The sequence below is a fragment of the Trichosurus vulpecula genome, chromosome 2 (genome assembly GCF_011100635.1).
Source record: "Trichosurus vulpecula isolate mTriVul1 chromosome 2, mTriVul1.pri, whole genome shotgun sequence".
NCBI lineage: Eukaryota > Metazoa > Chordata > Mammalia > Diprotodontia > Phalangeridae > Trichosurus > Trichosurus vulpecula.
In genome coordinates, this window is record NC_050574.1 from 92,372,585 (window position 1) to 92,516,763 (window position 144,179).

General features: G+C 38.0%; 2 protein-coding genes across 5 annotated transcripts in view; one reads left to right on the forward strand and one right to left on the reverse strand.

The window, feature by feature from the left end:
- Nucleotides 1-26,232: 26,232 nt before the first annotated feature.
- Nucleotides 26,233-99,655, reverse strand: LOC118838460 (probable small intestine urate exporter). Of its 4 annotated transcripts, none has more exons than XM_036745768.1 (12): nucleotides 99,598-99,655; nucleotides 80,838-80,961; nucleotides 77,847-78,019; nucleotides 73,259-73,492; nucleotides 73,074-73,161; nucleotides 72,713-72,799; nucleotides 42,384-42,502; nucleotides 41,890-42,051; nucleotides 37,568-37,700; nucleotides 37,330-37,471; nucleotides 29,324-29,414; nucleotides 26,233-28,139 (listed from the first exon to the last, which is right to left on the reverse strand). In XM_036745768.1, exons 2-12 carry the CDS (start codon nucleotides 80,926-80,928, stop codon nucleotides 27,999-28,001), a joined length of 1,461 nt encoding a protein of 486 aa, XP_036601663.1. In that variant the 5' UTR covers nucleotides 80,929-80,961; nucleotides 99,598-99,655; the 3' UTR covers nucleotides 26,233-27,998. The 4 variants fall into 4 exon arrangements, with proteins under 4 accessions (XP_036601663.1, XP_036601662.1, XP_036601664.1 ...); XM_036745767.1 differs by lacking the exon at nucleotides 99,598-99,655 and adding an exon at nucleotides 98,651-98,746; XM_036745769.1 differs by lacking the exons at nucleotides 80,838-80,961; nucleotides 99,598-99,655 and adding exons at nucleotides 79,173-79,258; nucleotides 98,651-98,734.
- Nucleotides 99,656-137,962: 38,307 nt separating this feature from the next.
- UFM1 (ubiquitin fold modifier 1) overlaps nucleotides 137,963-144,179 on the forward strand; it is a 20,210-nt gene continuing 13,993 nt past the window's right edge. Inside the window, exons 1-2 of the mRNA XM_036746599.1 lie at nucleotides 137,963-138,123; nucleotides 138,231-138,287. Of these exons, the coding sequence (XP_036602494.1) occupies nucleotides 138,122-138,123; nucleotides 138,231-138,287 (59 nt within the window). The 5' untranslated portion in view covers nucleotides 137,963-138,121. The remainder of the gene's footprint in view (nucleotides 138,124-138,230; nucleotides 138,288-144,179) is intronic.

Genomic DNA, 144,179 nt, shown 5'->3' on the forward strand with positions numbered 1-144,179 from the left:
TTCCGGATTAGTTGTTTTTCCAATGAGATATTTTGTTTTCTTCTCTTTTTTTGTTCTTTAGATTTTGTTTGACTGATTCTTTATGCCTCATAGAGTCATTAGCTTCCACTTGCCCAATTCTAGTTTTTAACAAATTGTTTTCTTCAGATAACTTCTATACCTCTCTTTCCATTTGACCAATTTTACTTTTCAAGGAGTTATTTTCTCCTGATAGGTTCTATAATTTTTCTTTTACCTCTCTAACTTGGCTTTTAAAGTCCTCCTTGACTGATACTATGAGTGATTTGGGAGAGCAAGGAATAGTTTACCTGTCAGATTTACGGAGAAGGGGAAGAATCCATGACCCAACAAGAGGTAGAGAGCATTACAAAATGCAAAATGGATCATTTTAATTATGTTAAACTGCAAAGTTTTTGTACAAACAAAGCCAATGCAACAAAGGTTAGGAAGGAAGCAGAAAATTGTGAAAGAATCTTTATAACCAGCATCTCTGACAAAGGTCTCATATCTAAAATATACAGGAAACTGAACCAAATTTATAAGAATACAAGTCATTCCCCCATTGAGAAATGGTCAAAGGATATGAATAGGCAGTTTTCAGAAGAAGAAATTAAAGATATCTATAACCATATGAAAAATGCTCTAAATCTCTACTGATTAGAGAAATGCAAATCAAAACAGCTAAGTACCATATCTCTCCTGTCATATTGGCTAACATGACAAAACAGGAAAATGATAAATCCTGGAGAAAATATGGGAAAATTGGAACATTGTTACATTATTGGTGGAGTTGTGAACTGATCCAGCCATTCTGGAAAGCAATTTAGAACTATGCCCAAAGGGCAATAAAAATTTGCATACCCTTTTGACCCAGCAATATCTCTCCTAGGGCTATATTCCATAGAGATCACACAAATAGGAAATGGACCAATATGTACAAAAATAATTATAGCAGCTCTTTTTGTGGTGGCAAAGAATTGGAAATCAAGGGGATGCCCATCAATTGGGGAATGGCTAAACAAATTGTGGTATATGAATGTAATGGAATACAATTGTGGTATAAGAAATGAGGAGCAGATAGACTTCATTACAACCTGTAAAAACTTATATGAACTGATGCTGATTGAGGGAAGCAGAACCAGGAAATCACTATACATGATTACAGACACACAGTATCTGTAAGGACTAACTTTGATAGACTTGGCTCTTCTCATCAATACAAGGTTCAAAGACTGCTCCAAAAGATTCATGATAGAAAAAGCTATGCACATCCAGAGAAAGAATTATGGAGTCTGAATGCAGATTGAGGCAAACAATTTTCTCTCTTTTTTTTTCTTTATTGGCTTTGTTTCTTCTTTCTCATGATTCATCCCCTTGGTTATAATTCTTCTTTACAACTGGACTATTATGTAAATAAGTTCAATGTGAAGGTATTTGTAGAACCTACATTTGATTACATGCCATCTTTGGGGGAGGGGGGAGGAGAGGGAGGGAGAAAAAATTTGGCACCCCAAAATTTGTGGAACTGAGTGTTGTCAACTAAAAATAAAAAATAAATCTATTAAAAAATAAAGTCCTCCTTGAGCTCTTCCAGGAATACTTTCTGGGCTTGAGACCAGATCATATTCCCTTTTGAGGTTTCAGATGTGAGCATAGAGTCAATTCTGTCCTCTTCTGAATTTGTATTTTGATCTTCCCTGTCTCCATAGTAAGATTCTGTGGTCTTTTCTCTTATCTAGTTTGCTTCTTCATGGTGGTTTCCTTTTTCCTGTCTTTTAAAGTGGATCTCTGCTTCTTGGGTACAGGGGCCACTGTCCCAAGTTGCTTGTACTGGGAACTAGGGACGTGGTTACTGGCTTTGTGTGCTATGGCCTCTGGTTTTGTCAACTAGAAGCTATATAGTGCTGCAACTCCCCTGGTGCTGAGCTGGCACTGGCTGCTGGGTGCCAAGGATTGAGGCCCTGTAAAGTCTTTATGAGTTTCCCTTGGGTTACACTGAATCTTTCAGCAGGAGGTGTGGGAGAGGGATGATCTGGCTGCTGGAATTCTCCTCCTCCCCTATGGCTGTGCTATAGCACTGGTGGCCTCAGCTGTCATCTGTGTTGCCAATTCCCCTAGCTTTGGGAAGGCATACCTGGAGTCCTGGTGTTGGTGCTTGCTGCCTCCTCCCCCCCTAGAACTCAGGAACTCCCACTGGTCTGCTAAGGTGGGACTTGCCTCTCTTCCTGCACTGGTCTCCTTCTGCCACCACAAGAGAGAACCATATCCCTAGCTTCCTGAACTAAAAGACTGCTATGCCCCTACTTCTGGCTCTTCTATTCCAGAGTTTTTCCTGGGGCAGTATTCTCTGGGTTATTCAAAGTCAGCAAGGGAGGGATGAGAGCACCTACAGTCTACTCTGTCCTCATGGCTTCCAGAAGTTCAAGAAAGTGAGTTTCAAACCTTTAGGCTGTGGGCTGATAGCCCCAGGAATAGCTGTTGTTCCTGTTGTAGGCTCTGCACTTCTGTCTCATCTAGCTCCAGCAGACTCCAGTCTTGCACTGAGAGGCTTGGGGATCAGACTGCCACCACAGCCAACAATTCAGCCCACTGGGCCTACCCCCACTCAGGTATGGTCAGGTATAGTTCTGCGTGCATAGTGCACTCCTAGCCTAGTTCAACAGATCCTTCCTGTTGACTTCCCAGACTCTTCTGGGCTGGAAATCTGCCACACTCTGTCTCCTAGTGGATTCTACCTCTCTCAGATTTGTTCGGATTCACTTTTTAAGAGGTATCTGAAAGAATTTGTGAGTGAGCTTAAGTATGTCCCTGCTTTCACTCTGCCATCTTGGCTCTGCCTCTCTTAATGTGATTATTTCAATAAATGGAAAAGGACTAGGAATAAGTCCTGTGATCTCATTGATACAGGAAATTCCCAGAGGCAGGTAGGTGGTATAATGGAAAGTCTACTGGGCCTTGAGTCGAGATGAGTTTAAATCTAGCCTCAAACACTTACTACTTTTGTGGCCCTGGACAAGTCACTTAACTTCTGGTTTTCTTGACTGAAAATGGGAATAATAATAGCACCTCCCTCTGAAAGTTATTGGGAAAATTGAATGAGATATCTGTAAAGTAATCAGTATTTAATAAGTTCATGTTTTCTTCCTTCCAGATATAGAAACTCTCTTCAATGCAGGTCCTCACATTCTTTGCAATTTATAGCCTTAGATAGCTGCCTAGAACACTGAGAGGTTAAATAATTTGCCCAGGGTCATGAAATCAGTATTGTTGAAGGCAAAAATTGAACGTAGTCATTTTGGCTCCAAAGAAAGTCAGGCAATAGATACTGATAAAGTGCCTACTATGTGTAAGGCACTGTGCTAAGGAGTATTGATAAAATGAAAGGTAAAAGACAGGCCCTGCTTTCAAGGTGCTCATAATCTAATAGGGGAGACAAGATACAAACAACCATGTACAAACCAGCTACATTGTTTGGTCATTTCATTTGTATTTGACTCTTCATGACTCCATTTGGGGTTTTCTTGGCAAAGATACTGAAGTGGTTTGCCATTTTTTTCTCCAGCTCATTTTACAGATGATAAAAATGAGGCAAATAAGGTTAAGTGACTTGCCCAGGGTCACATAGCTAGCAAGTCTCTGAGGCCATATTTGAACTCACAAAGATGCATTTTCCTCACTCCAGGCCTGGCACTCTATCCTCTGTGCCACCTAGCTGCCCACAAACTAGTTATAAACAGTATTAGAAGTGATTAAACCAGAGCCAGTTCTCTATTCAGTACTCTATGGATGCTTCTAAACTGAAAAAAAAACTTTTTTAAAGAGATCTAGAACAAAGATATTCAAAAAATAGTTTAAAAATTTTAAAAATCAACTTTCTAACTTAAGTCTTGGTCTACTTCTCTTTTTATCGATGATGAATGTTCATGGAATGTTAATGACACTTAACATAGTGCCAGGCACATAGTAGATGTTAAATAGATCCTAATTCCCTTTCCTAGAGAGTTCTGTTCACAAATTTAGTTGTATTCATGATTGCACATGTATAACCTATATAAGATTGCTTGATATCTTGAGGAGGGGGACGGGAATGGAGGGAGGATGAAAAATTTGGAAATCAAAAACTTACAAAAATGAATGTTGAAAACTACCTTTACATGTAAATGGAAAAAAATACTATTAAGTGAAAAAAAAAGAAAACTGTTCCTATCCACTGACCATGTGTCATTTGGGGAATAGCTCCTTTCTGATAAATTTGAATCTTTTTCTTATATATTTTAGAAATTAAACCTATCATAGAAATGTAGTGCAAATATTTTTTTCTTATTTATCTGTTCCTCTTCTCATTTTTCTCACTAATTTTTGTGTAAAAATTTCTTAATTACATAAAAAACCAAATTTTGTTTTATTTGCTTTTGATAGGCCATGACTAATGAGAAATTGTGATGGATTAAGATCTCTTTGGGTACCAAGACTCCGCTGCTCCTCCTTTTCTTCAGACTTTACATAAGGAGCCTTCTCTGATTCCCAGAAAGTTACCTGAAGCTTCTCATAAGAATTGGCTGGCATCTTTCTGCCTGTAGTTCTTCACCACGTTTTTCCTAGTCTTGACCTTCGTGAAAGTTGTGAAAACAGAGGTCCACCTCCTAACTCTCTCCTATGGTTCCTCACTGATCTGTCCATGATTATGTCTAATAAGAATAAGTTCTAGGATGAAAAAGGAGTTGTCGCTGTGGTTCCTATATTCCTTGCATACAGTTCTCTACTGTCACACCAGCAAGATTTTAAAAGAATCATTTCTATCTTGAGGAAGAGGGATCTAACCATTCAACTCCTTTGTTTAACCTTAGGAGTCCCTGGGGTCTCAGTGCCCCTAAAGAGTCTCTTGGATAACCTCATTCTGAAGAAAGGGTTCAGGCAGGGCCAACCACCCTACAATCAGAATTTGTTTCAACTGGTGATATTTTTAATACAGATATTCTTTGGTATCTCCCTGTTCCTGCCTATGAACATTTTTAAGGTGTAAATAAAAATGAATTTCTAAGATTCTGTAAGGTTGCCATTTCCAAAGAAATCATCATATCCTTGAAGAAGATATGAATTGATGCTCAGTAGAAGAGAACTGAGGATGTGGAATGAAGGAAAGGTTTAATCAAGTCAATTTATATTTGAAGTAAAGAATACAGTTCTATATACCTGAAATTTTTTTTTAAATTTTCTACATTTTTCCATACAAAACTGGGATTCAAGACTATGTGGTAGATCTCAGACACAGAGAGCCATTGGCAGTTTGTTATAAGGTCACTTACTAAAAGGAGACTAAATGAGTAGGGAAAGAAATCAGCATTTATTAAGTGACTGCTATATGCCAGCCACTGTGCTAAGTACATTGTAAATATTATCCTATTTGTTCCTGATGAAAAGCCTATGAGGTAGGTGCTATTATCCTCATTTTATAGTTGAGGAAATTGAGTAAGTGACTTACTCAGAGTCACACAGCTAGGAACTGTCCGAGGCCAGGTTTGACCTCAGGTTTTCCTGACTCCAGGCCCATCTATCCACTATACAACCTAGCTGCCCAAAAGCAACTTAGCATTTAGGGTTTAAGCAGAGTTTCTGAGCCCAAAACAGACTGAGATTTCTGATAGACTCCTGTCCTTAGAGAGCAAGAAAAGGTTAAAAATAACTCAAAAAAGAAGGGGACAAAAAGAATAATGATATCAAAAAAAGCAGAACAGAAAAAAGTGTCAATGAAGCATTTTAAAGTATGTACAGAAGAGAGTCAAAGAAGATACAGACAAGAAGTATAGTTTTGGTACTAGCATCTTTAATTTGGTGTACACTTAGATTAAAAACAAGTTATTTATAGTAGATTCATGGTTTCATATGCAAGAGAGAGGGAAGCAGACATGATTATATCTGTACCTATATCTATACATGCATACACATATGTAAGCTTAAATTGTTTAATAATTAAAAATGTTAATCCAATCATTTAACATTGCATATTTGCAAGTTGTAAATGATGACACTGTTTTGTCCATGTAGGTTATGTGTGGCCACGTAGGACTATCTAGATGTGGCTCGCAGGGAGGCCAGAATAGGTAACTCTAGAATCTACTCTCCCTACCATTCTCCAAAGGAGACTTTTATTCCTACCAGGAGGAGAAACAGGAGGCTGGGACCAGAGGTTGGCTTTCTGCTTTCCTGAGAAAGAGTAAGAAATGGGGCAAAATTATATCTATCTGTTCCCTTAAATATTGTTGGTCTAAGGGAAATAATTTTTAGATTCAAACCTTACCCTTTATCAATATCCCTCACTGGGGAAGTAATATCCCAAGATAAATTTTTTCAAGGCTTGACTCCTTTCCCACCAGATGCTCATTCCACAATGAACAAAAACAGAAAATAACAGATAAACCTATTTATCCAAGTCAGTAGCAAAACAGAAATCAGATAAACCACACATAGGAGAGTGTAACATGAAATACAGAGTAAATGAGCTTTCCTGTTTAAGAGCAAGATACCTTAGATCAACTAAGAGAGAGAGAGAGAGTCTGTGATCTCACCCAAAGGGAAACTCCTCAAAGTCTTTAGTAAAGTAAAATGGACATTAGGACACAATAAATATTACCAACTCCTCTACATTTTAGCTTCTTGTCAAAGTCTTTCTCTCTCTTCAAGAACCTTAAAAGAAATTGGAACCATGTATCTTCTCTCTCAAAGCCAGATGCTAGAAAACAAGATGTTGCTTCTCTCTACCTCTCTCCAACTCCATCTCTCACAGAAGTATGGGATGTTGAATATAAATCTCCACCAATGAACAGAGGCCCATGCAAATGGGCTTTGTATATTATTATATATTATTCTACTGATAATTAATAGGCACATCATACTATGTAAATTGATATTTTAAAATATATTATTGTTCTTCAATCATGTCCAACTTTTCATGACCCAATTTGGAGTTTTCTTGGCAACGACACTGGTGTGGTTTGCCATTTCCTTCTCTAACTTGCTTTACAGATGAGGAAACTGAGGCAAAGAGGTTTAAGTGCTTGCCAAGAGTCACCCCCCCCAGTAGATGTCTGAGGCCAGATTTGAGTGTAATAAGATGAATCTTTTTGACTCTGGACCTGGTACTTTACCCATTGTGCAACCCAAGTGTCTCTAAATATATTATAAATGCTTTAAAAATAAACAAATGTGTAAATAAATAATCTTAAAACCAGTAGGCTATATAGCTGTTCTGACTGACCGGCTATTCTGAGTTCTATTAGCTTGGCTGCTAGGGTAAGGAATTATCCCTTTGGAGAGAAAATGCCAATTATAGCCAAGGCTTTGAGAACTAACAGACTTTCCTTATGATATAAAGAAAGCCAACCTACTACAAGTTTTTGCCTATTGTTATGACTAGATATATGAAGGGCCTTGACTTTCAAAAAAGTTATAGCCCAAGCCTCTGGGTTTAACCTAAAAGAAAGATGTCTGAGCCCCCTTTTCCTCATGTGGGGAAGAGGTAGCATATCAGCTAAGAACTCAAGGTCATTCTAGAATCTAGAAGTTAATTACGCAAGACAAGCACAGGATAATCCCTATGTTTCTAGCAAAGAATGCAAATCATCAAAGACCAATGGGGAATTGGCCCAAAGGAAATAGTGTAGTAACAACATTAGAAACATTGATGGTTCTGTTACATTGGATGTGTCAGTTACCCCTCCAGATATGTGTCCTTGTCTCTCATGCTTCCTAGATGGATTTCTGCCTTGGCCAATTTTATTCAATATGTCTATTCTTCCATGTATCTCCCTGATCAAAAAGTTCCCTAAACATAGGTCTTCTTTGCATATTTCTTAGGTGTTTCTACTCTTCCCAATGACGGTCTATAGTCCAGGGGTGGGGAACCTGCAGCTTCAAGGCCACTTGGGTACAGACTTTTGACTGAGTACAAATTTTACAGAACAGATCCTCTTATTAAAGGGATATGTTCTGTGAAGTTTCAGTCAAAGGATTAAGTCAAAGAGCCACACTTGAGGACCTAGAGGTCCATATGTGGCCTCAAGGCTGCAGGTTCCCCACCCCTGGCACATTTCTGGAAAAGTGTGCCCTGAGTTTATGGGGAACATGTGCTGTTGTAACTTCTTAATATGCTATTTCATTAAATGCCTTTGCTTTGAATTGCCCCCTCTGGCTCATGGACTATGGTTTTTAGCTGGAGGAAACATAGAATTTCTGGGGAGGGTGAGCCAAGATGGCGGAGAAAAGCCAGGAAGTTGCCTCAGCTCTCCTCAGTTTCCCCTCAGAAACAATGCTAAATCAAGCCTCTAAATGGATTATGGAGTGACAGAACCTACAAAAAGATGGAGTGAAACAACTCTCTAGCTTAAGATAACTTAGAAGAACTTCAGAAAATTCTGTCTCTCTTGAGCAAAAGAGGAGCACAGCCCAGTGCAGGCAGTGTCTAGGTAAGCCAGCAAGCGGCTCAGCCATAGCAGGGACCAGTAACCAAGACCCCTTGGCACATTCTCAGCAGGCCAGTGGTATAACAGGCCAGCTGTGAGTCCTCCAGCCACAGCACAGAAGACAAACTGCCAAATCCAGAACCCTTGCACAATAGGCACAAATGGGCCATGCCACTCTTGCACAGTGGGCAAGTTGCCAGCACTTCAGGCCCCATCAAATAAAGCCTGTGACCTGTCCCCCCAACATGATAAGCTTGGTACAATGTCCCCTGTGCCCCAAGAGCAGAACTCAACTTTAAAAGTCACAAAATAGGCCAAAAAATGAGCAAAAAAGTAGAAAAGAGCCCTGACTGTAGAAAGCTACTATGGTGACAGGGAAGCTCAACCAGTCAGAAGAAGACAGCAATGTCAAAATGCCTACATGTGAAAATAATCCACTGGAAAAAAACAACTCCTTTAAAAGTACAACTGGACAAATGGCAATGAAGGTGAAAAAAAAGCCAAATGAAGAAAACAATTCCTTAAATATTAGAGTTGGGCAAGTCAAAAGTAATTACTCTATACGCATCAAGAATAAGTCAAACAAAATCAAAAGGATGAAAAAATAGAAGAAAACATAAAATTCCTCATTGGAAAAACAAGTGACCTGGAAAATAGGTCCAGGAGAATCTATTTATTACATCTTCATATGCCAAGCTTTTAAGTTTGGAAATTGTCTTTAGAAGATTGAAGTAAGTCTGACATATTTGGTATATTTGTGGTTTTTTTTTAAGTTAGCATGGTTTCATTTTGTTGTACTGTTTCTTACTCTTGCATTCTCAAATGATGAGGTCCCTGTACAATATGTAGCTGTGTGTGTGTGTGTGTGTGTGTGTATATATATATATATATATATATATATATATATATATATATATATATATATATACAGATAGATAGATAGAGACCAGTGATGTAGAGAAATAGGAGCTTAAGTTGTAAGAATATACTAATAGTATTAGTGGGTCACATAGACCACAGCCTAAGCCCCTATTTCTATATGGAGCATTATAAACTTGGGAAGTCAGCTACAGGATGAACCAGAGTACCTCATTTCCTTCTCCCTTTATTTTCTTTATTTTTATCCTTCATTCTTTCAACCAATTGTAAATTTCAAAAAAAAAAAAAATCCTATCCAATCGATTTGGGAATGGATGCAAAAGGTGATACCTTGTTCCCTCACCAAAAAAAAGTTGGAAAGGCCAAAGCAAAATACATAAATGGGAAGAAATTATCATAAACGTCATAATCTATGTGAGGAGCTAAGAGTTCTCCCAAGTCTAAAAAGAGAGTGCTAGGAGATTCCATTTCTGGGTGTTGCTTTCTCTATCAACCTGCGTTCTAGCTATTGTGAAATCTAAACTACACTAAAGACTGCAGTAGGCCTTATAGATCATATCCCCAAATGGAAGTGCTTGAGGACCTCTCTCATTAGTCATGTCCTTGTATACAGGTAGGTTAGGGTCCTGATTTTCTCTAGTATAAAACTCTGGGTTTTAAAAAAGTGATGACTGAGCCTACTTTTCCACATATGAGAAAGAAGTAAAACATGAATTACCGGATGTTTGCTGAAGCCAGAAACTGGGGGTAGCAACATAAAACAAAGAAAGATGAAGCAATTCGTTCAAAGTCAAAAGGAGGCATGTGGTAGAGGTATAATTCAGAGTCAGCTCTTCTGATTCCAAATCTAGATCTTTCCATGTCAATACAGCAAAAAGGAGCTCTCAAAGGGCCCTGTGGAAAGGGTGGACAGGGAAATATTTTAATAGGGGTAAGACTAGGACTGAGTTTAAAATGGGGAGAGTAAGGCCAACATTGAATTGCCTTTGTTTCTGATGCCCCCAGTTATTCCTCCATTGTTCCTGGGGGTCCCATGTCAAGTGGGTCTCCAGGCCATGCAGCGTGTCCAGGGCTTAGGATGAAAAAGATAGAGTACTAAGACTTCATTGGAATAAAATTTTGAGTTCATTGACTGGTTCTTGGTGATAAATCTCAAAAGCATGAGAGGCAGAGCTGCTACAGACTGCTTATTCTCCCCTTTGCAAAGAAGAAAAAGAAGGGTATATTATGCTTTATCTAGTTTCCCAAGAGCTGAGAAAGAACCCTTTGGACCCATCCCCCACATATATTTATGATCTAAGGACCTAGTAAGATCTAATCCATAAGATCCACAAGATCAGTTGTACATAGACAATCACCATATTTTTCAAACCAAAAATTGAGATACAAGGTCTTACAGGGTTTTTTTTTTTACACATGTCCCTCAAACTGAGAAAATGATGTGGTCTATTACTTCATGCAGCAAAGTATAGTCTTGGGATTTGTGACTAAAAGCACTACCTCCTAATGTGGCACCTAATGCACCATATGTGTCTATACTATATATGGAACTATATATGTATATAATACAAATAAATTTTCATAAGTGATTGTAATGTTTCTTTAGCCTATGATTCTCTACCTCTTTTGCTTCTCAGTCATTTGGAACTGAAAAATGTGTTTGCTGCAGTACTTACTGACGTATCATTCAGTTATTATTTGCCAAAATATTGTCACCTCTATGGAATTTTGGTGGTTTCAGTGGAAATGGAATGGTATCCATAAAATCAACACTGTCCCAGAAAATCCAGCATTACTGTAATGATGATACAAAAAAAGAGTTTATGGTCTTCAAAGGGGGAAATCCTTTCAACCCTCTAATTAAACTGTCACTATGTCCCGACTTTTTCTGAATCCATTTCCTCTGACCGAAGCTGTGGTTTAATGGTGCCTCACAAATCAACCATGGTCCAGTGAAATTCTGGGGTAATCTTTGTCTCCCTAGTGCGAGGATTTTTAATCATTTTGTGTGTCATAGATCCCTTTAGCAGTCTGAAGAAGCCTATGTAACCCTTCCTATGGTTCTAAATGCATAAACTAAAACATAAAGGTTACAAAGGAAGTATCAAAATATTATATTGAAGTAGAAACATCAAATTATTTTCAATAATTAGAAGTTCACACATTCCAGGTTGGATCTACTGCTCTAGAACTAAGCAGAGTCTAGCACACGGCAGACTTTCAAAAACTGTTGGATGAACGAATAATGTAACCCTCCCTTCTTTCAAATTTCCCTATCATTGTAAAAAGAACCACTATTCTCCCAGTCTACCAGGCTCCCAACTTAGGTATCATCCCCAACTCTGTACTCTCTCTCACACCCCCATACTCAATTTGTTACTAAGACTTGTGGAGTTCACCTTTGTAACCTCTCTCTCCTATGCCTCTTTCTCTCCTCTGACACTGCTACCACCACCCTAGTACAGGCCCTCATCTACCCACAACTTAATTATGGCAATGGCCTGCTCATTTGTCTGCTTGCCACAAACCTCTCCCCTCTCACATCAATCCTCACCTCAGATGTCAAAATGATATTCTTAAAGTACAAAACCTATCACTTCATTCCCACCCCAACCCTGCCAATAAACTCAAAGTTTACCTCTGGATCAAATATAAAATCCTGTTGGGCATTCAAAGCCCTTCATAACATCCCCTCCCTGCCCCAACCTTCCAGTCCTCTTATGCATTACTACTCCCCTTTCTCCACAATTTATTCTTCCATTCAGTGGCAATGGTCTCCTTGCTCTTCCTCTCACAAGGCACTCCATCTCCTGACTATGGATATATTTACTGGCTTTCCCTCAGACCCAGAATGTTCTCCCTCAACACCATGTCTTGGCTTCCTTGACTTCCTTGAAGACTAAGCTAAAATTCCACCTTTTACAAGAACCCTTTTCAAATTATTTAATTATATTGCCTTCCTTGAGGTGATTATTTCCAATTTATCTTGTAAATAGATTGTTTGTGTACAGTTACTTGCATATTGGTTTCCTCAATCAGATTGTGAGTTCCTGGAGATCAGTGACTATCTTTGGACTTTCATTCTATCCCCAGCATTTAGCACAGTGCCTGGCACTTAGTAGGCTCTTAATAAATGTTTATTGACTGACTGAATGACTGACTATTGTACATTAAAATATCACTAACCTCAATGTTCCTTTTTCTAACTAGACAGATTACAAAGGGGCAACAATGGGTTTTACATTGCTGAAGAGAAATCTAAGGAAGGAGGCTTCTAGTAAATACCAGGTGACCATGAAGAGAACTAACTTTTTGAAACATCTTTGAAATTTGTAAAAAGCAGGTTTCTGTGACTCTTTTTAACAGATCTCTTTTTGTAAATCGCCGTTTTCTGCCTTTTCAAAACTGCTGTCTTTTCTCTCCCTCAGAGCACTAGACTTTTACTTATCAATTTGAAGAGAATAGATGTTTAAATTTTCTCTCCAAACTCCTTAAATTTTGCCCTGAGTTTGAGCTGGAATACTTTCAATTGTGCAATAATGGACTGAAACTAAGGGGTGAGTAGCAGGAAGCCGTGAGCTTTTGAAACTTAATTGCTGAAGTTCAAAGCTGTGGCAAACAATTTTCTGCAGATTTGTTCTCCAATGAAACTGTACTAAGTATACACCTCTAAAGAAAGTGGACTTCAAAAAAGAGTTATGCCCAGCTTCACACGGCAACTGGGTGAATCCAGGGTCTTTAATGATAGGCAGATAGATAACAGCTAGATGGATAGATAGATGGATGAATAGATAGCCAGATAGCTAGATAGAAAGATAGATAGATAGATAGATAGATAGATAGATAGATAGATAGATAGATAGATAGATAGATACATAGATAGATAGAAAGATAGATAGATAGATAGATAGATAGATAGATAGATAGATAGATAGATAGACAGACAGCATTTACTAAGCCCTTAATCTGGGCCTGATTCTATAAGAAGTGGGAACACAAATACAAAGAAACAAGGTGGGCCCTTTCTTCTAGGAGTTTTCACATGAAGGAATATGTAAAGGAAAGCTGGAAAATGGGAATGGGGAATTGGGAGAAAGAAAGAATACCTGTACATGAGCATGGTAGAAGAGACAGCTAGCAAGGAAGAGGGGGAAAAGTCTGCACCATGGAGTCAGGAATGGGGTAAATCATTGTTGGGGCACCTCCTGAAATAAGAGCTTACAATTTAATTGAGGGAAGACATCACAAAAAAGGGCAGTAGAAAGGGCAAACACTTAAGTATTGTGGAGGAGTTGGATGAAGCTAAACACTGTGGGTTTAGGGAAAATATGTTCTCCCTATAAAGTAACATCTAATAGTAAGTAAATGAAATTGTTAGGTTTGTACTTTACTTCCCTCTCTATTGGCAATAACAGGATGAATAAGAATGATTCTATTTTAAAAGGGGCCTCTATCATCTTGAGCAACTAGGTTTCACAGTGGATAAAGTATCAGGCCTGGAGTCAGGAAGACTTATCTTCCTGACTTCAAATCTGATCTCACATGTTTACTAGTTGTGTGATCCTGTTTTCCTCAGTTTCCTTATCTGTAAAATGAGCTTCAGCAGAAAAAAGGAAACCACACCAATATCTAATTAATTTGATTGTTTATGTTCAAAGTCTTTCAGTTTTGCAGTGGATTGTAAGCTCCTTGAGAGCAGGGACTATAATTTACCTCTTTTCATATCCCTGGTACTCATCACAATGCCTGTCATGTAGTAGGCACTTAACAAATGTTTATAGATTCTTCTACCTGAAATCTGGTACTTTCAGTTTTTCCCCCTTGTTTTCATTATCACTCACTTTCTGACTTCCTTCTCTCTGATTGTGGTTTCCTTGTTGGCTGGATCTCAAAGCATTTCACTCTTTTCTCACACTGGGCAATTCACCACCCTAGGTCTCTTCCCAAGTGACTTTTGGATAGTCAGAATTGGCTCCAGTTGGATGCTGTGCCTTATCTCTCAGACTTGATAAGTGTCCTGCAAAGCTCCCTCACCCAAATACATACATACACGCATAGTGTCACATCATAGTGACCTATTTCACTTTCTCTGTTCCTCAGTTCTCTGGCCAAGCATTGGCAACTCAAAGTCTATTTCCACCAGTGCTGGAAGTTCAGAACTTTGCATCACTGGTGCTTTCAGGTTAAGGGTTGTGTCCAAGCTAGCTATCAAGACCCAAGCAAACTACTGTAGCCTTGATCTGATTACTCCATCACATTGGAAAAAGAGAGGGAAAATCAGGGTGCACGGGTGTATTTTGAAGTAAGTTGTGTCCTTGGGTCTGCTAGTGTAACTTCACTGAAGATTAGCACAAGATGTGAGAAGAGGTGATGTGTGAGCTCAGTGTCAGTGATTGTCAGTTCCTATTTGGGGGGAAATATTTTTATCTTCTTTTAGATTCTGGGTTTTTAGACCACGGAAAGAGTTGAATTGGCTTTATCTTTTGTTCTTCTGTTTTGGATAGGTTTGAGAGAACACGGGGATCAGAGAGAACGTCTAGCCCACCATGATAATGTTCACATGACCTAGAAGTCTAGCATTTGGTTTGAAAATCATCTTTAGCTCCTTTTTTAAACTCTTCTTTTTATTCTTCCAATAATTCTTATCAGATATTTGTCCAAGCTGCATTTTCTTATAGGCTTTGGTTGTGTTATTTTCAAGACATTATTTTCTTCCAGCTTTCTGTCTTGAGTTTCCTTGTCTCCATAACAGCTCTTTATATTAGGATTCTTTTTTGGTTTCGTCATTCCTCTAACCTACATATTGATTTTGGGCTTTATGTTAATTCTGAGCTCTGTGTGCATTTGGGGGAAATATTTAGGATAAATATTAGGATTAATATTTATATCCTTGCACTGCTTTCACTGCTCAGGTTAAGAGGCCTAAAAGTTTTCAGTGCTCCAAAAATGATGTAATCTGGAATAAGATATACTTCCTGTCCTCTTGCCCTGAGCTCTGCAAGTTCCTGACTCAGATTTATGTTTGTTGGCTTGTCCGTGGATGGAAGTTTTAGAAGATTGCTGCTAGATTCAGCCACTATTATCCACTACAAAGATCTGAAGGTTCAAAGTGACTGAAATGATGGCTTTTTTTTGGTCTCCAACTCCCATTCTGGTTATTCCATTGAAGGCTTCCATCTCAAGATAGGCTGAAAATAGTGGCTCTGTTCCTGAAATCAGAGTCACATAGCTGCCTGTTTTGAGAACTTTTTCTTTGCTCAGTGTACAGTTGGGACCCCCTCTAAAAACCACAACTCTGGGACAGTTCCTTTCTAATGTGTGTTATAACCTGGAACTGGGAATTGGGCAACAGAACTGCAAAATGACACCCATTCCTGCATTCTTTGCCAGTGCAGGGACCCCCTGAGATCTCATTCTCCCTGGTACCTAGGCTAAGATTTCTTTCAGTCTCTAGGTAGTGCATTGTTCCATTTTGTGCCAGATTCTGTCCCCAATATCTGTAGAACCCTTTATCTCTTTAAGTCAGTCTGGGCAGGGTAAAAAAATGACTCACTGAGTTTTTCTTAGATTTCCCGATCAGAATTCAATATGGTGCATTTTTTAGATCTTTGGTGAAGAGGTGTGGTAGGCAAGCTAGGTTATAATGCTTCTCTTACTCTGCCATTTCGACTCTATCATCTGCAATATTTTTCCACTGTCAATTTTTTCTCATCTTTTGATGCTATTCATTTTCAAAAATCTTTGTTTGTTTTTACTTGACCTTAGAATGATTCCTTTTCCTGTTTACTTTGCCTATCTGCATCTGAGCTTCTTTAAAACTCAAATGTTTAGTTTAGTTGGGGTTTATGTGGGGTTAGGGGGACTTAAGGCTATCTCTCCAAAATAAAATTTAAATTTAATATACTTTGAAGCTTAAACTGCATTATTAACACATTCTTCATCACTTTCTTAAGACTATAAATCAAACCATAACTTGTTGCATTTGTGGATTTCAAAAATGCAAATGCTCAAATCGAAAATTTATAAATGACTAAGATTCTAGATGAGCTATTTCTAGGGTAGAACTGCTTAAGGGGATCCTATGTACTGTCAAAACGTGGGAAGAGATATCTGGTGGAAGACGAATGAGACTTTTTGGATGTTTTGGCCCCCAAATTAGGAGAACTTATTGGAAGTTGTAAGGAGGCAATCTTTGCTTGATGTAAGGAAAATTTTTTCTAACAATGAGAGCTATCCAAAAATAAAATTAGATACTTCATGAGGTAATAGGATGCCTTTATTTGAATATCTTCAAACAAAAGTTAGATGATCATTTAACAGCTATATTGCCCAGGAGATTCTTGTTCAGATAGGAATTGCATTCAATGTCCATTCAATCTGCCCCCTGTCTGTCTGTCTCTGACTCTGTATCTGTCTGTTTCTGTCTATCTCTGTGTCTGTCTCTGTATGTCTCTATGTCTGTACCTTTCTATGTCTGTCTATGCCTGTCTGTCTGTCTTTGTCTGTCAGTATGTCTGTCTCTCTCCATCTCTCTGTCTCTCTGTCTGTATGTGTGTGTGTGTCTGTATGTATGTGTCTGTGTGTGTGTGTGTTTGTGTCTCTGTCTCTCTATCTTTCTCTGTCTCTCTATCTCTCTCTGTCTCTCTGTCTCTCTCTCTCTCTCTCTCTCTCTCTCTCTCTCTCTCTCTCTCTCTCTCTCCTTCTCCCTCTCTCTCCACATTGAACCTAAATATGACTAAAACCAAAAAGATTTTAGTGGCAATCCGTAAGTATGTGAGCACTAATTCTTTAATGTTTCTAATAGTCACTGCACTGTTCACCATTTTGAACCATTTTCAAGTGATGTAAGAACACTCTTTTTCAGCCAGGAATCATGAAAGCCACTAGAATTTAAGGCTCATTCATTGAAGGGGATATTGGTTTCCTTTAATATCTGTCTTTGATAATTCAGGAATGGATCAAATTGGGGACAAAATCCCTCTGTTTATGGCCTCCCTAGGAGGGAGCTAAAGACAACATATTATATCCTGATCCCTGAGACTTATGAGATGCTAAGAGGCACTAGGACACAATATCAGAAATCAGAGACAACTAATTGTGGAAGTTGGCATAGAGCCCCACAGTAGGAATTATTTTAATGGTTTTACATGCCATAGGGTCAACTGAAACTCTAAGCCTAAGTACAAGATGAAGAGAGTCCTTCCCCAAAATAAAAAAAGAGCACAACTAGAATTGTAGGAGTCTGCTGGATAGCCATACATGGCTCCAGGTAAGAATAAGACCTCCCATCAGGATAAAAACATTAAAACAAATGAGGTAATACAGACCTTGCAATGAACCAAATTTCCACATCGTATGTGGAATATATTTCCTTTTTTGAGAGCCGCCAAAGGTCACTCTCACTCTTCCATCTAATCATGGTACAGTATATGTCCTAACAGGAAGATAATAGAATCAGGGTTGGGACAAGAAAGATGCCTGAGGCTGCCTATGAGAACATCCTGGAGCATCCACAACTCTGAGCACTGATCCAGGGTCCGGAGTACTGGAAGAGGAACATAGTGGACTCAAGGCCTCTGTGTTCTATTTAGTACTAAAGAAATTTGAACTATTTTTTCTCAAAGTATTTTTCTTTATTATTAGTACCCTCATCCAATCATCAGTCCTTCATATTTATATTCTTCCCATTTCCCAAATTCCTTTCTCTGCTCTCAGCAGATGGGTTCATGTGTACCACTTTATCAACAAGCTCCATAACATCTTGAATCAGAGCTGTCTAAACTAAAATTAGCTTCTCCTCTCTTTGGCCATAATTAAGAGAACAATGAGAGACAAATTAGGAGCAAAGGGCAACTATGCAGCCAGATACAAGGTGTGATACTGTGGAATTATGACAGTTGGATAATTCATTGGGCATAGGCCAGTTGTTAAAATTCCTTCCCTTTCACAGATAGACCCAAATCCACCTGCTCGTCATTTCTTATACCACAGTAGTATTCTATTACATTTATATATCACAACTTGTTCAGTCATTCTCCAGTTGAGGGCATCCCCTCAATTTCCAATATTTTGTCTTCACACAAATGACTGCTATAAATATTTCTGTATGTGTAGTCCTTTCCTCTATTTGATGATCTCTTTGGGATACAGACCTGTTAATGGTATTGCTGGATAAAAGAGTATGCACAGTTGTATAGTCCTTTGGACATAGTTCCAAATTGCTCTCCAGAATGGCTTGATCAGTTCACAACTCTACCAACAGCGCATTAGTGTCCCAATTTTTCCACATCCTCTCTCTTTTTCTTTTTTTGTCATGTTAACCAATCTGATCAGTGTAGGTGGTACTACAGAGTTGTTTTAATTTGCATTTCTCTAAAAAAATTTAGAGCACTTCTTCATATCACTATAGATAGCTTTGATTTCTTCATCTGAAAACTGCATGTTCATATCCTTTGACTACTTATCATTTGGAGAATGGCTTGTATTCTTATAAATTTGACTCTATAATTTTTTGAAATGAGGTCTTTATCAGAGCCACTTGCTGTAAATATTGTTTGCCAGCTTTCTGCCTTCCTTCTAACCATGATTGCATTGGTTTTGTTTATGCAAAAGCTATTTTAAAATTAATATAATTAAAATCATCTGTTTTCATTTTGTAATGTTCTTTAGCTATTGAATTTTTCCCTTCTCCATAGATGTAACAGGTAGACTATTCCTTGCTCTTCTAATTTACTTATGATGTCACCTTTTATGTATAAATCACGTACCCATTTTGACCATATCTTGGTATACAATATGAGATGCTGGCCTACACCTGGTCTGTGCCCTATTGTTTTCTGATTTTCTCAGCAGTTTTTTGTCAAAGAGTGAGTTTTTATCCAAGAGGCTGGGGACTTTGGATTTATCAAACACTAGCTTAGTATGGTCATTTACTACTGTATCTTATGTACCTAATCTGTTCCACTTATCCACCACTCTATTTATTAGCCAGTATCAGATAGGTTTGATGGTTACACTTTATAATATAGTTTGAAATCTGGTACAGCTAGGCCACCATCCTTTGCATTTTTTTCATTAGACCTAAGAAATAAAACTAGGAGCTGATTTTATGAAAAAAAAATGGAATCTAAATAATCTAATCCTAAAGAATGAGTGGCCCAAAGAACAAATCATACAAACAATTAATAATTTCATTCAAGAGAATGAAAATAATGAGAAAACATACCAAAACTTATGGGATGCAACAAAAGCAGCTCTCGGGGGAAGATTTATATCTCTAAATGCTTACATAAATAAAATAGATAAAAAGGAGATCAATGAAATAGGCTTGCCACTGAAAAAGCTAGAAGAAGAACAAATTGAAAATCCCTAATTAGATACCAAATTAGAAACACTGAAAATCAAAGGAGACATTAATAAAATTGAAATCAACAAAAGTCTTTAATTAATAAATAAATTAAGAGCTAATCTTATGAAAAAACCAATAAAATTGATAAAATTTTGGTCAATTTGATTTAAAAAAAAAGGAAGAAGAAAACCAAATGACCAGTATCAAAAATTAAAAGGGTGAATTCACCTCCAATGAAGAGGAAATTAAAACAATAATTAGGAATTATTTCGCCCAATTGTATGCCCATAAATTTGACAACCTTAGGGAAATGGATGAATATTTACAAAAACACAAATTGCCCAGTTTAACAGAAGAGGAAGTAAATTACCTAAATAACCCCATCTCAGGAAAAGAAATTGAACAAGGCATCATTTAACTCCCTAGGAAAATGTCTCCAGGGCCAGATGGTTTTACATGTGAATGCTATTAAACATTTAAAGAACAATTAATTCCCATACTTTATAGACTATTTAGGAAAATAGGTGAAGAAGGAGTCCTACCAAATTCTTTGTATGACATAAATATGGTACTAATACCTAAACCAGGAAAAGTCAAAACAGAGAAAAAAAATTATAGACCAATTTCCCCAATGAATATTGAGGCAAAAAATTTTAAATAAAATATTAGCAAAAAGACTGAAGCAATTTATCAGGAGAATAATACACCATGACCAGGTAGGATTTATTCCAGAAATTCAAGGCTGATTCAATATTAGGAAAACTATCAGCATAATTGATTATATCAATAACAAAACCAGCAGAAACCATATAATCATCTCAATAGAGGCAGAAAAAGCTTTTGACAAAATATAACACCCATTCCTATTAAAAACACTAGAAAGCATAAGAATAAAGGGAGTCTTCCCTAAGATTATAAATAGCATCTACCTAAAACCACCAACAAGCATTATATGTAATGGGGATATGCTAGATGCTTTCCTGATAGGATCGGGGTGAAACAAGGATGTCCATTATCTCTCCTATTATTCAATTTGGTACTAGAAATGTTAGCTTTAGCATGAAGAGAAGAAAAAGAAATTGAAGGAATTAGAATAGGCAAAGAAGAAACTAACTTATCACTTTTTTGCAGATGATATGATAATTTACTTAGAGAATTCTAGAGAATCAAGTGAAAAACTACTTGAAATAATAAAAACCTTTAGTAAAGTTTCAGGATACAAAATAAACTCACATCAATACTCGGTATTCCCATACATTATTAACAAAGCGCAACAGCAAGAGATAGAAAGAGAAATTCCATTTAAAGTTACTGTAGAAACTATAAAATATTTGGGAGTCTACCTGCCAAGACAAACCCAGGGCCTATATGAACACAATTATAAAACATTTTTCACACAAATAAAGTCAGATCTAAATAAATGGAAAAAACATCAGTTGCTCGTGGTTAGGCCAAGCTAGTATAATAAAAATGACAGTTTTAACTAAATTAATTTGCTTATTCAGTGCCACACCAATTGAATTACCAAAAAAAAATGTTTACAGATCTTAATAAAATAATAACAAAATTCATCTGGAAGAACAAGAGGTCCAGAATATCAAGGAAATTAATGAAAAGATATACTAGGGAAGATAGCCTAGCCATAGCAGAAATTAAACTGTACTATAAAGCAGCAGTCATCAAAACTACCTGGTACTGGCTAAGAAAACAGAGTGGTGGATCAGTGGAGTAGGTTAGGTACACAAGACTCAGTAGTCAACAACTTTAGCAATCGACTCTTTGATAAACCCGAGGAATCCAGCTTCTGGGCTAAGAATTCACTATTTCACAAAAACTGTTGGGAAAACTGGAAAACAGTATGGCAGAAACTGGTTATAGACCAAAATTTTACACTGTATACCAAAAATAAAGTCAAAATGGATTCATGATTTAGAAATCAAGACTGATACCATAAAAAATTTGCAAGAGCATGGAAGAGTTTACCTACCAGATTTATGGAAAAGGGAAGAATTCATGACCCAACAAGAGATACAGAGCATTACAAAATGCAAAATGGATAATTTTGATTATGTTTAATTGAAAATTTTTGTATAAACAAAGCCAATGCAACAAAGATTAGGAGGGAAGCAGAAAACTGGGGAAAATCTTTACAACCAGTGCCTCTGATAAAGGCCTCATATCTAAAATATACAGGGAACTGAGCCAAATTTATAGAAATGCAAGCCATTCCCCAATTGAGAAATGCCCAAAGGATATGAACAGACAGTTTTCAGAGGAAGAAATTAAAGATATCTATAGGCATACGAAAAAATGTTCTAAATCACTATTGATTAGAGAAATGCAACCAAATGATACTCTTAGGAATCACATCTCTCCTATCAAATTGGATAACATGACAAAACAGGAAAACGATAAATGCTGGAGAGGACGTGGGAAAATTGAAACATTAATACTTTGTTGGTGGAGTTGTGAACAGATCCAGCCATTCTGGAGAGCAATTTGGAACTATGCCCAAAGGACTATAAAATGTACATACACTTTGACCCAGCAATACCACTCCTAGAGCTATATCCCAAAGAGATCACACAAGTGGGAAAGGGACCTGTATGTATAAAACTATTTACAGCTGCTCTTTTTGTGGTAGCAAAGAATGGGAAATCAATGGGATGCCCATCAATTGGGGAATGGCTGAACAACTTGTGGTATATGAATGTAATGGAATACTATTGTGCTATAAGAAATGGGGAAGATACGGATTTCATAATAACCTGGAAAGACCTACATGATATGTTGCTGAGTGAGAGGAGAAGAACCAGGAGAATATTGTACACAACAACAGACATATGGATTCCGTGATAACTAACTTTGATAGACTTGGCTCTTCTCAGAAACACAAGACTCAAAGAAAGCTCCAAAGGACTCATGATGGGAAAAGCTATTTACATCCAGAGAAAGAACTATAGAGTCTGAACGCAGATTGAGGCAAACTATCTGCTCTCTTTTTTTTCTCTTCTTTTTTGATTTTGTTTCTTCTCTCTCATAATTCATTCCATTGGTCATAATTCTTTACAACTTCACTATTGTGTAAAGAAGTTTAATGCTAAAGTATATATAGAATCTACATCGGACTACATGCCATCTTGGGGGCCAAAGGGGGAGGGGATAAAAGGGGAGAAAATTTGAAACTCAAAAACATGTAGAACTGAATGTTGTAAACTAAAAAAAAATTGAACAAAAAAATTTAAAAGAAGGTAAATTTATTGCATTATGATCTGAATCAGAAATATTTAATATTTTTGCCTTTTTACATTTGATTTTGAGGTTTTTACATGCTAATACATGGGCAATTTTTGTATAGGTGCCATATACCACTGAGAAATGGGTATATTCCTTTCTGTTCCCATTCAGTTTCTCCAAAGGTCTATCATATTTAACTTTTCTGGTATTCTATTAACCTCCTTAGTTTCTTTCTTGTTTACTTTTTGGTTGGATTTATCATCTTCTGAAAGGGGACAGTTGAAGTTCCCCACTAGCATAGTTTTGCTGTCTATTTCTTCCTATAATTCACTTAATTTCTCCTTTAAGAATATGGAAGATATATGACTTGATGCATATTTATTTAGTCTTGCTATTACTTCATTGTCTATGGTACCTTTTATTTTTTTTCATTTTTTATTAATTAATTTAGTTTTAGTTTGCAACATTGAGTTCCTCAAGTTTTTGAGTTTCAAATTTTCTTCCCCTTCCTCTCCTCTCCTTCCCCCTCCCCACCCAAGATGGCATCCAATCCAATACAGGTTTTACATATACCTTCACACTACACATATTTTCACAATAGTAAAGTTGTAAAGAAGAACTATAACCTATGGAATAAACTACAAGAAAGAAGAAACAAAACAGAAATAAAAACAAAAGCAAACAAAAAAGGGGGGAGCAAATAGTTTGCTTCAATCTGCATTCGGGCTCTATAATAGATGTAAATCACTTTTTCTATCATGAGTCTTTTGGAGTTATCTTAGAAACTTACATTGCTGAGAAGAGCCACTTCTATCAAAGTTTGTCATCACAGATACTGTGTGTCGGTAATTGTGTATAATGTTCTCCTGGTTCTGCTCCCCTCACTCAGCATCAGATCATATAAGTCTTTCCAGGTTATTATGCAGGTCATCTGCTCCTCATTTCTTATAGCACAATAGTATTCCATTACATTCATATATCACAACTTGTTTAGCTATTGCCCAATTGATGGGTATCCCCTTGATTTCCAATTCTTTTGCCACCACAAAAAGAGCTGCTATAAATATTTTTGAACATATGGGCCCTTTTCCCACTTGTAGAATTTCTTTGGGATGCATCCCTAGAAGTTGGATTGCTATGTCAAAGGGTATGTACATTTTTATAGTCTTTTGGGCAAAGTTTATAGTACCTTTTAGCAAAATGTGCTTTCCTTTCCTGTTTCTTTTAATTAGATCTGTTTTTGCTTTGTCTGAGACCAAGATTGCTACCCCTGTTTTGTTTTTTTTACTTCAGCTGAAGCATAATAGATTCTGCTCCAGCCCCTTACCTTTATTCTCTGTGTGTGTGTCTCTCTGCTTTAAGTGTGTTTCCTGTAAACAACATATTTTAGGATTCTGGTTTTTGATCCATTCTGTTATCTGCTTCCATTTTATGGGAGTTTATCCCATTTAGATTCACAGTTGTCATCACTATGCATTTCCCTCTATCTTATTTTTCCTCCTACTTGTCCTCTCCTCCTTTCACCCTTTTCCTCCTTGACAGTGTTTTGCTTTTGTCTACCACCTCCCTTACTTTGCCCTCCCTTCTGTTTAGTACCCTCTCCCTTTACTCAATCACCTCCCCTACTACTTCCTTGTCAGGTAAGACAGATTTCTGTATTCATCTAATTGTACATATTATTCAGTCTTTTAAATTTTTTTAAGCTGGGAAGGCAGGGCAATTGGGATTAAGTGCCTTGCCCAAGGTCACACAGCTAGTACGTGTGTCAAGTGTCTGAGGTCAGATGTGAACTCAGGTCCTCCTGACTCCAGGGCCGGTGCTCTACTCACTGTACCACCTAGCTGCCCCACATTATTCCCTCTTTGAGCCAAACTAATGAGAATAAGGTCCAAGCCATGCCCATCACCCACCTTCCCCTGTTCTCCTCCATATTATAGGTCTTTCAGGCCTCTCTATGTGAAATAGTTTACCCCGTTCTACATCTCCCTTCCTTCTGCACCTAGTGTACTCCTCTTTCTCATCCCTTAATTTTTAAAATATCATTCCCTCAAATTCACCTCATACCCATAGCTTCTCTCCATGTATAGTACATCTTTCTGTGCTGTTGCTGGTACAATTTTTTTTAAAGAATTACAAGTATCATCTTGCCATTTAGGGATGTAAACAGTTCAGCTCTATTTAATGCCTTTTTTTCTTTTTTATGCTTCTCTTCAGTATTAATATTGAAAATCAAAATTTTTGTTCAATTCTGGTTTTCTCCTTATGAAAGCTTGAAAACTTTCCATTTCATTGAATGACAAGTTTTTCCCTTTAAATAGTATGCTTAACTTTGCTGGGTACATGATTCTTGATTGTAGTCCTAACTCCTTTGCCTTCCAGAATATCATGTTCCATGACTTCTGATCTTTTAATATTACAACTGCTACATCCTTGTATCAGTAAGGTGAGATTCACGATATCAATGGTGACCATGAATATGCCTGTATAGTTTGGAATTTCAAAATTTTGCAACAATTTGCTAGCAGCTACTGTGGCTGTCTAAGACCAACAACAACCAGCACACAGAAGGCCGCTAACACAAGGTTCTTTGATCTGCTTTACTAAGGAAAGTAACTTTAAGGGGTTAACAATCTCACTTTAATCAAACATACATATATAATTCACTTAGTTCAGGAGGAAAAGCCAGCACCCTAAACTTCAGAGCAAATGCAAATAAAAATTAGAAACATCAACAGACAGACCTTGTCTTATTCAAATCACAATTCATAGTTACCAGGGAAGCATCAACACCTGGGTTTACAAACCAGGGGGTTCTTAACAAAGGCTGCCTAGAGTCTCTTCAAGGAAAGTGTGAGAGAAAAGAAGTATTATACAGCTTATCAAACAAAAGGTCTACAGAGCTGTTGTGCTGATCTCATTATTGGATACCTGTGAAACCTGGACAGTATACAAATGCCATGCCAGCAAACTGAATCACTTCCATTTGAATTATCTTAGGAAGATTCTGAAGATTACCTGGCAGGATAAGATACCAGACGCTGAGGTTCTTTCTCAAAATAAACTGCCAAGTATTTGAACACTACTGCAGAGAGCACAACTACAATGTGCTGGCCACATTGTTCTAATACAAAATGTATGCTTGCCAAAAAGACTGCTCTATAGAGAACTCACACAGGGCAAGCACTCATGTGGTCGTCAGAAAAAGTGATACAAGGACACTCTCAAGGTCTCTCTTAGGAACTTTGGAATTGATTTGTGACATGGTGTGCCCTCATCAGAGATGGTGTTGTGCTCTACAAGCAAAGAAGAATTGAAGTAGCTCAAAATAAATGCAAGATGGCAAATTTAGAGAATACACCCCAAATGTTCATGTGGACTCTTTGTGCATGACCTGTGACAGAGCATTTCAAGCTCATATTTGTCTGATCAGTCACAGTCAGACACTCTGTAACTTGACTAACATGGTGATATCATTTTCATCTTCTTTGAGAACCAAGGATAGCAACCAACCATAAACAGGCTGGGGTTGGGGAGGCACTCCTTCAATCTTTCCCCACTCAGCCATCTGCTGTTCCTTAGATGAAAGTTTGTGAGGTAAAATGTTCATGAGGTGAAAGTTCTTGAGGCTATGAATGAGGTGAAATTTCTTCAGGATTGTTTCCTGACAGAGCTTCATAGGGCCTACTGTTTATTGATTCAGTGGAGTTGGCCTAAAGGTGCCTACATTTCACTCAGGCCAAACCTCAGCCCACAGAAGTCCTGTCTTTTCTGAGGTCTTCTAAAGTTGTCTTAGAGGATAAATGCTTTACCCCTTTGTTTTTGCTGTTCTACATATATTTCATGGTGATTTTCTGTCTGCTTATAGATGAAGTCTGGAAAGCCTAGAAATTCTGACCTACTCCACTATATTCCTAGAATATTTCCGTAAGGAAATATTTTAACATCCAAGTAAGGATTATCATAATTTAAAATGTCTTATCAATGCGTCATCATTTTGAAAGTAAAGGATTTGCCCATCAAGAAACTGTCTCTGACAGCAATTTGTGGAGAATTTGTTTCACGTAGCGTAGCTTTTTCTATGCTGAATAGTGAGATCACAGCCAGCAGTCCAGAAAGGTAAGGTGCCCTGCAAATGTGTGTTTTCCTCACTTGTTTGCCACCTTGACATATTAACACTCTCCACCACTTGACATTGAATGCATTGAAGGGAGAGTGTGACCCGGATTTATATGTGGAGTTTAATGTACTGGTTATTCCCAAATTTCCTTCATATTAAACATCTGTGATGTATAGATTACCTTTTACCTTACTGTAAAAATGGTTATATTTAAGATCTGATGGCATCATAATTGTAAGTAATTCATTTTTTAACATGGAAGTACATTGGTAGGAGTCCAAATGCTATAGTTGTGAGAGGAGTGTCTTCCTTTGCAAACACATTGCATATGTATACACCTACACAGTACATGGATATTATCCCTAGGACCTTGAAAGAATTGAGTGTAACCATGTGAGGACAGCTGTTTTCTGGAAATCCAGACCTGGCAATATGAAAGCATTTTGGGGTGAGCAAATCAAATGAGAGAGAGGGTGGGGGGGGGGAAGAGAGAGAGAGAGAGAGAGAGAGAGAGAGAGAGAGAGAGAGAGAGAGAGAGAGAATGAATGCAGGTGGGAACATACAAGGCACCTTTTAGATTCATATAACATGAAGTCTGAAAATTAATTTAGGGAGTATTCTTAAATTATATTGTGGTAGTACAAATATAAGTAATTAATATTCCTGCAATTAATTTCATTCTTTATTTTTTAAAGGGTGTTATCTAGTTATATTTATATATCTTAAGTATGACTTGGTAGATTGACCAACAAGATATTTGAAGCATTTTGTAATTATCTCAAATGGAATTTCCCTTTCAATTACTTACTCCTGGATTTTGTTATTGTTAAGTAGAAATGCAGTTTCATTTCTTTGTATGTTTTTTTAATATCCTTCTACCATTCTGAAATTATTAATTGTCTTAATTGCTTTCTGACAAGGATTGAATGTCCGTAACAATCTCATCAACTGTGAAATCTCAAAAGCGAGTGATCAAGGTAGTTCTCTCTTTAGCCCAGGACTGGATTTCTGCATGGCCGAAAATTAGGAAGAAGGTCATTCCTGAGAAAACAATGCCGGATGACATAAAGAATATGTTCTTCCAACCATTTATTGGGTCCTGCAGGTAGAAAAGTCAGAATAGAATCAGTCCAAAATTTTTCATACCTCTTTATCTCAACAATGCTCCGGGTTGTGAAGATGTGTAAGAGTCTCAGGGGAAAGAAAGGTTGCTATTAGATTTCTCTTTATTGTTCTTGAGACAAGTTATTTTCATTGAATGACTAGAAGTAAAAGTAAGTAATAAAATAAAGGCATTTTTGGTTTAAAATGATAGTATAAGGGGCAGCTAGGTGGTGCAGTGAGTAGAGCACTGGCCCTGGAATCAGGAGGACCTGAGTTCAAATCTGGCTTCAGGCACTTGACACATTTACTAGCTGTGTGACGTTGAGCAAGTCACTTATCCCAAATGGCCCTGCCTACCCCCCGCCAAAAAAAAATAAATAAAATGATGGTATATTATTTTGTATCAGCAATCATATATTAGTCATAATTGGGAATTTAAGGTAGGAAAAATTTAAGCTATATGAAAGTTCTTATCTGCCTTTTCTTTCACCCTACTCACAGGTATCCATATTCCTTCTGCTCCCTCCTCTGCCTCAATTCCTTCTTTTCTACTCTCCTTTATATTTTGTCTTCTTCTATTATGAAGTAAGATCCTTGAGAATAGTGACCATCTTTTTTGTTATGGTTCTTTTTTTATCCCATCTAGTTGTTCAATGCCTAGGACATAATATAAGCTTAATTAAAAATTTACCTGTTTATTGAAGGATGTGCCTAATTATCTTCATAGAAAGAAATCAATTATCTACCCATCTCTCTCTATGATGACTATCAGGCTCATCCTTCCCCCTTTGCCTACGTTATCATTAAATGTTATGAGATTAGATAACTATCCAATTAAACACAATCAAATGAAACCTAGGAAAGCCACATTCCATCAAAATTCACCCAAGGTAAGATCTACAAATAAGCCACTCTAAGGCCCAATTGCCCCTTTCATCAGGTTCTGATAAATAGTTCTTTCCATGCTTAAGACTTCATTTACTCAACGAAAAACTCTTGTGAACAAGTATTTGCCTCACTTCAATAATTTCTGGAATCTTTTTTTAGCCAGTTGATTGTTACTTCATTAACAGCATCCACAAAGTATTTTAGGACATTTCACATGTCTGTGCTATGTTTCTCTCTTCAATATGATTGGTTTAGGCAAAGTTACATTCTTTTTTAGAAAGTGTGTCTTACCTGATTAATGAGATATCCAGTAAGATTTGGAATTATGACTGAAGGTAGCGTTCCAAAAAAGTTCACAATTCCTGAGACAAAACCACTGTATCTGTGAAACAAAAACAGTTTTTCACACATTCTAGCTTAAATGTTTGGCCCATAATATTAAAAGCAACTTGCAGTCCATATGTTTCATAAGAGCATGAACACTTCCAAAAATGTAGGGCAATAAATATCAAAATTAGGTAGTCTTCTATGCTGAACACATTGTCATATGTTGGGTGACCAACTCTAACAGCTTACATTCCATTATGGAGACAACATATACATTAATCAGTTAGTCAGAAAACATTTATCACAGGCCTACTGTGTTTCTGGCTCTGTGCGAACTTCTAGGAATACAAAGAAAGGCAAAACACAGTCTCTGCTCTCAAGGATCTCATAATCTAAGAAGGAGAGATAACATGGGAACAAGTACAAACAAACTATACGTAAAAACTGAAGGTAATCAGCAGAGGGAAGACACTAAAACTAAGGAGGAAGGCACTAGAAATAATAATCCATTAATAAGGCTATGTAAAGTAAGCATAAACAAATACAAAGTAATTATTTTAGAAAAGGGACTAGTAGCTGAGTGTTTAGGAAGGAATTTTATATAAACGATGGTATTTGAGCAAAGATCTGAAGGATACAGAGATTCTAAGAGGTTGGGGGAGGAGGAACTTGACTGGGAGTACAAAATGGTACAGTGGTGGGCATGGAGTCCATTTAAACCTGGACTCAGATACCAGTTGTGTGATGTTGGACAAATCACTCAGTTTCAGTTTCCTCATTTCTTAAATTAGTTTAATCATAGCACCTACCTCCTAGGGTTTTTGTTAGAATTGAATGAGACATTTGTAAATTGCTTACAACAGAGACTGACACATAGTAGACTATTGTTAACTCTCATTATTATTATTATGTCTTTACATAGCCCACAGACCTTTATTTTGGCTTGTTGATGACTACTCTTTTTAATTAAATTCAGGAAATATTTAACACATCCTTGCTACATTCAAGACAGTGTTCTACACAATGTCAGGTTGTTGTAGGTTTTTTTTCTTTTGTTCAGTTCCCACCTTCTCTCAAATAGATTTGAGGGATCACCAATTGCTTGAATATAGGCAAGAATGTTTGAGACAACTGTCATCACAGACCTCCACTCTATCAGTGATTCTGTTAATATAAAGTCATCCTCCCATATATTCATACCATATAGACAGCTATGTGGGATATTGGATAGAATGATGGATTCAGAATCAGAAAGACTTGAATTTAAATCCTGACTCAGATATTTATTAACTATGTGACCGGGGTGTACCACTTTAGTTTCCTCATCTGTGAAATGGGGATAACAATAGTACCTATTTCAAACGGTTGTTCTAAGGATAAAATTTTTATACAGATATCTGTATATACTTAAACATATATGTGCATATATACATACATACACATATACACATGCATATATACACATATTTGTGTGCACATGTGTGTATAAATACATATAAATATATAATATTTACAAAGCTTAAAATCAACTGGCAAACTTATCACTAGAATTTTGTGGAACATGGATGACAGACATTTCCTGAGTCAGAACCCAAAGCCCCAGTAGAGTCCATTAAACTCTCATGACAAGGAAATAATAATTAGTAATTATCATCAAATTGTAAGAAAATTATAATAATGATGATAACATATTTTAGTTGCTGTTGTTGCTTTTGGCCAGCTGTTCAGTCATGCCCAACTCTTCATGAGCCCATAGACTTGTCAATGCATTTTTCTTGGCAAAGATGATGGAGTGCTTTACCATTTCCTTTTCCAGTGTGCCCCCATTTTACAGATGAGGAAGTGAAGTAATTATGGGTTGAGTGGCTTGCCCAGGGTAAGTAAGGAAGGAAGAGTCTAAGACAAAATTTAAACTAAGACCTTGATTCCAGGCCCAACGATCCATTGAACCACGTAGCTCCACCCTGAGAACACATTTACATTCTGCTATTAATGATTAAGAGCATTTTCCTCACAATTCTGTTAATTGGGGAATGTATTATTGCCCCATTTTACAGATAAGAAAAATGAAGATCAGAGACTTCCTTATCTCTGATTTTTATTCTGCACAGTAGCTGCCCCGAATTGTCTCCTCTTGTCTCACATGGGTTTCTCTATGGCTGATAACCTACTTTCATAATGATGTCACATAGCCTTGCTTACTATTTTACTAAGAATATCAAAGCTATCCTTTTGAATCTTCTTTGTCTTCCATTCTCATCTCAAAACCATTCTACATCTTCAGCTCTCCATAAATTCATTGCTAGAGTGTCAGAGGATCAGGTTTGCTTTTGGTATGCCAAAATTAACCCCTATATTTCTATCCTTGGTTTACCTGAAATGCTTTGCAAACTTCAAAGCATAATATAAATGCCTGTTTTAATTATTATTGTTGGCATTATCTTTGTTGTTCTTATTATTATCATTCCTTTTCTCTCTATAATAATTTCACCCTAAACTCATCTCCAATCTCTCTATATTTAATGCCTTCTGCACCACAAGTTACAAACTTACCCTGGTCTTCCAATTCTCAAAAAACTTCACTTGTCTCTGATCCCCACCCAAGGGGGTGCTGAGCTGCTGAACTCCAGGGGAAAAGTAGTCTATCCTAGTATCAACCTCTTGCTCACCATCTACTCCCTTGTCAACCTACTAAGAACCAACATCTCAACACCCATGGACATTCTACAAAACTTGAACATGTATTGGGGCACAGACATATTGCAAACAAAGATAAAAAAAGGCAGAACTAATAAATAGATCCTTTACAGGACATAACATAATGAAAATCATAATTGGTTCAGTAACCTCAAACCAAAGACACTGACTCAAATAGAGGTTTAACAATGGCTTCCTAAATAATGAGTTAGTCAGAGAACAAATCATTAAAACAATAATCATGTGAAAGAAGTGATAATGATAAAACATCATGCCAAACTTTCTGGGTTATAGCTAAAGCTGTTTTAAGGGGGAAAATATAAATCCTTAAAAATATACATTAACAAAATAGCTAAGGAGAAGATTAATAAACTTTTACATTTTTAAAAATTAGAAAGCCAGCAAATTAATAAACTTCAAATGAGTGCAAAAGAAAAGATATTGAAAATTAGAGAATAAATAAACTGAAACCAAAAAACTACAAAATTAAAATAAAATGTGTTTTAAGATATAAAATTGATAAACCTTTAAAGAATATTTTAACAAGAAGAGGGCAGAAAATTAAATCAACAAAATAGCAAACAAGGTGAAATCACAAAAGAAAAGAAAAAAAATCTAAACTTGTTATACACAGTTATATGCTAACAAAACTGGGAACAACAAAGAAATAGAGGAATGCTTTCAAAATACTTTCAAAAACATGAAATACTCAAATCAACAGAGAACCATAGTGAGATCTTAAAAAAACAAATCTCATAAAAGCAAACCAAACTACCTGTAAACAACCTAGCAGAGGAATTTTTTTAAAAATAAAAAAAGTCTGCTCATGATGGATTCACAGGAGAATTTTACATATTTGAAAGAACACTTAGCATCAATACTATACAAGTTATTCTCAAAAAAAAACTTAGGAAGAGAGCATATTAACAGAATTATTTTCTGAGACAAATATCATCCTAATACTTAAGACATGGAAGAAAAAACAAATAATGAGAAATATAGGCCAATATCATTGAGAGAAATGATTATTAATAACTAATAATTTGAGGAGACCCAGAGTTCTCTTCTTTTAAAGTCCTGATTTTAAAAAAAAATCAGCCTCTTGAAGAACATTGTTAATAATAATATTGGAGTAGGTTTCTTGTTTGGGTGGGGCATATATTCTCCAAAGCTGGGGGAGCCTGGGTATAGAGATAGTTTCTCTGTCCAAAGGAAATATGATAGCCTTCTAAGTTTCTCATTTTAATATAGGCCACCTCCCACTGTGCTAACCAATCAGAGTTTATTGTCACTCCTCTTCCAAAAGAATGTATAAGCCCTGAGCCCACCACCATGATTGTGTTTGGTCCAAGAGAGATGGCCAAGTGACAATCTTTTTATTAATAATGTGCTGGCCTTATTAATGAAATGATTAAATTACCCAGAAACTACATCTCTTAAAATGTTTAATCATCATATTAATAAATATCAACTCAAAACATTTTTAATTAAACTTAAAAGACTATAGTGATTTATAAAAGAAATTATTTGTTATGACCAAGTTGAATTTACAGCAGTGATGTAAGAAAGCTTCATCATCAGTAAAACAATCAACATAATTTATCATTTTTTAAAATAAAAAACTCAAAGCTACATGATTATCTCAATTGATGTACAAAGACCTTGGGCAAAGTACAACACTCGTTTATTCTCAAAACCTTACAAAGTATACAGCCATAGGCAGATTTTTCTTAATAACATAAAAATTATCTGTCTAAAACCAAAAGCAAATATCACATGCCACGGTGACATTCTAGAACCTGTTCCAATAAATACAGGAGTCAAAAATCTGCCTACTCTCTTCACTATCATTTAATATTCTGAAAGTGTTGGCAACACTAATAAGTCAAGAGTGAGAAATCGAAAGTACATAGATAAAGAAAAGATAAAACTATCCTTATTTGTAAATAATGGGATAATATACTTGGAAAATCCTAGAAATTCAACAAAAAATTATAAATATATAAATGTAAATAAAGTTAATAGCCAACAAAATTATAGACTACAGTATCTGTATGATAATAAAGTCCAAAAAAATAATAAATAGTGAAATCCTTTTCAAAACAACCACAAAATTCACGAAGTATCTGGGGATCAACCTACCAAAACACACAAAAGATATATAATTCAATTACAAAATGCTCCTTAAAGAAATAAAGGGCAACCCAAATAGCTGAAGGAATGAATATTTCTTCATGTGCTCATGGCTAAGCCATGCCATTACAGTAATGTTGCTGTTTGCTCAATCAGTCATGTCCATCTCTTCATGACCCTACAGACTATTTCCATGGAGTTTTTTTGGTAGATTACTAGAGTGGTTTGCTATTCCTTTCTCTGGTGTGTCCTCATTTTACAGATGAGGAAATGAGACAAAATGGAGTTAAATGACTTGCCCAAGGTCACATAGCTAGTAAGTTCCTGAGCCCTAGTTTGAACTCCCACATCTTCCTGACTTCATACCTGGTGCTTTTTTTTTTTTTGCTACGCCACCTGGTTTCCCAATAATAGGAATGACAATAATATAAAGTTAATTTACATATATTTGAGGGAAGACACTGAGGAAGGTAGTCCAAAGGACAAGAGCCATTATGGCATAGCCAATGGAGAGCCAACTCTGAAAGCAAAGAGATCTGGGTCAAAATCCTGCCTCTTATACTTATTGTCTGTGCCATCCAGGCCTAATCAATTAACTTCTCAGTGTCCCAGGTAACTCTCAAAAGCCATAGGTTGCACAACAGGTGCTCCAGCATTGGTAAAGGGCATTTCTTTCCTATAAATTCCCTACAATGATAAAATAACACATTTGACCTCAATGCTTCCCAAAACTAAGCAAAAGGAAAAACAGGGATGGAACAACATCTCAAGCTCACAATATATAAGAATCTGTTGAAGGAATGATAGCTGATTAGCCTAGAGAAGAAACCTTAAGGGTGATCTAAAAGCTGCCACCTTGTATTTGAAGGGTTGTCTTATGAAAGTTGACCATGCTATAAATTCTACCCTGGGGTACACTAAGAACAATGAATGCAGAGATGGACTTTGTAGAGATGCAAATTAGGGTTTTTGAGTGGAAAACTTTCCCAAAAATTAGTTATCACAGAATGGAAGGGGCTTCCTCAAGATACAGTATTTTCCATGTAACTCAAAGGTCTTTAGTCAAAAGCTTGATGATCCATCTTCAAATGTTGTGGAGGGTGCTATGGTTCAGGTTTATGTCGGACTACGGGAAGGCCTATGAGATATGTGCCATCTTTAAGGCAACTGATCAGCTTCCTTTTCCTCCAAATGTTCTTACCAGTCATTCAACTCAGATCAAAACCCTGGAGCTATCTGGATTCTTCTTCTTTTCCTCACAGTCCTCATCCTTTCTATCCAATCACTTTCTGAGTCTCATCAATTCAAACATGACAATGTCTCTTAAAATTCTCTTTCTCCCTCGACTCACACAGCAATTACTCTGGTTCAATCCTGCATTGCTTCTTTCTTTGACAGTTGTAATAGTTTCCTAACCAGGTTCTCTCTCTTGGGCATTTCCCCTTTATAATCTATACTCCCTACCATTGTCAAAATAATCTTCTCTAGGCACATAATCTTCACTATTCTTTCATAAACACTCCCCCTCTGTTCAAAAACTTGGAGTGACTCTGCATTACATTTAAGATAAAATATTAATTTCCTTACTTGGTATTTAGCGTTTTCCCCCAATTCACTTCCACCCCATCTTATAGCCTTATACCATATTACACCAACTTACCTGTTTTATGTTCCAGCTAGCCTCAGCTACTCTATGGAGGGTACCCTCCCTACAGGGAATCTAGGTTTGCAGCCTGGAATTAATGCTAACTTCTTATTCTCTCTTACCCTCATACCGAATCTGTTACCAATTCTTGTGGTTTCTACCTTAATAATATATCCAATATACAGGGTGTCCCTAAAGTCTGGACACAAAGGAAAATTGACTGCAATGTGGAGTTATTGCATCGAATTCATGTGAATCTTGTAAAGTGCATCAACCTTTGCATCACAGATAATGGAAATCATATTGAAGACACTACTTGTTAATATTCCAATTAAAGAAAATGTTGAAAATTTCATTCATTTCATTTCTTGAAAATATGCATTTTTGCCTATGTGTTCAGACTTTAGGAACACCCTGTATATTTCCTTTTCTCTTCTGATATTGACATTACCCTGGTGCAGACCCTCATTACCTCACACTTAGACTATTGCAATAGTTTGCTGCTTGGTCTTCCTGTTTCAAGTCTCTCCCTACCTCAATCCATCCTTTATTCATCAGTGAAACTGAACTTCTTAGAGTGCAGGTCTGGCCATATCAAATACATTTATTAAACTCCAGTGGCTGCCTACCACTTTCAAGATCAAATAAAAAAAGCTTCTTTTTGGCTTTTAAACTGTTAAATAACCTGACCTTCCTACCTTTCCAGCCTTCTTACACCTTACACCCCCCTCTAGTTCCCCATGTATTCTGCAATCCAGTGACACATAAGAAGAATTGATTTAGAAAAACAAGGAAAGATTTCCACTTATGAAGGAAGATGCCATCCACCTTCAGAGAAACAGATGGCAAACAGAAACAAGCATAGTATAGTTTGACATATATGAGTATGGATATATGTGCGTATGTATATGTATGTTTTTTATAGATATGTGTATATATTTATATATGTGTATGTGTGCACATGTGTGGACATATGTACATGTGTGTATGCACATATATTCATGCATTCACTTAATTGTAGCATTCTGCGGGGAGGGGGAAAAACAAAGTAAAAAGCACCCAGCAGAGAGCAAAAGAAAACCTACAAGGAAGTAAAGAAAAGTTGGATAGTTTTGGAAACAATATGTAGTATTTATTTTATAGGTTTTCTTGAAATAAAAATTTATTGTTTTATATTGAATCCTTTCTTATGTTCTGCTGTTTACATGGCAATGTTTTTGTTTTCCTTTCTTTTCTTATTTTGTACTGAAATTTGAAAATAAATTTGAAAACTTAAAAAAAAGAAATGCTTATTGAAATGGAATAAATTGGTTTTCCAAAATCACACAACCATTACGTGTCACACCCAGGATTTCAACCTAGGTTGAGTGATTTTCTCAAAGTCCCACAATAAATCACAAAATTGTAACTGAAGTCAACCTCTTCTGTCTCAAAATGGTCTCTTTCTACTATACGACACTGCCAAAAATAGAAGAAAGAAATTTAGAAGTCTTACCTGGCAGCAACATCTATAATATTAACTTGTAATCCAGACACACCCAGGCTCTGCATTCCAAAAGAAAATATTATAAAACTAACCGCTGTGTAGTTGCTGACATATGGCACAGCAATGAATAGCACTGCTCCTGGTAGCATTCCTAGGAAATAAGAACACATAGACCACTCAAATGACTGAGGACATTCTGGAGATCCCACATAAGAATTTTATCATAATCAACTGACACTGTCCTTACCTAGAGATATAAAGATTTTTCTAATCACCACTAGTCTGAAGACATTCTTGGAAGTTAAGAGATCTGCTACTATATTTCCTATAATAAGGATGATTGCTGCAGCAACAGAAGGCAATGAACTCAGAAACCCATTCTGTGAAAAGAGAAGTGGGCACAAGAGGAATAATAGAATGAGTCACATGCAGTGCTGAAACACTCGAATTTCTAATCCAAAGGACAGGTAGCAAGGTATAGCAGAAAGTTCTCAGCACTTAGAATACAGAGGAAACAAGGCATAACTTATAATTTTTTTCCTGAGGATCAAATAAAATGATGTACATAAATCATTTTGCAAATTTTACTATGTCAGTTATTTTTATGATGAAAGTGGTAATCACAAAGGCTGAACATAATTAGGTAAAATTGGGAGATGAATAGGTTTCTCTCTTGGGCCCTCTTATCTTCTGCCTCTATAACATTTCATTTAGTGATTTTATCAAAATCTATGAATTCAATTATCATCTCTATGTTGATAATTCTCAGATCTACTTTTCCAGATCTAATCTCTCTGCTGATCCTCAGATTCAAATCTCCAACTACTTGTTGAACAGCTCATATTGAATGTACCATACACAGACATCTTAAATGCAATGTGAAAAACTGAACCCATTATGTTTCCCTAAAAACCCTCAGCTTTCCGCAACTTCTATAGTGCTATTGAGGTTGTCATCATCTACCCAGTCCCCTAGGCTCCCAACCTAGGTGTCACTCTTGGCTCCTTACTCTCACTTACCTCCCATATCTGACCTATTGCTAACACCTGTTGTTTCTGCCTTTATAACATTTCTCAAAAATGCCCTCTGCTCACCTCTGTCACTGCCACCACCCTCATACAGGCACTCATAACCTTGTACTTGTATTATTACAATAACCTACTTGTTGGTCTCTCTGCCATAAGTCCTTATCCAATTGAGCACAACCTCCATTCAGCCACCAGAGTGACTTCCCTAAAGCAAATATCTAACTAGATCACATCCTCAACCCCTCTATACTCCATAAGCACCAGTGGCTTACTATTATCTCCAGGATCAACTATAAAAATCTCTGAAGTTCAAAGCTGGCCATAGCCACCCCCTTTGCCACCTTGCTAATATTCTTACAACTTATGCCTCACCCTGTATTCTGTTATCTGGTGACAGTGGCTTCTCTGCTTTTCCTTAAACAGGACATTCCACTTCTCAATTTTATGTAATTTCATTGGCTGTGGGCCCTATTCCTAAAATTCTTTTCTCCATCTCTGAATCCTGGATTCCTTAGCTTCCTTGGCATTTGAAATCTCACTTTCTACAGGAAGCTTTACCCATTTTCTCTTAATTCTAGGGTTATTTTCTTATTTTCCTTCTGCTATTTCAGATTTATCTTGTACATAGCTTGATTTTATATAGCTGTTTGCATCATGTCTCCCCATTGGGGTCCTTGAGAGCAGGGACTGTTGTTTGCCTTTCTTTGTATCTCCAGAACTTATTTATCCTAGTTCCTAGCATGTTTTTCACTTACTTCAGTTGTGTCCAACTCTTCATGATGCCATTTAAGATTTTTTGACAAAGCTACTGGAGTGGCTTGTCACTTCCTTCTCCAGTTTATTTTATAGATGAGGAACTGAGGTAAATGGGATTAAGAGACATACCCAGGGTCACATAGCTAGGAAATGTCTCAAGCCAGATTAGAATTCAGGAACTTGAGTCTTCTTGAATCCAGGTCCAGCACTCTACCCACTGTGCCACCCATCTGTCTGTCCTAGCACACAGTAGGCACTTAACATGTGCTTATTGACTGACTGTGGTTTGTCTTCATTTCATACAGATATAGCCTTTTAACTGAGTCCAAGTTTTCCAGGACAAATCCTTTTACTAAGGGGATTTGTTCTGTGAAGTTTGGATTCAATCAAGGGCCACACCCAAGGACTTAGAGGGCCACATGTGGATGAGGCTGCAAATTCCCCACCCCTGGTCTTGATTTTCTGTGCTCCTCTTAATCCATTGAGATTGCCCCATGCCTGCCAGTGATTAGTACTCCATAATTATTCCTACTTCCTCTTCCTAGTAAAACTCCTATCTTGGGATCCCAGATCTCTGCTAGATATCACAAAGGAAAGCGGTTCAAGAAATCAATTCACAGTACCAGGCTGATGAGTAATAACAGTATCACAGCATTCTTCATGGTATTTCCACTTTGAAAACAGATCTTTGGGGAAAGCTTTAATCCTGATGGATTAAATCTCGAATGGTGAATTTCAGACAGTAACAGGTGAGTATGGGTGATATTTTTGGGTAATAAGAGTTTCGACCATCTAGGTGAGGATTTACTCTACAAACACTGGACACTGATTTCTACTGATCAATGAAATCAATAATAAGCACCTTCTTAAGTTCACTATATTGTCTTCATTTTCAATATACTGTTACTAATGTTCTTAACACTGAGAGAAAGAAAAAGTATCACTTTTGATGGAAAATAGTGGAAGTGTCAGAACTCTAGACTGGGAGTTAGAAGACTTGGATCTGATGATGATATTCAGCCAGTTCGCACTGGATCGGCAGAACCAAAACCTAATTTTATGTTGAGTTCTGCAAACTGGTTGTTTAAATGGCACTTGTAATCAGGGTTCTCTCTAAGGCGGGTGCCTGGGCAGCCATCCAATGTGGAAATCACAAATATATAACCCCAATCCCCTAGGCGGTGCTGTGTCCTGGCCTAGAATGGGATCCAGGATGCAGGCACAGGGGAAAGCAGGAATGCAGTAATGAAGTGCCAGAACAAGATGAAAGGAGGAAGGGAAGGGGAGAGCCAAGCCTAGGATGGGAGGGCTAGCTACACCCCCCAGCAGAAGCTGCCACTGTTGGGGTGGGGGTGAGGGACATAGGGGGGTGATAGCAGCAGCAGAGGCTGCTACAGATTTAGACCCTCCCCTACTCCCTCCCTCTCCATCTACTAGTGAATGATTCACCCTCCAAATTGCACCTCCAGGGGCCAGTAGTGAAGCTAGAGGACTGGGACAGCTTCTCTTAGAGTAAAGGTGAGAAAAAGCTAGCAGTTACTTTGGGTTTCCTCCCAGGGCCTCCCTCCTGCCTGCTTGCCACTCCTACCGTACCTAGCTTGAAGAGGTAGAAGTGCTGATGATGAAAGCCACTCAACACATGGCCTTCACTCATCTCCCTCCCCCACCCCCACGCCCTCTTCCCCGCCACCACCCCTGACCACTGTCACCCTCTGGCCCTTACACACCTGGCCCACCCCTTACCAACCCCATGCCCTCTACCAGCACCATCTGCCTTTCTTATAATCAGCCTGCCTCTTTCTTGCTGGGCCTGAGCCCTGACCAGAGCTGGTCTCAACTGATCCTGATGACTGAAGGACCCTTGTGTAATGAAAATCAAGGATACCAAGGGCTCAGAGGGAGTGCTGCACGGGGTGAAGGAGGAGGGGGATGGGGATGGTGGTGGGAGACGTCTTGAAAAGTCAGATTGTCCTTGGTACCTCAGACTTGGCCTTTGTGTGTAACTAAAGCTGTTGAAGAGAAACCCCAACTTTTTCCCTGGCCCTGAGCTCACCTTAGTCCTGATGTCTCCAGATCTCAGGATGGTGTTGGCTGACTCTGGGAGAAGCCAGGCTGAGAATCCATGGGTACAACAACAATGCCAAGTATACAACCCAACACAAGACCATTTTTCTGAGCTGGCCCAGTGCCTTATCACAAGCACACTCACACACACACACACACTCACACACACACACACACACACCCATGCACACATGCACACACACACATGCACACATGCACACATGCACACACATACACACACACAAAGACACACAACCACACATAGACATTCACCAAAATTCACTCACACACTTATACGCATTCATACACACTCACAAATACACACCCACACACAGTCACAGACTCATATACGCTCATATATATTCACTTACACACATATATACATTCTCAAGCACACATAAACACGCACATTCAATCACATTCACCAACATTCACTCAATAGTCATTAGGGCAGAGAACCAGTTGTTAATTTATTTGAATCCCACCACTGCTTGGATCCAAATACCGAGTCTGTTATTAATTCACTGTGAGATATTGGCCAAGTCACATCACCCTTCTGGAACTCAGTTTCCTCCTTTAAGAAGCAGAGATTGGGCAAGATAATTTCTGAAGTCCCATTCAAATCTCACATCCTGTGGTATCATCAGTGTCATTGTGAACAAATGAGAACTGACTAGTGATCATTCAGACAGTATATAGGCAGGAGGTATTGTGTACTCACATTTCTGATGTCAGAATCAAATATATTACTGATCAGAGTTGGCAGCATTAATGACATGCTGGTAACAGCACAGGACAGACAAAATGTAGTTACAAAAATGGCCCAAAGTACTCGGGATCTGGCCATAGCCTTAATAGGCAAAGACCAACCAACAGAGGTAGCCTGAAAGGAAAAATAACATCGAGTCTTAGACTGAAAATGTTAGGACAGTTTTTTTATCCTTAATAAAATTAATGGGGCATTCTTATTAGACTGACCTCTTTTGAGAAACCTAGCCACAAATACAAAGTAAAGGCTGCAGAGTCTTCAGTATGGTATAGTGGAATGAACAACGATTGGTAGAACCAGTTTCAAGTGCTACTTCTATTAATCATCAGTTATGTGACCCAGAGGAAAAGAAAATGAAACACTGGATTGCTAGGATGTATTATGAGAAATGCTATATAGAATCTTTGTAAAGTACAACATAAATATCAGTTATTTTAGTAACATACCTCTTCGGGCCATGATGAAATAATGTATTCCTTTTCACTGTCACTTATATATGGGTGAGTCATTGGGTTGTCATAAACAAGAAAATAGAAAAAAGCAAAGCATACAAAACCAAGGATTCCTAGAAGGAGGAAAAAACAGAATCCAATTACTGCTGTTGGATTTCTGCCTTTAATATGTTTCTGTCCTAAGTTAGACTATTTCTCATAGAGTCCTGATGCACAGAGTTACCTATATTTTACTCTTTCTTGGCTAACCATCTCATTTATTTCATTTCTCAACCAATCTACATTGATGATTTAAAATCTGTCACCTTGATCTCCTCCTCCTCTAAATATAGCCTTAATTGTATAGGTTTGGGCCATATAGTATCACTGAGTTTTCAGGTGTTTAATATCATACAGCTTTTTTGTTCACAGAATCTCGAGCTTAAAAAGACCAGGGAGAACTTTGAATTCTAATCAATTCCTAAACAAGAATCCCCTCTAAAAAAGAAGCAAAAAGTTGTTATTTGGTCTATAAAATGCAAATTATTTCTTATTTCCATACAGGCATTTTCCCAGGCAGAAAAATGGACCAGAAAATGGAAGACTGAGACAGCTAATGTCCATATGTATCCAAATAATAGGGATAGAGAATAGCTACTGTGAGACAATCTCTAAGTCATAAGTTAGAGTGTAAATTTCAAACTGTTCCACTTCCCAACCTTTGCATGGCAATTATAAGGTTTTTCTACATGTAGAAAAAGACAGGACTGCTTCTCCTCTGCATCTGAGCTTCTTTTTAGTATCTTGTATGTCCTACTTAATTGGTTGATTCTTTCCCTAGAAGATGGTAAAGAGACATAAAGAGCCAATGTGGCTTCATAAAGGGATGTAGAATGGTCAACATAGTGTTTGCTGCCTGAAAAATCCAGGAGAAATGCGAGGAGCAGAACAGATTTGCATAACATTGTCAACCTGACCAGGGCCTTTGATATTGTTAGTCATGAGGGCTTGTGGAAGACCATGGAAAAATTTGTTTGCCTGGAGAAGTTCATGATTATTTTACACCAGTTTCATGATGATGTGCTTTCACAGGTTCTCAATAAATGACAATGCACTCACACTTTCCCAGTCAGCAATGGAGGTAAGTAGGGCTGTGTGCTTGTTCCCATGCTTTTTAGCATGATGTTTTCAGTGATGTCAGAAACCTTCAACAAGGATGAAAACAAATGACTAGCTCAGCTATGACACTGATGGAAAATTTATTTAACTTGAAAAGGCTTCAAGCCATGCCTAAAGTGGAGAGGGCGTTGGTGCATGATTGTTTAATTTGCAGATGAATATTTACTCAATACAGCTTCCGAGGTTGAGATGCAATAGAATATGGATTTATGCTCAGCCATTTGTGATAATTTTGGCTCGATGGTCAACAACAAAAAACCAGAGATTCTCCAGTAGTCCGCACCATACCTTCCATACATAGAACCATTGGTTACAAAAAATGGAGAAAGTGGATAAATTCACTAACCTTTCAAATGGAGAAGTTTTGAATACTTTGAATAGTGGATAAGTTCACTAACCTTTGCAGTATACTTTTCAGGGATGTGCACATAGATCATGAGGTTGACACAAGCATTGCCAGAGATAGCTTAGTGTTTATCCAAAAGAAAATGTGGAAGAGAAGAGGGTATTAGGCTTCATACCAAACTAAAGGTCTACAGAGCTGTTGTACTGACTTCATTGTTGTATGCCTCTGAAAGCTGGACACTACCAGTGCCATGCCAGAAAACTGAACCCCCTGCATTTGAGTTGTCTTAAGAAGATTCTGAAGATCACCTGGCAAGATAATACTGGATACTGAGGTCCTGTCTAGAGCTGAACTACCAAATATTCAAACTCTACCACAAAGAGGGCAACACTGATGGACACATAGCCTGAATGCCAAACATACATTTACCTAAAGGATTATTTTATGGAGAAAGTGAACAAGGAAAGTTCTCACATGGAGGTCAGAAGAATCAGTATGAGCACATTCTCAAAGTCTCTAAAGAACTTTAGTATCAATTGTGAAATATGGGCAACACTGGCACAGAAGCACCCATCATGGCATGCCCACATCAAAGAATTCACTGCACTATAGGAGCAAAGCAGAATTGAAGCAGTAGAAAGGAAAAGTGAGGTTAGCAAATCTAAAGATGTTTTCATCCCAAATGTTCAAATGGACTATTTATGCCCAAACTGTGTTTGAGCCTTCTGAGCTCATATTGGACTGATTGGCCACAGTCAAGCACACTGTACCTTGACCACCAGATCACAATGTCATTGGTCTTCTTCAAGTATAAAGGAAAAACAACAATATTAGCCCAGTTTCTACATTTAGGATACAGATATTTCCGATATGTCATATTGTTTCAAAATGCTGATCGATATAGCTCAGTTTTGGTGATATGAGGCCTTTTCTTCTTTCCTTGACTACGTGATAACCTCTTATGGTAGGACCAATATCTACCACACACAAACCAGGCTATTTTTTCCCATCAAAAGCTATGGGAATCTTTTTAACACTTAAATGTCATAGGAAACTAGACCTTGAACCACTGAATTGTTTTTTTTTTATTACTTTGGTATAAATCCCAGTGCAAAAACACACATGTTGCTTGTTAGAGCATCCCCATAGCAAATACAGAGACCCAGGAGTTGTACCTACCTGAGCTAAAGCTGTTTCTTTGCTGAATATGCTTTCTATGCTATGGAGAATTTAGTTCATCCTTCCCTTCCATTCTCATTTAGATTTGAATCTCTTTCCCAACTTTGTGCAACCCAAAGGGAATTTTTAAGTCACACTTACTAGATGGGATTCTTGATTTGTTACTCTATTCTATGTTCTTTATTTTGACAACTTTGCCAAGCCTTTGTTTGAATGAAAAACTATAGATTTTCCATAATAAGGAAGACTTTGAAACATTTTTAACTAGAAAACCAGAACTAAAGGGACTATTTGATCCTTGAATATCCCCAAGCAACAGAATGCAGGAGAAGTGAATAAATGCATCAGGCAAGGACAGTAACAGCAAAAAAAAGTACCAACAGAGAGACCAGTGAGAAACTTCTTTCTAAATGTACACAAGAAGATCAGGTTGAAGTCAGAAACCTGGAAGAAATAAGAGTGAAGAGATGGACAGAGAGCATTACGGGCAGAACCTGGTGACATTCTACATATATCTTAATCATAAATTCATCTTAATCTTTCTTTCTTTTTATGGGACTACATTACAACATGGGAGTGCATGAAAGCAGGAAGAATGGAGCAGGGATGAAAGAAGTTAATGATATTTCAGATCTAAAACCAGGGCTAACAATGAGAGGAAAGTCACCTCTGTGGTCTCAGATAGAAAAGAGAATACAAAGGAGTAGGTGTTGGGAGGGGAGTTTTAAAGGAGAGGGAATGAAGGGTGCCTTACTTTTGTGATTGGAGAGGTTCCACTGATGAATGCATCTATGAGTGAACAATGATGGGCAGTGAAGGAATATTAGAACTTTACACTAGATGAAGACTGGGTATTTGTTGCTTGAAAAGTCTATTTGTCCTGGGGGATTGGGACCCCTGGGAGCAACTGGCCCCTAGAGGAAGGGGAAAGCAGAAATCCAGGGAGGAGACTTTGAGGCAAATGTGGAAAAAGGTAACTAGGTAAAGTCATAGATCAGTGTTAGGTTACATAATCATGAACATAGTGAGTTAGGGGTTTTACCATGGGGCAATATCTTCTTTGACACAGAAAATAACTGGCATGGTTCTGGGATAGAAGCATATTGGAAAAGGGGAATGTGTGCAGCAAACCATACAAGGCAGTATGAGAAAGTGCCTAGAGAGGAAAGTCTAGAAGCTTTGATTTCATGAGGAATACAAAAAATGAGATATCAGATAATTATAGAAGTTATGAATAAGGGAATGAAAATCTAGATTATACAGAAAGTCTAAAAGGGGGAGGGAGACAAATGATATAACCCTATACTAATAAAACTCCAAAGGGAAAGAAATAACTTATGATAGGAGAGGATCAGGACTGAAGGGAAAAAAAACACTGAGAATAGGGTCATCTATACTTTACGTATTTTGCTTTACTATGTCATAGCAAAATAATCAAAGGAATATAATACTATGTTCACAGCAGAAGAAGAGGAAAAGCATAACTTGGGATAAAACATTAGAGACATCTAGGGGGAAATATAACTCTAACTCTTTCAACCATAAATGCAAATGGATTAAACAATCCAGTAGAGTGAAAGATTGAAAAAAACGAAAACACTATATTCTATTGCTTACAAGAAACACATTTAAGCGATTGGAGCCAAGTTGGTAGAGGAAAAGCAGGGACTTGCTTGAGCTCTCCCCCAAACCCTTACAAATACCTGTTAAAGAATGACTAAAAAAAATTTCTAGATCAGCAGAACCCACAAAATGACAGAGTGAAACAAATTTCCAGCCCAAGACAACCTGGAAGGTTGACAGGAAGGGTCCATTGCACCAGTCTGGGAGAGGAGCACAGCCCAGCTTGGTCCAAGCTGGCAGAGACAGGCCCTAGCGGACCTGAAGCAGGCCCCAGGGTACCGAATCATTGGCAACTATGGCAGTTTCCAGACTTCTCAACCCACAAATGCCAAAGACAACTTAGAAGGTCAGTAGGAAAGGTCTGGGTGAGAGAGGAACAGGGTCCAGTCCCAGGGTGGCAAGGATAGCAGCGGCTGCTTCCAGAGCTCTTGGCCCACAGATGGTGGGGGGATAGAGCAGCTGATCAGAGAGGGATTGCAGGGATCTCTTTGCTGGTGCTTTGATCTGGGTCACAGTCTTGTGTGGTGGTCCCAGGGTGAGGAGGAGCACTGGCATGGTGGAACTTGTGGTGGCAATAGAGATGGAAGCCTCTTCACAGTTCCAAGGCAGAAAAGAATGCTTGTGGTCACTTGGAGACCAGAGCATATGCCAGGAGAGGAGTAAACAGGTCCCTAGAAATATCTCTGAAAACAGCTGCACAAAACCCCTGAAGCTTGGGACAATATACTCTCCACACTGGAAGCAGAGTCCTACCTTACAAATTGCTGAAAAAAATCAAGTAATTGGCTGGGGAAATGAGCAAACAGTATAAAAAATCAAACTATAGAGTCTTACTTTGGTGACAAGGAGGATCGAAACATACAATGAGAAGAAGACAACAAAGTCAAAGCTCCTCCCCAAAATCCACCTCCCCCCCAATATCAATTGGTCACAGGCCATGGAAGAGATCAAAAAGGATTTGAAAATCAAGTAAGAGAAGTAGAGGAAAAATTGGGAAGAGAAATGTGACTGATGCAAGAAAAACATGAAAAATGAGTCAACAGCTTGGCAAAAGATTTGTAATCATCTCTAGGCCTGGGGTATAGGAAATGGTGCCTCTTGCCCCAGATCTTCATTTCTCCCCTCTAGCCTGGAACCAAAGCCAAAATTCCAACCTCCTGTAAATGCCCACAGCCAGTGCCTTTCTGCCCCACTACTTCTCCCCTCTCCCCCCACCACCACCTCTCTTCACAGCACAGCTGGGTCTGGCATTCCTCCTCAGCAGTAGTTCCCTCAATCTTCCTGGGCTCAAACCCATGACTCCCCTCACTATCCCAGGGTGAAAAGTTCCAGTGGCTGGGGCTGAGGCAGTCTCTGAAACCAACTCACCCCAAGCCTTGCTGCTAGTTGTTTAAGTGGCTTGTAGACTTATTGTTAAAATGGAACCTAGTCTGGAGGTGTTTATTCCTCCCAGGGACCAAACCTGGTCCTGGGATTTTTCTTCAGATCTTCTCAAACTGTCCCAGGAAGATCCTTGTTGTACCCCTATTCTTCTTTGTCTCCAACCACACTTTGTTCACCTTAAGGTGCTATTTTAACTCTTTTATGTGGGAAAAATCTTGAGAGCTTGGAATTTTCTGACCTACTTTGCCATTTTCCCAGAATCCTCTCCCAAATAAATTAATTTAAAAAAACAAACACATTTAACAAACAAAGCCATATACAAAATTAAATTTAGAGGAAGGGCAGAAAAGACATACTATGCAGCAAGTGAATCCAAAAAACAGGAGTTTTAATCATGCTATCTGACAAAGCAAAAATAAATTTTCAAAAAATACATAGGGATAAACAAAGAGATCATATTATGCTGAAAGGAACTATAGACAACAAAGCAATATCAATAATAAACTTATACTGTCCAAGTACCTTAGAATCCAAATGAATAAAAGCAATATTATCTGATCTTCAGAAAGATATAAACAGTAACACAATGGGGACAAGAGATTTCAATATTCTTCTTTTAAAATTGAATAAATCTAACAGAAAAACATACAAAACAAATTCATGGAGGAACTAGAGGTAAAAACTTATGGTGTCTTCTAAATGGGATAGCAATGGAATATATGCATATTTTAGCACCACATCAGGCTTTTACAACAATTCTTTCTTTTTTTTTCTTGTTTTCTTTCTCCTCCCTCCTTCCTTTCCCTTTATTTCTTTCACAAAACCTTAAACTCACTTCACTCTGAAGCTCATAGATGGAACCACAATAGGTCCCTGCTCAAGTTCTGCTTAATGGCTGTATTTTGGACCATCCTGCCTTAGAGTGAATGTCAATAGTAACTATTTCTCTTTGGAACAGCAACCCTAAGGATCTTCCCCTCCCAGTTTGATTTTTTTTTCTTTTTTTCTAATTAAAGGGGCCATCCCTTGACTCACTTCTTAAAGAGGCCAATTCATTGAATGGGTATTACCTCACACTAAGTGGGTACATGAAAAGGCCTAAAAGAGCCAGTGTCTCCCATTGCATCCTAGGCCATCTCCAGTCATCCTGATGAATATTTGGTCACTGGACCCAGATGGCTCAGAAAGAGAAAGTGAGGCTGGTGACCTTGCACAGCCCTCCCTCACTCAAATCAAAGTCAACTGCAAGATATGTCATCATTTCCCTTATATGATGGTTGTCTTTGGTAATGATAGACAAACACAATGGGTATCCCCTCAATTGCTAGTTCTTTGCCACCAGAAAGACAGATGCTATAAATATTTTAGAACATGCACATTCTTTTCCATTTTCCCTGATAACCATGGGAAACAGATATAATACTGGTATTACAGGGTCAGAGGCTATACACAGTTTCATAATTCTTTGAGCAGAAATCCAGATTGCTCTTGAAAATGGTTTGATCAAGGTGGAGCCAAGGTAGTGCTGTGAAAGGAGGGAACTACTGGAGCTCTCTCACAAGTTCTGTCAGATACATCTAACAAAATGAATCTGAGCAGATCTGAAAGAGTTAGAAGCCACTAGCAGACTGAGTGGGTCAGGAGTGCCAGGTGTATAGAATGGGCACCAGAACACACCAACTGGGAACAGCAGAGGAACCAACCAGCACAATGATCTGAGAGAGTGCTGGGAGAGCGTTGGATATGCAAAATGCAGAAGTAGGAGCAGACCCAGGACAGAAGTACCAGCGATGGCAGCAATTGATCCCCAGGCCTCTCATCCCAGGACAGGAGTCTGTCAGAGCTACAGGAGACACCAGTGTAGAGTCTGTAGCAGTGGGAGCAGCTACCCATGAGGCCTACAGCCCATAATCTGAAGGTTTGAAACTCTCCTTCTTGAACACAATTATGAAACACTTTTCACACAAATAAAGTCAGATATACATAAATGAAAAAACATCAGTTACTCATGGCCAGGTTAGGCTAATATGAAAAAATGACATTCTTACCTAAATTAATTTATTTATTCAGTGCCATACCAATCAAATTACCAAAAAATTATTTTACAGAAATGGATAAAATAATAACAGAATTCATCTGGAAGAACAAAAGGTCCAGAATATCAAGGTAATTAATGAAAAGAAAAGCTATGGAAGGTGGCCTAGCCATACCAGATATTAAACTGTACTATAAAGCAGGAATTCATCAGAACTACTTGGTACTGGCTAAGAAACAGAGTGGTGGACCAGTGGAATGGGTTAGATACACAAGACAATGTGAAAACCCTCATTGGAAAAACCACTGACCTGGAGAACAGATTCAGGAGAGATAATTTAAAAAATATTGGACTACCTGAAAGCCATGATCAAAAAAAGAGCCTAGATATCATCTTTCAAGAAATTATCAAGGAAAACTGCCCTGATATTCTAGAGCCAGAGGTTAAAATCGAAATTGAAAGAATCCACAAATTGCCTCTTGAAAAAGATCCCAAAAAGAAAACTCCTAGGAATATTGTTGCCAAATTCCAGAGCTCCCAGATCAAGGAGAAAATACTGCAAGTAGCCAGAAAGAAACAATTTGACTATTGCGGAAACACAATCAGAATAACACAGGATCTGGCAGCTTCCACATTAAGGGACCAAAGGGCTTGGAATATGATATTCCGTAGGTCAATGGAGCTAGGATTAAAACCAAGAATCACCTACCCAGCAAAACTGAGTATCATGCTCGAAGGAAAAATATAGATTTTCAATAAAATAGAGGACTTTCAAGCTTTCTCAGTGAAAAGACCAGAGCTGAATAGAAAATGTGACTTTCAAACACAAGAATCAAGAGAAGCATGAAAAGGTAAAAAAGAAAGAGAAATCATAAAGGACTTACTAAAGTTGGACTTTTTGCTTACATTCCTACATGGAAAGATGATGTGTGTAATTCATGAGACTTTTCTCAGTATTAGGGTAGCTGAAGGTAATATATGTATATGTATATATATATATATATATATATATATATATATATATATATATATATATATATATATGTAGACAGAGGGCACAGGGTGAGTTGAATATGAAGGGATGATATCTAAAAAAATAAAATCAAATTAAGGGATGAGAGAGGACTATGTTGAGAGAGGGAGAAGGGAGAGATAGAATGGGGTAAATTATCTCACATAAAAGTGGCAAGAAAAAGCAGTTCTGTTGGAAGGGAAGAGGGGGCATGTGAGGGGGAATGAGTGAATCTTACTCTCATTGCATTTGACTAGAGGAGGGAATAATATACTCACTCAATTGGCTATAATACCCCACAGTAAAGTAGGAGGAGGGGGGGGAAAAAGAGGGGGATGATAGAAGGGAGGGCAGATAGGGGGAGGAGGTAATCAAAAGCAAACACTTTTGAAAAGGGACAGGGTCAAGGGAGAAAATTCAATAAAGGGGGACAGGATAGGATGGAGGGAAATATGGTTAGTCTTTCACAACATGAGTATTGTGGAAGTGTTTTATATAATGATACATGTGTGGCCTATGTTTAATTGCTTACGTTCTTAGGGAGGGTGTGGGAAGGGAAGAGGGAAGACAATTTGGAACTCAAAATTTTAAAATCAGATGCTCGAAAGAAAAAGTTGTTTTTGCATGCAACTGAAAAATAAGATATATAGTGAATGGGGCTTAGAAACCTATCCTGCCCTATGAGAAATTAAGGGGAAAGGGGATTGGGTGGGGGAGTGGGGTGACAGAAGGGAGGGCTGACTGGGGAATGGGGCAATCAGAATATATGCCATCTTGGAGTGGGGTAGAGGGTAGAAATGGGGAGAAAATTTGTAACTCAAAATCTTGTGGAAATCAATATTGAAAACTAAAGTATTAAATAAGTAATAAAATAAATTGAAAAAAACCATTGTTTTAATTTACATTTTTTTCTAGTCAATAATGATTTAGGGAATTTCATATGACAATATGTAGCTTTGAATTCTTTGTCCAAAAACTGCCTGTTCTTGTCCTTTGACTATCAATTGGAGAATGACTCATGTTTTATAAATCTGATCTCTCTATATATTTGATATGAGACCTTTATCCAAGATATTGCTTATAAATTTTCTCTCCAATTATCTGTTTTCCTTCGAATATTTGCTACATTTGTTTTATTTATATATTTTTTAATTTAACCTAGTCAAAATTATCTAATTTATACTACTATCTATATCTGGTTTATTTAGAAATTCTTCTTTTATCTATAAATGTGATAGGTAATATGTTCCATGTTCTAATTTTTTATGATATTTCCATTTATGTCTAGATCATGTATCCATTTTATCTTAGAAAAATGGTGTAAGATATTGGTCTATATCTAGTTTCTGCAGGAATATTTTCTAGTTTTCCCAACAATCTTTGCCAAATAGTGAGTTCCTAACCCAAAAGCTTAAATCTTTGTGTTTATCAAACATGGCATTATTATAACCCCTTGCTGCTATATACTGTGTATTCCTTCTATTCCACTGATCCACCATACTATTTTTTAGCCACTACCAGAAAGATTTGATAATTACTTGGCTACCATTTGAGATCTGGTACTACTAGACCTCATTCTTTTACAGTTTTTTTTCCTTAATGCCTTTGATATTCTCGACTTTTGCTCTTTCAAATGAATTTTATCATTATTTTTTCTAACTCAATAAAATATTTTAAAATAATTTATTTAGAGTGCCATGGAATAAGAAGATTAATTTAAGTAAAAATGTCTTTTTAATTATATTGGCTTGCCTCATCCATGAACAATTAATATTTATCCAATTATTTAAATCCAACTTTATTATAATAAGTATTTTACTATTATGTTTTTATAGTGCCTGGGTTTCTCTTGCCAGGTATACTTCTAGAAATTTTATGTTCTTTACAATTATTTTAAATGGCACATCTCTTACTATCTCTTTCATTCAGGGTTTTGTTGGTGATGGAAGAAATGCTGAGTATTTATATGGGTTTGTTTCATATTCTGCTACTTTGCTGAAAATATTGCTTCAACAGTTTTTTGTCCTTCACATCATCTTGCCCATTTTGATTCATTCAATTCACTTTTCCTCTTGTATCACTTGTATCTTGTATCACTATTATTAGAATTTCTAATGCAATATTAAATGATGTTGGTAATAATGAGGATCCTTGTTCCACTTATGTTATTGAGAAGAATTCTAGCTTATCCCTGTTAAAGACAACGTTTGCTGAAAAGTAGAGAAATAAGTATCAGCTACTTATCATTTTCAGGAAAAAAAATCCACTTTTACCTATGATTTTAAGTGTTTTAAATAGGAACCAGTATTGTGTGTTATCAAAAGCATATTCTGCATCTACTGACACAGTCATTTGATTTTTGTTGCTTTTGTTATTGATATAATCAATTTTGTTAATACTTTTCCTTCTACTGAATCAGTCTTGCATTCCTGGTATAAATCCCACTTGGGCAAAATGTATAATCTTTGTGATATATGGTCATAGTCTCATCCCTAGTATCTTATTTAGGATTTTGGTATCCATGTTCATCAGTGAAATTAGCCTGTAATTTTTTTCTCTGTTTTTGCTCTTCCAGGCTTAAGTATCAGCACCATATTTCTTTCATAAAAGGAATTTGGTATGTCTCCTTCTTTGCTTATTGGTCCAACTAATTTATTTAATGTTGGAGTTAGTTGATCTTTAAATGTTTGGTAGAATTCAATCACAAATCATTCTGGTCCTGATGCTTATTTCTTTGGGAACTCATTTATGGACTGTTAAATTTCATTTTCTTTTGTTGTTGTTGTTGTTGTTTAAATTTTTTACATTTATTTTAAACTTAAGTACAAAATATGAAAAGAATAAAACATTGTGATGTACACAGCAGAGCATGAGAGGATTCAATATAAAACAATAAACTTCCATTTCAAGAAAACATATATGGAGGCGGAGGCAAGATGGAATCTGGAAAGCAGAGACGTGAGTGAACTCTTCCCCAGGTCCCTGCAAAAACCTATAACAAATGGCTCCAAACAAATTATTGAGCTGCGGAACCCATGAAATAACAGAGGGAAGCAGGGCTCCAGCCCAGGAAAGCCTGGATGGTTGTGGGGAAGGGTCTATTGAGTGGAGCTGGGAGCAGAGCAGAGCCCAGCATGGGCTACCAGGACCAACCAGACCTGGAGCCAGGAGTAACAGGCCCTAGCACTGTGAATCAGTGAGCTGTGGCAGTTACCAGACTTGTCAACCCACAAGTGCCAAAGACAACAGAGAAGGTTAGTGGGAAAATCTACGGGGACAGAGTGAAAGGAGTTTGTGGTTTGGCCACTGGCCTGGGGGCAGTGGAGGTGGTGCAGCTCTGAGGACAGAACTACAACTGCATTTGCTTCTGGCCACAGGCCCACCTGGTGGAAGGAATTAAGTGGCGTGTCAGAGCGGGGGTGTAGAGCCTGATTAAGATCTGAGACCTGAGCTGGGGTGGTGGTTCTTGGAGGAGGAAGAGCACTGGTGTAGCAGAGCTTGATGTGTAGAAATAGCTCTGAAAACAACAGCACAGCCCCTCAAGCCTGGGAAAAACTACTCTCTACTCTATAAGTAGTCGTACCCCGACAAAAAAATCAAGGGTCAAGTAGTTGGCTGGAAACATGTCCAGGCAGCAAAAAAGGACTCAGATTCAGACTCAGACTTTGGAATTTTTCTTTGGGGACAAAGAAGACCAAAACATACAGCCAAAAGAAGTCAACAAAGTCAAAGAGCCTACATCAAAAGCCTCCAAGAAAAACATGAACTGGTCTCAGGCCATGGAAGAGCTCAAAAAGGATTTGGAAAAGCAAGTTAGAGAAGTAGAGGAAAAATTGGGAAGAGAAATGAGAGTGATGCAAGAAAACCATAAAAAACAAGTCAATGACTTGCTAAAGGAGACCCAAAAAAATACGGAAGAAAACGACACCTTAAAAAATAGACTAACTCAAATGGCAAAACAGCTCCAAAAAGCCAATGAGGAGAAGAATGCCTTGAAAGGCAGAATTAGCCAAATGGAAAAGGAGGTCCAAAAGACCACTGAAGAAAATACTACCTTAAAAATCAGATTGGAGCAAGTGGAAATTAGTGACTTTATAAGAAATCAAGATATTATAAAACAGAACCAAAGGAATGAAAAAATGGAAGACGGTGTGAAAACCCTCACTGGAAAAGCCACTGACCTGGAAAATAGAGTCAGGAGAGATAATTTTAAAATTATTGGAATACCTGAAAGCCATGATCAAAAAAAGAGCCTAGATAACATCTTTCAAGAAATTCTCAAGGAGAGCTGCCCTGATATTCTAGAACCACAGAGTAAAATAGAAATTGAAGGAATCCACCAATCGCCTCCTGAAAAAGATCCCAAAATGAAAACTCCTAGAAATATTGTTGCCAAATTCCAGAGCTCTCAGATCAAGGAGAAAATACTGCAAGCAGCCAGAAAAAAACAATTTGAATATTGTGGAAAAATAATCAGGACAATAAAAGATCTAGCAGCTTCTACATTAAGGGATTGAAGGACTTGGAATATGATATTCCAGAGGTCAATAGATCTAGGATTAAAACCGAGAATCACCTACCCAGAAAAACTGAGTATCATGCTCCAAGGAAAAATATGGATTTTCAACAAAATAGAGGACTTTCAAGCTTTATCAGTGAAAAGACCAGAGATGAATAGAAAATTTGACTTTCAAACATAATAATCAAGAGAAGAATAAGGACTTCCGAGGGTGGAGCCAAGATGGCGGCTGGAAACCAGGGACTTGCATGAGCTCCCCAACACCTCCCTCCAAAAATCTATAAAAAATGGCTCTGAACAAATTCTAGAACTGCAGAACCCACAAAATAGCAGAGGGAAGCAGGAATCCAGCCCAGGACAGCCTGGATGGTCGCTGGATGAGGTCTATTACACATGAAGTGGAAGGGAGCAGAGCTCAGCATGGGAGGCAGCAGGACCAACCAGACCAGGAGCTGGGCAGGACAGGCCCTAGCACCCTGAATCAGTGAGCTGTGGCAGTTACCAGACTTCTCAACCCACAAACACCAAAGACAACAGAAGGTTAGTGGGAAACACCAAAGACAACAGAAGGTTAGTGGGAAAAGCTGCAGGGGACAGAGTTCACAGTTCAGCCACCACCCCAGGGGCAGCGGGGGAGGTGCAGCTACAGAACTACAGCTGCAGTTACTTCTGGCCCCAGGCCCACCTGGTGGGAGGAATTAAGTGGCAGATCAGAGCAGGAGTGTAGAGCCTGCTGAGGATTTGCGTCAGGTCCGGGTTGGTGGTTCTTGAGGAAGGAGGAGTGCTGGGGTGGCAGAGCTGGCTATATATAGAAATAGCTCTGAAATCAACGGTGCATCCCCTCAAGCTTGGAACAAAGTACTCTTTGCTCTACAAGCAGTCATACCCCGATGAAAAACTCAAGGGTCAAGTAAGTTGGCTGGGAACATGGCCAGACAGTGAAAGCACACCCAGATCCAGTCTCAGACTTTGGAATCCTGCTTTGGTGACAAAGAAGACCAAAACATACACCCTGAAGAAGTCAACAAAGTCCAAGAGCCTACACCAAAAGCCTCCAAGAAAAACATGAACTGGTCTCAGGCCATGGAAGAGCTCAAAAAGGAGTTGGAAAAGCAAGTTAGAGAAGTAGAGGAAAAATTGGGACAAGAAATTAGAATTATGCAGGAAAACCATGAAAAACAAGTCAATGACTTGCTAAAGGAGACACCCAAAAATACTGAAAAAAATATTGAATTAAGCAACACTTTTAAAAGTAGACTAACTCAAATGTCAAAAGAGCTCCAAAAAACCAATGAGGAGAAGAATACCTTGAAAGGCAGTATTAGCCAAATGGAAAAGGAGGTCCAAAAGACCACTGAAGAAAATACTACCTTAAAAATTAGATTGGAGCAAGTGGAAGCTAGTGACTTTATGAGAAATCAAGATATTATAAAACAGAACCAAAGGAATGAAAAAATGGAAGACAATGTCAAGTATCTCGTTGGAAAAACCACTGACCTGGAAAATAGATCCAGGAGAGATAATTTAAAAATTATTGGACTACCTGAAAGCCATGATCAAATAAAGAGTCTAGACATCATCTTTCAAGAAATTATCAAGGAGAATTGCCCTGATATTCTAGAGCCAGAGGATAGAATAGAAATTGAAAGAATCCACAGATTGCCTCCTCAGATAGATCCCAAAAAGAAAACTCCTAGGAACATTGTCGCCAAATTCCAGAGCTCCCAGGTCAAGGAGAAAATACTGCAAGCAGCCAGGAAGAAACAATTTGAATATCATGAAAAACAATCAGGATAACACAGTATCTGGCAGCTTCCATATTAAGGGACCAAAGGGCTTGGAATATGATATTCCGTAGGTCAATGGAGCTAGGATTAAAACCAAGAATCACCTACCCAGCAAAACTGAGTATCATGCTCCAAGGCAAAATATGGACTTTCAATAAAATAGGGGACTTTCAACCTTTCTCAGTGAAAAGATCGGAGCTGAATAGAAAATTTGACTTTCAAACACAAGAATCAAGAGAACCATGAAAAGGTAAACAAGAAACAGAAATCATAAGGGACTTACTAAAGTTGAACTGTTTTGTTTACATTCCCACATAGAAAGATGATGTGTATGATTCATGAGACCTCAATATCATAGTAGCTGAAAGGAATACCCATATATATATATATATGTGTGTGTGTGTGTGTGTATACATATATACATAAGTATGTGTCTATGTACGTATATATGTAGGTATATATATATATATATATATATATATATATATATATATATACACACATACATACACACACACACACACACACAAAGGGCACAGGGTGAGTTGAATATGAAGGGATGATATCTAAAAAAATAAAATCAATTTAAGGGATAAGAGAGGAATATATTGAGAGAGGGAGAAAGGGAGAGATAGAATGGGGTAAATTATCTCACATAAAAGTGGCAAGAAAAAGTGGTTCCGTAGGAAGGGAAGAGGGGGCAGGTGAGGGGGAATGAGTAAATCTTGCTCTCATCGGATTTGACCTGAGGAGGGAATACCATACACACCCAATTGGGTATCTTACCCCACAGGAAAGAAGGAGGAAGAAGATAAAAAAGGGGGGGATGATAGAGGGGAGGGCAGACGGGGGCAGTAGGTAACAAAAACCAAACATTTTGAAAAGGGACAGGGTCAAGGGAGAAAATTAAATAAAGGGGGATAGGTTAGGAAGGAGCAAAACATGGTTAATCTTTCACAACATGGGTATTGTGGAAGGCTTTTACATAATGCTACGCATGTGACCTATGTTGAATTGCTTGCCTTCTTAGGGAGGGTGGTTGGGGAGGGAAGAGGGGAGAGAATTTGGAACTCAAAGTTTTAAAAACAGATGTTCAATACAACAACAACAAAAAAAAGGTTTTTTTTAATGCAACTAGGAAATAAGATACACAGGCAATGGGGCATAGAAATTTATCTTGCCCTACAAGAGAGGAAGGGGAAGGGGGATAAGAGGGAAGTGGAGTGACATCTTGGAGTGGGGGGAGGGTAGAAATGAGAAAAAAATTTGTAATTCAAACTTTTGTGAAAATCAATGCTGAAAACTAAATATATTAAATAAAAAAATACAAGAAAAAAAGAGAAGCATGAAAAGTTAAACAAGAAAGAGAAATCATAAAGGACTTACTGAACTGTTTTGTTTACATTCCTACATGGAAAGATGATGTGTATAATTCATGAGACCTCAATATTAGTGTAGCTGAAGTTAATATACATATATAAATATATATATGTGTGTGTGTGTATACATATATACATATATATATATATACACACACACATATATACACACACACACACACACACACACACACACACACACATATATATATATATATATATATATATATATATATATATATATATATATATATATATATATAGACAGAGGGCACAGGGTGAGTTGAATATGAAGGGATGATATCTGATATCTAAAAAACATCAAATTAAGGGATGAGAGAGGAATATATTGAGAGAGGGGGAAAGGGAGAGATAGAATGGGGTAAATTATATGACATAAAAGTGGCAAGAAAAAGCAGTTCTGTTGGAAGGGAAGAGGGGACAGGTGAGGGGGAATGTGTGAATCTTGCTCTCATCGGATTTGATCTGAGGAGGAAATAACGTACAGACTCAATTGGCTATATTACCCCACAGTAAAGTAGGGGGAGGGGGGGGAAAGGGGGAACGATAGAACGGAGGGCAGATAGGGGGAGGAAGTAATCAAAAGCAAACACTTTTGAAAAAGGACAGGGTCAAGGGAGAAAATTCAATAAAGGGGGACAGGATAGTATGGAGGGAAATATAGTTAGTCTTTCACAACATGAGTATTGTGGAAGTGTTTTACATAATGATACATGTGTGGCCTATGTTGAATTGCTTGTGTTCTTAGGGAGGGTGGGTCGGAAGGGAAGAGGGAAGAGAATTTGGAACTCAAAGTTTTAAAATCAGATGATCGAAAGAAAAATTTGTTTTGCATGCAACTGAGAAATAAGATATATAGTGAATGAGGCATAGAAAACTATCCTGCCCTACAAGAAAGTAAGGGGAAAGGGAATGGGGTGGGGGAGTGGGGTGACAGAAGGGAGGGCTGACTGGGGAATGGGGCAATCAGAATATATGCCATCTTGGAGTGGGGAGTGGGTAGAAATGGGGAGAAAAATTGTAATTCAAAATCTTGTGAAAATCAATGCTGAAAACTAAAAATATTAAGTAAATAAATAATAATTAGAAAAAAAGCCATCAGCAGACATTATATGTAATGTGGATAAGCTAGAAGCTTTTCCAGTAAGATCAGGGGTGAAACAAGGATTTTAATTATCACCACTATTATTCAATATTTTTGTAGAAACTTTTAGCTTTAGCAATAAGAGTTGAAAAAGAAATTGCAGCAATTAGAATAGGCAATGAGAAAAAAAAAAGGCATATCTCCTTGCAAATGATATGATAGCATACTTAGAGAATACTAAATCATGTACCTAAATTCTCCTTGGAAATAATAAACAGCTTTGGCAAAATTGCAGAATGTAAAATAAATCCACATAAATTGTTGGCATTTCTATATATTACTGACAAAGCCCAACAGCAAGAGAAATAAAAAGAAATTCCATTCAAAATTACTGTAGACATCATAAAATATTTGGGAGTCTACCTTCCAAGACAAACCAAGGAATTATGTGAACAGACTTACAAAAACACTTTTCAGACAAATAAAGTCAGATCTAAATAATTGGAATAATATCAGTTGCTCATGAGTAGGTGTAAGAGCACTCTGGCACCCTCAAGATGGTCTGCTAGCGCAGGTTCTTTGATCTGCTTTTAAAGGAAAGATAGCTTTTAAAGGAGTCAACAATCTTAATTTAATTAATTTACTAGGTCAGGGGAAAGGTCAGCACCTTGAATGTGGAGAAAATACAAGCAGAGAAATCAGCAAAGAACAATAGACAGGACTCCAATTGTCTGAGCAAAGCAACATTGCTATACACTTTACACACATCACTGGATCAAGAGTGCATTTACATCTGAGTAGTTGGGGGGCTCTAAACAAATTGCTACTCAGAGTCTCTACCAGGAAATCAAATGGTCCTTCTCATGAATGAACCCCTAAGGCAAAATCTCACCTCAGAATATATATACACCTTTGGCTAATAGGCTCTGAGCCAGAAGGCAACACAACCCTCATGACTCAGTGCCTAATTCGCTTAGTACCAAAAGGTTCGAAAGCCTTCCTACAAGCAAGCTTCCCCTAAGCAAACTTTCCATTTAAGCAAGTGGGCTCTACATGATTCAGGATGTATCAAAGCTGAGCCAGAGCTCAAAGCAGTAAGACTTCCGTGATTGAACACATGTGGTCACATAGGCCTGTTAACGGACTGAGAAGATCTTCATATTCCATTAACATTACAGTAGGCCAAGCTAATATAATAAAAATGAAAATTCTACCTAAATTAATTTACTTATTCTATCCCATACAAATCAAACTACCAAAAAATATTTTATATAGATTGAAAAATATAACAAAATCATCTGGAAAAACAAAAGGTCTGGAATATTAAGGGAATTAATGAAAAGAAATACTAGGGAAGGTGGCCTAGCCTTATCAGATCTAAAAGTGCATTATAAAGCCACAATCATCAAAACTACTCGGTATTGGATAAGAAATAGAGTGGTGGATCAGTGGAATAGGTTAGATACACAAGATACAATAGTCAATGACTATAGTGATCTTCTGTTTCATAAACCCAAAGACCCTAGCTTCTGGGATAAGAATTCACTACTTAACAGAAACTGCTGGGAAAACTGGAAAATAGTATGGCAGAAACTAGGAATAGACCAACAACTTATACCATATGCCAAGATAAAGTCAAAATATTTGTTTTTCATTCTTTTAGTTTTTGTTTTATTTCTTGTTTTTTTTTGTTTGTTTGATTTGAGTTTTGGAGGAAATTGTTGTTAAGTGACTTGCCCAAGGTCACACCATAAATAAATGTCTGAGGCTGGATTTTAACTCAGGTCCTCCTGACTTCAGGACTGGTGCTCTATTGACTGAGGCATCTAGCTTCCCCCTGTTTTATTATTTATTGATGTCTTATGAAGTCATTATCTTTCCCCTGCCCAACACTCATTATTTAATGAATTGTTTCCTTCAGTATTTTTTTTTATCTTTTTCTAATTGGTTAACTTTTTTCATAATTTTCTTACATTACTCACTTTTTTCCTAATTTTTCCCCAATGTCTTTTATTTTATAAGTCCTTTTTAAGCTTTTCCAAGAACATGTTTTGGGGCTTGAGACCATTTCACATTTTTTTTGAAACTTTTCAAGTAGCTCATTTTTTTCCAAGGAAAAAGACAAAGTTTATTAAGGATTTCCCAAAATGGGTTGTCTTAAGAAATCCCACCCTTTGTGATGCTTGAATCTGAGCACCTTCATGGGGGCAAGATGAAACTTATATAGAGAATGATTGTAGGAGGGATTGAGGTGTGGTCTTGAGTAGTCTGGGATGACTAGAGGAGAGGTTTAGAGAGGACTGGGGTGACTGGGGTGAGGTCAGACTCCAGGATGGGAAATAGCTGAAGGCTACCTGGAGATGAAAGACAACAGAAGGCTAAGGTATGGATGTTTTGATCAGGATCAAGGGTGGGAAGCAGCTAGACAAAAGAGGGCCAGGCTAGGTAGAGATTTGGGCCTAGATAATGAAAGGCTAATGGCCTCAGGGGAAGTCCAGATCTAGTGGGAAGATTCAAGGAGGTTCCCAGAGACTGTACCCTCATCATTCCCCCCTCAAACAAATAGGACCCAAATTCTTTTGGGGTCAGGGACAAAGGTCTCAGCTTCTGAAACTGCTTCCTGCTGGAAAGGGGTGTAGAGCTGACCCTGCCTCAATGGGTCCCATTCAAGGGGTATATAATCTGAGCAGTCCTCTGGAAGTCGATGGCTTGGAGTCTGGAGGAGACAAATCTGGCAAGGAGGTTAAGCAAACAACCAAACAGACAGTATAGGAGTATAGAGAAAGGGCAATTTCCCTGGTGTAAAAGACAATTTCCCTGGAGGGAATTAAAGATCACTATTTCTTACCTAGCTCCCCTAATCACTTGTTCTGTGTACCACACTGCTTCAGGGTTCAGGAGTGTGTGGCACACCTGAAGAATTAGGTCAGGGGCATCTAAGAGTGAGGTTTGATATTTGGTGAGCCTGTGGCTAGCCAGCCACTGGTGGCCCTCTGCTTCTAGGATGCTCTGAACTTGATGGGGAGTCAGAGCTTCTAGGAACTGGTCAAGTAGAGGTTTAGAAGCTTCCTCAATTAGAGTGGCTGTAGCAGCCATGGAGTCTAATTGTTTTGGAAAAACAGGCAACTGGCCTGGGGTCAGGTCCTAAGGACTGGATTAGGATTCCCAAAGCCTGTCCTCTCCTTTCATAAACATACTGAGTGAAAGGTTTTTCTAGATTAGGTAAAGCTAATGCTGGAGTGATGGTCAATTTAGTTTTCAAAGTCTGAAAAGCTTGTGCTGGGTAGGGGCCCCACTCCAGAGGGAGTGAGTCAGGGCCTTGAGTGGCAATTAATGGCTGTAGTTCCTCCCAAGCCTTGGGCTTAATTGGTTATTTAAGGCGACAGAGGGGAACTATGGCTGGGGTGGCAGAAGTAGTTTGCCCAGGAATCCCCTGATCCCAAACAATTGGCTCGACCTCTCCCACACCTCTGAGAGAAGGTGGGAAGGTCTGGCAAACAGAGAGAAAAGGGAGTTATGAGGTTTAACTAGAGAAAATTGGCTCCCCAATTTCACCATCAGGTCCCTTCCCAACAAGGGGACAGGGCAAGAGGAGAGCATAAGGAAGAAGTGTTCAAACAACAGATCCTCAATTAGGCCAGGGAGGAAGTATATCTGGAGACATCCCTTAGTTTCCCCTTTGATGCCCATGACCCAATGAGTCAAAGGATTGGTAGGGCTAGAGTAATTGGTTAAAACAAGAGAACGTAGTCATGATAAAGTGGGTAACCTTACCTTCAGCCTCAATTTTACCCAGGGCTCCGTGAGAGAGGTGGAAAAAGTGGGAGCACTGCCAAGCCCCAGGCTTTTCCCTCCTGAATCTTGAGAAGACTGGAGGACAGGGTACTGGGGGGTGGCTCTACCACTTTTCAAACCTCAGGGACAATCCTTCCTCCAACGACCCTCCTGGTCACATGCTGTGCATGGTCCTAGAGGCATCAATCCTGGGGGCTTCCTCGGGGGGGGGGGGTGGAGCCCTAGAGGGGCACTCCTTGGACCAGTGACCCTCCTTGTGGTATTGAAAGCAGGTTGGCCCACTGCCCAAGCTGACATGCTTCCTCCCAGGGGTGCCCTGGAGGGGCACTCGTGGGGTCTTTTCCTGGCCATGACAGCAGCCAAGAATTGAGCATATTCTCTGTCTCTAGCCCTTTCCCTGTGTTCTCTTTCCTCCGCTGCAACCAGGTCTCTGTTGTTAAAGACTCCAAAGACCATCTCCAATAATTGAACCTAAAGCGTTTAGGGTCCCATTGCCAATTTCTGCAGTTTCCTCCTAATATCTGGGGCAGACTGATCAATGAAATACATGCTGCCCCTTCAACAGAATTGGGATCCAAATTCGTATATTTCTTAATAGCTTCTACTAGCCTGTCTTGGAAAAGAGCAGGGTTTTCCTTTTCTCCCTAAGTAATCTCCCTAATTTTTTGAAAATTCATTTGCTTTTGAAATGCAGTTCTTAGGCCTTCTAACAGACAAATTATCATATGATCTCTTTTTCCTCTATACTCACTCTTTTGATACTTCCATCCTGGGTCACTATTGGGAACAGCTGTTCCTGGGGGCATTTTATGGGGTGATTGCTAGCCAAACAATCCCCAAATTTGGGGGCATGTTCCCAGATTCTCAGCTTCTCTTCAGTGGTACAACAAGTAGATAAGAGGATATGCAAATCACACCAAGAAAGCTCAAATTGTAGGGGCAGATCCCTAAAACCCTCAGTAAACTTAGTGGGGTCTTCTGAGTATCTCCCCAGTTTCTCTTTAACTTGAATGAGATCCGAAATGGAGACTGGAACATGGATTCTAATTGTCCCACTGGGTGAGACAGGCACTTCCCTCAGGGGAAAAAGCTTTGAAGGCACTGTGGAATTGGAGCCTGGGGAGGTCTGGATGATCTGTATTAGACTGCAAGGCCAGGGGATCTGGCTGGCAAAGGATCAGCTGGTACCTGAGGAGGGGTAGGGGTCAGAAGGGGAATTACCAAAGAGACCTGAGTGGGTGCCATCTCAGAGAGAGGGGCCAGGGAAGGAGGTACTGCCATGGGGGCAGGGCCCAAGGCTGGTATCTGAATAGAAGTTGCCTCGGGGGTAGGGCCCATGGTGGTAGATACTGCAGGGCCTGAAATAGGGGCAGGCCATAAAGGCAGAACATGAGTAGGAGTCCCTTCAGGGGAAGAAGCCACAGAGGGAGGCACCTCAACAAGACCCTTGGCTGGGAACAAGTAGCCCTTTTGACTTCATTGTCTTCTTCTGAGTTTGAACCTTGATCTTCTCTATCACCGTAGTAACTATCTACTGTTAGGTTCTTTCTCTGTTGTTTACCCATTTTTCAAGGCCTACTTCTTGGCTGTTAACTTTATATCAGGGTCAGCTTTGATCCTGGGATGAGGGGTGATGTCTCAGGCTTCAGGTTTCTTGTCCTGTTGTTTTCAAACCTCTATCTTGGGGTCTTTCACTTTTGGCTTCTTCTAATATTTTATGATCCAAGGTCAGGCACAGTCAGAGTTCCTTTGACTCAGGCCTTGGCCTCTTAGTGACCTCAAGTACTTCTTTCTGCCCCAAGCACCACTGCCACCACTAATACTCTCACTCTCTGCAGTCCCTCCAGTAGCAGCAAGCTTCAGTTCACCCCAAAATCAATCTCAGTTGAGTGGTCCAAGCAGCAGTGGAACTGCCCCTCTCCAAACACACTGGCATATGCTCACTCTTCCTTTCATGTTACAGCTTGGAACGCTGTCTGGCCAATGTGCTTGGGCTCCAGTATGAGATGAGGGCCCCTACAATTTTCCTCTGATCTGTTGCTGGACCCAATTACCATTTATGAGAAGAAATTTCCTGAAGCTAGTTGCTCTGACACAAGCTTCCCCCCATTACTTGCTGTTTGTTGACTCCATGCCATCTAAACTTTGATTGGGCCATACCCCCAATCCACTAGGTCAGATATTTCCTAGTATACTACCAAGTTTTCTTAGGCTAGATAACTGCTTTAAGCCAACTTTTAGCTATTTCTGACATTCTAAAATTCACTTTGGGATAGTATTTTAAATTATTTAGGGAGGGGAAGACATAAGAGAGTCAGGCAATGTTCTGCCTTATTCTACCATCTTCCCACAATTCTCTCCTGGGGTGGTTTTATAATATTTTGATGATCAAAAGGAGATAAGAAGAGGAAGGAAATAGGAACACACTAGAGAAGGGAGGTGGAAGAAAGGTTATTGTTGTTGAGTTTTTCTGTCACGTCTGATTATTCATGACCCCATTTGGGGCTTTCTTGGCAAGAATCCTGCAGTAGTTTACCATTTCATTCATGAGGAATTGAGGCAAATAGGGTTATGTGATTTGCCCAGGGTCACATAGCTAGTAAGTTTATATGGTCATACTGGAACTCAGGAAGAGGAGTCTTTTTGCCTTCAGGCACAGCACTCCATCCATGGGCTACCTAGCTGCCCCAAGAGGATAGGTAGGTCACCTTATATGACATAATAGGAGTCTCTATGCAAACAACAATGAAATTTTGGGAGACTAGATAATGCTTTCACTCTATTATGATCTTGTCTGGTCAAAGGATGGCAAAATACACACAGAGATTTGAGTAAAGAAATATAATCACCATTAAAAAGGTGAAGGAATGGAGAGAAAGTAAATGGAAGAAAAGGAGAGATTCAGAGAGCTATTGTACATAAGCAAAACAAACTCTAATGATAGATTACAGAGAGAGATTTAAAAGAAAAGAAAAAAGAGAAAGAGCCTATGATTGTGATCTGAGCAAGGGAAAGAAAAAATGGGCAAAGAAGCAGAAGTAGAAGTAAATTGCATCAAACCTAGAGCAATGGTTCTGGGAATACCTTTTTCTCAACATCTTCTGCTTCAGGTAAAAAAAATGGCAAGAAGTAAAGAGAGGAAAATGTATAAAACATTAGGAAGAAGGAAAATATAAAATAATTGATAACCAGGGATGGGAATGAGATAAACTTAACCATAAAATAGAAGAGGATAACAAATGAATTAAAAAGCCAAATCCAACAAGATTTTACACACAAAAATATGTTTGAAAGATAAAGATTCACACAGGTGCAAAATAGCAGGCTATAGCAAAATCTATTATGCTTCAGGGGGATTTTAAAAAGGCAAGGAGAGTAATTCTGATCTCTTACAAGGCAATAGTACAAATAGCCTTATTCAAGAGAAAGAAACAAGAAAACTATATTCTGCTGAAAGGCATCAGAGACTGAATTAATTTTAATTCTTAAGATATACATGCCAAATGGCATTGCTTTTAAAAACTTAAAGAAAAAGATAAATAAACTCCAGGGAGAAATAGCAAAACTATAATAATTGGTGACTTCAAAGTTCTCCTTTCAGAATAAAGAAATCTAAACAAAACAAGTTAAGAAAAAAGATAAGCATCTGAATAAAATTTTAGAAAACTGAGGCATGATAGAACTTCAAAAAACTGAAAATCACATATGAAGAAAAGTAAAAGTACTAAAATGTTATTGATTGGAATGCAATAAAGTTATATTTAATAAAAGACCACTGAGGAAAAGATGAAAGAGTGAATCAAAACAGAAAGAAAACAGTAGGTCAACGTTTCTAATGGGTATTGATGATGATGATGATGATTACATATATATATATATATGTATATATATATATATATATATATATATATATATATATATATATATACAGGGTGTTTCTAAAGTCTGGATACATAGGCAAAAATGCATATTTTCCAGAAATGAAATGAATGAAATTTTTATTTAATTGGAATATTAACAAATAATATCTTCAATATGATTTCCATCATTTGTGATGCAAAGGTTGATGCACTTTGCAAAATTCACATGAACTCAATGCAATAACTCCACATTGCTGTCAATTGCCTAAGTGTCCAGACTTTAGGAACACCCTGTACATACATATATGTGTGTATATGTATACATACACACACATTAGGCAAGAGATTACAGCAACATATAAAAATATTATGTCATAATAAGATCTATTTATATCAAGAATTCAAGGTTGCTTTAATATTGGACAAACTATCAACATAATCAGCCAGAGTAATAACTACAGTGAAAATACATAACTATATCAGTAAGTGCAGAACATGCTCTTGACAGGATGAAAGAGAATAACCTATTTCTCTTAAAAAAACATTAAAAATAGCAATAAGACCTTTTCTTATTATAATAACCAGTATATAACACCAAAAGAGAGAATCATATGCAATGAGAATAAATTAGGGACTATTCCAGTATTGCAAGGGTAAAGTAAAGATGTCCATTAAAACCAAAACTATTGGGGGGCAGCTAGGTGGCACAGTGAGTAAAGCACTGGACCTGGAGTCAGGAAGACCTGAGTTCAAATCTGGCCTCAGACACTTGATACATTTACTAGCTGTGTGGCCTTGGGCAAGTCACTTAACCCCAATTTCCCTGCCAAAAAACAAACAAAAAAAAAAACAAAACTATTCAAAACAGTACTAAAAATGTTGACTATAGCAATAAAACAAAATAAATTGAAATAATATGTGAATATAAAGAAGAAACAAAAGTATAATTTTTTTCAAACTATATGATGGTTTACTTGGAGAACCTTAGAGAATCAACTAAAAATTGTTGGAAACAATAATTTCAGTAAATTTTCAGGATATAAGTTATATCCAAATAAATCATCAGAATTTCTCTGTATTATCAACAAAATTCAGCAAGAAGAAATAGAAAAGGTAATTCCACTTGAAATATCTATAGAATGTATAAAATATCAGGAGTCTACCAATTAATATACACAGAGAAATTATATAAATACAACTATAAAACATCCTTTACAAAAATATACACCTAGCTAAGTGAAGTAATATTAATTTTCATGGATGCTCCACAGTAATATAATAAAAAGGACACTATCTAAAATAATGTATTTATTCAGTGCTATAACAAACTACCAAAAGATTAGTTCAAAATTTTGAAAAAAATAGTAATACAACTCATTTGGAGGAAGAAATGTTTAGGAATCTCAAGAATAATCACACAGAAATAAAGTTGTGGGAAGTTAGGAAGCCTAGCAGTAATAGATCTCAGACAAAGTAATGATTATCAAGACAATTTGATAACTAATTAAAAAGTAGAAAAATCTATCAGTGGAAGAGATGAATTATGGAATATATTGAAACAAATAAACAAAGTAAGCTCATGTTTAAACTGAAAGTCACCAACTATGACCTTTTTGACAAAAAGGGATGAGAAAACTGGAAAGCAATATGAAAGAAACTAGGTATTGGCCAACATAGGGCAGCTGGGTGGAGCAAGGGAGAAAGTGCTGGGCCTGGAGTCAGAAAACTCATCTTCTTGAATCTAAATCTGGCCCTAGACATTTACTAGTTTTGTGGGCTTAGGCAGGTCACTTTACCCTATTTGCTTTAGTCTCCTCATCTGTAAAATAGGCTGGAGAAGGAAGTGGCAAACCACCCTGATATCACTGTCTTGAATGTCCTTTCTACCTTGAAAACCTACATGTTTTGCAGTGTTCTTTTTTTTACCACTTAATTTTCTCCGATAAACTGGAGAGTGGAAAGGCATTTCTTGTTTCCTCTTAATTTCTCTTTAGGAAGGAGAAGAACCTGTAATTATAGCAATAATAATGGCTCTGGAAGACAGAGAAGCAATATACATTCTACAAGAAAACCACAAGATTCTCCTTTTTCTCATAAAATCATAGATTCAGAGATTTTACAAATGAGGAAATGGAGGCCCAGAGAAATTAAACCACTTACCCAAGGTAACATAGTTAGTAAGTGGAGGAGCAGAGATATGAACTTGGGATAAAATTCTACATCCATTGTTATTTTTATTAAACTGCCCTGCCTCCTTTGCACTTTTGCAAGTAGAATTCCCTTCCTCCCTTCTCTGTTTCCCACAAATTGCTGTGGCAAAATTCTAATCTTTAACTTTCTTTTTCAATTTTTTCTGTTATTTGTTTTTAACATTCATGTTTTTAAAATTGTGAGTTTCTAATTTCTCCTTCCCACCCATACTTCTCACCCACTGAGAAGGCAAGAAACATAATATCAATTATACATGTGAAATCATGCCAAATATATTTCTATAATAGCCATGTTGCAAAAAAAGGCAAGAAAAATAAAGTGAGAAAAGTATGCTTCAATCTGCACTCAAATTCCATCGGTTGTTTCTCTGGAAGTGGATAGCATATTTCATCATAAGTCCTTCAGAAAAGTCTGGGATAATAATATTGCTGAGATCAGTTAAATCAGAGTTGACCATCATACAAGATTGCTGTCACTGTGTAAAATGTTCCTCTGTTCACTTCATCTTTCAATGGTTCATATAAATCTTCTGAGAGTTTTCTCATAGTATCCTGTTCATCATTAGTTATAGCACAATACTATTCCTTAATAATCATTTATCAAAACTTGTTCAGCCAGTCTCCAATTGACAGGCATCCTTTCAATTTCCAAATCTTTTCCACCACTAGAAAAGTTAATATAAATATTTTTGTATATTAAAGTCATTTTCCTTTTCATCAGGTCTCTTTGGAATACAGACACTGTAGTGGCATTGCTGGATCAAAGGGTATGCACATTTTTATAGCCTTTTGGGCATAGTTCTAACTTATTCTCCAGAAGGGTTGGATCAATTCACAACTTCACCAACAGAGACCCAGTGTCCCAATTTTTCCACATTCCTTTCATCATTTGTTATTTTCCTTTTTTGTCGTATTAGTCAATCATATAGATATGAAGTAGTACCTCAGAATTGTTCTAATTTGAATATCTCTACTCTTCAGGGATTCAGAGCATTTTTTCATATAACTATAGAAAACTTTGATTTCTTCTTCACAAAATTGCCTGCTCATAACATTTCACCATTTTTCAATCGGGGAATGATTTATATTCTTTCAAATTCTCTCAATTATTAGGCCATTATCAGAAAAAAAAAAACATCATATGAAAATTTTCTTAGTTTTCTTCTTGCCTTCTCATCTTGGCTGCATGGGTGTTGTTAGCGCAAAAACTGTTCAATTAAATGTAATAAAAATATTCATTTTACTTCCTGTGATCCACTCTCTCTTATGTGACCACAAATTCTTCCCTTATCCATAGATTTGAAAGGTAAAATTTTTCATTTCCCCCATAATTTGCTTATGGTATCACCTTTCTGTCTAAAAATGCCTATCATACAGCCATTTTGACCTTATCTTGGTATATAGCATAAGATATTGGTCTTTACCTATTTTCTACCAAACTGATATCTAGTTTTCCCAGCATTTTTTTTCAAATACTAAGTTTTTGTCCCAAAATCTTGGATCATTGGGTTTGTCAAACATTTAGATTACCATGGTCATTTACAATTGTTTATTCTGTATTGAATCTATTCCACTGAATCTCCGCTCTATTTCATAGGCAGTACCACATTGTTTTCATGATTACCGTTTTGTAATAGAGTTGGAGATCTCGTACTGGGCCAACTTCATTCACCTTATTTTTATTGATTCCCTTTATATTCTTGACTTTTGTTTTTGCAGATGAATTTTGTTATTATTCTTTTCTAGCTCTATAAAATAATTTTTGGTAGTTTGATTGCTATGGCACTGAATAATCATTTTTGGTAGAATTATCATTTTTATTACATTGGATTGGCCTACCCAGAAGCAATTAATGTTTCTCCAATTTTTTAAAATTTGTCCTCAATTTGTGAAAAGTGTTTTGTAATTGTATTCATATTTGTCTTTAATTTTCCAGCTGTCTCTTCCATCCTTAGCTTTTCAGCACTTTCTTAATTGGTTTGCAGTTTGTAACTTAAAGTTAGCACCTGGACAAAAACACCCAACCTCATTTACCTTATCTTACTAATCTCTAACCTTATCATTCAATCAATAAACATTTATTAAATATTTGTTCTCTATAGGTTTTGAAATAGACCTGGAGATACACATACCAAAAAAGAAATAATCTTTATTCTGCATTTGGAAAAGAAAGCCATCAATATTTTGACCCACAACTTTTTCTTTGTTTAAGAAAAAAAGGTTCCTTTTTTGGCATGACCCTTGAACTTCGATTTCTGATGCCCACATCAAGGGAAACTATTTGGGAATCATAGGAATAGTTTTCTGGAGATCAATTGGCATGTGGGACTGATAACTTTTCATTAGATTCATCTGAGTGAAGCACACTGGTATATAGGCAGGTTTTCAGTCTATCTATGATAACAGCCTGAGGTTTTCTTGCTCCCCTTTGAGATCCACAGCTCTTCTGGGGAAGTAACTTTTGTATATTGCCAGATACTTATAGTGGGATGACATGAACATGGTTTTTTATGTCTGTGAGGCTTCCCTCATGGTTGAAGGAGCTTAAAGTGGCTACATGGCTACTGACACTGACTTAAATCCAGCTTTATAGGCAAGTGTGAAAAAGAGATAAGTATATACTATTTTAAAATATGATGTAGAAGAGATTTCCTTGGTACGGTATAAAGGACTTTGGATTCAATGTCAGAAAACCTGCATTCTACTCCTCATTGTGCCACAAACTTGATGTATGGCATTAAAACAATCATGTTACCTAACATAGGCTCTTTCCTCATATATAAAATAAGGGGGCTAAATAAGATCTCTAAGGTCCTTTCAAGGGCAAATGACCTATCACATTCTTACATGGGATAATTGTAGACATTATGTCAGATATCTGAAAGTATCTTTTGGGCAAAAGAAAACATGGATATGAAAGGTAATTACTTACCAAAGATATAGAAGATATATAGCCAGCTTAGAGAGTGAGAGATGAGTCCACCCAAAAAGAAGCTAAGGACATTTGAAACCAGATAACCTGATTGGATGATAGAGAATAGAGTTATGGCACTATAAGTTAAAGATAATACAACTTCCTATAGACTAACCCAGATATGAACAACTAGCTTTTTAAAATAGCACAGCACTGAGGTTAGTTGATAAAAAACAAATCTAAAAATATACAGTTTTCTGGATTCTAGTTTCATTTTTATCCCAAACTTCTGGCCTCTTTGTTCTACTGACCTAAATATGAAAAAAGAGAGTCTTGGAGAGGATGAGAACACAATGCAAATGTAATTGTGGATCCTTACCACAAAAAAGAATTCCAAATAATTGGGCACGTTCCTTGGGAGGAGCCCATTTTGTCCAAAAAGAAGGGAAAGATACATTTATGAGACCCTGAAATGGAAATAGTAAATTATGTAATCCTTGATCCCTGAGTGGAGTTGAATAATTCTACAACCTTCTCGGGGTTACATGAAAAGTATCTTGGTACCTGGAAGATGCCTTGTGTCACTCGAGTCAGAATGATCCAAATCATTCCCTGAGATGCGGCTAATGGTGTTAAAATGGTCAGAAGGGAGGTCACTACCAATCCAATCCCTAAGACTTTTCTCGTTCCAAGAACTCCAGCTAAATATCCACTTGGGATTAATGTGAATAGAGAGCCATAGGCAAAAGAACTGAGAATAATCCCCTGGGTTTCTGGATTCCAATCAAACACAGGAACCTGAAAGACATAGAAATATCATTTTTGATGGTTCTTTTGTGGGAGATTCAATAGTTCAGCTAGTCCTGTAGGGTATAAAACAGAATAACACCAGAGATATGAAAGACATACTGTAGTATAGGACACAGAATACTGTATTTGGAGTCTGAGGCCCAGGGTTCAAATCTCTTTTCTACTGTTTACTACTTACTACAGGTTTGACTATGTCAATTTTGACATGCCTTCCTTTTCTGAGATTCTTTTATTTTCTGATACCTGACCGTGGACACTTTTGCTCCAACTGTGTTACCTTAGTTACCTCATCTACACAATGAACAAGTTGGACTAGATCAGGAGTATGGAACCTTTTCATGTTGGAAGGCCATATTAATATTTAGCTGTGATCAGATAAGGCTGCATTCAAGAAACTTCAACTGGATATACTTTAAAATGTAAATTATTTTATAGAAATCTACCATGTACTTAACAATTTCAAAAAGTGAAAACTATTTGTTTATTTTAAAGTTAACTAACTTTTAAATGACTTTGTTATGTCTGCTTTTTGTTGGAAAGCATTTGAATATTTGGTTGCAGCATGGAGGTCCATAGTTTCAGTTGATCCTCTAGATGGGTATCAGTCATTTGTGACATTAAGGGCATCTTGATTTGGGTTAGGTAGGAGAATGTAGATTTGTAGCAATAAGTGGTTAAAAAGCCAAAAAGCATTCTTCAGGCATGTTGCCAAAGGCATGATTATTCTACTGCATTTCTCTACATTTCAATTGGATCTTTCTTAGCATCAAACAACGATTTTTAAAATGTCATCTACTGAGAGCTCAATCAATTCCATCTATAGTTCTTTAGGTGCCTTGGTGATATCAACTAGGTGAGACCAAAATGTTAATTTGAGTGTGATGTCATGATTTTCAAAGTCAGTGAAATTTTCATTGAATTCTCCAATCAATAGGTCTACAATAGCTACCAATCCAATCCCTAAGACTTTTCTTGTTCCAAGAACTCCAGCTAAATATCTACTTAGGATTAATGTGAATAGCTGTGTATTTTTCAAATGACTCACATGAATCACCCTGCTCATCAATGACCTTTGCTAACTGGGGAAAATGTTCATGCAAAATTTTCTTTTGAAGAAGAAATAGTTTGGAAAAAGACAGCTTTTCTCAAAATGCCTCGATTTTTAGCCACATATCATATATAGACTTAGTTTTACCTTGCGAAAAAATATTCAAGTCATTTTGATTTGACATGATATCACACAGAAATAAAGCCTTCCTATACAAATCTTTCAATAATTCACATTGCTGATTCTGTTCTTCATAAAATTTAACTATCTGTTCTTGCAGAGTCAAAATTTTGGCTAACACCTCTTCCTGTGATAGCTAACACACTTTAGAATGATATGGCAAATCCACGCTGAATACCTCATCGTTCAACTTTAGTATGTTACAAAACTGATGATGCCATGTTGTATTTGCATGAATATAGTTAACAATACATATAACTTGTTGCAAAGTATCACTTAAAATAGTAGCTTTAGTGCAGAGACTTTGCTGATGCAAGGTACAACAAAAAGAAATGAGAGCATCTGCATCTGTTAATACAGGTTTTTTTTATCTGTGCCATAAAGCCTTCATGTTTTCCTGTCATGGAAGGTGCACCATCTGTACCAAATTTACCAAATTTAATCAACTTCACCATATTTATCTTGAAAGCTGTGGAAGATTTCTATTCCCCATGTTCTGTTCACAAGAGTGCCCAAAGTGACTCTCTGTGGCAAAGAAAATCTTCTGTTACAATCCGAATGATAAAACCTGTGCTGTCAGTAGTATCAGTTGATTCATTCAAAGCGATTGAATAATATATATTTTCCTTTTAAAGTTTTGCATGAAGCTGTTCTATTAAGTCAAAGGCTAATTCATGCTGCCAATGAATTATGGTTCTTGAAAGAGACAGTTGTTTGTACTTTGTAATGTTATTGGAGTCTAAGCATCCTACAACTTTGACAATCCATTCTTTCACAACTTCTACATCATTGAAAGCCTTCTCTTTTTTTCTCAAGTATCTAAGCTACTTTATAAGTTGCTTCAGTGGCGTTATTTCCAGGTTTTATTTCAGCTTAAAAGAATTGTCTCTGCTTTTGCTTTTCATCTTTTAATTTCTGCAATGCAACCTTTTGTGCCTCTCCCTCTAATTTAAAATATTTGTGGTCCTTCTGAGTTTTATAATGCTAATGAGCATTAAATTTCTTTACTGTTGATATTGCAGTATCACAAAGCAAGCAAATCATCTTATCTTTAGTAGAAACAAGATAATCTTGCAATTGACAATTCTAATTTTAAAAAATCTGTTTTCTTTCTTCAGCATTCTCTTGGTCTTCTTTGACATGCAGGGCTGTTAAGCAGACAGAATTTAAAAATACTGTGGAGCTGTGCAGCTATTCACAAATTCCACTTCAAACAGAAACACAGTGCACCATTGTCAAAGGCTGAGAGCAGACTGGAATACTCGACCCCTACAAATACTCACCAACCAGCCTTGTTCAGTAATGGCTCCCATCAGGTGGAGGGAAGTTAGAACTAAATAATGAGCATAGCAGTTGTCAGTTTAGCCCTTATCATTTATTAATGTTCTAATTCTGCATGTCAATCTGGGAAGATTATTTCATTGAAACATTTTTTTTCCTTTGGTATTTTAAATATGTTCATTTTAAAAATAAAAACGTAAAAGATGAATAAAAATATACTCCTAAAAATAAAAGGATTCGTTCTGCAAAATTTGGATTCAGTCAAAAGGCTGCATTTAAGGACCTTGAAGGCTGCATGTAGCTTTAAGGCTACAGGTTCCCCACTCCTGGATTAGATGATCTCAAGAGTTCCTTCATAGATATAAATCCTAGAATTCTCCCCACCCAAGCTTTCTTTCATCCAGGGAAATACACTTGCCAATAAATTTGGCCTTACTCTCTCTTCCTCTAAAGAAGAGAAAAACAGGAGAGGCAAGGCCAAAGTAATGTACAAAGGGGAAAAGGGAGAGAATGTAACTATAGTAGACATGGACAGAGCACCTACTATGTGCCAAGCACTTTATAAATATTATCTCATTTGACTCTCACCAAAAAAAAAAAAAACCCATTGTGAGATAGGTACTCTTACTATCCCCATTTTACACTTGAGGAAACTTAGGCGAACAAAAGTTAAGTTCCTTGCCCAAGTTCACACAGCTAGTAAGCATCTAAGGCTAGATTTGATCTTATCGTCCTGACTAAAATTTCAGTACCCCACACACTGTGTCACCTAGAAATCTATTACCCATTCCCAAGAAGAGGAGTGTCATTAAAATCTATCTTAATCCCCAGTAGCAGTCATTGAAAGTCAAGCAAGAATGCTATAATATGAGTTACAGACTCTCTTAATTGAAGCTAGATGCTAATATCGTAGTGTCTTTACAATGCTTTTTCTCATAAGTTATCCTTTGTGTATTATGCCATAGGTCCATCTCAGAGCTTCCCAGAGTTCTGCCATTCTATTTGCTGAGAAACATTTAATGGCTCTCCATTGCCTAAAAATGTCCAAATCTCTTAGTCTTCCATTTAATGGCTCCTTTACACCTTTCCTACAGTATAATACATCCTTCCCTCAGGTATCCAACACTCTAACCCAAACAGAGTATTCATTAAAGCCACAACCCATCACTTTCTGCTCTGGATCTTTTTATTCAGTTAACTATATCTTGAAATGCCTATTCCCTTCAATCTAAACTTGTCATCATAATCACCCTTCTAGGTTCACATGTCATCTGTCCATTAAGTTCTCCTTTATGCCTATACCTAAAACTGATTTTTCTATTATCTGAGCTCAAATGCCATAATGTATTTAAAATTCTTAATTTAAATTGCTGTTGGGATGTCCATTATTATCTTAGAGCTTTTTGTATTAAAATTCTTTTTTGTATAAATTTGAAAAGTATTCAGATATGTATATAATTAATCTCACCCACATACACACTAGAATGTAAACATTTTAGGAGTTACTAAAATATGAATACAACATGGTTTCTTCAAATATTTTAGTAAATCAATATCTAGCACAACATATCAAACTAGACAGATAATTAATATTTTCTAACTGAATTAATGGATAGATGAGGAAGAAAGGAGGAAGGAAGGAAGGAAGGAAGGAAGGAAGGAAGGAAGGAAGGAAGGAAGGAAGGGAGGGAGGAAAGGAGGAAGGAAGGAAGGAAGGAAGAAAGGAAGGGAGGGAGTGAGGAAAGTGAAAGGAAGGAGGAAGGCAGGGGGAATAAAAGGGGGAAGGGAAGGGCAGGGAGAAAGGGTAATAAAAAGGATATGCCAATAACTTACTCCTGTATCCTCTTGATGACTCTCATGAGAAACAGAGGATTGATTATGTTGGCTTGTGTTATTCACCATGGCTACGATGGCAATGGCCAGGCTCATTGATTGAGAGAAAGATATGGTAGAACAGAAGAATAAGATAGTTGCCTGGATATATCTAAATGAGCAGAATCCTGAAACTGAAGATCAACACAATAGTCATCATGTAGTAGTTCTGTGGGTAGAGGTCAGTATTCATACAAATCATGAAATTCTGAGTGATTCTGTTACAAATTTATGTCACCTAATCTCCATTAGACACCCATTGTGGCAAGACAATGCTTTTATATCTCCTCTAACCAATTCACTTTCCCACTTAACATAGCACCTTTTGCAAACATTTTCATTCCTCCCATGCATCTCCATCCCCTCCCCCTTCATCTGAGAATCTTGCCTCATATTTCATTGAAAAAATAAGGGCATTCTCTTTCTCTTTTTCCCTATTTCTCATTCCACAGCACTCAGATGACTTCTGTCACTATTTCTCTCTTTACCCTTGTCTCACATGAAGAAATGACCCTTCTCTATGCAAAGCTAAACGATTCTACATGCACGAGTAATCGTATTCTATCCAATATTCTCCATAAGTTTTCCCCCTCTATCTTCCCTATCCTCTCAGTAATCTTCATGACCTTTTTGGGATTTGTTTTTTGGCAAAGATACTAAACTGAGGCAAACAAATTTAAGTGATTTGCCCAAGGTAACAACTAGTAACTGTCAGAGGCCAAATTTGAATTTGAGTCTTCCTGACCACTGGCCCAGCACTCTATCCACAGAGCCATCTCATTATCAAGTAAAACACTAATCACAGAAAAACATAATCTGTGTCCTAATAAATCTATTTATAAAACAACAGCATTGAAAAGAAGAGCTCTAATGACTTCGTTGGACTAAGAGGGATTAAGCTCACTAAAAACTAATCAAGTTCACTAAAAGACTCATGAACCTCAACCTCATGAACTGTGGAGATGAAAGGAAGTGGGAGTGGCATTGCTTTCAAGGAGAACCAATACTTATTTCTTTACTTTTCTGATATCCCATCCTCTTTCTCCCTGCCCCCCCCCCCAATTTTGAGGGATCTCAACTTTCTCAGAACTCTCTGAACACTTTTTTTAGATTATTTTTTAACTTCTTGGGTACTATTTATTTTTAAATTAATTTTATTATTAATCAGATACAAGTCTCATCTACTTAGGTTAGGAAGCATTGTCTTAATCATTACCTTTTTTATCTTAGCACATAATACAATGCCAGATGAATAATAAATTTTTCTTTAATTGAATTGGATTTTACCTTCTGCCCCACCTTCAAACATGTCATAGGACAGTGAGATGTAGAGTACTCTCTCTTCTCTTTCTGTAAATTGACTGAATAACCTTCTGTGGATAAAAGAGTTTTCTCTTTTAATTATAATTCACTTATCATTTTGTTTAGGAGTGAACCAGATAAAACATTATTTAAATTATCAAATAATTATTCATTCAATTTAATATATTAAGCTGCACTGAACTGAGCACAATCGGGGGGAAGGTGTTCATTCATTCTTTCATTCATTCATCAAACATACTGAGTACATAGTACATGGGAAACACTGTTTTCAGAAAGACACACAAATATATGATACGGTTTCCTGTACTATACAGGGAGAGTAATATGCAGTGCCCTGAGAAATCTTCTTCTTTTTCTCTATCACACCTTTCTACCTACTATTGCTGAAGTCAGAGTTAATCATAACCTTTCCCTTTTGGGTATTTTGGACCCTTAAAATCCTTTCACATATCATTGACTAGGAGGGTGAGAATTTAAAAATAAATTGTTTAGAGATAAGAGAAGAAGAATGTGTTCCACTCATTTTAGTATTTTTTCCATAAGAGAAAACTGTGGCATCTCTTCTATGGTCACTATGTCCTAGGGCCATACCACTATTTTGATTTCTACAGAATAGCTATGGCATTGCCTTTTTTAAAAAAATCACTTTTATGGAACTAATTATAATGTATTTGTTTTCGTTGTTATATCTTCACTTTCTATCATAATATACATTATAGTTATGTGTTTATCTTTTTTAACTCTCTTCAACTATTAGATCATAAAAGTTGTATGGTACAGTAGGGCAGCTGGGTATTACAGTGGATAGAGCATGCGGCTTGGAATCAGGAAGATCTGAATTCAAATTTGGCCACAGATGCTTACTAGTTTTATGACCCTGGGCAAGTCCCCTATTTGCCAATGAAACCCCATGGACAAGTTCATGGGTCACAAAGAGTTGGACATGATTACAGCAACAGTGAGGAGAAAAAAACTCAGGATTTGAAGTCAGATACGATGGGTTAAAATCCATGTTTGCCAATTTTAATTTGTATGGTACCGGGTAAAGTGCATAATGTCTATGGACATCAATTTCTTCATCTGTAACCGTAGGACATCATACTCAATAATCTTGGATATTCCTTCCAAATTTAAATCATGATACTTCTCAAATTCTTTAAGGCCAAGAATGTGTCATATTCATCTCTGTTAATTCCGTTAATCTTTGTAATAGTGCCTTCGACTCAGCCTTAGCTCAGTAAATATTTTTAAAATTGAATGGAATAGAGTTCATGAACTCTTCATGTAGTCATACATGAGGGAGAAAATGATTCTTCTTCCTCATATCTATTTCCTAGCTTTCTTGGCTTCCTTCAAATCCCAGCTAGAACCACATCTTCTGCAAGAAGTATTTCACAAAACTCCTTAATCTTAGTGCCTTCCCTCTGAGATTATTCCCAATTTATTCTGTATGAATCTTGTTTATACCTGATTATTTATATGTTGTCTCCCCCAACAGACTATAAGCTCCTTGAAAACAGGAATTTTGTTTTCTTTCTTTATATCCCTAATGCTTAGAATAGGTCCTAGAAAATAATAGATGCTTAATAAATGCTGATTGACTGACATATAACATTACCATGTCTTTACCCTTATTTGGGGGCAGCTGTCCATCATGTTGTACATTTTGTGGAGTGACACTCTCTTTTTCTGGTGTATTGGTATCTAGCATGGGAGCCATTATGTGTTCCTTCTTCCAAAGCTTTACATTCACCTAAAATAGAAAACTACCCTTAGTATAAAACCAACAAAGAAATTTCTATAAGCATGCCACATGATCCATCTACTTTTCTCTATCTCAAAGTCCCTATCATTAAGAACCATTTGTTCAATAGCATACAGTGCATTTAATGATTATTCTTTTCTTGTAGTGATATGAAACATGATCCATGCTGTGGTGTTTTATTGTTACTCCAGAGTTTCCCAAATTTATTTGACCCACCACCCCCTTTTCAAAAAAAATTGCACTCAGAAGCCTCCTGGAAATCTACTTTCTTTAACCCTTTATTTTTTTTAATTGGCATCATTTCAAAAAATATATATTTTTAGAATGATGAATCTTAAATTTAATAACTTGTAAATTTGTGGGCATTTCTCTGCGTTGAAATTTTGATGACACAATATTGTGTCATGTAAATGTAGTTATACATAGTATAATTATATAGCATAATAATACATAGTATCATATTGTAAACAAGTCATTACACATACATATTCTTGCCAATGCATGCTGGACTTCCCAACAATATGTGATATGCTCCCCTGCCAACACTTGCTTGTGAAGATCTGTCAGTGAACTTGACCACTGATTGGCTATAACTTACATTTTGTGTTTATTTGGAAAATAATATAATCACTATGATTTTAACTGTTACACAAGTGAAATTTATACAAATGGTTTTTCAAAATGTCCTTCTCTTTTCTTCTTTCCTTATGCTTCTACTGCCCCTTTATTTTTATTCAACAACCCCCAACTGCAACCCAGGCTACTACTGCCCCCCTGGATCATTCCACCCCCTCCAGGGGGTGGTATTGCCCACTTTGAGAACCAATGTGTTACTCTATATGTTTGAATTCCTTCTAGGGGTCATTTATTTCTTCTGGAGCACTTTTCTTTCAATGATTATAAGGCTATAAACCAAAATCTGTGAATCTTGATGCCTTGGTTATAGTCCTGTGTTCCATAAACTTCTTTTTCTCAATAAACATAGTTAAATTAGAAATGCATAAGCAAAGTTTTTACTGAATTATGTTTTTCTATAAGAACACATTATTTTATTAAAATAATATAATTAAAATAATATCTGTAAATATTCCATTGTATTATCATATTCATATTAGTAGCACATTAAAATTAGAATAAGAATTAGAGAGATGATGTTGTTATTCAGTTGTTTCAGTCACATCCAACTCTTTGTGATCCCATTTGGGGTTTTCTTGGCAAAGATCCTGGGATATTTTGCCATTTCCTTCTCCAGATCGTTTTGCAGATAAGGAACTGAGGCAAACAAGGTTAATTGACATGCCCGGGATCACACAGCTAGTAAGTGCCTGCTGCCCAGTTTGAACTCAGAAAGATGAGTCTTCCTGACTTCAGTCCCTTCACTTTCTCCACTGTGCCACCTGGCTGCCAAAGAAATAATAGCTAATGATAATAGATAGCATTTATATAATTCTTTAAGATTCACAACACTATATATATATATATATATATATATATATATATATATATATATATATATATATATATATATATATATATAAAATCTCATTTCACATAAATGTTTAGGTATAGATGAGTTCATCTTTCCATTTCTTCATCTGTTTTGGTAGATGGTTAGAATATGTTCCCTAAAGTTATTTCTTGTTCTAAATTCTGTTCTATCCACAGTCTTTTTCTATTAACTGTCCTTGACTCCTTCTCGAATCCTTCTTCCAGGGAGAGTGTCTCTGTATCTAAGGTGTTTAACAAACTTTTCATCAAAAGCATTTGCATGTTCTTCTCCTGCAGCCTTTCTTTACTTTATGCCCCAATCATAGCATACTTACTTTGTATATGGTATTTTTAAAATTAGAGTCATGACCTTATTTTTGACATTGCTGTCAAGTAAAAATTATCCTGTTTGGGTCATCTCATTTCTATACATCAGCTCTAGCCTCTTGGTCAAAGGGAAAACTAGTATTTTTTTATCCATAAGAGATGCCAACTCACTTTTCAACAAATCCTATCAATAGCAGGGTTGCCATACAAAAGATTTCTGCAGTAAAATGTGCAGGAGTAATGTGATATGAAGTTTAAACTAAAATTGTTCATTGATTATCGATTATGAATTGTATTTAATCACAGGAATCAATATTCATGAACCAAGTATTGACTTGATTATATAAGCCTAATTGATAAAAATTGTAAGAGCTTGACTGAGCTTTTGCTTACCATGGAGGTGGGACAGAAGATAAATCACCCTTAAGATGTTTGCTCACCATGGGACTTTCCAGTGGATGTGAGTTAATCTAATGATGTCATACTTACCTCGGGACTTTGCAGAGGATGTTAGTCAACTCTGTGTTTTACCTGCTGTCATGGTTTACAGAAATCCTTTCCCTAAGTCCAGATAAGTGTAAGCCCTCCCTTCCCCTATGTGTCAGACTAATCACAGTCTTAGCTTAGTTTGCACCACTGTATTATTTTTGTCCTACTACCCTCTTGACAATATAAAAAGAGCTGCTCTGACTGTCAGGTACAACTTTGACTATTGAGGAGCCTTGGATCCTTTTAATTGGCATCTGCTAGTAATACTAATAAATTGATTATCCTCCGACCTTTGTGCCTCAGTGGCTCTTTATCATAGATTTTTATTGTGACATTTGGAAAGCTAGGCAGGAGTTAAATGTGGGACCTCAGCTCCAGGGGCCACCCTCACAGAAAAACTTTCTAAGAGCACTCTGCTAACATTTATTCATCATGGGACTTTTCCAAAGATAATTGCCTCAAGGATCAAATTTTTCCCTAGGCTTCAAGCCAAACTTTCTCTGAGCTGAAGGTAAGCTCCTAAATGAGATATTTTGATTAAAAGAATAAAAGCTTTCTGTTTTACATAGAGCAGTTTCTGGCAAAGAGGAGAAATTCTGTTGCAGATAAAGTAACCTCTTGCAATAATGGGGAGATTTACTTCAACAAACTAAAAAATCTCTTTTGCAAGTAGAACAGCATTTCTTGTGCCTAGGAAAATCTTCAGAGCACTTTGATTGTGACTGTACAAGCATAATCAAAAAAGATTAAAAGATCTTAGAATTGATCTATGCACTAGCTTAAAAGAAAAGCAAAAAATTTATAATAAGGAGGATTGAAGAAAAATTTGTAATACTAGTAACTCCTTTTTTACAAGTGGCAGTTCAGCAAAGCAAAATAGCTTTCAGCTGAAAAGACAGTTGCCAGTACTTAAATTCTTGATAGTTCTTTTACTCTCTTAAAATGGATTAAACGCATAAATAAGAATCAGCCTCAGGGACCTCCTTTGTATAAATCATTAGGCATAAACTGGTCAACCATACTGACACTATGATTAGTAGCAGGTTCCCTGAGGCTGTCATGAGCGTGGTGTTGTGATAGCAGTCTGGAAAGCAAGGGCTACTAATTGAGAAGCCATAGACCATCAAAAGGACACCAGTAGGCTTTTCTTGGCTTTATTAGATACCTGAGCCAAGAACCAGGTGTGTGAGTAGGGTCCTGAGGAAGCCACGCCTTCTTGGTCAGGTAAACTGAGTTATAGTATAGAGCAAGGGTTGAAGGATTCAGCCAAAGCAAATGACCCCATGGAAAGAAATTCCCAAGGAATAAAACCCTAGTAGGAGGCTTTGCCCTCTAAAGCAGTCCTGAAGACCATGCCTCTATATAATTGGCCATAGCAACCTACAGTAATCTGAAAGGAGAAATCCTTGAATTCCATGTCTTGACTGAGACAGTGGGAAATGCTCCACAGAGGTCTATTGCTCTCTTCTATGAGAACACTACTTTAAGACCACTTTTGACAGCTTCTTAATACATATACTCCTAAAGCCATTTGTGACCATTACTCCTGGTTTCCCATTTTATAAATACCCCTTTATGGGTAGCAATGAGGGCAGCAGTAGTATTCCTATGGGTACTCCTTGGGAAAAACTCCTTGAATCCTGGAATCAAGGAAAACCGCCAGTTAAGCCAGGAATAATGAAAGTCTGCACTATTAAACTAAGTAACTTTTGATCTGAGGCTGCTTGAGATTTATCTGATGAACTACTTTGACTTAAGTTTAACAATTTTGATGATTGCATCTTACAAAAATTAAAATTAGGATTCTTTCTTAGCTGAGTGCCTGATATATAAAGATTATTTGTACAGTGGTGTCTTTATATGAGATTGTGTCAAGAAGTTCATGTTAGGTCTGTTCTGCTAATGAACCCTGCCCTTTTAGTATCTGGGAGTCAGTGTGGTGGATTTCCAGGCCACGACAGGCCTGGAAGGTCGACATGAAGGATCTATTGTGCCTAGCTGGGAGATAGCAGAGTGCATGGGCTACACTCGGACATAGCAGAGTGGAATTGAATCACCCCGGCAGCAGCAGTGATTCCCAAAACTCTCAGGTCAAGACAGGAGTCTCTCAGAACTAGGTGAAGGAGAAACACAGGGTCTGCAGCAGCAGCTACTCCTAGGGATATCAGCCCACAGACTAAATTTATGAAAGTCACATACTTGAACTTTCAGGAGCCATGACAGCAGAGTAAACTGTAAGTGCTCACACTGCCCCCCTTGTTGACCTTGAAAAACCTAGAGAATATTGCCCCAGGAAAAATCCTGGAATAGTGGAATACAGCAGTCTTTTAGCTCAGGAGGCTAGGGAGATCAATGGGAAGGGTCCCTCTTGTTGTAACTAAAGGGGTCTGGTACAGGACCAGAGGCATTCAAGCAAGCCCCACCTCATCAGACCAGCAAGAGATCCTAAACTGGGAGTGGGGGTGGGGTTGGGAGAAGCCAGCAAATTCCAGCACTAGGACTCCAGGCATGCCTGCGCACAGCCAGGGGAATTGGCAGACATCAGTGCTGGCATCCTCCAGTGGCTGAGCCTCTCCAGTCCTAGGGGAGAAGGCGACCTGCAGCAGCCAGACCACTCCTCCCTGACACCTAATTCTGTGAGCTTCAGTGTAACCCCAGTGAAACTCAGAAACACCAGGCCCCTACATGATCTGATGCTGGGTGAGGGTAGCAGAACCAGGAAAACATTGTACACAACCACAGATAAATTGCTTCTATGATGACTAACTTTGAAAGACTTTCTGTTTGCAGCAATATAAAGTTCAAAGACAGCTCCAAAGGACTCTACATCCAGAGAAAGAATTACAGAGTCTGAATGCAGACGGAGGCAAACTATTTGCTCTCTTTCTTTTTTTTTTCTTTTTTCTCTCTTCTTTTTTGGTTTTGCTTCTTCTTTCTCATGATTCATTCCATTGGTTATAATTCTTCTTTACAACTAGACTATTGTGTAAATAAGTTTAATGCAAAAGTATGTGTAGAACATATATCAGATTCCATGCTGTACTGGGGGGAGGGGAGAGGGGAGAGAGGGGGAGAAAATTTGGAACTCAAAAACTTGTAGAACCAAGTGTCGTAAACTAAAAATAAAAATGTATTTAATAAAAAAAAGGAAAAAAAAAACACCAGGCCTCAACACACATCAGCCAGCTCCAGCTCAGTACCAGGTAAGCTACAGCATTATTTAGCTTCTAGCTGACAGAACCAGAGTCTAAAGCACACAAAGCCAGTAATGTGAACCCTAGCTCCCAGGACAGGAGGCATGGGAGAGAGCCTCCTGTGCCCCAGAAGCAGAGATCCCTTTTAAAAGTCAGGAAAAAGAAGATGGCGGCTGGTAAGCACGGACTAGAGTGAGCTCCGTACCCGAGTCCCTCCAAAAACCTATAAAAATGGCTCTGAACCAATTCTAGAACGGCAGAACCCACAGAACAGCAGAGGGAAGCAGGGCTCCATCCCAGGACAGCCCGGATAGTCTCTGGGTGAGCTCTATTCCACACGGAGCTGGGAGCTGGGAGCTGGGAGCTGGGAACGGAGTGGAGCAGAGCCCAGCCTGAGCGGTGTGGACGATCCAGTCCAGAAGCCGGGCGGAGGGGGCCCTAGCGCCCTGAATACGTGAGCAGTTACCAGACCCCTCGACCCACAAACACCAAAGACTGCGGAGAAGGTTAGTGGGAAAAGCTGCGGGAGTGGAAGGAGTTCGCGGTTCGGCTTCCAGCCCCGGGGGCAGCGGAGGTGGGGCAGCTACAGCTGTTGTTACTTCCGGCTCCAGGCCCACCTGGTGGGGGGAAATAAGTGGCGGATCACAGCAGGGGTGCACAGCCTGCCGAAGATCTGAGCCCAGTCTGGACTGGGGGTCCTTGGGGAAGGAGGAGTGCGGCTCTGACAGAGCTGGCACCTCCCCCCCAAACGTAGAACATAGAACTCTGTAATCTACAAGCAGTCATACCCCACTGAAAAACTCAAGGGTCAAGTTAGTTGGTTGGGAATATGGCCAGGACGCGAAAACGCGCCCAGATTCAGTCTCAGACTTTGGATTCTTTCTTTGGTGACAAAGAAGACCAAAACATACAGCCTAAAGAAGACAGCAAAGTCATAGAGCCTACAACCAAAGCCTCCAAGAAAAACATGAACTGGCCCCAGACCATAGAAGAACTCAAAAAGGATTTGGAAAAACAAGTTAGAGAAGTAGAGGAAAAATTGGGAAGAGAAATGAGAAGGATGCGAGAAAACCATGAAAAACAAGTCAATGACTTGCTAAAGGAGACCCAAAAAAATACTGAAAAATACACTGAAGAAAACAACACCTTACAAAATAGACTAACTCAAATGGCAAAAGAGCTCCAAAAAGCCAATGAGGAGAAGAATTCCTTGAAAGGCAGAATTAGCCAAATGGAAAAGGAGGTCCAAAAGACCACTGAAGAAAATACTACTTTAAAAAAAAAAAAGTCAGGAAAAAGGCAACCACCATGAATAAGAAACAAACTAGAAAAGTAAAGACCATAGAATGGGGACAGGGAAGATCAAAATACAAATTCAAAAGAGGACAGCATTGACACTATACCCACATCTAAAACCTCAAAAGGGAAGATTAACTGGTCTCAAGCCCAGAAAGAATTCTTGTAAGAGCTCAAGAAGGAAGTTAAAAAGCCAAATTAGAGAGGTAGAAGTAAATTTGACCAATGATTTTAAAAATACAATTGACAAAATGAAAAAAAAATTCACTTAGGAGAACAACTCTTTAAAAAGCAAAATTGGCCAAATAGATAAGGAGGCACAAAGCCTATCTGGAGAAAATAACTCCTTAAAAGGAAAAATTGACTAAATGGAAAAGGAGGTACAAAAGCTAACTGAAGAAAATAATATGTTAAAAATTAGGATTGGGCAAGTAGATACTAATGACTCTATGAGAAATCAAGAATCAGTCAAACAAAATCTAAAAAATGAAAAAATAGAATGAAATGTAAAATATCTCATTGGAAAAACAACTGACCTGGAAAATAGATCCAAGAGAGAAAATCTAAGAATTATTGGTCTACTGGAAAGCCACGATGAAAAAAAGAGCCTGTACAGTATCTTCTAAGAAATCATCAAGAAAAACTTCCCTGAGATACTAGAACCAGAGGGCAAAATAGTCATTGAAAGAATCCACCATCACCTCCTGATAGAAATCCCAAATTGAAGATGACAAAGAATAGTGTAGCCAAATTTCAGAATTATCAGGTCAAGGAGAAAATATCACAAGCAGCCAAAAAAAAATCCAATTCGAATATCAAGGAACTACAGCCAGTCACACAGGCTCTTGCAGCTTTGACATTAAAAGATAGGAGGGATTGGAGTATGATATTCCGTGAGGCAAAGGAGCTTGGACTACAACCAAGGATCAACTACCCAGCAAAACTGAGCATAATCTTTCAGGCAAGGTGATGGACATTCAATGAAGTAATGGATTTCCAGACCTTCCTGATGAAAAGACCAGAGCTCAATGGAAAATTTGATCTTCAAATGCAAGACCCAAGAGAGGCATAACAAGGTAGACAGGAAAAAATAGAAAACAATCTTGTCATTCAATAAGGCCAAACTGTTGTACCATTAAGGCAATAAACACAACATCTATGATGTTTGTGATTATGCCTGTATAGTTCTGTATCACAGGATATGAGAGATCCTCCATATAGAAGGCAGAAGTAAAACATTTATTGAAACACCAGAGGATCAAATCCCCAAACCAATGACTCCAATTCAACATAGCAATTATATCCCAAAACTAGTAAGTCCACTTCATCATAACAGCAAAGAACTTAAAGCACAACATCACAGCAGGGACTGAAGTCACTCTGTAACCTACCCCTCTGCTGGGGCCTCCCTTTAAACACTCATGAATCCTGACTGTATGTTTGCCTGCATTCTCTCCCGACTCAGTTCTCTGGTCTCCGAAGCCCCCTGGTTTCCACCCCTCACTCTGCACTCTCTCTGCAGCTCTGTCAACTCAGAGTCTTTGCTCATTCTCCTTTGGCTGAATTCTGAATTCTGGCTTCTCTGCTGACTCCTGAATTCTCACTCCTTAATGGCTGTCTTCTGGGTATATACTCTTTCTAGGGCCTGAGGGCTTCACATTAGCAAAATAGTGTAGGCCTGGGACTTCATACCTAGTAAGTAGAGGGTATCAATCAAGCCTCTCCTGATAAGCTTCCCTTAACTGGCTCCACCTGAGAAGCTTCGCTTGACTAGCTCCACCTGAGGCCTGTTGAATGGGCAGGGAAGATCTTTAATCACATTAACAACACAACTGTTTATATTCCTATATGGGAGGATGATATTTGTTAATCTTGAGAAATGTATATTTATTACAACATTTAAAAGGCATATACATAGATAGAGGGTGTGGGTATAAATTAACTGATATGATGATAAAAACCTAACTAAGGGATGCAAAGGAATTGTAATGGGAGAAGAGGAAAGGAAGAAGCAAAAAAGGGTAAATTATATCACATGAAAAGGCACAAGAATATATTGTAGTAGAGAGAAAGAAGGGTGGGAGATGAGCATTGTTTCAGCTTTACTCATCAGATTTGATTCAAGGAGGGAATAACATACTCTGTTAAGTATACAAATCAAACATGCCCTACAGGCAGTAGGAAGGGAAAGGGGAAAGAAAATGGAGGAGTGGTTAGAAGGGAGGGAAGAAGTAGTAAGGAAAAAAGGAAAGAAATGGGAGGGGGGCTAACAGGAGGGAGGTAAGGGTCAAAAGCAAAACTCTTTTGAGGAGAAGAAGTAAAAAGTAAGAGCATAAATGTGTGGGAAATAGGATGGAAAGAAAGACACAGATAGTAATCATAACTGTGAATGTGAATGGGATGAACTCCCCCACAAAGCTGATTGAAGAATGGATTAAAAACCATAGTCCCACAATATTTTGTTTACAAGAAACACATTTGAAGCAGGGGGATACATATAAGGTAAAGGTAAAAGGCTGGAATAGAATATACTATGCTTCAACTGAAGTAAAAAAAAGCAGGGATAGCAATCCTAATCTCAGACAAAGAAAAGCAAAAATAGATCTAATCAAAAGAGATAAGGGAGGAAACCATATCCTGCTAAACCATAGACAATGAAGTAACATCATTACTAAACATATATGCACCAAGTGGTATAGCATCCAGATTCTTAGAGGAGAAGTTAAGGGAATTACAGGAAGAAGTAGACAGCAAAACTATACTAGTGGGGGACCTCAACCCCTCCCCTCTCTGAACTTGATAAATCTAACCTCAAAATAAACAGGAAAGAATTTAAGGAGGTGAATAGAATTTTAGAAAATGTAGATATGATAGACCTCTGGTGAAAACTGAATGAGGATAGAAAAGAATATACATTTTTCTCAGCAGCATATGGCACATACACAAAATTTGTCCATGTACTAGGGCATAAAATCCTCACAATCCAGTGCAGAAAGGCAGAAATAGTCAATGCATGCTTTTCAGATCATGATACAATAAAAATTATATGTTATAAAGGGCCATGGAAAGATAGACTAAAAATTAATTGGAAACTAAATAATCTAATCCTAAAAAATGAGTGAGTCAAACAATAAATCATAGAAACAATCAATAGCTTCATTCAAGAGAATGACAATAATGAGACAACAAATCAAAATTTATGGCATGCAGAAAAGTGGTTCTAAGGGGAACTTTTATATCTCTAAATACTTACATGAATAAAATAGAGAAAGAGGAGATCAATGAATTTACTGTGCAATTGAAAAAGCTAGAAAAAGGACAAATTGAAAATCCCCAATTAATTACCAAATTAGTAATACTGATAACCAAAGGAGAGATTAATAAAATTGAAATAAAGAAAATTATTGAACTAATAAATAAAACTAAGAACTGGTTTTATGAAAAAAAACAATAAATTGGATAAGTCTCTAGTCAATTTGATTTAAAAAAAGAAAGAAGAAAACCAAATTACCAGTATCAAAAATGAAAAGGGTCAATTTACCTCCAAAGAAGAGGAAATTAAAACAATAATTAGGAATTATTTTGCCCAATTGTATGGCCATAAATCTGACAGTCTTAAGAAAATGGATGAATATTTACAAAAATATAAATCACCCAGATTAACAGAAAAGGAAGTAAAGTACTTAATCCTATTTCAGGAAAAGAAATTGAACAAGCCATAAATGAACTCTCTAGGAAAAAACGTCTAGGGCCAGATGGATTTACAAGGGAATTAACAATTAATTACAATACTTTATGAACTGTTTGGGAAAACAGGTGAAGAAGGAGTTTAACCAAATTATTTTTATGACACAAATACGGTACTGATACCTAAACCAGAAAGAGTCAAAACATGGAAAGAAAACTATAGACCAATTTCCCCAAAGAATATGGATGCAAAAATTTTACATAAAATATCAGCTAAAAGATTACAGCAACTTATCTCAAGAATAATACACTATGACCAGGTAGGATTTGTTCCAGGAATGCAAGGTTAGTTCAGTATTAGAAAAACTATCAGCATAATTGATCATATCAACAATAAAACTAGTAGAAATCACATGATTATCTCAATAGATGTAGAAAAAGCTTTTGACAAAATACAACACCCATGCCCACTAAAAACACCAGAAAGCATAGGAATAAATCAAGCCTTCCTTAAAATTATAAAAAGCATCTACCTAAAACCATCAAGCATTATTTGTAATGGGGATAATCTAGATGCATTTCCAATAGGAATGAGGTGAAACAAGGATGTCCATTATCACCACTGTTATTCGATTTGGCACTAGAAATGTTAGCTTTCACAATAAGACAAGAAAAAGAAATTGGAGGAATTAGGACAGCCAAAGAAGAAACTAAGTTATCACTCTTTGCAGATGATATGATGACATACTTAGAGAATCCTAGAGAAACTAGCAAAAAACTACTTGAAATAATAAATAACTTTAGCAAAGTTGCAGGATATAAAATAAACTCACATAAATCTTTGGCATTCCTATATGTTACAAATAAAGCCCAACAGAGATAGAAAGAGATAGCAAGAGATAGAAAGAGAAATTCAATTTAAAGTTACTGTCAATTGCTATAATAGAAGCAGCAAAGCAGCTAACATCAGCAGCAGCCCTTGTTGGCCAAGAAGGTCTTGTAAATTGAGCATTACAAGACCCACCATAAGACTCTAATGATCCACCTGATCATACTAGGCTAAACTAGGCAAGCTAAACAAACAATACTTAGGGGAATGGAAGCATGTGCAATATGCTCTGTTAATTGGAATAAATTTCAAGAGACCCTTCAAGAAGAAGATGAAACTCCCCATTGTTTATGTGATAAACTTTGTAAGAGTAACAAATGCTATGCCAAATTAGATCCTATAAACCCAAGAGTTCCCAGAATTCTTAAATCTGCCTTATATTAAGTGATCACTGCCAGAAATTTGTACTTACCTCCATAAGAACTGCTTTGGGAGGCATGAGAAGACTGTAGGCAAACTTAGAAGCTAAGTGCCTGGTAACTTTATGAAGGAAGGGACAAAGAAGTGAAAAATCCAAAAGAAAAATCTAAAAAGAAAACTCATTTGATTTTATCTACTGTCCAGTTGGTCCTAGCTCTAAGCCATGAAACACCAGTGTGTTTTTACTGTTATAAAAAGGAGCATTTCTGTATGGAATATATGAACAGAAAATGAGATCTACATTTTAAGAATAGAGAAGGTCTTACAAGTCCTCAATTTCCAAATAACAATTGTTTTGTAAGATCTCAAAGATAGTCTTAGGCATGAAAGCATAAGGGAGAGATAGGACAGTTAATCTGTTGGGACAAGACTTATTATGAAAATTAAGAGCTACTACCTCATGCCTTCTCGGTAATTCTTTGTCTTTACATCTCCCAGATTATTTTTGGTCTATGTTACCTATACTGAAAGACTTCGCCAATGATGATGAGAATCCTTCTTTCCTGTATTGTCTTACACTACCCTGACAAAGGCCAAATGAGAGTCCCAGTATCCTGGCAGACATTCCTGACTCTTTATGGGCCAATTCATCTTATGATGAGTCTCTTAAATCCACTGTTACAATTACTACTAAAAGAAGATTTCCACCATCTATACCTCAGAACCTTTTGTTTCAAGAAATTATTAAAGGAGTCCCCCCTACTATTGATTCTCTTGGAAAACAAGATATTATTTTCCAGGTAAGCCTTTTTTAATAGTCCTATTTTGCTTGTTAAGAAAGCTAAGCCAGGTCCAGACAGAACACCTGTTTATCGATTTGTACAGGAACTGTGCACTGTTATTACTTATGTTGTACCTAGACATCTAATGGTACTTAACTGTACCATTATTGTCTCTTCTTTTTCTTGAGGCTACCCATTTTACAATTAAAGACTTGTCCTCTGCTTTCTTTAGTATCCTCATTCAGCCAGATATCCAATGCCAATTCACCTTCACCTGGAGGAATATAAAGTGGATTTGGACTTGTCTGCCTCAAGAGTTATGTGGAAAACCTTACCATGTTTTCCCAGCTCTTACAACAGGATTTAGCATTCATTACCTCCAAGGGCTTGACTTGGGTCCTGTGTATAGATGATCTCCTATTATCATCACCCACACCTGACATTTGCAGAGAAGGATAGCCAGTATCTTCTTCTTCAACTCCATCAAAGGGTCATAAAGTCTCTGAGACAAAGGTATGGTGGTGCCTCCCTCAGGGGGAATATCTTGGTTTTATTTTATCTACTGGTAATCATCCTGTTTCCCCTAAGCAGCTATCTGTTTCAAAGACCAGGAAGCAATTGTGAGCTACCATGGGAGCTGCCAGGTACTACAGGGAGTGGGTTATACCATTCAGTGAGGTTACTAAGCCTCTTACAGCTTTGATTGAGCTTTCAGTTCCAAAACCATTACAACTTGTGCCTGAGTATTTTGTTGTCCTTGCTGACCTCAAGAAAGTCTTATTGTTGGCACTTGCATTGGGACTCCCTGACTACAGCAAGCCTTTTATTCTTTTTGTCCATGAGCAGGGGGTAGGGCTGGCCTCTGGAGTCCTGACCCAAACTTTTGAATTCACTTCATGTGCAATAGACTATTATTCTACTCAGCTGGATTCTGTGGCCTCGGGCACTCCACCCTGTTCAAAGGTCATAGCTGCTACTACCTTTTAGAAGAAAAACCTAGCAATTTAGTGATGCAACCCCCTTTAATAGTGCAGTACCCTTATGAGGTTGAAGCTCTTTCATTTCATTATCAAACTCAGGCCTTTACAGATCAACAACTAGCAAGTTATGAAGTGACTTTGTTAGGGAAGGAAAATGTGATACTTGAGTATTTCTCTGTTCTTGGTTCAACAGCTCTCTACAACCTGCCCACTTCTAATGAACCTTTGCACAACTATGCTTCTATGGTGGACAAGGGAAAACAGCCCCACAGTGGCCCAACTCATACTCCCCTTCAGAGCTCAGACTATGTTCTATATATCGGTGATTCTTCCTTTCTGAGAGATGGTAATAACTATACTGGTGTAGCTGTGGTATCAGATCATTACACCATTTGGGCAGCCTTATTACCATCTAACCTCATTGCTCAAGATGTGGCCTCACACAACTTGAATTGGTGGCTCTGACTCAGCTATGCTGCCTTGCTGCTGGTAGCAGCATGACTTTTCACACAGATTCCTACTTTGCTTTGGGAGTCTATCCTGCTATTGAAATGCTTTGGCTAGAATAAGGGTTTCTTCTGTCTGCTATTCAGTTACCAGAGGCCCTTGCTATCATCCACTGCTCTGAGAACATTAATGACATTGATCCTGCTTCTCAAGGTATCCATAGTGCAGATGAAGTCCCAAAGTTAGCTGTTTTTAAAGGACTCTTTATTATGAATCCTTTGATGTTCAAACAATGAAACCCTCTCCCCTGCAGTGAGTTAAGGTCAAAAAATGGAGAAACCAATATAAAGCAAAACAGGTCTCTGCAGTGTGGGTGACTGAAGACTTCAGGCCACTCCTCCTCTGGAGTTTCTATTCCAGCTATGTCTTTTTGTTCATATTTGGGGAGTGGGGAGTGAACATGTTGATATGAAAGGAATTGTAGACACTCAAAAGAGGTTGGATAGCTCTAGGCATGAATCCAATTGTGGCCTCAATTTGAACAGGCTGTCCTTCTTGTGAAGCATTTAAGAAACATCCTTGCAGAGTCATAGCTTTTGGTAAATTCTCATTAGCTAATATACTTTTTGAACATTTGCAAATTGATTTCATGTGTGTGCCTTAAAATGCAATTCTAACAATAGGTTATGGTTGTAGGTGAAACAAAGCAAAGAGGAGAACATCAGACCACCCAAGGTGGGTCTTTTGGCTAAGACAAGACAGAGCTTGATCATGTAACATCATGAGCAAGTCTGTACAATTTAAACATTAACTGAAGGATAGTGATTTCGGATATGTAACTCCACAAACTCCAAGAAATCACTGGCTAAGTGTAATACCAATTAAGTTGGGACTTTTTTACTGTTTTAGAATGATAAATTAAGCATCTTTGATTGGGCCTTATTAGGTGCAAAGCTTCAGGCCCAAACCCCTATCTACTAGGTGCTAAGCCTATGTGGGCATGAAGCCGTCAGGGTCCTAAGAGGAGTTGCTAAGACTGGAGCCAATAGTAGGAGCCTGAGTTCTGGTGACTCAGATGATGTTTGATGACAGCTAAAGAGTGTATAAAAAGAGAGGACACAGCTATTTGCTGAGGCTCTCACTCCTGGAGGCATGGGATTCTGGGCAGCCTCTCTAAAAGCCTCCTGGGTCACCCACATGTTGATGGTGTCTTAGTAACTATGAACTGTATTTGGTCTGTTTATAATGTATGTTTGTAATTTGTTTGTATTTGCTCTGAAATTCAGGGTGCTGGCTTTTTCCCCTGAACTAAGCGAATGATATTTGTATGTTGGTTTGAAATAAAATTGTTAACCCCCTAACACTACTTTCCTTAGTAAAGCATATCAAAAGAACCTGCGTTGGCAGCATCTTTGTTATTGGGCTTGTGTTTCTCTTTCACCCCCATAACAGCTGCTAACCGAATTGTTGCAACACTAAGGTCTGAAAGTCATTCTCTCCCCCTGACGTTCAATTTATACAGGAACACCTAATTACTTCAGTAAATGTGAATGTAAGCTTTAGAGAGGTAATGAAATCACCAATGAACTTGAAAATACAGAATAGATGTGTGGCATTGTTATAGGCTCATAGATTCTTCAGGATATCAGCTTTTCCACAGTGAAGACTTGGGGCATTTACAGAATGCAGCCTAACGGACTCTCAAATGACCAAATGATTCAAACTATACCCTCCTAATATTAAAGAAAAAGGAAAAAAGAGAGGTCATATGAGCATATCACCTCCTCTCCTTTTCCTTTCCCAAAATGGAGCCATGGAATTCCCTAGAAATATTAAGCCCTAAACAAATTCTAATTCAACAAAAAGTTCTCAAGTACCTATTCTGAGCAAAGTACTTATTTTTTTCCAAAAAACAAAAACCCAAAAAGACAAAAACAAAAAACCAAACTGACAGTGTGATCGTGGAAAACTAACTTAACTTATCCATATCCCCAAGCAACTTTCTAAGACTAGAAGTTATAGAATCATTGCTAATATGCTTAATTGGAAAGAGCACATGGATATTCCAAACAGATGAAATCAGTGTAGGATGATGTGGAGTGATGAATTCCACACAGAGATTTTCCTACCTTAATGAAATCATGTACTCATATCACAGCACTCTCTTGCAAAAAAAAAGTTTTTAAATGTTTAAAGCACTGTTCTTGGTATTCCTGGAATACACTGTATAAATTGACTAAATACAGATAGGGAAGAGAGGAGCACCAGTTTAGAGGATTAGAAAATGTTTCATGAAGAAGGTATTGATTGACCTGAGTGTTAAAGGTGACTAAGGATTCTATGAAGTAGTTTTGAGGAGAAACTGCATTCCAGGAAGAGAGTACAAAGGCCAGGAAGAAGAACATGGAAAATCAAATGTGAGAAAAAGAGGGAAGACAAGTTTTGATGGATGGAGGAGTGTGGGAAGTATATAATGAAATTGTTAAGATAGGTTGGGATCAGATTTTGAAGGGCTTTAAAAATAATAAGGGAGTTTATATTTGGTCTTAGAGGGAACTGGAACCTAGTAGAGTTTGTTTGAGCAGGAGGATGAAATAATCAAATCTGCATTTAAGAAAAACCACATTGTTAGCCTTGTGGAAAATGGACAGGAATAGAGGGAGACCATTTATGAAGTCACCCCAACAGACCAGGGACAAAGTGATGAGAACCTAAACTACAGTGCTGGCTGTATCAGTAGAAAGAAGAGATTTTATATAAGGGATATTATGGAGATAGAAATCACAACATTTGGTAATGAACACACGAGCTTAGGAAGAATGGGAAACTAGAAGAATGTTGCTAACTTTGACAGAAACAGTGAAGTTTGGAAGAGAGATGAGTATATGGAGAAAGAGAACGAGTTCTGTTTTTGATGTGCTAAGTCTGAGATGTCTTAAACTTGATGTTATCCGAAACCAACATGTCTTCTCCCACTTCCATATATTTCCACAAGCCACCTTCATGACTGTTAGATATTGCCTTTTATCAAAATATCTTCCTTTAAGGCTTAGCATAGGTTCCAATTGTTTTGTGCAGCCTTCCCTGACTTCCACAGTTGAAAGTATTCTCTTCCTCCTCAAGGTTCCTAGGGCATTTTGTACAATGTTTTCTTTGTTCCATCACTCCTTACTTTTATTGGATCTATACATGCCATATTCTCCCCAACTCCAAGGGCAAAATGTAAGTTCCCTAAGGGAAAAGAATACTTCAATTCTTATATTTTTATCCTAATACATAGTACAGTACATGTTGAATAAATTTAAGTCTGTATTCTCTATGTAGACTTGACCATCATGTACACAAACCATCCAATCATTCATTCCACATTGTCTGTATTCTCTCAGAGAGTAAAATATAAAGACTCAATATTGGAGGTGACTATTAGTTATTCCAGTGGTTCTCAAAGTGTGGTCTGAGGATTCCTGGGGGTTCCTGAGACCTTATCAAGAGGTCTGCAAGGTTAAAAAATATTTCCTTAATAATATTAAGACATTTTAATTTCTGCACACACACGCACACATACACACACACACACACACACACACACACACACACACACACACACCCTCTTTGCCAGAAGATTTGTACTGCACTGGAATCAGTATAATCTTTGTTGGTGAGGACTGAGTATGGACAAGGCAATAATTCCCATTCCTTATAAATGAACACTTCAGAAAGAAAATATTAAAGACAAACCTGAGGGAGATTGACGCGTAGTTTCCTTCTTCACTGATGATGTTGTGATCATAAGGGATTCTAGAGTTTTGGCAAGTACTTTGTCATCTGACAAACTTCAGGTTTCATAAGAGATACTTTGCCCTGGATTTTCTAATGCAGGAAACTATGACTTGATTTTTCAGTTTAATTTTTAAAAGCACATGGTTTTCACAGGCAGCCTGAGATGGTCATTGATGAGCTTTTCTGACCATATTAGTGTATTACACTGATTATACTAATATTAATATACTTATACTAATATAGTATAATAAAATATAATATAATATACCATAATAAGATATTAATTATGGGATGTGATGTAATATCATATGTATCATATATCATATCAGACCTTTTCATATATATACATATATGTTTAAGAGGTCATTGAAATTTTGCCAAATGCAGTAAATAAATATTCTGAGAAATACAAATATTTAATTGGGGAAAGAACATATTAAAGTGGTTCCACATAATGGTGCCAATTAACCATTTAAGCGCTTTATTTAGTGCCTACCTCAGGTCATGTGGTGGGCTACCACTGTGAGACATGCAATCCCTTTTGATACAATGTAGCATTTTGGTATAACATGGCAATATCTGTGTCAGTATTCTTTTTTTCATCCCTCCATCTGATGACATCAACACAGAGGCAGCTTTCTATTCACATAAAAGAAAAAACAGATTCTAACTTGGCCTCTTCCTTTAATTTTCCCATGAGATAATTAAAAAGGTGTTTCTTGACCCTCCATAAAAGAAAGTGGAGAGAAGTGTAGAAATTTTCCCCCACCTATACTACTGTCCCCACATGGAAAAGGATTCAACTAGATGAATTTCTCTCTTGGCCCTGGTAGCATTTTTATTTTGTTTCCTTTCCTAAGTAGGTGAACTAATATCATTCTCAGGATAGATGTGCATAGACTTACAAGTGATCCTGTGATTTAGAGAAGTCTTGGGTCCCATAAGGTTGGAACTGGTTGGTGGCAGGGGAGATGATGGACAAAAACAAGCAGATTGATCAATGTCTGATTACTTTTTAGGCAGATGTGCAACCTGAGTTGTTTGGATATTGCAAAATTGAGGTGAAATAAACAATTCCTAACTAGTAGTCCTGAATATTGCTTTATGTTCTATTGAGTTTTAAGTATCATCCTACCAGTAGATTGTAATCATAGTCATAAGGTTAATGAATCCTACTTCAAGTCATTCTATTATTTGATGCCATGATTCCTTTATGTTTAGCATTTGTTTTTGTGTAGAAAGAAATCACCTTCCCCAAACTATATGCCTGAGTCAACAGGAGATAGCAAAGTGCCCCAGTCTTTGTTTGCCACGATGTATTTACTTAATGTCAGCACTATTAGGAAGTTAATCTCTCATCAAGTACTGCTGTAATGGTTAATACTTAGACAGACTATTTCTTACTTTTTTGTTGCCTCAATCAGTTTTCCAGTTACTAGCATGGAATTTATCAGTTTTCAGATTCTAGAGCCAGAGCAGGTGTGAGGGCCATTGCTATGTACCGGCTGATAAAAGATACTCTGTTTGATCACTGATTGTCCCATGTATTTACTGGAAATTTGCTATGTACGCAATAACTGGCTTGGTCAGGTACATTTAGGGTTAAAATTTAATGTTAGTAATCTATCTGCTTAACAAACTTTAAATAATCTAGATATGAAAAGTTAGCAAACTTTCTTAATAATACTCTCGTAAATAGAGTCAATGCCCTTGTGGGCAACAAAAAATATTTGGGGAGCCAGGGAGAGGGTCACAGTCCAGAACACTTACTGATCACCTGTCCCTAGGTTTTCCCTCCTACTCAGTCCCTGTGATCAGATCTGAGCCATGTCAGCACTTGATCAGGGTGCACATCCCATGGGGCCTGTAGGGAAAGGGAGCCTGCACCCTTACATTGCCTGTAAGTAATAGATTGTGTGACTCCTGATATTTGAGCTCCTCTGTTCCTTTTTGCACCACCTCACTCAAGATCTTACATCTGGGAAGGCAAAAAGTAGCCAAGGTTGACATAGATGGATAGAGCAGGGTTTATGATTTTTGAGATCATTTGTTTAGGAAACTGGATTAAAAACAGAGGAGAAGGAAGGGTCTGTTTTGTTGTCCATGTGTACTCATATTCCCTACGTATGCATAAAGCAAGCTCTATAGGTTGATGATACAAATACACATAATAATTTAGATAATAGACAGTCTTCCTGCACTTGGTCTCTCCTGTGTGGATGGTCAAGTCAAACTCCTTTGAAAGGTTACACATATCTTTCAGCTGACTGTAGTGTTCCAGGGATTAATACAATCAGTACAAGGCAAATAGGAAGATTTAAAGAACCTCTCTATCCATAGGAAATCCCTTTTCAACTTGTACTGCACACAACAGATTCTTAATGAACGTTCACTGAACTGAATTGAACTGAACTGAAATGTAACAAAAAGCCGAAGTAGCTCAAGAGCACTTGGTGTCTCTGTGGGCTCAGAACATATGAGTCTAACCCTTTCTGGTAGCTAAGAAGCGGTTTTGACAAGTTGAAATGGGGATCTTCATGACTTCAAGAATTCTTCATGCCAGCATCATTTTTTTCCTTTCCCAAGTTTTGGAAGATCTCTCCTCTTAAAAAATGATTGAGTGGAACCTTCAGCAAGCATTAAGGGGTGCTAAATCAGTCTTAGGCCTCTAGAGCTACAAGTCCCTCAGAGAGGCCACGCATGATACTACTTGGAAAAGCTGCTATTCAGCTATTATAGGACTCTAGTTTCTAGTTGAATGATTCTTTGTCAACTTTTCAGTAGAAACTAGAAAACAACAAAAAACTAAAAAAGATGAATGCTGATACATTGAACCCAGGGAAATAGGGGACTAGGTTCCTCACAACCACCAAAAATTGTAATTTTTCACTAGACATTTCAAAAATACATTTTTCTCAGTACAACTCTTTACAACAAAATATTAATTCTGTAATATGTGTTTTTCCTAACACAATAATCATGAAATAACCCATAAAATGAAATCTACAAACTTTTCTTCTTGCTTGTAATTGCTTAGAATTCTGTGACTGACATTTTGTGCTAACATCTCAGTTAAAAAACAAACATTGATTCCAGACAATATTCACTTTTATAATATATGAAATCTACAGTACCACAAATACTGTACAGCAAATAATGTTTTTTAGTTTCTCAGCAACTTTTGTTCCTTTTTTAAAATTTATTTTTAGTCTTCAACATTGATTTGTACAAGATTTTGAGTTACAAATTTTCCCCCCATCTCTACTCTCCCCCCACAGCAAGATAGCATGCATTCTGATTGCCCCTTTCCCCAGTCTGCCCTCCCTTCTATCACTGTACCTCTCCCATTCCCTTTCCCCCTACTTTCTTTTGGGCAAGATAGATTTCTATACCCCATTTCCTATATATCTTATTTCACAGTTGCATGTAAAAACAATTTTTTAACATTTTTTTTAGAACTTTGAGTTCCAAATTCTTTTCCTTGTTCCCTCCCCACCAACCCTCCTTGAGAAGGCAAGCAATTCCATATAAGTTATACATGTATCATTATGCAAAACTCTTCCATAATAGTCATGTTGTGAAAGACTAACAATATTTCCGTCAATTCTATCCTGTCCTCCTTTATTCAATTTTCTCCTTTGACCCTGTCCCTTTTCAAAAGTGTTTGCTTTTGACTACCACCTCCCCCAGTCTGCCCTCCCTTCTATTGTCCCCCCACCCTTATCGCCTTCCCCCCTACTTTCCTGTAGGGTAAGATACCCAACTGAATGTGTATGCTATTCTCTCTTTAAACCAAATCCAATGAGAGCAAGGTTCACTCATTCCCTTTCAACAGCCCCCTCTTCCCTTCCTTCATAACAACTTTTTCTTGCCACTTTTATGTGAAATAATTTACTCCATTCTATCTCTCCCTTTCTCCTCCTCCTAATATATTACTCTCTCACTTCTTAATTTTATTTTTAGATATTATCCCTTCATATTGAACTCACCCTGTGTGACCCCCTCTCTCTAGACATCATCTTTCAAGAAATTATCAAGGAAGGCTGCCCTGATATTCTAGAACCAGAGGGTAAAATGGAAATTGAAAGAATCCACTGATTGCCTCTTGAAAAATATGCCAAAAAGAAAACCCTTAAGAATATTGTAGCTAAATTCCAGAGTTCCCAGGGCAAGGAGAAAATATTGTAAGAAGCCAGAAAGAAACAATCCAAATATTGTGGAAGTACAATCAGGAAAACACAAGATCTAGTAGCTTCTACACTAAGGGATCAAAGGGCTTGAGAATATGATATTCTGGAGGTCAAAGGAGCTAGGATTAAAACCAAGAATCACCTACTGAGCAAAACTGAGTATAATACTTCAGGGCAAAATACAGATTTTCGTTGAAAGAGAGGACTTTCAAGCATTCTTAATGCAAAGGCCAGAGCTGAATAGAAAATGTGACTTTCAAATGCAAGAATCAAGAGAAGCATGAAAAGATAAACACCTTAAAAATTGACTAACCCAAATGGCAAAAGAGCTCCAAAAAGCCAATGAGGAGAAGAATGCTTTAAAAGGCAGAATTAGCCAAATGGACAAGGAGGTCCAAAAGACCACTGAAGAAAATACTGCCTTAAAAATTAGAATGGAGCAAATGGAAGCTACTGACTTTATAAGAAATCAAGAAATTATAAAACAACAAAAAGAGTAAAAAAATGGAAGACAATGTGAAATATCTCATTGGAAAAACCACTGACCTGGAGAATAGATTTAGGAGAGATAATTTTAAAATTATTGTTCTAACTGAAAGCCATTATCAAAAGAAGAGCCTAGACATCATCTTTCAAGAAATTACCAAGGAAAACTGCCCAGGTATTCTAGAACCAAAGAGTATAAAATAGAAATTGAAAGAATCCACTGATTGCCTCTTGAAAAAGATCTTACTAGAGATCTCAGAACCAAGATGGAGGGTGGAAAGAAGGGACTTGCTTAAGCTCTCCTCCAGGTCCCTCCAAACACCTATAAAAAATGGCTCTGTACAAACTCTAGAGCTGGAGAACCCACGAAATAGCACAGGGATGCAGGACCCCAGCCCAGGACAGCCTGGATGGATGCTGTGAAGGGTCTATCACATGGAGCTGGGAGCAGAGTGGAGCAGAGACCAGCATGGGCCTCACCAGGACCAACCAGACCGGGAGCTGGGAAGAACAGGTGGTAGGGCCCTGAATCATTGAGCTGTGGCAGTTACCAGACTTCTCAACCAACAAACATCAAAGACAACAGAGCAGGTTAGTGGGAAAAGCTCTGAGACAGAGTAAAAAGAGTTCGTGTTTGGCCACCACCCTGGGAGCAACAGAGGTGGTGCAGCAATGAGGCTACTTCCAGAGCTCCAGCTGCAGTTGCTTACGGCCCCAGGTCCACCTGGTAGGAAGAATTAAGCCACAGATTAGAGTGGGAGAGCAAAGCCTACTTTGCCCCACCTGGACCTGGGCCGCAATCCTGTTTGGCAGTTCTTGAGGGAGAAGGAGCGCTGGTGTGGCAGAGCTTGCTGTGTAGAAGTAGATCTGAAAACAGCAGCACAGCTCCTCAAGCTTGGTACAAAGTACTTTCTACTCTACAAGCAGTCACACCTTTCCAAAAAGCTCAAGGGTCAAGTACTTAACTGGGAACATGAACAGGCAGCGAAAACAGACTCAGATTCAGACTCAGATTTTGGAATCTTTCTTTTGTGACAAAGAAGACCAAAACATACAGCCAGAAGACGTCAAAAAGTCAAAGAGCCTACATTAAAAGCCTCCAAGAAAAATATGAATTGGTCTCAGGCCATGGAAGAGCTCAAAAAGGGTTTGGAAAATCAAGTAAGAGAAGTAGAGGAAAAATTGAGAAGAGAAATGAGAGTGATGTAAGAAAACCATGAAAAATAAGTCAATGACTTGCTAAAGGAGACCCAAAAAATACTGAAGAAAATAATACTTTAAAAAATAGACTAACTCAAATGGCAAAAGAGCTCCAAAAAGCCAATAAGAAGAATGCCTTGAAAGGCAGAATTAGCCAAATGGAAAAGGAGGTCCAAAAGACCACTGAAGAAAATACTACCTTAAAAATTAGATTGGAGCAAGTGGAAGCTAGTGATTTTATGAGAAAACAAGATATTATAAAACAGAACCAAAGGCATGAAAAAATGGAAGACAATGTGAAATATCTCATTGGAAAAACCACTGACCTGGAAAATAGATCCAGGAGAGATAATTTAAAAATTATTGGACTACCTGAAAGCCACGATCAAAAAAAGAGCCTAGATATCATCTTTCAAGATCTTATCAAGGAAACCTTCCCTGATATTCTAGAGCCAGAGGGTAAAATAGAAATTGAAAGAATCCACCGATCACCTCCTGAAAAAGATCCCAAAAAGAAAATTCCTAGGAATATTGTTGCCAAATTCCAGAGTTCCCAAATCAAGGAGAAAGCAGTCAGAAAGAAACAGTTTAAGTATTGTGGAAACACAATCAGAATAACACAAGATCTAGCAGCTTCTACATTAAGGGATCAAAGGGCTTGGAATATGATATTCCGCAGGTCAAAGGAGCCAGAATTAAAACCAAGAATCACCTACCCAGCAAAAATGAGTACAATGCTCCAAGGAAAAATATGGATTTTCAGTAAAATAGAGGACCTTCAAGCTTTCTCAGAGAAAAGACCAGAGCTGAATAGAAAATTTGTCTTTCAAACACAAGAATCAAGAGAAGCACAAAAAGGTAACAAGAGAAATCATAAGGGACTTACTAAAGTTGAACTGTTTTGTTTACATTCCAACATGGAAAGATGATGTATGTAATTCATGAGACCTCAGTACTGGGGTAGCTGAAGGAAATATACATACATATATATGTGTATATATATATGTATATATATATATACATATATATATATATATATATATAGAGAGAGAGAGAGAGAGAGAGAGGGCACAGGGTGAGATGAATAGGAAGGGATGATATCTAAAAAAAATCCAATTAAGGGATGAGAGAGGAATATATTGAGAGAGGGAGAAAGGGAGAGATAGAATGGGGTAAATTATCTTGCATAAAAATGGCAAGAAAAAGCAGTTCTGTAGGAAGGGAAGAGGGGCAGTTGAGGGGGAATGAGTGAATCTTGCTCTCATCAGATTTGACTTGAGGAGGGAATAACATATGCACTCTATTGGGCATCTTACCCCACAGGAAAGAAGGAATAAGGGGAAAAAGGGGGGGGGGAATGACAGAAGGGAGGGCAGATGGGGAAGGAGGTAATCAAAAGCAAACATTTTCGAAAAGGGATAGGGTCAAGGGAGAAAACTGATTAAAGGAGGACAGGATAGGAGGGAGCAAAATATAGTTAGTCTTTCACAACATGAGTATTGTGGAAAGGTTTTTTATAATGATACACATGTGGCCTATGTTGAACTGCTTGCCTTCTTAGGGAAGAGGGAAGAGAATTTGGAACTCAAAGTTTTAAAAGCAGATGTGCAAAAAAAAGTTGTTTTGCATGCAACTGGGAAATAAGATATACAGCCAATGGGGCAAAAAATATCTATCTTGCCCTACAAGAAAGTAAGGGAAAGGGGGATGGGAGGAGTGGGGTGACAGAAGGGAGGGCTGACTGGGGAATGAGGCAATCAGAATATATGCCATCTTGGAGTGGGGGGAGGGTAGAAATGGGGAGAAAATTTGTAATTCAAGATCTTCTGGAAATCAATGCTGAAAACTAAAAATACTAAATAAATAATTAAAGAAAAGAAATAAATCCAGACTGGAAAAATTAATTTTTTTCTTAAGTACCCCAGACTACAGAAGTACAGGAAGGGTAAACAAATAAAACAAAACAACTAAGAAAGTAAGAATGAAGGACTTAAATAGTAGCTACTATATGCCAGACACTATGCTATGCTCTTTACAAATATTATCTCATTTGATCTTCACAAAAACCTTTTGAGGTAGTATTATCATCTCAGTTTTCTGGATGGAGAAATTGATGCAGAGGTTAAACAACTTGCCCAGGTTTACATAGATAGTAAATGTCTGAGGCTGGATGTGAACTCATATTTTCCTATCCTCAGGTCCAGCATTGTAGCCAGAGTGGCCTTTGTTTTCTTTGAGTGACTCAGTTTATCTCATTGAGCATTGCTGGGCCATGCCTGGGAGCAGAGAACTTCCTGTGTGACCTCTTCCAGGGCAGGAAGCCCAGAAACCCATGCCTGGGAACAGAGAACTTATCTGTGTGATGAGTCACAGGGCTGGCTGAGGGGAGGTATTGACTCTAGAGCCACGCCCTATTGGGTGTTAACCTAGTCTACACTAGAGAAAGGGGCCAACTCAAGAACCAATCCACCCCAGTCATTCAGGTGGCACTTGATGATGTCAAAAATTCTATAAGAGGGGAGAGGACAGCTTGAAGAGCTTTCTTTCCTTTTCCGATTAGTGTGGGAGCAGCGGGGAGCGTGACTCTGGGCCAGCCCTTGCTCTCGGGCTGAGCCCAGATGTTGGTAACTATGAATTGTATTGGGTCTGTCTGTTGATATTTGTAATTTATTTGTATTTTGGTTTTGAGGTTCGGGATGCTGGTTTGTTTTCCCCTGAACTAAATGAATGTTCTGAACTTCAGGGTACTGGCTCTTTGTTCCCCTGAACTAGCTGACTGTAATCTGTATTTGGCCTGTCTGTTGATCCTTGCCTGTATGCTCCCCTGAACTAACTGAATGCTGGTGTTTTTTCCCCTGAACTAAATGAATGTTGTCTGTATGCTAACTGAATGCTGGATTAAAGTAAGTTGGTCAACCCCTTCACCGTGCTTTCCTTGTTTAAGCAGATAAAAAGAACCTGTGCTTTTCCGGCGTGCCTGGCAGCCTCCTGGGTGCCGGCTGTGGGGGGATCTTATGCCCCCACAGAAGCTGCTAGCTGGGTTGTTAAAACAAGCATTCAATCTACTATACCACTTTACTAGAGATGATCCTGACATGTAATGAAGAATCAGTGACTATGCCAGAGGTCTCATTATCTGTGTTGTGGCCCTCATATTCCTGGTGCTGTATTGGTAATTAAGGTGGGACCTTTTCACTGTTTTCTCTTTTGAAATACTTAGGTAATTAAGTGCCTTTGATGAGTCTGACCTTTGTTTCTTCGATTAAATCAGGAGTCTTTGATGACCTGCTTACCTCAAGGGAAAGCCTAGTTTACATGGGTTTGAGTGGCATGTTGTGATGCCCTTTGACCCTGAACAGGGTATATAAACTCAGAGGTTGGCATTTTGCCTTTGGGAATCACTCATGGAAGAAATGTTGAGAATCTGGGCAAGCCATTGTAACTGCCTCCTGGCTTTGCTAACCCAGACCCATTGGTTCTTCTCTGCTGACTATTGTGATTTGGTCAGACAGATAAGAGGCCTGTCTGTTGATTTGTGTTTATTTGCTCTGTTTATATAATGTATGTTTGTAATTTGTTTGTATTTGCTCTGAAGTTCAGGGTGCTGCCTTTTTCCCCTAAACTAAGTGAATGATATAGGTATGTGTGATTAAAGTGAGATTGTTAACCCCTTACAGTTGCTCTCCTTAGAAAAGTAGATCAAAGAACCTGTGCTGGCAGTTCTTGTTACTGGTCTTGAAGGGTCTTACACCCCTACAGCAGCTGCTAGCCAAATTGTTGTTACAGGTGCTAGTCCTACTCATTGGTACTAATATACAGCAGGAAGCCAATTGCCTATCTATTTATTTCCATAAATATTATTAGCAATGTGGCTCAAGCTAGACTTCTGATTGCAATTTCTTAATGGTAAAGGAGGACCCATGTTTTATATCCAAGATGACTCCCTTCTCACCAAATATCAATTCCACACTGAACACATATGACAAGTAGCAAAAAAATACATTTATCTAAGACAATAGCCAAACAGAAACCAGATAAAGTAAAAATGGGAGAATATGTAACAGAAAATACAGTGAAGGCATTCTTACATAGGAAATGAGGAAATTAGTTGATCAAAAAACAGCCCTAGATCTCAGCCAAGGGGAAATTCCATAAAGTTTCTAGTGTAGCAGATTTGGGACAAAGACATAATGGAGACTACTAGCTCTTCTCATGTTAACGTCTTCCCAAGGTCTTATCTTTTTTCAGCAATCTGAAGTAGAGGTGTCATTGACCATCTTCTCTGCCAAAGCTGGAAACCAGAACTATCTGCAGCAACTGCTAAGACCAATGAGTTCTGAAGAGTTCTAGGATCTTAAATACTTCCTGTCTCCTATTCCCACTAACTTTGTCACACCCTTCACAAAGGCATGAGGCATTGACTTCTACCAATGATGAGAGAGTCCTATACCAATGAGCTTAGGACTTAGGTTACCCATCCTTGAAACATTAAGATTCTCTAGAAGAATTTGGAAATATCTTAAGTTAGTTATAACTATTTAAGAATTCAATTATTCTTTCATGTGTCCTATTTGGTAGGCACATCAAGACTCTTTAAGGCCCAGAGTAGAGTACTGTGTTTCACTAAACAACCCAGGACATCCAGGAGTTGTGCAGATATTTTTGGTCATGAGCATTACCAATGTGGCTCCAGAGTAATATAACTCTGGTGTTCTACATGAAGCCTTTCCTCATTCTCCCCAAAATCCTCATCCCCCCAAAAAAAGTTTACGTCGTATTTAGTTTGTATAGACCTTGAGGCAATATAGCTTAGTGGATAGAGTGTTGGCCTTAAAGCCAATAAGACTGGGTTCAAATCCTACTACTGACCATAGTGGCTATGTGACCAAAGACAAGTAAGTTGACTTCCCAGTGTTCTAAGTAACTCTCTATTATCATATTGCATAGAAGATGCCAACCTGCATTGGCAGAGTTTGCTCTTGCAATATTTCTCTAAACAGATGAAATTATAGGTCCAATCCCTATTCCTATACCCTAAATATTGAACAGAATCAACCATGGTGTATTGGTTAGAAAGCTGGCCTCAAAGCTATAAAGACCTGGATTCAAGTCCTACCTTTGACAGATACTTGTTGTGTGACCACAGGCAAATCATTTAGTCTCTCAATGCTCTAGAAAAATCATTGACACTAAATTCTAGAGGAGATGGTGACTTGTACTGATAGGGGGAGTTTCCTAATTTTAGAGGTGTCCATATTAATAAAATCCTAGGTCCAGTCCCTATCTAGACGTACCCCCCTTTATCTTGAATTTACCTATTTTGTACATTTAAAAAAATTGTAAATACCTTATATCTGCTCATTTGTGTACATATTATTTCCTCTGATAGAATATATAACCTTCTTGAGAGCAGAGATGAATTCTTTTTTGTCATTGTACACCCGGCACCTAGCAGAGTACCTGGAATCTATAACAGTAAGTGAGGGTGTAGGGTGTGTGCAGGGAAGACTAGTAGCTCTAGTGTGGGGGCTGCCAAGCCCTCTTTAGGTCTGCTTTCCACCTTTGGTGTCCACCTGCTCCACCTAATTCTCACCTGTGAATCCAAGAAGCTGTAACGTATATAGCAGCTATACCCTGGTAAAACATTTCGGCAGACAGACTAAGCTAGATTCAGGGTAACTGAAGGATCTCAAACCCATTGGTGAGTTCGGGGAGTGTTTAACCCAAGCATGTGAAGACTTCCCCTGGTGAAATGCGTGGATAAGAACAATTTGTTCCAATGGCCATGAAGGCAGCTGAAGCAGATGCTGTGGGACAGTTATAGCTTGGTTAGACACATTAAAGACACCAAGGTCATCCACTGCATCTTGAGCCATCATCAGTCATCCTGACAATGAGGCTGATGACTTCATGCAACTCTGCCTCACTTAAATTCAATTTATGCAAGAATCAAAACACTTCACCCATACCATTTTACCATTTTTACCTATCTCAAAGTCCTGTAGTGACAGGCAAGTGACAAAACAGCAGATGAGGATACACTGTAAGCTGTAGTCACAACCCTGCCCACAGGTGGCCCAGGCTATTGCTTTGTCTTCTCACTAGAATCATCAGTTGGATCTGGCAGCCCCCTGGGTGTCTAAGCAGCCTGTTAAGGATCATACTGCTCACCTCCGGGTGTGAGGAAGGGGCTAGAAAAAGTTCCCTAAAAACTATTTGCTTATTCAACCCTGACCTAATTACTGCAACAGGTGGGGATCCCACACTGGTTGAAACACAAAAAAATACCAAAAAACATCTGCAAGGACAATTCCACTCACCATCAGCACATGGAATGTGTGCACACTAACAGATAAAACAAAATCCAGTAGACCTGAAAGACAAAAAGGTCTTTTTGCAAGAGAACTCAGCAGGTACAGCATCCAAATAGCAGCCCTGAGTGAAACAAGGCTGGCAAATAAAGACTAGCTTACTGAAGTTGGAGCTGGATACATGTTTTTCTGGAGCATACACAGTGAAGGGGCACGCCATGAAGCTGGGGTAGGTTTTACAACCAAAATTCATCTAGTCAACAAGCTTGTATGCCTACTAAGAGGAGTGAACAGCAAGCTCATGACAATGCAATTGCCACTTGCAGGAAAATGGCATGCTACCATCATCAATGCCTATGCTCCCACTATGATGATCTCTCATGAGGTCAAAAAAATGTTATGAAAACCTGCAGACCCTTATCATCAATGTGCCAAAAGAGAACAAGCTTATAATTTTGGGTGACTATAATGTTAGAGTAGGCTCAGCCTACTAGACTTCTAAGGGAGTCCTCAGAAGGAATGGAGTTGAAAACAGAAACAACAATGGTCGCTTACTACTGAAGACTTGTGCATCTCATTATCTTATCACCAACATTGTCTTGCATTTACCTAAACGCAATAAAACTTCATGGATTCATTCTCGCAGAAAACACTGGCACTTAATAGATTATGTGATTGGAAGGAGAAAAGACAGAGAAGATATGAGAGTGACAAAGGCAATGTGTGGTGCAAAGTGCTGGACTGACCACAGACCTATCCTCTCCAAGCTAAATATTTGCATTCATGAAACGTAGTAGTACCAAGACAAGACACCTGCCGGAAGGCTTAATATCAACAGATTAGAGAGCTTCTCTGAGCAGGAAGAGTTTATTGCTAACTTGGAGAGAAAGTTGAGTCAACACACATCTGGCAGCAGTGGAGCAGGAAAAGAGTAGGCAGCTTTCAGAGATTTAGTGTACAGCACTGAATTTGTTCATCTGGGTCAGAGCACTTGCAAACATCAGGATTACTATGCAAATAATGGGGAAATTCAGAAGCTTCTAAATGAAAAATAAGAACTCTACTAGTTTTACCAGAAGGGTAGTTCATCCATCTCTAAGAAGCCAGCATTTAATTCCATCAAAAGTAAAGTATAAGGGAAGCTTAGAGAGATGCAGGATTCTTGTCTCAGTAAGAAGGCAGATGAAATTCAGCTTTTTGCTGGCAGTAACAATCCAAAGTGCTTTTATGATGCGCTGAAGGCTGTTTATGGGCCAAAGACCTATAGTGAATCTCAACTACTCAGTGCTAATGGAGCCACATAGATTAGTGATAAGAACATGATCCTAGGGAGATGGGCTGAATACTTCCATAGTGCTCTCAACAGACTGTCATTAATCAATGCTGAAGCTACTGACCATTTACCTCAGGTCGAAGTCAATCCCTCCCCAGCTGAAGGTCCACCTGAAGAAGAGGTTTTAAATGCCATTATGTTCCTTTCATGAGCCAAAGCACCTGGTGCTGATTCTATTCCAGCTGAGATTTATAAGGTGGGGGGGGGCATCCATTGTTCATACAAAAGCTGACTGAAATTTTCCAGGTTATATGGCAAGAGGAGGTTATCCCCCAGGAGTTCAAGGATGCCTCCATTGTCCATCTCTTTAAAGGTAAAGAAAATAGACTGTCCTGTGGCAATCACAGAGGTGGCAGTGGGTTCCTCTCTTAGTCATTGCTGGCAAGATTCTTTCCAAAGTCCTCCTTAACAGGCTGATCATTCACCTGGAAGATAGCCATCTACCTGAGAGCCAGTGTGGCTTCAGAAAGGCCAAGGACGGTCGATATGGTGTTTGTTGCTCAACAACTCCAGGAGAAATGCCAGGAGCAGAACACAGGTCTATACACAATGCTTGTAGTTCTGACCAAGGCCTTTGATACTGTCAGTCATGAGGGCTTATAGAGAATTATGTCAAAAATTTGGTTGTCTGAAGACATTCATCAGTATTGTATGTCAATATCATTACAGCATTCTTGCCCAGGCTCTAGATAATGGATGTGCTCTCATGCTTTCCCATTCACCAATGGAGTGAAACAAGGCTGTGTGCTTGCTCCCATGCTTTTTAGCATGATGTTTTCAGCCATATTCTCAAATTCCTTCAATGAGGAGGAACACAGCATCAAGGTCAGCTACCACAAGGAAGGTAAATTCTTCAGTTTGAAAAGGCTGCAAGCCAAGACCAAAGTGGAGGGAGTGCTGGTGCTTGATTTTCTGTTCACAGATGATTCTGCACTCAATGCAGCCTCTGAAGCTGAGATGCAACAAATTATGGATGAATTCTCTGCTGATCATGGTAATTTTGGCCTAACAATTAACACCAAGAAAACATAGGTGCTCCATTAGCCACCACCACACCATCCATACATGGAACTATCAGTTACAGCAAATAGAGAAGTTCTAAATTCTGTGGATGAGTTCATTTACCTTGGTAGTGTACTTTCCAGGGATGTACAATAGATAATGAGGTTGATGCATGAATTCTAGGGCTAGCTCAGCATTTGGGAAGCCCCAAAGGATAGTATAGGAGAGAAGAATATTAGACTGATTCCCAAACAAAACAGAGCCATTGTGCTGACCTCATTTTTGTATGCCTGTGAAATCTGGACAGTCTACCAGCTCCATGCCAGGAAACTGAATCACTTCCATTTGAATCGTCTTAGGAAGATTCTGAAGATCACCTGGCAGGATAAGTTGCCAGATACTGAGGTCCTTTCTCAAACTGAACTGCTAAGCATCCAAACTCTACTTCAGAGAGCACAACTTTGATGGACTGGCCTCATTGTTTGAATGCAAAACATATGCTTGCCAAAAAGACTATATTATGGAGAACTCGCACAGGGCAGGAGTTCACATGGTGGTCAAAAGAAGCAATACAAAGACACTCTCAAGGTCTCTCTTAAGAACTTCGGAATTGATTGTATGATATGGGAGACACTGGCACCAGTCCACCCAACAAAGCATGCCCTCATCAGAGGAAGTGCTGTGTTCTTATGAGCAAAGCAGAAATTAAATAGCTCAAAAGAAACATGAGATGTGCAAATTTAGAGAATCCACCCCAACTGTTCACGTAGATTATTTGTGCTTGACCTGTGCTAGAATATTCCAAACTCATATTGGGCTGATAAACCACAGTCAGACTCACTGTAATTTGACTCTAGCATAACGATGTCATTTTGGTCCTCTTCAAGAATGAAGGACAACAACCAACCAATCAACCATTACTCTACATTACTTCCCAAACATATGTGCCTATATCTAAAAGTTAGGGCAAAGTCTAACATCTAAAATTTAGGCCAATATCAATTGGTATTCATTTGGGAAGACACATAGGCCCATGAATTCTCTAATCTGGTGCTTAAATCAATCAAACTATCATAGAATAAGGAGAGTCAGAGGATCATAAATTATTTCACTACTTGTTCACAGGATGGATGATGGAGACAGAGCAGGACCACAGTAAGAGGTTCAAATACTTTTCTCTGAACGGTTTAGTATTTTCATGAAATCTGAAAGTGTTTACCTTTTAACAAATGTTTAATTTTGAGTAGTAAAGGAAGGGAAGTGAACAAGCATTTATCAAGTACCTATTCTGGGTTAGACACTATGCTAAGTGATTTACAAATATTATGCCATTTGATCCTCACAAAAACCTTGGCAGGTAGTTGCTATTATTATCCCCATTCTATAGTTAAGGAGATTGAAGCAGACAGAGATTAAGGAAGTTGCCTAGGGTCACACAACTATTAAGTATCTGAGACAGGATTTGAATTCAGCTCTTCTCCCTCCCAGGCCCAGAGACTATGCACTGCATCACTCTACCTCCCAGAAACCAGAATATGAATAATATTATATATGTATATAATATCATATATATTACATATCTAATATATATGATATAACTAAAGTATGATATTTGCTCAGTTTTCCTAGTGCATTCCCAAGTGCAGTGCAGAATGCATTAACCTCCTAGAATAGGGACATCTGACTTATACAGGGATATATGACCTGGACACAAAGTGTTTTGTGAAGTTTGACTTTTATAGAGAACTCCCTCTGTCAATATTTATCACTGACTTCTCTGTAATTAAATGTCTAAGAGGCAATTGGCAATAGAATGGATAGAGCTCTGGATCTTGAGTAAGGAAGACCAGAATTCAAACCCAGCCTCAGATACTTACTACCTATGTGACCCTGGGCAATCCACTTCACTTCTGTTTGGCTCAGTTTCCTCAACCATAAGGTGGGGTTAATAATAGCACCCAACTCAGAGTTGTGGTGAGGAGTATAGCACTTAGCACAGTGCCAGGCACATACTGGGTGCTACCTACACGTTATAATTTATGAGTATGAGGATGTTCATGATGAGATTAGTTTATGCTTTAAAAAGAAATAGCATCTTGAAAACTGAATAATACAGGATGATTTTTGACAATATGTCCAGAATATACTATGAAATATTGTGGCCTAATTGTTTCCTGACAGTCACAATTGGTGGTTGTAAGAACAGTGCTTTAGAAACTACAAAAACAAGATAAATATTTTTGAGCTGTTCTTTCCTGAAACAAATGATCAAAATAAAAACTAACAGAATATCTTCAATGTACAATGTTTGTCAAGGGACACAAAGGGTTTCCCTGCTAACTCATTGATTCTCATTTCATAATCGAGCAGGATAAAAAAAACAATTATGATTGATTTTGAAAGCTTTTGGCCAGCAGGTAGTGTAGGAGAAGACACAGCAGAAGGTATAGCAAATAAAATTTAATAATTGATGCCTTCTTCCTTTCCAATCAAGAAAGTTCTTTTAGATACCTCCATCTTTCATAGCTCCTCTTGGAGGGAGCTATGTGGCACAGTGGATAGAGAGATGGGCTGGAGTCAAGAAGGCCTGACCTCAAATGCAATGTCAGATACTTCCTAGCGATGTGACTCTAAGCAAGTCACTTAACATATTCCTGCCTTAGTTTCTTCAACTGTAAAATGGGGATAATAACAGCACATATCTCTCAGAGTTGTTTTACGGATCAGATGGGAAAATGTTTGTAAAGTACTTAACATAGTGCCTGGCATATGACAGGCATGATATAGTAATGCTGTACTCTGTGAGTTAGATGCTATTGTTAGCCTCATTTTACAGTTGAAGAAGGTGAGGCTATAAGATGAAGTGGATTCCCCAGGGTCACACAGGTAGTGTCTGAAGCTGGATTTGATCTCAGGCTTATTCCCTTCCCTTTTTATCCTTTCCCTTCCCTCCCCTCTATATCCTCCTAATACCTTCCAGTCTCTCCCTCTCCAGTCTAATACAACTCTCACCTGTGCCTCCAAGAAGCTGGAGTATACACAGTGGACTCAAGTAAAACTATCTCAGCAGATGAACCTAAACCAGGCTACAGGTAATTGACAGGCCTCAAATTCATCTGTGAGTTGGGGGGATGTCTACTCCAAGCACGTGAAGATTTCCCCTGGTGGAATTGGCAGATGAGAACAGTGTGTTCCAAGAGCTGTGAAGGTGGCTGAATCAGGTGCTATGGAATGCTTACAGCTTAGTAGGAAACCAAAGCTATCCACTGCAATCCAGGCCATCTCCAGTCATTTTGACTTTTGTCTTTCCACTGGACTTCCATGACTCTGGAAGAGAAAGTTAGCCTGATGACTTTGTGCAACATTGCCTCACTTAAATCTACTTCACTTGAAAGTCAAGGCAAATAAAACAAATATAGCCAACATCAGAAGGAAAGCAGAAAATTAGGGAAGAGGTTGTAATTTATAGACAGTTTATCAAATAATTGTCTCATATATAAAATATATAAAGAACTTTGTTAAATCTATAAGAATATGAACCATTTCCCAACCAAAAATGGTCAAAGGACGTGAACAGGACAGGCAGTTTTCCAATAAAGAAATCAAAATAATTTGTAGTCACAGGGAAAATGCTCTAAATGATTATTGATTAGAGAAATGCAGATTAAAACAATCTTGAGATATCATTTTATACCTAACGGATTGGCTAAAATGATTAAAGTGTTAAAGGGAAAAATGTTGGAAAGGAAACGGAAAAATTGGGACACTAATTCACTTTTGGTAGAATGGTGAACTAATCCAACCATTTTGGAGAGCAATCTGGAATTATGCTGAAAGTGTTATTAAACTATGTTTGACACAAAAATACCACTACTTGCTCTATTTTCAAAGATTATTAGGGGAAAAAAGGAAAAGAACCTATATGTTCTAAAATGTTTATAGCAGCTGTCTTTGTGGTGGCAAAGAACTGGAAATTACAAGGATGCCCATCAATTCAGGAATGGCTGAACAAGCTGTGGTATATGGTTGCAGTGAATACTACTGTGGTATAAGAAATGATGAGCTCAATAATTTTAGATAAACATGGAAAATTTCACAAAATAATGAAAAATGAACAAAAAGAACTTCATATGTAGTAACAGAAATATTGTTTTAAGAATGACTTTGAGTGAATAAGTTACTTTGTCTATTATAAAGACCCAAATTAACTATAAATGATGTATGAAGAAAGTTGTGATCTGCATCCAGAGAAAGAAGTGATAAATAGTAATATTTATAGGATAATTATATATGTATATGTGTGTATGTGTGTGTGTGTGTGTGTGTGTGTGTGTGTGTATAGTAGCCATCTCTAGGTTGAGGGGGAGGGAAGAAAAAGAAGGAAAAAAAAGAAATTTCATAATTTTGCTCTATATTTGAAAGGAATAGTAAGTTGTGCATAGTAGATTTGTAGTTTCTTGTTCAATCATCTTTTTATTGTATTATGTTGTGAAAATGATTGTTTAATTTCATAAATTAAAAGAAAAATACATTAAAAAAAGAAAGTCAAGGCATTAAAGTGTGGTGTCATTTGTCTGTTTTGGAAACCTAGGATGAACAATAAACAAACAAATATACAACTGCCAAATAGATATTCCTAAAGTATAGAGTTGACCATATCAGTCCTCTGCTCAGCAAGGTCCAGTGGCTCCCTCTTGCTTCCAGGATAAAGTACAAAAACATGTTCAGCATTCAGAGTCCTTCACTATCTGTTTCCAGGCTACCTTCCTAGGTTAATGGGCATCATTCCCCTACATGCATTATAAATTCAGTCAGTTTAACAGACTTGCTGCTCCCAGTGCATGTTATTTCATCTCTTATCTCTGTGTCTTTGTTCATACTATTCACCATACCTAGAATGTATTCCCTTCTCACCTCTGTGTTTTAGATTCACTAGATCCTTTCAATGCCCAGCTCAAGTGCCAGCTCTGCATTTAGCCTTTCCTCCTCCTCCTAGGTATTTGTGCTCATCCCCACCCGTATTACCTTGTAATAACTCTCCATATATTTTGTATCTATTCATTTGTGAATATGTTGCTGCTCCCATGGTACATTGTAAGTGATTGGAGAGCAAGAACTGTTTCACTTATGCCTTTTTTTTACATTGTGTCTAGCACAATGTTTGCCACATGCTTAATGAATGCTTGTTCAATGAATCAACAAAAGCTGGGAAATTGGGATATAGAAGAGTTAAACAATTTCTCCCCACATCAGACATGTAACTAGTAGTTGAGTCTAAACTGAAACTCATTTCTATGTTGTCTAGTTCAAGTGTTCATTATCTGTGCTAGAATTTCCTTTCATTTTTCCTATCGATTAAATTATATTAGCAAAGATTGTATTGACACAATTCCAGAATTCCTACAAAAAATGGTGTATTTTTAATGGAGGTAATCTGCATGATTTAATCATTATAACCAGGTACTAATTGCCCTCTAGAGGGCATGAATTTCAAACAAAGTTTTCTACCTGATGCCCCCTCAAGCTTCTTCCAGTTTCGTGATTTCATGATTCTCTGATTCTGTGTGATTTACAGTGACGCAGCTAATTAGTGGCAAGACTGGCTAACACACAGGTCTTCTGATTTCTAGTTCATTGAGCTTTCTACTTTCTACTTATATTTCATTACACTTCATGAAGAGGCCTATTCACTGAATGGGTGTTACCTCATTCAAAGTGAGAACCTGGAAAGGCCTTAGCCTAAAAGGGGCAAGGTCTTCCATTGCATCCTGAGCCTTCTCCAGGCATTCTGATGAATATCTGGCCACTGGACCCAGATGGCTCTGGAGAAGAAAGTGAGATTGGTGACCTTGCACAGCCCTCCCTCACTCAAATCGAAATCAACTGCAAGTCATATCGTCATTTACCTGATGTGATGGTCTTCTTTGAAAATGAAGGACAATGACAAATATATTTCACTACATAGCTATTATCTCCTGATGGTCACTTATCCTCTTACATTACAGAAATAATTTAATTATCAGCACAATATTTGAGTTCTTTGCTCAACATTTTTTTCTATTGTGTGAATATACAGTTAGCTATATTATTAGTTTTGCCATTCTCAAATGGTAAGTTTGGGAATGCAAGGGTGCCTCTTCAGTTTTTTGGTTCAGGGACTTGCATAACCCTATATATCCCCAAACTCAATTAGAACAAGTCTAATGATTCTTCCACATGACAGAATTCTCTAGTATCATGATGTGATACAGAAAGGATTAGATCTGGTGCCATAATAATAATAATAACAATAGTTGACATTTTATACAGCATTACAAAAATTATCTTGTCCTCACAAAAGACCTTTGGATTAAATACCTCAAAAGTTAATATCCCCATTTCATAGATAAGTAAACAAAGGCTTACAAAAGTTAAGTAGTTTGCCCATATTTGTATAATTTGTAAGCCCCAGAATTGAGATTTGAACCTGCGTATCTTGATTCCAAGTCTAGAATGTTTTTCAAGATCTTAAGAACTAGGTTCAAGTCCAGTACTGATAACTACTACTAGTTTGACCTTGGACAAATTAATTAACCTCTACAGTTATCAGTTTCCTCATCAGTAAAATAAAAGAGGGGAATTTAATGACATCTAAGATCTCTTCCAGTTTTATATCCTATAATCCTGTGATCAGTTTAATAGAAGAAGGTAAAAAATATATTCCTTTCCCTGAGTCTTCTCTTCTCCAGGCTAATTATATCTAGCTCCTTCAAACAACAGAATGTATGAGATAATTTTGAGGCTCCCTCACCATCTTGATGAGTCTATTTGTCTATCAAGATGCCTATTTGTCAACATACCTTTTGAAATATGATGCCTAAAAGAATTGGAAATTGAGGGGATGCACATCCATTGGGGAACAGCTGGACAAGATGTAGTATATGAAAGTAATGGAAAACAATTATGCTATAAGAAATGATGAGCAGGCAAATTTCAGAAAAAAACCTGGAAAGACTTACAGGAACTGATGCTAAGTGAAGTAACCAGAACCAGTAACAGCAACATCATATGATGTTCAATCATAGCTTTTCTCAGCAATACAGTGATCCAAGATAATTCCAAAAGTCTCATGTTGGAAAATGCTATCGACGTGCAGAGAAAGAACTATGGAGTCTGAATGCAGATTGAAGTACACTATTTTCACTTTTTTGTTGTAGTTATTTTTTTCTTTCTCATGTTTTTTTTCCCTTTTGCTCTAATTTTTCTTTCACAACATGACTAATGTTGAAATATGCTGAGCATAACCTATATCAGATTGCTTGCTGTCTTGGGGAGGTGGGAGGAAAGGGAGAGAGGGAGAAAATTTTGAAAATCTTACAAAAATGAATACTGAAAACTATCTTTAAATATAACTAAAAATACTATTAAGTGCAAAAAAAGTGATTCCTAGAATTAGACATTCCAGCCATGACCTGATCAGCATATTTATTATGTTGATGAAGCTCACATTCACATTAGTTTTTGTGGTGGTGGTTTCTACATCTGTTTCCTATTAATAGGGAGCTAGTATTTCTCTAGAAGTTCTTGGAACCTTTTTTTTTCACATAGAGGCCTGTTAAATCATATCTCCCAATTCCTATTCTAGGTGATGTTTTTCTTCTTTTTTTAAATTTTTTAACCATTTTTATTTAAAGTTTTGAATTCCAAATTCTTTCCCTCACTTCCTACCTGGTCATAGTGTATTATTTTCATGATATGTGGCTGCAATCTTTTTGCTAATATTTTATTTAAAATGTTTGCATCAATATTCATCAGGGAAATTGGTCTATGGTTTTCTTTCTCAGTTTTGACTCTTCCTGGCTTGGGTATTGGTACCATATTTGTGTCACGAAAAGAATTTGGTAGGACTTATTCTTTGCCCATTTTCCCAAATAATCTATAAAGTATGGGAATTAATTGTTCTTTACATTTGACAGAATTCACATGTAAAACCATCTGACCCTGGAGATTTTTTCCTAGGGAGTTTGTTGATGGCTTGCTCAATATCTTTTCCTGAGAGAAGGTTATTTAGGTGATTTACTTCCTCTTCTGTTAACCTGGGCAATTTGTATTTTTGTAAATATTCATCCATTTCCCTAAGGTTGTAAAATTTATGGGCATACAACAGGGCAAAATAATTCCTAATTATTATTTTAATTTCCTCTTCCTTGGAGGTGAGTTCACCCTTTTCATTTTTTTAAATTATTATTTATTTATTTAATATTTTTAGTTTTCAGCATTGATTTTCACAAGGGTTTGAATTACAAATTTCTCCCCATTTCTACCCTCCTCCCCACTCCAAGATGGCATATATTCTGACTGCCCCATTCTCCAGTCAGCTCTCCCTTCTGTCACTCCACTTGCCCTCATCCTCTTTTCCCTTACTTTCTTGTAGGGCAAGATAGATTTCTATCCCCCATTGCCTGTATATCTTATTTCCTAGTTGCATGCAAAAACTGTTTTTTTCAACATCTGCTTTTAAAACTTTGAGTTCCAAATTTTCTCCCCTCTTTCTTCCCTCCCCACCCACTTTCCCTAAGAAGGCAAGCAATTCAACACAGGCCACATGTGTATCATTATGCAAAATCCTTCCACAATACTCATGTTGTGAAAGGCTAATGATATTTTTCTCCTTCCTATGCTAACCCCCTTTATTCAGTTTTATCCCTTTACCCTGTCCTTTTAGAAAGTGTTTGCTTTTGATTACCTTCTCCCCCTATCTGCCCTCCCTTATGTATGTATGTGCATATTTCCTTCAGCTACACTAATACTGAGGTTTCATGAATTATACACATCATCTTTCCATGTGGGAATGTAAACGAAGCAGTTCAACTTTAGTAAATCCATTATGATTTCTCTTTCTTGTTTACCTTTTCATGACTCTTGATTCTTGTGTTTGAAAGTCAAATTTTCTATTCAGCTCTGGTCTTTTCACTGAGAAAGCTTGAAAGTCCTCTATTTTATTGAAAATCCATATTTTGCCTTGGAGCATGATACTTGGTTTTGCTGGGTTGGTGATTCTTTGTTTTAATCCTAGCTCCTTTGACCTCCAGAAATGCTTTTTGGTCTTGAGACCAGTTTACATTCCCATTTGAGGTACGAGATGTGGGTATAGTGTCAATGCTGTCCTCTTATGAATTGGCATTTTGATCTTCCCTGTCTCCATAAAAAGAATCAATGGTACTTTTTTGCATGTTTCTTCATGTTGTTTAACTTTTTCCTGGTTTTAAAGTGTATTTTTGCTTCTGAGGCTTAGGGGGCTCTGTCCCAGTCTTCTTGTTCTGGGAACTGTGGTCCTAGTTACTGGCTTTGTGTGCTGTGGCCTCTGATTTCCTGAGGTGTGGGGGAGTGGTGGTATGGCAGCTAGAGGTCTCCTCTTTCCCTATTGCTGCACTAGAGCATTGGCGGTCTCAGCCCTTGTCTGTGCTGGTATCTGCCACTCCCTCTGGCTATGCCAAGGCACCTCTGGTTTCCTGGTGTTGACCCTTGCTGGCTCCACACCTCTGTGACTCAGGAACTCCTGCTGTTTGGTTACCAAAGCCCCATTTTTGCCTCCTTTATATTATCTGGGTCAGGAAGGGAGGGATGAGAGTCATTTACCTGGCCATTATGGCTCCCGGAAGTTCAAGAAGGCGAGTTTCAAATCTTTAGACTGTGGGCTGCAAGCCTCAGGAGGACTTGTTTTCACAGTCACAGGTGCTGTGCTGCTCACTCCCCTATCTCCAATAGGCTCCTATCCTGGGCTAGGAGGCCTAGCTATCACCACCAGTTTCGTGTGCCCAGCATTCTCCCAGCCTGGAGCACTGACTAGGTTCCGCAGCTGCTTCAGCTCGCTGTGGTCTGGTACAGTTCTGTGCACTCTCCCAACATAGAGACTCATCCTGTCAACCTTGAGGACTCTCCTGGCTTGGAAATTTGCCCCACTCAGTCTACTAGTGGCTTCTAACTCTCTCAAATCTGCTCAGATTCACTTTTTTAGAGGTATCTGACAAAACTTGTGAGAGAGCTCCAGTAAGACACTGTTTTCACACAGCCATCTGGGCTCTGTCACCCTAAAATTTTCTTTCTCTATTTTTGCTCTTCCTGGTTTAGGTATCAGCACCATATTTGTGTTGTAAAAGGACTTTTGAAGGACTCCTTTTTTACCTATTTTTCCAAATATAGTATTGGGCATTAATTGTTCTTTAAATATTTGGTAGAATTCACTTGTAAATCTAGCTGATCCTGGGGGTTTTTTTCTTAGGAAGTTCACTGATGGCTTGCTCAATTTCTTTCTTTTCTTAATTTTTAATAGTATCTCATTTTTCCAATTACCTGTAAAGACAGTTTAATTTTTTTAATTTCATTTACTTAATTGTTTCTAGCTTTTAACATTCACTTCTATAAGATTTTGATTTCTAAATTTTCCCTCCTCTCCTTTCCCCTCTCCCCAAGATAGTGTGCAATCTGATATAGGCTATACAAATACAATCATATTAAACACATTTCCATATTAGTTATATTGTAAAGAAGAATTAGAACCAAAGGGGAAAAACACAAGAAAGAACAAAAAAAAGAGAGAGCAAAAAAATAGTATGCTTCGATCTGCATTCAGAATCCATAGTTCTTTCTCTGGATGTAGATAGTATTTTCTATCATGAGCCTTTTGGAATTGTCTTAGATCCTTGCATTGCTGAGAAGAGTTAAGTTTATCAAAGTTGGTCATCACACAATGTCACTGTAACTCTGTAGAATGTTCTTCTGATTCTGCTCACTTCACTCAGCATCAGTTCATATATGTCTTTCAAGGTTTTTCTGAAGTCCACCTGCTCATCATTTCTTATGGAACAATAGTATTCCATTACATTTATACACTACAACTTGTCCAGCCATTCCCTAACTGATGGGCATCCCCTCAATTTCTAATTGGCTCCCACATAAAGAGCTGTTATAAATATTTTTGTACATGTGGGTCCTTTTCCCATTTTTATGATCTCTTTGGTATACAGACCTAGAAGTGGTATTGCTGGGCCAAAGGGTAAGCACAATTTTATAGTTCTTTGGGCATGGTTCCAAATTGCTCTCCAGAATGGTTGGATCAGTTCACAACTCCACCAACAATACAGCAGTGTTCCAATTTTCCCACATCTTCTCCAACATTTATGATTCTCTGTTTTGTCATGTTAGCCAATCTGATAGGTACCTCAGAGCTGCGGTACCTCAGAGCTGTTTTGATTTGCATTTCTCTAATCAATAGTGATTTAGAGCATTTTTTTCATAGGACTAGAGATAGCTTTAATTTCTTTATCCGAAAAGGGCCTGTTCATATCCTTTGACCATTTATCAACTGGAGAATGACTTGTATAAAATGACTTGTATAAATTTGACTCAGTTCTCTATATTTTAGAAATGAGGGCTTTATCTGAGATACTGGCTGTAAAAAATTTTTTCCCAGCTTTCTGCTTCCCTTCTAATCTTGGTTATATTGACTTTCTTTGTGCAAAAACTTTTCAATTTAATATAATCAAAATTATCCATTTTGCATTTCATAATGTTCTCTATCTCTTGTTTAGTCATAAATTCTTCTATTCTCTATAAATCTGACAGGTAGACTATTCCTTTCTCTCCTAATTTGCTTACTGTTTCATCCTTTATGTCTAAATCATGTACCTATTTTGACCTTATCTTGGTATATAACATAAGATGTTAGTCTATGGCCAGTTTCTGCCATACTATTTTCCAGTTTTCTTAGAAGTTTTTGTTAAAAAATGAGTTATTATCCCAGAAGCTGGAGTCTTTGGGTATAACAACAGTAGATTATTATAGTCATTTTGTATCCAACCTATTCCACTGATCTACCACTCTTTTTCTTAGCCAGTATCAAATTGTTTTGATGATTGCTGCCTGATAAATTCAGTTCTGGTGTAGTTAGGCCACCTCCCCTTACATTTCTTTTCATTATCTCTCTTGATATTCTGGAACTTTTGTTCTTCCAGTTGAATTTTATTATTTTTTTTCTAGCTCTATAAAATAATTTTTGGTAGTTTGATTGGTATGGCACTAAAGCCAGGTTAGGTAGATTGTCATTTTTATTATATTTGCTCAGCCTAACCATGAACAACTGATATTTTTCCAGTAATTTAGATCTGACTTTGTGTGAAAACTGTTTTATAATTGTGCTCATATAATTGCTGGGTTTGTCTTGGTAAATAGACTCCCAAATATTTTATGTTGTCTATAGTACCTTTAAATGGAATTTCTCTTTCTATCTCTTCCTGCTGGGCTTTGTTAGTAATATAGAGAAATGCTTATGATTTATGCAGGTTTATTTTATATCCTGCAACTTGGCTAAAGTTGTTAATTTTTTAAGTAGTTTTTTAGTTGATTCTTTAGGATTCTCTAAGTACACCATCATATAATCTACAAAGAGCTTTGTTTCTTCATTGCCTATTCAGATTCTTTGAATTTCTTTTTCTTCTCTAATTGCTAAAGCTAACATTTCTAGTACAATATTGAATGAGAGTGGTGATAATGGGCAACCTTGTTTTACCGTTGATCTTACTGGAAATGCTTCTAGTTTATCCCCATTACATATAATGCTTGTTGATGGTTTTAAATAGATGCTACTTATCATTTTAAAGAAAACTCTATTTTCAGAGAGCTACATTATTAATTATTTACTAACACACCACTGATTAAATAACTATTATGTATTAGTCACTAAGCTAAGCCCCAAGGAAACAAAAAGAAAAAATATTATTGACTCTCAAGCACCTTACAATTTTTTAGCCATGAAAAGATAAGCACACAGATATGATAGAAGGAAACTGATGGGGGCAAAAATAGGGATCTAGAAAAAGTCCTATAAAGGTTTAGGGAGGAAGCATCACATGAATTAGGCCTAGAAGGAAGAAACAGATTGCAAGATGAAGAGATGTGAAGAAGAGTTCATTCCAGGATTAAAAGTTACAGCTATGTCAATGTATTTCAACCAATCGAGAAACATTTATTAAGACAGGATTCTCAGAAGATAGTGGTGTAGGTCAGAAAGCAAAGATAGAACATTGTCTCAAAGGAAATGTAGAACATCAGAAATAAACAAAAGTCAGGGTAAAGCAGTTCTCCTCCTAAAATAATGAGAGAAGACCCCAGGAAACATAGACCTCCAGGGGCTGAAATTAGACCTGAGTAAATGTAAACACCTCTAGGCCAACTCTGAGGTATCCACAAACAATGAGCCCAGGGGGCAGCTGGGTTGAGAAGAGGCCTCAGTCTTAGAAAATTTCATCTCAGGGGCAGTGTGGGGGTCTGATGGCTGAATAGAAGATTGAAGGATCTTCCACTGTAAAAGGATGCCCTGCTGACCAGAGAAGTCAATGTTGGCAGCTTCAGGGAGAAGGAGTTAGCACACACCTGGTGAGTGCAACAGTAGAGGAGTGGGGATTTTGTTAGCTGTGGGCATTTGCAGGAGAGCAGAGTTCCTGGTTTCAGTCCCAGGGCAGAGAGGACAGCTGTAGTTTGCAGCTGCCAGAAGGGCCAGGGAACACAGGGAGCAAGATTATTTGCAGGACAGTGTCGCTGGGGGCTCCAACTGTAGCCCAGGACTGGAGAGGAGAACCAAAGGTTGAGCCCCATGACAAACCTCAGAAAATAACAGAAAGAAGGGCCCGGGGGTGGGGCATCATTGCCCATACCTTGGGACTAGAACTTGATTACACTAGTAGCTGCTAAAAACAAAATAAAACAATAAATGAATGAATGAATAAATAAAATGAATAAGCAAAGCAGAAAGAACCCAACCATAGATAGCTACTATGGGGATACAGAAGATCTGGGTTAATATTCAGAGGAGGATAATGGAGCTAAAAAAGCCACTCCTTTTTCAATGAGAAATATTAAGTGGTCCCAAACACAAAAAGAGTTCTTGGAAGAACTTAAAAAGGACTTTAAAAACTAAATAAGAGAAATAAAAGAAAAAAATAGAAGGAAAAAAATAAGAGCAATCCAAGAATATTATGAAAAGAAAGTCCACCAATTTGAAATAGAGAATCAAAAACTTAAGGAAGAAAATAATAATTACTTCAAAACTAGAAGTGGGCAAGGGGAAGCTAATGAAATGTCATAAGACAACAAGAAATAATAAAACAAAACCAAAAGAATGAAAAAATAGAAGAGAAAGGGGTCATCAATTTTACTTTAATCAAACATATACGTGTGTGTGAGCATATATATATATGCTCACACACATAGATACATACACATACACAAACACACACATATATAAAATTCACTTAGCTCAGGGGAAAAGTCAGCACCCTGAACTTCAGAGAAAATACAAACAGAAATTACAAGCAGAAATTATATAAACAGAGCAAATACAAACAGCAAAGACCAACAGACAGGGCTCCTAACTGTCTGACCAAAAGCAATATATGCATAGTTACCAGAGAGAGAAGCACAAACCTCTGGGTTTTTCAAAGCCAGGGGGCTCCTTAACGGCTACCCATAGTCTCATCTGGCTAAATCACATAAACAGTCTTCCAATGAGTTAGTATAACATGAAGGCAGAATTCATGATTTCAAAGAAAATCATAAATATGCCTGAATGGTTCAGTATCCCAGAATATAAGGAATTCTCTAAGTAGAAGGCAGAGGAATTAAAGCATTTATTCAAGCTCCAAAGTAGCAGACCCACGGACCAATGTCCCCAACGCAATATCCTAGCCAAAAGCTTCCAGGCCAATAAGTCCACCTCACAATAGTAACCAGGAGGTTACAGAAAAACATTATGACAGTAAGCCAAATCATATTTATGCTTCTCCCCAATGTTAGGGCCCTCCAGTAAGAAGATTACCCACTGTCCTCAAGCCCTTGCTCAGCACTCTCTGGTCTGCAAGTGGGTCAGTCCTGCTTTCAGCAGTGCCTGCTGCTTCAGCTTCTTCTGCTTTGGCTTCTGTTGCTGCCACTGCCACTGCTGCTGCTGCCGCCACTGTTTCCACTGCTCCTCCTTCTCCTGCCTCCACCACGTCTCAATCTCCAAGCTGTATTCTCTCTTTAGACATTATTTGGCAACTGTGTCAAGAACATAGAAACAAAAAACTAGAGGCAATAAAACCAGGGAAATGGCTATTCAGCAATCCAGAGAAAAATTAATGATTGCCTGAACTTAAGTGGTAGCAGTTAGAGCATAGAGAACAGATATTAGAGGTATTGTCTTGGTAGAAATGATATGAGCAAGCAATTAATTGGAAGACAATGGAGAAATTAAAGACGGCTTTGAGGTTTCAAATTAGAGTGTTAGCGATGATGGTGATATCATTAAAATACAGAATTTGGATGGCAGGGGAGTGTTAAGGGTCAAGATAAGTTCATTTTTTATACATGTTAAAGTTGAGGTGCTAGAAGGATATTGAGGTGAAGTTGTCTAGCACACAACAAGAAATAAGGAACTGAAGGTCAGGGGAGAGTGGTGTAGAATAAATAGATTTGGAAATGATTGCACAGAGTCAGTCACTGAAAGTGAGACTGGATGAAATCAATTCAATTAAACTCCAGAAAGATTTGTTAATCACTTAATGTGTGCAAGGCACTGTCCTAGGCCATGGGTAGGGTAGATAAGAGTTTTTCAGTAAGACATAGTAATCAGCTTCATGAAGCTTACTATCAAGTAGGACACATATGCCTACTGAAACATATTAGATTAAATGACATCCCAGTCCCTTTCAATTTTAAATATAAAGTCTCGTGAATATAAGGAAGGTACATTGACAAGATGGGCAGCATTCAGTGGAGGGCGACCAGGTTGATTAAAAAATTACAAAATAATTATATGGTAAGTTCACTAATGAGGCACCAAACAAACTGCCATGAGAAGCCTACAGAGGAAAAAATAATTTACTCATAGTGGGACTCAGGGAAAGAGTTGGCATTTGAACTGAATAATAGATCGTTTGAAAAGAGTATTAGACCTGGATCAAGAAAGACCTGCACTAAAATTCTGTTTCTAACTTTATTAGCTGTATGATCACCTGCAAGTCACCTAACTTTGCTATGACTATTTTCAGTAAAATTGGGATAATATCCTATAGTACCTACCTCACAGAACTGTTATGAAGATCAAATGAAATAATTCATGTAATTTGCTTTGCAAACCTTAAAAGTGCTATAAACATTAATTATTATAACTATTAAGAAGGATAAACCAATAAGATGGGCTACTTTTTCCTGAGACCAGAGGGAGAAAAAAGAAATGGGATATGGACACTAAGAGATTTTAAAATGTGAACACAGAGATGGGGGTAGATGGGGGTACTGAGGCAGATGGTTTTAATTTTCTCATTCATTCAACATTCATTAAGTACCTAAGTACAAAGCAGTATGCCAGGTATTTGTAATAGATTCAATAGATAAAGCTAACTGACATGGTCAGTCTGTGATCTATGTCATCAGGACACATTATATTGATATTCAGTACATCATTTTCAAACTCTTCACAACAGATCTCCTTAGTGTAATCTTCATAGGATCATAGATTTAGAATTGGAAGTCTTCCACAATTACAGATTGTAATCTCTGTATGATTTTCATCCCAAGTGATTCTTATCTTTACACTTCCATAGACCTACTAAATGCAATGCAGGCTTTGTTTTGGGTCTTTTAATATACTTCTATGTATGCCAGGTGGATCTTGTTACAGGATTGGCCCACTTCTTCTCCTGATCATAGATATTTTGTATGGCATCTTTCCATCACCAAAAAACAAATAAACAAAAAAAAAAACACTCCAATAAGCACTGGCTCTCTCACTAACTATGAATCATAGAAATTTTGACAAGGATATTGGTGCCAGTCTTAGAGTTGGAAGAAACTTTAGAGATAATCTTGTTAAACAGCTTCATTTTATGGGTAAAGAAACTAAAACCTAGAAAGATTAAGTGGCTTGTTGTAGGAGCAATTTAAACTTGAAGATCTTTCCTACCCTTTAATAGGCCATGTGACCTGCTTATGTCACAGGAAGCCTAAGTCGCATGTGGTGGGAGGAGCTTCCTGACAGGAAAAGGAAGCTATGCCACAGTAAAGGAAGAGAGAGAGAGAGCAGTTATGGCTGCTAATGGCTGCCCTTGTGATTGTTAGAACTGAACAGGCTGACTTAGCTGTCCTCCAACAGGGGATCAGAGAGGTTTTGGGATGATGAGGCTCCATGCTGTGATATGGTGTTTGAAGTTCCTTCCTGTTATGATAAAGAGGCCAACTGGCTGTGGGAGCTGAACATTTGGTTATGGGATATGGTTTTCTGTTGTCTGAATAAATGTTATACTTCTTCTACCTTCTATATGGAGAGTTTCCCATACTTTGCGATATAGAACTGCATAGGCATATTCACGATTATCGTTGCTGTTGTGTTTATTGCCTTACTGATACATTATTTGATGTCACAAACAGGATCACAAGTTATAAGATCTCTATTTAGAGGTAGAAAGGCTTTAGAGGAAGAAATGGTTATCCCATTTTTGGAGGATGTAACTTATTGCTCCCTAGCAAGGGAATGGTCTAAAGGCGCTGGTCTCTGTGAAGAATGGAAACACAAGCTACAGAGTGGAGGACCTAGAGATTTGGACCTATTCGTCCAAGAAGTTACTGTTGAGCCAGGGACAGAAATGCTAGCAAGGATCTCTAGAAGAGGCTGGATTTTACTCACAGTCTATGGTATTGCATATGAAAACAGAGACTGACTATTAGGAGAGAGAGAGCTCAGACTCAGAGAGTTGCTGAAACATCTGAGAATACCTCTATACCACAGCAAGATGGAGAAACTCAGGTGGTAGAACAGGAGGAAGCTAACAGCCTTGTTGTAAATTCAGTTAGAAGGCAGAGGGAGCCAAGGAGGTCAAAAGTGCCCCTCAGCTCAGCCGAGGTCAAGCCTAGCAATCAGTAGATTCTGTGGATTGTATGAGATTCATAAGTATTAGTCAGAATTATTTTGTACAGCAAGCTTTTAGGGATTATCATTTGCAAAGAAGTAATCAAACAACTAATTTGTTGGCTTTGGCTGCAACAGGCTGTAAAGAGGAATATCCTGCTGATACTACATGGCCTACTGAAGATAGACCCTGGTATTCAATTAGGGATTGCACGAGAAAGTTAAAGGAGGAAGTAATGAAGACTGCTATTATGTTAAGGAATGCTGAAGTTTGTTAGGAAACTCCCTTGGGAGTCTCTCAAAGGAATTTGATAGTTAAAACAGCACCCCCTACTTACAAACATGTGATTCTTACTTTTCTGGTTGCAGAAGTGGGGAACACTCTTTCAGAGGTGCTGGATAAGATTTCACAGTTAAGTGACTTAGGAGACTGGGGAAATAATAAATTTTCTTGGGAGAGAATGGTAAAAGACCAACAGATTCAACATCAGAATAGAATGACAAGAAGAGAAATGTTTACTACTTTATTGAAAGCAGGGGTGCATTTTAGAAGAATAGATGGTATTCCAACTGACAAGCTATACAAAATGTACCAAGATAAGGGACTTAATAGCAAACAGAATAGAGAAGTAAGAACTGCCCTTACAAATCCTACAGATTTTGAACCCTTGTATCCAAGCGAGTCATACCTTTGAGGAGACTAGGGAATAGGTTGAGCCCCAGCTCAGATTAAAGATACACACAGATGATATTACAGACCCCATATTAATCTGACTATGTATTGGAAGAATGGATCAAATACTATAACTAGGGCATTGATAGACACTGGGACAGAGGCCAGCTTGATTTATGAAAACCTGACAAATTTAAGCAGACTGGGAGGGGCTGAAATATCAGCCAAACAAGTCAAACTGATGATGAAAATTGGACAATTGCCTAAGAAAGAATATACCGTGGTCATTGTACTCATTCCTGAATACATCATTAGAACAGATATATTGAAAGGCATGACTCTGAATTTGCCTGAGGGGAGGTATCAATTTGCAGTAAGGAAGATAGGAATTGATACAGTCTTGGTGTGAAAAGTAAAGATGGACCCAATTACTTTACCTGAACCTTCTAAAGTGATTACTTTGAAGCAGTATTATGTGCCACGTGGGCAAGATGAAATTGCCAATACTATAGAGGAATATATTGAGGCAGGAGTGTTAGTCCCTACAACCACTTGATGGAATAATCCTGTCTGGCCAGTAAGAAATTCAGATGGAACGTAGAGGATGACAGTGGATTATAGACAACTGAATAAAGTGACTCCTCTCCTGTATGCTGCTGTCCCAAATACTGTTACCTTAATAGAAAGGATCCAGAAATATGATGGGACTTATTACACAGTTATTGATTTAGCCAATGCTTTCTTTACGATCCCAATAGACTCCAAACAATGGGACCAGTTTGCTTTCACGTGGCAGGGTCAACAATATACTTTTACCCAACTGCCACAAGGATATCAACACAGCCCAACTATTTGTCATAGGATTGTGGCTGAACATTTGGATGAATTGAAGTGACCTGGTGTACAGCTTACCCACTACATAGATGATATTTTGATACAGGAAGAAACTGTAAAAGAAGTGAAGAAGAGTTTGATACTTTTAATTGAGCATATGAAAAGCAAAGGATGGGAAATTAACCCTGCAAAGATTCAAGGACCAGCTCAAACTGTAAAGTTTTGGGGTATACAGTGGAATAAAGGACTGTGAGAAATTCTCCCACAAGCTCAACAAAAGATTCAAGATTTTCCTATCCCCACCAATAAGAAGGAAGCCCAAAAGTTCATAGGACTGTTTGGATATTGGAGGCACCACATTCCACATCTTGGACAAATTTTGAAACCCTTACATAAAGTTGCCAGAAAAAAATATCAATTTGATTAGGGACTTGAACAGAACAAAGCTTTTGAAGAAGCTAAAGCTGCTATACAATTGGCTCTGGATTCATGACCTGTGAAAAGTGGAATTACAAATGACTGTACAAGACGACTATCTGAGTTGGAGTTTATGGCAGACACAACAAAACTGAAATGTACCCTTAGGATTTTGGTCAAGGAAAGTACCTTCATCTGGGTTACAAAATACACCTTTTGAAAAGCAGTTGTGAGCTGCATATTTGGCTTTGATAGAGACTGAACAACTGACTCTGGGCCATAAAGTGATATTAAGGCCTGGAATCCCAATTATGACTTGAGTAATGACTACCCCAGCATCTCACAGAATTGGACATGTGCAAGAGGCTAGCATAATTAAATGGAAATGGTATATTCAGAATAAATCAAAAACAGACCAAAGTGGAGTTTCTGCTCTACATGAATCCATAGCAAACATCAACATTAATGGAAATGACAAATCCCCTGAACCAAGGCAACAGCTGGTACAATCCTTGGTAAAATGGAATGACAAATATGATAGACTGACTGAAGAACAGAAGAAACATGCATGGTTTACTGATGAGACAGCAAAATATTTGGGCTATAAAAGACATTGAAAAGCAGTAGCCTATAACTCATGTTCTAAGAGAACTTTGGAAAGTTCTTGGATAGGTGGAAGTAGGCAATATGCTGAACTTATGGCAGCACATCAAGCTATCAAAACAGAGAAAGGAGGATAGTGTCATATATTCACTGATGCGTGGGTAGTAGCTAATGGATTAGCTACATGGATGCCAATGTGGAAAAACCAAAATTGGGAAATTCATGGTAAACAAGTTTGGGGCAAAAAACTATGGGAAGATATATGAGACATGTCTTTGGCTATTTGTCAGTTTTTCCTGTAGATGCTTACTACACCAGAATGTGAGTACATAGCACATGCTGATTGACTACCAAAAATTGCTACTGAACATATTGTCCCTATTCTGACACCAACTAATGATCCAGTACTAGCAAAATGGGACTACCAAATGGCTGGACATTTAAGGGTCCAGGCCACATACCGGTGGGCACAAGATCGAGGTATTAGTATCTCTTATTCATTGTTAAAGCAAGTAACAGAGGAATGTCATATATGTCAATTGGAAAAAGAACAAACTGTTCCTTGGGTAGTAACTGGAGAAATAGCAAAGGGAAAAGTTTCAGCCCAAATTTGGCAGATAGATTATATTGGACCACTACCCCAAGATAAAGGATGCAAATTTAAATGTGCTTGTATTGACACCTATTTGGGTGTACTAGTAGCTTATCCTTATAAGAATGCAACCCAGAAAAATACCTGTAAATATAGGTATTATAAGTCTGTATTATGGAATCCCAATGCAGGTTCAAAGTGACAATGGGTCACATTTCAAAGGTAATGAGATGAAGAGATATTGTGTATTGAACAATATAGAGTGGATGTATCATATTCCATATTATCCACAAGCATCTGGATTGATGAAAAGAATGAATGGATTGTTGAAAGAATAGTTAAGAAAGTTAAGTTCTAATAATTCATATCAACATTGGAAGGATAATTTGTTTACTATTTTATGTAATTTGGATAATAGACCACTAGGAGGAAGTACACCTCTAGCCATAATGATGACCCTAAATCTGCAAATTAGAAAACAGTAAACACATAAGGTCCAAAATATTGAGTATTGGACTGTGAGGGAAGATGTCCCACCACCGTATACCTGGTTTGGCAGGATATGATTTACAGTGTTTAGAGAACTTTCGGTTGGATGGAAAAGAGATAAGAACAATCTCTACTGGGATATGTATGAGAATCCCTAAGAATCATTTTGGATGGATATTACCTAAACCACAATTAGCAGCTCAGGGAATACATGTACTGGCTGGAGTGATAGACTCTAGTTATCAAGGAGAAATTATTGTGACACTCCAGAATTTAGGTGAAGAACCTATACAGTTGTGTAAAAATGACAGAATAGTTCAATTGATTATTATTCCTTGTGAAACAATACCCCTTGTGAAAACTGACCCTCCTTCCAAAATAACTATCATAGGAAAGGAAGGATTTGATTCTACCGATAGAATAAAATTAGGAGCTAATGTATAGGTAAAATGGAAGCCCAACGATGTTCCAAAGGCTGCAGAAATTATAGCACATGGGAAAGACAATACTGTAACAATAGTTTACCCAGGAGAAAACAATTGTGATATTGTACCCTTGACTCATGTATTCTATCATGAATGAGGTTATCATAGTCTCTTTGTTTCTTTTCGGATTTTCATCAGCTAAATTTGTGAGATTTGTTTCCTACCGGCTTAGTACCATACACCTGCAGATGCCTGATTGCTTATGCCAGATGTCACCTTCTGATGTGTTTGGTTGTCACCTCTGGACCTGTCCACAACTGTGATGTGTCATCTCTGGACCTGTCCACAACTGTAATGTGTCATCCCTTGACCTGGTGTCAACTGAGTTCCAGATGCCAGCTTGCTAAAGAACTGACCTCTCGAATAGGACTCTTAATCTCTTGGAGCAAGGACAGCTCTAAGTCCAATTTCAGCAGGAAGAAGTTTTAGAGGACGAGATATTCACCCCTTACCCCAAGATTTTGAGCCCCATTCAATCGAGGGGGGAATGATGACATTGTTTTATATGCTTATCTTGTGTTATCCCTGTTATATTGTTGTGTAAAGTTCTATGTAATGGATAAGAAAGATCTTGGAGCCTGAGTGGTAGCAATTTAAATTGGAAGATCTTTCCTACCCATTAATAGGCCATGTGACCTGCTTCTGTCACAGGAAGCCTAAGTCACATGTGGTGGGAGGAGCTTCCTGACAGGAAAAGGAAGTTATGTCACAGTAAATGAAGAGAGAGAGAGAGAGAGAGAGCGCAGTTAGGGCTGCTAATGGCTTCCCTTGTGATTGTTAGAACTGAACAGGCTGACTTAGCTGTACTGTGAGTTTGTTTTTGGGAAGACCCCAGCAGGGGGTCAGAGAGGTTTTGGGATGAGGAGGCTCCATGCTGTGATATGGTTTTTTAAGTTCCTTGCTTTTATGAGAAAGTAGTCTAACTGGCTGTGGGAGCTGAACATTTGGTTATGGGATATGGTTCTCTGTTGTCTGAATAAATGTTATACTTCTTCTACCTTCTATATGGAAAGTCTTCCATATTTTGTGATATTCATGATTATCATTGATGTTGTGTTTATTGCTTTTCTGATACACTTGTCCAAGGTAACACAGTTTATGAGCGTTAATCAACTGACAATCATGTGTCAATTTGTAAGACGGGTTCAACCAATCACCATGTCCTGAAATTCTGATGTTATAGTCTTTTTATAACAGTGGTTGAACTTCATTCTGTGTGCTGGAATCAGAAGATTCTATATCCCAATCCAAGTGCTACTATTTGATTTCTAAATCTGGGTTTAGCTATGTGACCTTGAGCAAGTTACTTAACCTCTTGGAGCCTTTTTCCTTCTGTGAAAATAAGGAGAGTAGTAGACTAGATGATCTCCTCTATAAAGGTACAGGAAATAGAAAATGTACTTTCAGCTCATTCCACTTTGCATCTGCTGCTCTGTTTGGTTTTACAACTCCAGGAAACAAACTGGTGCCCCCACTCTCTACCTCTCTTCTTTTGTGTATTATCTACTCCCTCTCTTAGATTGTAAATTCCTTGAGGACAGGGGATGTCTTTTTACTAATTTTATCCCCAGCCCTTAGCATAGTGACTGGCACACAGTAGGTGCTAAATATATGTTTATTGGATTAAATTGGTTTAGAAAACCCGCAGATGAAGAATCACCTGTACTGATATACCACCATATGGATTTTCTCTGAAATTTATAGTCTCAAAGAGCTGTCAGGAGCATTAAGCGGCTAGGGTAACATAGGTGGGACTTGAACTCAGGTTGTCTTGGTAGTTAGGTTGGTTCTACCGCCCCATGCTGCCTTCACAATATACAACACAAAAAAAGTTATAAATAAGGCAACAGTTTTGGGACAGTGTTATTAGTAGGTAGCCTCTAGAGTTGAACAATTCACAAGTATTTACTGTGTAGCACAGACGAGGCTTAATTTGAAGTCGGAGAATTGAGCTCGAATCCTATCTATTCCAGTTTACCTAAAAAATGTGACGTCACTTGACCTCTCTGGCCTTCATGTCTTCATCTGCACAATGAGAGGGTTGGCCTAGCCGACCCCTAAGGTGCTGTGTAGCTCTAAATCTATGACTATGCGATCTACTCTGAGCTCAGCCCATTTCCAAGTGCCGGATATCTCCATGGGGGATACAACGGAAAAAGTCTTTGCCCTTCTTTACAACCCGACAATTTGGCCGCTGGAGAAGTAATGAGCCATACATCACGTGGAAAGGGAGGTGACAACCGCGGCAGCAATTCATGCGCTAGGGAGAAGTCTGGTGCCAGCAAAACAACCAGGCCTCACGGTCAGGGGAGGGCAGGTCAGCCTGGGGCTAACACGATTGGCTTGGAGGTGGATCAGAGGAATTGGTTGATTTGCCATCAGCCTACTGAGTCTCAGTTGTCCCCATTGCTCAGCGCAACTCCAGGAAATGGGCTACTTCCTCCTTTCTTCTAGGGAAGCTTTCTCCTAGGGAAGTTTCCTTCTCCCTCCCTAGGTCTTCCGCCCTGGGAGGGGTCAACCTCGGGCCCCGCCTCTCTGCGGCCTTCTAAGGAGATGCCTGACCTAAAACAGCCTCAGCGTATTATATTTGCGGGTTATTTGTCCCGGTACAGACCAAAGTACAGTCCTAAAAGCAGAAGGTCTAGGTTCTCCGAGTGGCCTCTCCCTCGGAGTGGCTGAGGAGCTGGATATTTTGGAGCCCCTTGTCAGGCAGGATCGTGGGCAGCCTCCAGGACGGAAGCCCCAGGTCCTCAGTTGACAGCGGAGGGAGACGTGGAACCACCGAGAGTGAGGAAGAGGAGGTCTGGGTTTTGCCTGCGGGGACTGCGAACAATTGAGCGGCAGAAGGGAACTGAGCACCGCCGTGAGGCTCTCTAAAGTCCAGCCACGGCCTCACTATGTGAGTGACCAGCTGACCCGACCCTCCCCCGCCCCTTCCCCAAGAGTCCTGGGGCCCTCTCCTCCGCCGCCTTTTTCTAACTTGCCTTCTGCTCTCTTTGCCTGCAGGTCGAAAGTTTCCTTTAAGATCACGCTAACCTCGGACCCGCGGCTGCCGTACAAAGTGTGAGTGACGTAGCGCCGGGGTGGGGGTGGCGCGACCCTTGTCTTTCTATATAAATCCCCATCTCCTCCCCCCCACCCCCTTAAGGCGATAATAGGGCGCAGTTGTAGTGGGGTGTGGTGACATTTCTCCTCTTCCACCCACCCCACCCCACCCCCGCCCCCTGCTATATCCAGATGTTAATGATGGGGATCCCAGGTTTAGGTCTCGGAGGGGATATCTCAGAATACTAGTCTAGATCTCCTCGTTGCACAGGGAAGAAAACTAAGCCCTAAGCGGGTAGGTTGTCTCTTTTACCAACCAGTGTTTACTAAGCACCTACTTTGTGCTAGACCCTGGGAGTACAATGACAGAAATGAAAAGGCCATAAAGAATCTAACTTTGGGGGGAGGTGGGGGAGGGAAGGGGGTTGTTTCATGAGCCAGCACTTTTTCCATTGATGCTAAGAAGACACCTCAACCCCTCCGAGTAGCTTTCTCAAAGGAGCCTGCAAAGATTAGTTTCAGTTGTTCTTTAGAGAATTATTTTTGCCACGACTGAAACTTTTTAGCTCTGTTTCCATAGGCAAGGCACTTGACTTCTCAGAACAATGAGTTGTTCATTTGCATTGATGGAGAGAGTTTCCACTTAGGATGTCTAACCGCAATGAAACCACAGCTCTGAACCATATGTTAGGCTCTGGATATGCAAAGATTGTTGTTCATCCTTTCTTTTGGAAGAGGAACAATGACATCAGGAGGGTGACTTGCAAGTGAATTAGTTTTAAGTGGGGCAGGGCTCTGTGCTAAGCATCAGCTTCACTCTCTTCTCCAGAGTCATTGGAGTCCAGTGGCAAAACATGGGTCAGAACCACTGGAAGTGGCCCCCGATATACAAAGACAAAAAGAATTAAAAGCCATTGTTGTCCTCCAGGAGTTTACATTCTCTCCACACTACTACCATCCCAGTCGCTCAGGTGCTCTAATCTTTAGCCTTATCTTTGACCTTTTTTTTTTGTCTTCTACCTTCTACCTCCTAAAGCTAGTTGAGTGTCAAGCTCTGTTCCTTCTACCTCAGAAATACAGATCAAATCTTGATTCTCCTCTCCATTGATACAGTGCCCTAGGCTAGTCTATCTATCCTTTCTGGTATGGACTGTTGGAAGAGCCTTCTAATGGGTCTCCCTGCTTACAGTCTGCTTTCTCCTGTCCTAGTCCAATGTTAATTCCTTCAGATCATAGACTACGTTTTTACTTTTTTATATGTCCTAAGCATCTATCACAGTACTTAGTAATGCTTATTAAATTGAGTTGGTTCTGTCTTCGTTATTGCTGCCGGAGTAATCTTCATGATGAACTACTATGGTCTCGTCATTCCCGTTCCCAGTTGCCTAATGAAATAAAGCAACTCCTCTTCCCTCTCAACAGAAACATTCAGGGGCCTCCATGGTCTGAGTCTAGCTTTACCTGGTCTGTTTCATTCTACGGCCTTTCCCTTAATCCACGGTCCAGACAGATTAGACAACTGTCCACCTATTTTTCTCATCTCATCTTATCCCATTTCTCATCCTTGACAGTCTTCCATCTGTTGAAGTCACTCCTTTGTGTCAAGGCCAAAATTAAATTCTCCATGAAATTTTCTCTAAGACTCCAGATGAAAGAAATCTTTCCCTCTTTAAGTTTCTCATAGCACTTTACCTTGCTCTCTTTTGTTTCTATCAAATTCTACTTTGTTTTATATATATTTGTTCAACGTGTAATATTCTCCTCCATTAGACTACAAGCTCTTTGAGATGAGAGATTGTGCTATTTTTCATCTTCTTATTCCCATCACCTGGTATAGTACCTACCATATTATCAGTGCTTAATAAGTATTTGTTGAATTTAAAGGTCCTCTTCCCTAAAGGGAAGCAAAGGATACTTTTAAGCTATGCATCATTCACCTAAAATTGTTTTGTTGGGCCACATAGTATGGTTTCATGGGAAAAAAATACATAGTTTTTATATGAGAAAACACAGATTTTAGTATGCTCATTCACCAACTGTGAAACCTTGAACAAATCACAAACTTTCTGAGCTTCAGTTTGCTAATATATATATATTTCATTGAAAGCAAAATCTTTATCTTTTTCAAATTTCTAGGGCCTAGTTTAATAGTAGATACTTAAAAAATGTCAGGTTGAATTATATAGAGACATACTGGAAACCCTTGAAGATTTTCCCAGATTCTTATGTAGAAGTGATTTATCAGTATATTAGATCCCAAAATATAGCTTCCTGAAATCATCCTTTAGTTTTATTGTGTTTTATTAAAATAAATTTTGGTACTATTGATTGTATTAAACGTGTTATATGTCAGATTTGAAAATGGTGCTGTCAATTAATCATCAGGAGATGGAATTCTACCAATCTATCTATATGTTCTCATCTGGTACACTTGCATTTTTGAACTGCCTGGCAGAAGATAGGGAATACAGTTATTCATTATCAAACAAAACAAAGAAATTGGTTTTAGTGGCATTGTACTTTGTTCTACTGTCACTAAGTTGAGGAGCCTCAGTGCTTTTGTATGATGTTCAGGTACTATGTTTCTATACAAATTAAATTGAAATTTTGTGTGCCAGCAAATAGAAAATACAACTTCTGGTTTTTCAAGATGAGATGCCTTAGGGGCACCTGGGTGACGCAGTGAGTAGAGCAGTGGCCCTGGAGTCAGCAGTACCTCAGTTCAAATTCGTCCTCAGACACTTGACACACTTTCTAGCTGTGTGACTTTGGGCAAGTCACTTAATCCCAATTGCCCTGCCTTCCCCCCTCAAAAAAACAAAACAAAATAAAATGCCCTAATTTTTTAAGCCCGGAAGTAATGTTGGTTTAGACTATAAACTTATTTGTAAAATTATTTTTATTTATTATTAGTTTGCTCCCTCTTCCTCCTCTCCTATCACTCATATGCTTTCTACCATTACCTCCTTCTTCACCCTGATTCAGATGTTAAGGCAGCCTTACTCCTTACTTACTTAACCTTTCTGCCTGCTTAGGTGATCCTCTTCCTTCCTGTTTCCCCTAATTGCCCTTTCTGTCATTCCCACTGGATATCACTCTTCATCTTTCTTTTTTTTTTTTAACTCTTATCATGTAAAATATTTACACATAAGCCCCTTTTGAAAAAAAAAGAAGCAAGAAAAATAAAGTGAAAAAAAAATACTTCAGTCTGCACTCAGAGTTTATTGCTTCCCTCTCTCTGCAAGTTGATAGTATTTTTCTTCCTGAGTCCTTCAGAATTGTTATCTTCCCAGGTTTTCCAGACCATACCCCTCCTCATTTCTTATAACACCATAGCATTCCGTTCCAGTCATATACCACAACTTGTTCAGCCATTCCCAAGTTGATGGGCATCCTCTCAGTTTCCAATTCTTTGCCATCACAAAAAAGAGCTGCTATATATTTTTTTGTATATATAAATCCTTTTCCTTTTTCTTTCATCTCTTTGGGGTATAGACCTAGTACTGGTTAGGGTTAATGGGTGTGCACAGTTTTATAGCTCTTTGGGCATAATTCAGAATTTTTGTCCAGAATAGTGAGAACAGTTCACAATTCCAACAACTGTGCATCTGTCCCTGTTTTTCCACATCCCCTATAACATTTGTCTTTTTTTTTTCTGTCATGTTAGCCAATCCAGTAGGCATGAGGTGGTCCCTCAGAGTTGTTTTAATTTGCATTTCTCTAATTTTTGGTGATTTAGAGTATTTTTTCATATAACTATTGATAGCTTTGATTTTTTTTTCTTCTGAATACTTCCTGTTCCTATCCTTTGACCATTTGTCATTTGGGAAATGGGTCTCATTTTTATTAGTTTGGCTCAGTTCCCTATGTAGTTGAGAAATGAAGCCTTTATCAAAGAAACTTGCTGAATTTTTTCCCCCAGTTTCTTACTTTCCTTCTAATGGACAGCGTTCGTTTTGTTTGTTCCATAACTTTTAAATTTAATGCAATCAAAATTGTCTATTTTGCACCCTCTCCCCCAGCCCAGTGATTTCTCTCTCTCATTTGGTCATAAACTCTTCCCTTATCCATAGATCCACAAAATTTTCCATGCTTCTGTAATTTGCTATCTTCCCTTATATCTAAATCATGTGCCCATTTTGACCTTATCTTGGTAAACGTTGTGAAATGTTGGTTTCTGCCATACTGTTATCCAGTTTACCTAGCAGTTTTTGTTTAATAGTAAGTTCTTGACCCAAAAGCTTAGATCTTTGGGTTTACCAAACACTAGATTATTATGGTTATTTACTTGTGTATATTGTGTACCTAATGTGTTCCACTGATCAGTCACACAATTTCTTATCCAGTAGCAAATTGTTTTGATGATTACTACTTTGTAATATGGTTTGAAATCAGGCTGCCTTTATTCCCTTTTTTTTTTTCATTGATTCCTTTGATATTTTTGACCTTCTGTTCTTCCATATGAATTTTGTTTATTTTTTCTAGCTCTATAAAATAATTCTTTGGTAGTTGGAGTGGTTTGACTCTGAATAAGTAAATTAATTTGGGTAGAATTGTCATTTTTATTATATTGTCTTGTTTTGCTCATGAGCGGTTAATATCTATTTGTTTAGATCTGCCTTTGTGCAAAAGTATGTAATTATGTGTAATTTGTGTAATTATGTTCATATAATTCCTTTGAGTTTCTCGGCAGATAGGCTTCCCAACTATTTTATACTGTCTTCAGTTACTTAAAATGTGATTTCTCTTTCTGTCTCTTCCTTCTGGGTTTTATTTATAATATATTGAAATGCTGGTGGTTTATGTGAGTTTATTTTCTGTTCTGCAACTTTGCTATAGTTAATTGTTCAATTTCTTTTTCTTGTCTTATTGCTATAGTTAGTATTTCTAGCATAGGATTGAATATTAATGGTGATAGTGGACATCCTTACTTCACCCTTGATCTTATTAGGAAAGCTTTTACTTTATCCCCCATTACAGATAATGCTGGCTCTTGGTTTTTGATAGATACTACTTATCAATTTAAGAAAAACTCCATTTATTCCCATGCTATCTAATGTTTTACATGGAATGGGTTTTGTATTTTATCTAAAGCTTTTTTTGCATCTCTTGATATAATGGTAGGACTTTTGTTGTTTCTCTAGCACTTAATTTTAATTTCTTCCCATCTACTGGCTCATTCTTTTCTGCCTACAAGCATGCCCACATCTCTCCCATCATGGAAAATCCCTCACCTGATCCTTCAATCCCTGGTGATGATCATTCTAACTCTCTTCTGCCTTTTGTGGCTAAACTCCTTGAAAAGGCCATCTACAACAATAGGTGCCTCCACTTTCACTCTCTTCTTAACCACTTGGCACTTAACCAATCTGGCTTCCAGCTTCATCATTCCACTGAAACTGCTCCCTCCAAAGTTACCAGGGATCTCTTAGTTGCCATATACAATGGCCCTTTCTTTATCTTCATTCTCCTTGAACTCTGCAGCCTTTGACATGGTTGATCAGTCTCTCTTCCTTAATACTCTGTCCTCTGTAGGTTTTTAGGACCCTACTCTTTCCTGCTTCATCTACCTATCTTTGGGTGATGCTTCCCCAGCTCACATCCACTAAACCGTAGACATCCCTCAGCACTCTTCTAGACCCTCTTCTCTTTTCCCTCTGTACTACTTCACTTGGTGACCTCAGCTTCCATAAACTTAATTTTCATCTCTAGTCTGATGATTCTTAAATCTGCCCGTCATACCCTAAACCTCCCTGATGTCCAGTCTTGCATCTCCAACTGCCTTTCAGACAGTTCAAACTGGATATCCAGTAGATATCTTAAACATGTTCAAAGTGAAATCATATCTTTCTCCTAAGCTCTTCCCACTCACCCTACCTTTCTTATTACCGTAGAAGACAACACCATGGC

Coding starts and splice junctions, on each gene's coding strand:
- LOC118838460 (XM_036745768.1), bottom strand. CDS start 80,928: ATGGCTCCCATGCTAGATACCAATACACCAGAAAAAGAGAGTGTCACT. Junction 42,052..42,383: donor TTTCATCATGGCCCGAAGAG/GTATGTTACTAA, acceptor TTTTCCTTTCAG/GCTACCTCTGTTGGTTGGTC. Junction 29,415..37,329: donor ATTATAGATGTTGCTGCCAG/GTAAGACTTCTA, acceptor TTTGTTTCACAG/ATACAGTGGTTTTGTCTCAG.